At 37.8% G+C, this 144,179-nt stretch overlaps 4 protein-coding genes and 1 non-coding gene across 5 annotated transcripts in view; 1 reads left to right on the top strand and 4 right to left on the bottom strand.

Annotated features, from left to right (window-relative positions):
• The window catches only part of LOC140235510 (sodium- and chloride-dependent glycine transporter 1-like), a 46,669-nt gene extending 26,400 nt beyond the window's left edge, over positions 1–20,269 (top strand). The window contains exons 3-14 of the mRNA XM_072315532.1: positions 1,541–1,672; positions 2,229–2,460; positions 4,803–4,935; positions 6,359–6,493; positions 7,346–7,449; positions 8,056–8,180; positions 8,678–8,790; positions 9,793–9,933; positions 10,539–10,638; positions 11,893–11,993; positions 12,695–12,865; positions 19,918–20,269. Coding sequence (XP_072171633.1) covers positions 1,541–1,672; positions 2,229–2,460; positions 4,803–4,935; positions 6,359–6,493; positions 7,346–7,449; positions 8,056–8,180; positions 8,678–8,790; positions 9,793–9,933; positions 10,539–10,638; positions 11,893–11,993; positions 12,695–12,865; positions 19,918–20,052 — 1,622 coding nt within the window. The 3' untranslated portion in view covers positions 20,053–20,269. The remainder of the gene's footprint in view (positions 1–1,540; positions 1,673–2,228; positions 2,461–4,802; positions 4,936–6,358; positions 6,494–7,345; positions 7,450–8,055; positions 8,181–8,677; positions 8,791–9,792; positions 9,934–10,538; positions 10,639–11,892; positions 11,994–12,694; positions 12,866–19,917) is intronic.
• On the bottom strand, positions 16,523–16,933 carry LOC140234892 (histone H3, embryonic). Its single transcript, XM_072314933.1, has one exon. The coding sequence runs from the start codon at positions 16,931–16,933 to the stop codon at positions 16,523–16,525; it is 411 nt and encodes a 136-aa protein (XP_072171034.1).
• An 8,637-nt stretch (positions 20,270–28,906) lies between the features above and the next one.
• On the bottom strand, positions 28,907–45,770 carry LOC140235485 (medium-chain acyl-CoA ligase ACSF2, mitochondrial-like). Its single transcript, XM_072315513.1, has 12 exons — positions 45,552–45,770; positions 44,858–45,040; positions 44,100–44,218; positions 43,017–43,182; positions 41,972–42,070; positions 40,571–40,710; positions 39,295–39,466; positions 38,687–38,794; positions 32,647–32,798; positions 31,686–31,827; positions 30,256–30,366; positions 28,907–29,102 (listed from the first exon to the last, which is right to left on the bottom strand). The coding sequence occupies exons 1-12, from the start codon at positions 45,768–45,770 to the stop codon at positions 28,968–28,970; spliced, it is 1,746 nt and encodes a 581-aa protein (XP_072171614.1). The 3' UTR covers positions 28,907–28,967.
• A 4,160-nt stretch (positions 45,771–49,930) lies between these two features.
• Trnal-aag (transfer RNA leucine (anticodon AAG)) lies at positions 49,931–50,012 on the bottom strand. Its single transcript has one exon. It is a non-coding gene; the product is annotated as a tRNA-Leu (tRNA).
• Positions 50,013–67,793: 17,781 nt separating this feature from the next.
• On the bottom strand, positions 67,794–138,320 carry LOC140235085 (uncharacterized). Its single transcript, XM_072315122.1, has 7 exons — positions 138,255–138,320; positions 92,217–92,505; positions 76,823–78,268; positions 76,131–76,394; positions 75,145–75,265; positions 71,754–71,952; positions 67,794–68,641 (listed from the first exon to the last, which is right to left on the bottom strand). Exons 1-7 carry the CDS (start codon positions 138,318–138,320, stop codon positions 68,360–68,362), a joined length of 2,667 nt encoding a protein of 888 aa, XP_072171223.1. The 3' UTR covers positions 67,794–68,359.
• Between the last annotated feature and the right edge of the window lie 5,859 nt (positions 138,321–144,179).

The following is a 144,179-nucleotide window of genomic DNA, read 5'->3' as shown; positions in this document are numbered from 1 at the left end:
GCTGAAGTAATGAAAAAAATTACCTGTGTTAGAGTGCTGATTGCATAATTTCAGGAAATTGATACTTTAAATTCAGTATCCCTTAGAGCTGTCTCAGTGTTTCTCTTTCGTCTTTCAATGTAGACCAGGGGGGTGTTTCATCAACACTTGTCAGCCAATTTCAGCAAAATCCTTGGTTTTGATTGGCTGAGATGCTCTGGTCACTGACTGTTACTATGGTGATTCAAGTTGTCAGCGCCGACAAACGTTGATGAAACACCCCCCTGTTTTTTTTTTTTTTTTTTTTTTTTTGCTTTTTGTGTTGTTTTTTTGATAAGTTGACAGGGCCAAAACAACTTTAGTTGTTCCGCTCACAGTAATGAATGCAAAATTCAGGAAATGTGCACTTGCCTAAACACCCTTTGAAAGCTAGATTACTCCTCCCCTCCTCTCCCCCTCTCTCTCACTTTCTTTCTCTCTTTCTCTCACTTTCTTATGAAACAAACATACAATATATGTAAACTATGCCATTAGAATGTGTTGTCATGCTCAAAACTTCTGTCAGTCAAGTATCTTTTGTCACTTTCTTCATATTCTGAAAGTTTCTTAGTGTGTATGACATGTTGCATAGATGAGCTTGTAAACTTGGTATGTAAAGGGACAGAAATCAGTTGAATGAATACAGCATCGTCAATGCACTTGGCTCATGACCAGGTTTTTTTGGGGGGAAGGGGTAACAGGCATGGAAACGTGTGTTGGAAAACGTGGCTGTGGACGTAGGAAGAACACATCCTTTCCTTGGCTAGGGCACTGGAAACAAGGGGGGGGGGGGCATCGTCATGCTTTAGTCTGTCTTTTGGGGGTTGTAACGTCCTACAAGGAAACGTCTCCCCGTCCAAACTGATGACAAATTGATTCCTGTCTGACTACTAAAGCTTGATAAGGCCCGACAACGTTTGGTTTGCATTAGAGTGAATAAGTCAAAAGGTTGATGACACTCTGCCGCCAAAAGGTAGAACAAATTGCAGCGTTGTGGGGTACAGCAACAAAGAAATTATGTTGATAATTCAGGAAACAACAACAGCAACTGAGAAGATGGTTTTGAATGGTTAAACATTGTCACTTATAGTCCAAATGTTGTAATAAGCTGTTGTGTTTATGACAAGTCAGGATCTAACCATGTTGTAGTGATATTAGGGTGATATTCTATCAAGATACCTATCATGCAAGTACCCATTCTGTATTTGCCCATCAGCGAGCTTTAGTTGCCCTGGGTAAAGGGCCTATCTCACTGGAGGGATGTTGCCATGACTAATCATTTGCCGCAACACTTGCAACTTGAAAGACAAAAAAGTGGCTTGTGTTCTCACCAAGAAAGTCACTCCGTGGCGACGTCTGAGATGTCCCCAAACATGATGACAACTTGTTTGCCCTTAAGTTGTGGGGATGTTGTGGGGACGTTACCAAGATGTTCTCAGCAGTCACACAAATGATACTAGTATACTCTTCTAGTGGCGGAAGAATTCTCTGTAATGAGTTTGTTGTGTGTTTGTTCCCCCAGGAGCTTTCCTCATCCCCTACCTCATCATGTTGGTCGTAGCGGGTCTTCCCCTCTTTCTCCTTGAAATGAGCTTCGGACAGTTTACGGGTGTTGGTTGCTTGGGCATCTGGAAGATTTGCCCCATGTTCAAAGGTGAGGGGATTTTTTTTTTCTGAGTTTTCAGATTCATTTAAAGAAATGATTTCGAGAATAAGCATGTTAAATTTACTAAATTTTTTATTCAGAGATTGATGAAGGTATGTATGATTAGCCATACGTGTAGGATTTCCTTTGAGCGAGATCCACAACAATCAAGCTCTGTGTATATTTCTACAGTTAAGGGCACAAAATAGATGTATTGAACCATCATCACGCTTGATGTACATGACTTATTCATGTTTATATTAATTGGCTATCAACATTTGATCAAAAAGTCAAGTCATACCAAATTTGTGATATTACACATTGTTGAGAGAAATGGTTTAATGGTCAAAGCGGGAAGTTTATTTAAGCAAAATATTTAAGATCTCATTGATACAGAAAGAAGAAAAAAAGGTAAGTGCATGAATGTCATATATTGGCTGTTTATTCAAGTTGAATGCTTTGCCATCTGTTTTTTTCCACCTTTCATGACCAAGTAAATTTCTTGACCTATGCCTTGGTCTCTGACCTTATTCACCTGTCATTGAATCCCACCGTTCTCCCACAGGGATTGGCTATGGTATGCTGGTCATCTGTTTCCTGGTGTCCATCTACTATCAGGTCATCCTGGCCTACACCATTTTCTATTTGTTCTCATCTCTCACCTCCGTCCTGCCCTGGGCCAGCTGCGGACACGGCTGGAACACAGACAATTGCACAGAACGCGTTGCCGACGGCAACGCCACCTTCAACATCAGCTTCCTCCTTAACCCCAAGCCGCCCAGCGAAGAATATTTCTAGTAAGAGTTCTACCTTCTTATTTGCTGTGCCATTTGTATGAGAGTATTATAGGGGGAAATGGGGGGGGGGGGGGATTGCTAAATTGTGTCCTTTGAATAGTTGAGTTTTGAATGATGGATCACTAAATTGATGGAAAATATAATAAATAAATATAATTTCACACCCTGATAGAATGATATACAAATCTCCTGGATTCTCAGATTATTTCTAAGCATTAAGATGCATGTAGCATACAAGTATCTTTCTTATTAGGTGATCCGAGTATCCTCTCGGATCACCTTCTGTATCTGTACTGATTCTTTGTTCTTCTTCTTTTTCTTCTTCTTTCTCCGCAAAAGTTGTGTAACGCTAATCTCGGAAAGTCCTCTTCCTATCAATGTCAAAATTATACCATACATGTATCATGTCCCAAAGACGATCCTTATAATAAAATCATAGTGATTAGTCGACCGTGACGTCACTATGACGTCATTATATGAAAACACATTCTCAATCATATCTCTTTAATGGAATGAAAATTTTCAATGAAATTCACGTCACATATATTTCAGGTCAAGCGCATTGTACTCATATAATCAAAATTCATATTTTCTCTTAAAACGTGCGCGTACGCGCGCGTTGAAATATTTGTATGCTCAAATCGAGCTCAAATTTTTTTTGCACACGTTTCAGAACATTTGGAGCATTTTTTGAAAAATTGAAAAAATTGGACGGACGCGTACGCGCGCGCACATATACGCACGCACAGCTCATACGCAATAGAAATTTCCCGTTTTTTCACACTTATCGGATGCTTTAAATGTCAAGGAATATTTCTACCAAGTTTCAAGTCAATCCGACTCAATATGACGTCATACGGACCCGTCAAAGTTGAAATTCCGCGCGCGCGTCAATGGCGATATACAGTCCAACAATGCCAAAAAACTGCCAATTTTTAATCCGATTTTACTCGTCAGGATGGACGGTGACCCCCCATTTTCTTTACATATTCTGAAAGCTGATGAGTTGTACATGTCAATTCATGGGTTGGCGATGCTGGAAAAATGATTAAAAGATATCAAATTTCTTAATAAAATTAAAAAAGTAAATTTTCAAAATGACGTCATCAAATTTCAGGTTCACTCGAGCGTATCTCACTTATCCTTTGCCAATTTCCACCAGATTTCAGTATGTTGTAGCTTATTAAATGCTCTTTCATAAATGTAATAACAACATTTTGATTGGATGACGGCATCACCTCGTAAAAATGGATTGAAAGTAATCTTGTCAAATTTGACCAGTTTACGTGTTATCTCTATGGGAGTGCAGTTTTTCTGGAAATGAAAATTGACATGACTGTCTTTTTCGAGCACTAGCTCACTTATGCTTCGGTGAATTTCTCCCAGATTTTAATATGTTGTAGCTGAGACTTTGGGCTATCGAAAACGTGCCCTTCATTTTTCATACGATGTCGGGATCACGTCAAAAAACGTGGTTGAAATTAAAACTTATCTTCGATGTATTGAGATATTTCTTTCTTTCTGCAACTTTCTTTACAATAACTCAAGAAAAACAGGCCTTATCACCCCCATATTTTGCACATGTTTAGTTCATGTCACGTACATTATTTCATAAAATAACAACTACTTGATCAGACGTCATCTTGGGTATGTAAATTAGGGTCAAAGGTCATAAATGTATCATCCTGTATCTTAATGAATACATGTCCTATCTTTCCCATATTTTGCACACGTAAAGACCATGTTACAAGGATCATTTCACAAAATAACCACTTTTTGCTCAGATGCCATCTTGTCTGTGCAAAGTGGGTCAAAGGTCAAATATACTTCATTCTGTATCTTCGTTATAGTGTATACGGAATTGTGTACCATAGATGGCAGGTCTGACTCCCTTTTCTAAATGAGAATCCAAACATCACACGGCCAATGTCCACTAAACACAGATGAAACCGGTATGGTCATGCCTATTGGGATCAGGAGACTCAAATCGTTGATTTACGAACAGATCGGATCACCTAATTTGTCAGTGTTGACAAATTCCAAGTCTAGTTGCTTTGTGGAATCTCCTGGATTTTGATAGGAGAATGTTGACATGTTGATAAGATGCTATTTGCAGTCAATCATTTTAGCAGACATCCTTTTCTATCTTGTGTAATTTGCAAAGATTGTTGACTGCAAAGTGTAAATAACACTTTCTTCACAATTAATACTTACAGCAGACGTAAGTATTTGTAAGTATTTTGTAAATACAGAGTAATGTGGATCATTCAAACTAGATTATTTCCCTTTATATAAGCGGTCTTCTGATCTTTGATTTTTATCCCCATGTTTGCTTTGTGTAGCAACCATGTGCTGGGAATGAGTGATGGAATTGATGAGATGGGAAGCGTCAAGTGGAAGCTTGTTCTGTGTCTTGCTGGTGCTTGGGTTATCACCTTTCTGTGCCTCGTTAAAGGAATCAAGACATCCGGAAAGGTATGCCATTTTTCTCTTGATCATTCATTCATTTTTCATATTTCCAATTTAGGAACATTGTTTTAGGTGGTCATGGTAGTCAATTTAACATATTAAGTATGTATTCTGTTACTCTTTCACATTAAAAGATACAGTGTAGGTATTCAAAAGAAGAACAAACAAGATAATTTGATGTTCAACATGGAGGCTCTAAATGAGCCCCAATGTTAATTTATCACACAGGAACACAACAGACAGTATGTTGAAAATATCACTTAACCTGTTGAGGACGGGCTGATTTTGCTACAACGTGCATTTCCCATAGACATCTGCCCGAGTATACTCGGGACTCGTCCTCAAAATTGGCTCATTCTCATAGTCAACCATGAGCACTTTGATTATTGCAATGCCATTTCTAAGCACCCTTAGTTACAGTAATTTCAGATATCATTAACCCTAAAAAGACTGGGGGGGGGGGGCCTAAAAGGCCCCCCCCCCTCGACATTTCGCGCGATTACTCAGCAACACGCAATGCTCTCGCCGCGATGCTCTATGACTTTTTTCTTTCGAGTTTCCCGCACATTTTGACACCAAATTTGTGACGCCCGGGGGTACGGTTCTGAAGTTACATAACTTTTTGTACATGCACGTGAGACCGAAAATGGCTCAAAAATGTGATTTTGTGTACAAAGTCAATACAAATTGAGTTTTATCACATGGTTCATATAAATATGCTTATTTTTACTCTCAATGGCTAAAATCAATTTGTTTTAGTAGTGTTATGCTTCAAAAAGGGTCTGCCACAAATTTTGCTGAAAAAAACAACAAAAACAAAAGGTCGAAAAAACAAAGAAATACATAAGAAATTCATAAAACAATAAAATAAATAAGAAATTAATTTTGATACCGAATTTTTTTTCAAGTACATTTGCTAAGAATGCTACAAAGAATATCTAGACCAAAAATGAGCACTTTTGGAGCTTTATTTACTGATTTAGATAAAAAAGTCTGATTTCTCGCATAAATTAGCATAATTAATCAAAATAAAATAAAAGAAGACTATTTTGGAAAATTCAAATATACGATCTTGTAGATCACATCGCACACTACCATTGTGCAAATTTCCGCGGCGATCGCGCGATCCACGGCCGAGATCTTAAGGGGGGGCCCTTTAGGCCCCCCCCCCCAGTCTTTCGAGCTACCAAAATAGCCCAGTCTTTTTAGGGTTAAGAATTCCTAATGAACACTTACTCCCCACTCCAAGGAAGAAAGAAAGACCCAAAGAAAAGGAAAGAAGATGGATGGTTGACTGGCCTATGTCAAACTTTGTCCCATGCAGCCATCAACATAATTTCCTTCAGCTTCTTTCATCCTCAAGATGAAATAATCTTTGGTCAATTCTTGCTTCACCCCAGACTTAGCCTCTCTCTCTTGTTCCTTCCAGGTTGTGTACTTGACCAGCACCTTCCCCTACCTGGTTCTCTTTATCTTGCTTGTCCGAGGCTTGACCCTTGATGGAGCTGTGGACGGCATTATCTTCTACATGAAGCCAGACATTTCAAAGCTTGGGCGACCACAGGTATATTTTCTGAATCTCTTTTATTCTCTGCCGTGAACGGTTGTTTGAAGCACATCCTTTCTTGTCTGTATTTTAGTTGTTATTTGTATGAGGTCGGGATTTGTTGATTTCAACTTTTTTCGTATGCATAGTTCAATAAATGCTATTCAATAGTTTGGCATCACTGATGAATTGCAATATGCGTGATAACTACAGTAGTCTTTCATAATTGGACACCCCTATTAAATTGTTCAGATTTGAATGGAACCCTTCCAATTCATGTCATAGATCTCTGCTTAAACTTGAAAGTATTTGCCCATAGTAGTTATGTAATGAGGCCGAAAGTATTGTACAATAGCAAAACATTGATATTACTCCTGCTGTTAATCAGCAATTTTTAAAGTCAGAATTAATAATATTAGATGTGTGCATATGGGCAAAGCATCAGCTGAGAAAGAGGAGATTTGAAGCCTTATGGACTTTTGATTTAACATAACATTATTTGTGGTCCTTGATTGTCTATGCTAAATAGTACCAGCATTAGTTCTGGTGAGGAGATTTGAAGCCTTATGGACTCTTGATTTAACATCGGCTGAGAAAGAGGAGATTTGAAGCCTTATGGACTCTTGATTTAACATAACATTATTTGTGGTCCTTGATTGTCTATACTAAATAGTACCAGCATAAGTTCAATTTTTGATGAAAGAGCGGGTGCTTGGTGTTATACGAATAAAATTGTCTGTGTATGCACTGATTGATTGTTGTGCTATGATCACCTAGCAGTGAAGTGGGGAAGAGCTGATCCTTGTTTGACTCACGGGGTAGGAGTTTCCCTGTCTGAATTTAATTTATTTTTCTCTCTATCTGTCTCAGGTGTGGCAGGATGCAGCAACACAAATCTTTTTCTCCCTTGGCGTTGCCTTTGGTTCCCTGCACACTCTCTCTAGTTACAACAAATGGAAGAATAATTGCTACAGGTGAGACGGCCAAGTCTGCCACCATTCAAAGAACAGGCAACCAAAATACAAGCAAACAAAGAGTTTCCAATGGATTAACAAGTTTCAGCTGCTTTATTTAACTCTCTGACTGCCCACGTAGGCACCCTGCTGTGCCTCAGGGATTTCATAACAAGTTTTGCCCACTGATATTTTGTGGTTCAGAGCTTTCCAAGTGTGTGACCCTTTTTTTCCCCCTTTTATTGGAAGCTCATCACCTTCACAGTGTAGTGAATTTGTTGACATGTTATGACAGGATCACGGTTTTCATGAAATAGATTTCCCCCTTCATGTCATCCCATATGCTGCTTCCATAATGATAAATTCTCATTGAAAGCAATTGCTAATTAAGGATTGTTTGTGTTTGAATTACATCTGCTGTTTGCTTGCTGTGTGGTTGAAAAGAGTGAGATGTTACATGACTCACTGTAAAGAAGTTGTAGTAATAATGCTCAGAAAGTAACAGTTATAGAAACTCTGTCAGTGGATTGTTAGTAGTAAATATTAAACATTGTGTTTGTTCTTATTCTATTTGTCTTTGAAAGACCGAAGTCCTGATCGTGTTTTATTTTTGATCTCCTGCTCCAGGGATGCCCTCATCGTCTCAGTCATTAACTGCCTGACCAGTATCTTTGCTGGCTTTGTTATCTTTTCCGTCCTGGGGTTCATGGCCCACGAGGCTGGCGTTTCGGTGAAGGACATCGCACAATCTGGTAGGTATCTACCGAGATCTGTATTGGCCAGTTTAATAACGTGTTCAAATTAATGGATAATTCTTTTCCCAGGGAAAACTTTAGTATGGCGCTATTCCATCTGCCTATACTTGCTTAATGCATTCCAATGCCTAGCATACGATTTGCATGCACTAGTTTTTGCTATGTCAGTCAAGTCCTTGGCAAAGCATTCTGGGTGTCAAGGATCAAATTCTGTCTTAAGAGTCTTAATGAAATTCTTGTTTCAACAAAGTAAAGATTCAGATCCCAAACTTATCATCCAGGTATCTTTGTATACTGTTTGGCTAAAGTAAAATTTCAATATAACAAAGCAAATCTGTTCCAAGGACTTCGTTATAATGGGAGTCCCCTGTAGTTACCATGAAAGAGGCAAGACATGAAATTCATGACAAAAGAAGTGACATCCTTCTTCATCTCCCCATCCCATTAATTTTTTTGTTTGTTTGTTTGTTTGTTTTTCTATTTATCCACTTCAGGACCAGGATTGGCATTTGTAGCCTACCCTGAAGCCATTGCGAGGATGCCGCTGTCTCCGCTGTGGTCCATTCTCTTCTTTATTATGCTCTTCATGCTTGGATTGGGGTCACAGGTGAGGTCCAGGCACCTTAATTTCACCCCCTGAGAAACACCACAGATATTTTAATGACATGATAGATATATAGCCCTTAGTGCTCCCAGCCCCTGTTAGTAGTAACACTTCAACATTTCTGCCTGTTTCATTGCCTTGTGTGATCGTGTTTATCTTTGTGTGTTATTTGTGTAATACTTTCTGATATTGTATCTGAAAGGATTGTATGATACAAATATACCAGGAAAAATAATATAGCTCTAATGCAGGCATGATATCCTGTAGATTTAAATCCGATTTCAGATTTTTTTTTTTCTCAAATCTATACACATTTTGCTTTTTCCATGTATCAAAATCACCTAAAAATTTTGATCACCGATTTTTTCAACAAACCTCAATATCATCCCTGCTTATGATGATTGTAGTTATTTGATTTAGTAGATTCAATGCAGTGATAATGACTTAGTGAATGGCGTGCTTGAGGAATTCATTAATAGATTGATAAATTGATGATGTTGATATAGTGAGTTGTAGATAAAGGTATATACACCTGTACAAAGAATAACATGAATTAATGGCATAGTAATCAATAGATATCACAGATGCCTAGGCAAATGGATATGAAACACCATTCCACAGAATTAGAATGGATGCTAACTAATGTGTGCATGTTCTTTTATCAAAATATAGTATAAAGACAATGTGTTGCTGAGCACTTTCCTTTATGTGCTATACATGCTGCAAGTTTATAAGATTGATGAAGGTACAAGAGCAATACAAGTTTGAAACTGATAAGATAAGTTTGCTCAGTATTCCTCACCTGCAGTTTTGTGTTATTTTTCAATTTTCATTGTGTGTGTGTGTGTGTGTGAATTTTGTGTATGAAAAGAAAGGAAAAAAAAAAAAAAAACTAAGGGATTTTGTTTCAAAAGTGAGAGAGCACAGTGTGCTAGGCTATGACATTCTGTCTGACCTGCCAGTCTCTCATCTATAAGGTTTGGTTTGGTTTGGTTTGGATTACAGTTCTGCCAGTTTGAGACAGTCAATACTGGACTTGCCGATGAACTGGAGAAGTACAGCAAGAAATTCCGGACATACAAGTGGATGATCACTGCTACCATGTCTGTTATCTGCTTCCTCCTTGGCCTTCCGCTGGTCAGCGAGGTGAGGACAAGAATTTACATCTGACTCTCTTCCTCTTTGAACTTTGAAGCCACAGTAGAGTCTGATTTGACTGTATGCATTTGTGTATGATCTGTACATGGACAATTGCCACTCTTTGCCTGTAACTTTAAATGAACCTGGGTTGCAAAATCTTGTCGTTGCACAACAACATAATGCATTACTGTCTCATTGTTTCACTTCACAGTATGCCTAGTTAACACCTTTGGGTCTTTTATATATATATATATTTTTTTTTTTTTTTCTTCTTCTTTTTTTTTTGGGGGGGGGGGGGGAGGGGGAGGTAGGAACATGTATTGAATACCAGTAAAGTGCCCTAATTAATTACTGTTTAATGTAGAAAAAATGGGAAAAGGGGAAGGTAATAATAAGTATGTAGGCAAATCTTGCTATGAATTTGTTCAATGTTATTTGTTTTAGCCCTTACATGTGATAAATATTCCAATCTGACTACCCAGTGTGTTTGTAATAACATGCTGGTAGGTGTTAGGAAGGAATGAACACACAGTATGACACATGCTTTGTTTATTGTGTAAAATTAGAAAAGATGCTGACAGTAGATTTATACTTTGACGTTCATGTTTCAGGGTGGCATGTACCTTGTCTCGCTTATGAACGACTTCTGTGGAGGTCTCTCGCTGGTCTTTGTCGGTGTATTTGAAAGTTTTATCATTTCATGGATTTACGGTGAGTGGGTTGTAGTGGTCTCCAAGGCCCCATTTCATTAAAATGTTCCCCCCAAAAAAATGTTAGGATAGCAATTCTTACTGGAACGACAACTTTCCATAGCAACAGCCAATCAGGAACTGGAAGCTGAATTCTTGTTGTTACCATGATAATTGTCATTTCAGCAAGAGTTCCTATCATTTTTTATCAATTTTCTATTGAAATGGTTTTCAGTAAATTAGTTTCATTTTTAACTTTTTGAATGTCTGTTATCGGGCAGATCCAGGAATTCCGTAAAGGGGAGGCGCCTTTGCAAAATTAAAGGGGGGGGGGGGGCGCAACACCCCCTCCCCCATTTTTTTTTCTTGTTATTTCTTTTGTTTTAAGCAAAAATAAAGGGGGCGGGTCTGTGTGCCCCCTCTGGAAACGCCACTGATAATGTGTATTTGAAATTTTTGTCACTATCATGTGGCATGCTCCAGTCTGTGTTCATGTCATCGGTGGAAAGACAAAACCACAAATGGTCCCTGATTGCAGAAGACTTAGTTCAGATGATCCAGAGTGGATTTTAGTTTGTAGACTGCTGGATGATTCTATTTATGATGAAAGAGACCAGGATGGTAGATAGTTTGTATACCCGTGGTCGCAGTCAATGAAAAAAGCAATGTGAACACAATGAGAGGGCATCTCTTCTTGTTTATGCACCCTTACCATTGTTGCACAAAACAGGGCCATACAGGTGACTTGTATACGCCATATATTCAGCGAGGCTAAATTTTCGCGAATCGGGACTTCCTGACGATTTTCATGAGTGGTTAAATTCACAATTTTTGAGTACTGTACTTAACGGAGAAGTGTATACATGTGCATCACATTCATATCGGGATTAGAGTCACTATTTTTTCATGTGTCTTTAATTTCGCGAATAGCACCTTACTCGCAAAATTCGCGAAATTAAAAACCTCACGAAATATTCGGCGTATACAGTACCTGTGGTCGCAGTTGATGAAAAAAGCAATATGAAAACAGTGAGAGGGTATCTCTTCTTGTTTATGCACCCTTACCATTGTTGCACAAAACCGGGTCATACAGGTGACTTGTATATTCTCCAGTTGACAACTCACTGAAGTTCATCAGAGATTCAATGACAAACCTTGTTTGAGGGAGACGAGAGTTGAGATTGCAAGAATGTTAAAGCTGTGTAGCAATGTGAGCTCATCAGCTGTTTAGTTGCTATTTACACTGAGGAAGATTTTTGTTTCATTTTGATTTCAGGTATTGACCGATACCTGGACAATGTAGCTGCAATGATAGGATTCCGACCCAACATATACTGGAAGGCTTGCTGGAAATATATCTCGCCTGTCTTTCTTGTCGTAAGTTTACTATTCCTTTGTTGTATGGGTTCATTGAGGGTTTATTATTTTCGTTACAAATGTTGCTTGTGTTGTTGATATTGTTGATGCTGCTGCTGTTGTTGTTACTACTACTTCTACTGCTACTATTACTATTGCTACTACTACTACTACTACTTCTACTACTACTACTGCTACTACTACTACTACTGCTACTATTACTACTACCACTACTACTACTACTGCTACTACTACTACTACTACTACTACTACTACTACTACTACTACTACTACTACTACTACTACTACTTTTACCACCACCACCACCACCACCACTACTCCAGTAGTTGTTTGCTGATGTTCAGCCTCAGATATACTATTCATGGTTTCCTTGGTGAGAAGGATATTCGGGATACCTCTTAACCTTGCCATCATTTGCTCATATGTTCATTTTATTATTCTTATTGTATTACATATCTGTTTATAAACCTATTGCTCCCATAAGTTGTCTATATTACTGTTCTAAACTATGAAACACCTGTCCTCGACGTATTCCTATCATACTTTTTACTATTTCTAACCTTCCCCGTTATTGGCCAGTTGCATCTCACCTGAAGAAAATGAAAATCCTTCTACTTAAGATTTTTTTTTTTTTTCAGAAGTTCTAAAAATCCTATCCACTGATTTTGATGTTTGTTGATTTTCCAATTTCTGTTCTCAAGGTGGTAATCATCTTTTCCCTGGTGATGTATGAGCCAAGGAAGTATGGCGATCATTACGTCTACCCGGCTTGGGCTGAGGCGATGGGATGGCTTATGACATTGGCTTCACTGGTGCCCATCGCTGTCTACGCTGTCTGGTTTGTTTCCAACCAGAGCGGCACGCTCAAGGAGGTGAGTGACAAATTCTTTTTTTATCCATCATTGGTCAGATTGGACGATTGTAGTGACGATGATGAAGAATGTGCTGATGGCGAGAGTAGGGGCATAGTTGTGATGATAGTGATGATGGTTAGGGCTGATGGTAATGATGAGCAGGAGGAAGAGGAGGATGTTGATGATATCAATATTGATGATGACGATAATGTTGACAGTGATGATGTTGCTGATGATGGTGATGATGTTGATGATAATGATGGTGTTGATAGCTATGATGACAATGATGATAGTGCTGCCAGTAAAATGATGGAGGTAACAATGATGAAGGGATAATAGATTCATCACTGTGTGGGTGGCATATGGCCTGCTAAGTTGCACATAATTCGTTCCCGAAAGCTTTCATGACCAGCAACAAATAACTTCTTTTCCCCCTTGCCTTGAAATGCATTCAGGGTGTTAGACATGTGCTCAATCTCTCGTGAAATTGTTCATGCATTATTATATCCAATGTTTGCTTTGCCTGAATTGTTACCACGACAAGTTGAACCATAATATTGTGCAGTAGTAATTGCATGTATAGTGCATCCATGGCATAGACCTGTATTTATCAAGTCTCTTAGAGTTATTGGGTACTCTTTGATTTTTATGTATGCAAGTGTACTAGTATTAATTAATGTGCATTTTAAGCAAATTGCCAAATGACGGAACTTTTATTTTTAATTTTTTAGTTGACCACTAATTTTGCAGATAAGGAAGATTCACATTTAAATGAAACTCTAAAAAGCTCTACAGTTGAGCAAGAAGTCTGTTTAAAAAACAAACACAAAGTGTGGCTTTTGAAGACATGGATAGTACTACTCCAGTGGCTTTTCAGTCACCTGATTCAAGTGACTACATTAATGTTCCATATGAGATGATTTATTTCATGTATTTTATTTATTTATCTATTTCATTTCATTACATTAATTTCCACTTTCATAACTGGTTTGCAAAATTTGCTGAAGAAACAAACAGACAAACAGACAAGAATGCATGGTATCAAATATGATAGTGGTGGAATAATGATTTACTTCTGGAATTTTAGGCTGATTGCTGTGGTTATTACTGATTTGATGCATATCAAACTGCAGTAGGCCTACACAAGTCATGCAAGGCATTGTACAAGAAATACATGTACATGCTGAGTGAATTAGAGTTATGTTTGTTAACTGCATGGTTGTAGCTCTCGATAGTGAGAACTTGTTTTGGGTGGTCGCATAATTTTGATAGACCTTCTGGAGCGTGAAACGTTGGTTTAGAAAGTTATCAGTCAAGCTTCAAGAGGTAACCAAAGGTTTTATTAAGGGCGTGTGAGAATATTGAAAAGTGTGAATTCAGAACGGAAAATGACACCGGTACATTTTACTATAAAGTGAAAAGGCTTGTGGACACCGGGAGAAAAGTGAGGATACCTTTGTGATGCCAGAAACCGCCTACAGAGCAAAGTTTGTGCAAGCCAATCATGCTGAAGAGGAAAGAAATCGTTAATTCACTTTGTCAGTAAATATCACCAAAAACTAGTGAGTACTTCACTGTAAAAATTTGTTCATGCTTTAAAAAAAAAGAAAATCAAAATGGTTTAAATTTCAGTATCAATCACAATCCACTTTCTATCCTTACAAATTTCTGACAAAGTTCATTTGCAAAAAGTGTAACTACAATTACATGGCATGAAAAATGTTCAGACTATAATTGTCATCCCCATCAGCTTTTCAAAGTACTAGGTTACTCAAATACCCATGGTACTGATCGTGTGGTGTGACTTGTCGTGGCAATACACTGTATTAGTATCACATCTCAAAAGTGCAGCTCTCACTAAACCTCACAATTTCTCTGCAGGTCAGCTGTTAATAATTATGTTAGAAGGAGAGAGAGAGAGAGAGAGAAAAGAAGAAAGATATGCTCTTTTAAGCAGTCCTATAAAGCCTTTCATGAGCAGTTCTCTTCTGCCTGATCTAGTTATTGATTTTGCACTGAGGTAGTAAAGGTGAAACTATGAAAGGTCCTTTTTCATTGGTGTTGAAGCTTTTCAATTTACAACCCCTAAACAAATATCCACGTGACCATTTCCCCCTCACTTGGTAAATACGTAGTAGGCCAACCCTGCATTCCACAGTCCTGTCTGGATGTTCATGAATGCCTTTTGTGTGCGCAAGAATTACCCTTCTTTGTGTTGGTGTTTGGCAATGATTTACATTAAAAGAGCACTTGATGTAGCCTCGCTCAAGTCTTTTTGCCATTTTCCTCCCACATTTTGCTGGTGTGATGCATGTAGTATCCAGTGAAAGGCACTGTATGAAGTGAAACCATTATTGTTCTTGTTTAAAGGGATGGTATGATATTGGTAGAGATTGGGTTTTTAACTCTTTGCGAGATGACCAAGACACCACTTATGAAAAATAGTACAGAGCATACCGTTTTAACAAGAATTCAAAGTTTATTTGATGAAAATTGGTTTTGGAATAGCTGAGACATCTAAAACCAATGTAAAACAAAGTGATCATAATGAAAGATGGTCCCACCTATTACATTGTGGTAGGATAGCTCTGTTTTGGATACCTCAGCCATTTCAAAACCAGTTTTCATCAAATAAACGGTGAATTCCTCTTGGAATAACATGCCCTTTCATATTTCATAAAAGGTTTGTTGTTATCTCACGAAAAAATGTGAGAAACACGAAGTTAGATCTTAACCAAAACTATGCGATCCCTTTACTATCACAGTTAAAAGCTTTATATCAGTTCGAAATACAGGGCATTTTGTTTAATCTTGATTCTTTTGTATGTTGCTATTGAAATTTCAAGTTGTCTGATACCATGTCCACACAAAAATATTTAATTTGCTTGGATAACACTGTGTGGAGCAATAAGTACACTGTATTGAATGCCCAGGGTAGGTCTATGTGCATCATAAAATTAAAATGCTTGGGACCTTTTTCCGTTTAAGTTGGCTTTTGAAGCAAAATAGATCAAAATGGATCGATATTGTTTTGGCTATATAGGGCCTAATGTTTTAAGCATGATGGAATCATTTCATGTTCAAACTTTTTTGTGGAAGTGTAATTAATGTGACAGAAAGCAACGCCCCTTTCAAATACATTGTACCATGTGTGAAATTTGAGTAGAACCTGCACACATTGATTCACAGTATCACACATTTAAACACATTCACTGGAGTAACAAACTCTGTCTAATCAAGTGTTGCCGCTGCATTGCATTGGGGCTTCTTCATGTAGACCCATCTATTTCTATGTTCTGGAAAGTTGCTGAAATGAAATATAAAGTTTGCTTGCCCAATATGGGCAAGCATTATTATGTTCTTATGGTAGAGGTCTAGGTCAAAAACACTTGCCCAAACCTTATTTTCACTTTTTAATGTCACTCTAATTTGTCGATTGTACATCATGATTGTGTAGGTATCTATTAGTATTTGGGTGCTTGTGTACATTCACACTAGAACCTCTCTTTGTAAGAATATAGGCCTATTGGTTTGTTGTTGACTCATGTCATATAATATCACTGCTTAAAATTATACCTTATATTATAAAGAGAGCATCTCTGAATTCTTTTTGGAATGAGTGGTGGCTCTAAAAAGAGCCGGTATTGCGTTTGAACGCTAGGCGAAAGCGACTTCCTAAGCACGCTCGCCACGGATGCGGCGGGCAAGCTGGATGTCCTTGGGCATGATGGTCACACGCTTGGCGTGGATGGCGCACAGGTTGGTGTCTTCGAAAAGACCAACCAGGTAGGCTTCGCTGGCCTCCTGAAGAGCCATGACGGCGGAGCTCTGGAAGCGGAGCTCGGTCTTGAAGTCCTGAGCGATCTCACGGACCAGACGCTGGAAGGGAAGCTTGCGGATGAGCAGCTCGGTGCTCTTCTGGTAGCGACGGATCTCACGGAGAGCCACGGTTCCAGGCCTGTAGCGATGAGGCTTCTTGACACCGCCGGTGGCTGGGGCGGACTTGCGAGCTGCCTTGGTGGCAAGCTGCTTGCGGGGAGCCTTACCCCCGGTAGATTTGCGAGCGGTCTGCTTGGTACGGGCCATTGTAGAAACTGATGAAGAGATTCACCTTTGAAAATTTCGAAATAAGCGCTCTGGTATATATACCGTCTGAAAATGAACGCTGATTGGTCGTCAGTCGTAGCCAACAGTGATTGGCCCTGTTTTCACGGTCCACCGTTTACTGCATTATTCATAACATGAGCCAAGCCTTCGTCGTCTCAAGATTTTGCGTTTAATTCGGTTTTATCACTAACAACGAAAATATTTCTGAATATCAATACCCAATTGCAATTGTGATTATGCTTTGCAAGTCAAGTAAGGCGAAATTTTTGTCAAAATTTCTACCGTATTGACGAAAAACGCGAAATTATGCAGAGCTTGCAGTGTCTCGGTCGCTGCCTCATGAATCATTCATATTGGACAAATTCGTACCCCTGTAGTTCTAACACGAAATAGTTTCACTAGTTGCGGTCATGTACATGTTAATTTCTTATAATCTTCAATCTCTGTATGGAAGATGAAATAAATATTGTTCACCTGGATCATTTATTAGAGACATATCTTTCCCTTTCCGTACAAAAAGAGCAAAATAATGCATGTGTTAGTTGTAAGCCGATACCCACTGCGTAATGCATTATTCATAGCGCGATTGGCGCCAAATTGAAACCGCGCCCCTTGCGGTCACTTACGTCCGCATAGCGGCTATATATATAATACGGCGCGCCGGGTTTCGGTATCAATTTGAACTCGCATCACATTGAAGCAAACATGTCTGGACGTGGTAAAGGAGGCAAGGGACTCGGAAAGGGAGGCGCCAAGCGTCATCGCAAGGTCTTGCGTGATAACATCCAGGGAATCACCAAGCCCGCTATCCGCCGTCTGGCTCGCCGTGGTGGTGTCAAGCGTATCAGCGGTCTCATCTACGAGGAGACCCGCGGTGTCCTCAAGGTTTTCCTCGAGAACGTCATCCGTGATGCCGTCACCTACTGCGAGCACGCCAAGCGCAAGACCGTCACCGCCATGGACGTCGTCTACGCCCTGAAGCGCCAGGGACGTACTCTGTACGGATTCGGCGGTTAGACAATGACTCTGAACATTGCCTGAACTATCATCGAAAACACGGCTCTTTTTAGAGCCACCAAACAATCAAAAAAGAATTTGAAGTTGCTCTCAATCTCATTCAGCCACTCCCAGATGAAATCGTGGGCTGTGCCTGGTTAGTTAAACGGGTTCTAACGGTTCGTTAATCGAATGTTAGGGGGTCTAAGATTCTGGAAGATTACGGTTGCATGCATTAGAAAAACGAAACTAAAAGCAAATTACACGTGTAGCAGAATCTACGTAGATCATGGGGTCTAACCAGTTAGGCCTAGGCCTAAAATGTTAAGTCTAACCTTAAGATTTAGAACAGATCTTGTCGGATCTAACATACAAGTAGTTCTAGGCCCTACACGACAGAATGAAGGTCAACATTTAGGCACACCTAGAATCTATTTAATAATGGTAGACCCTCCAGTAATGGCAACAGGTAGGCCTCCCTGTTGGGGTCGTCGTTGCAGTTGGTAGCAACCTGTGGAGCGACCCCACCCCATCGTCTCGGTTCCTTTCAAGGGGCTGAGATGGGGGGGGGGGGGGGGGGAGGGGGGGGGGGAGGGGGGGGGGAGGGGGGGGAGGGGGGGGGGCTCCATAATAATGTCCCTTGTAACCTGGGAGTGCTTCCATATAATATGCCAATACCCGCATCGTTCCACATTCAATTTTGGTTTGCATAGGCCCTAAATGTTTGCAAAATCTACTTCGAATAGATTACTGGTAGTTTTCAAATATAATCAGTTGTCCCTTATGTAGGGCCTAGGACCTACTAATTTCTATTTTTTTTTTTTAACATTATTTCCCTTATGTAGGGCCTACTATTTTTTTTTTATTTTTTTTTTAACATGACAGTCGCACAAGCTATTCTCTTCACATCAGAGTTCCTGCAGTAAATGTCCCATTAAAAACCTGGAAAAATCATAGAATTTGGACAATGTTTCCAGGCCTGAGAAAAGTCATGAAAAATCCAGTTATAGAAATATGGAAAAGTCACGGAAATTTATGAATTGTATAGATAGACACGAGACCTTTCTTTTTCTTTTTCCCCTTTTCCCCCCTTTTTTCCCTCCAATTAGAAAATTCTTAAGTAACGTTTAGATCCCTATTTAAAGATAATTTTGTTTTAAAGGAAAACATTTCATTGAATAAATCACATCACAGTGTAAAACAATTCCATTTTACCATCTTTTTTTTTTAAATTTCAACCAGGGTTTTCATAGACACAGTACAATGTCACATGATTTCGTGTATCTTCCTAACGTTAGACAGAAAAAATCCTTGTTTTCAGCACACCATTCGTTACACCAACCCTAAACTTTGGAATACATGTATATTGTCATATAATAAACTCACACAATTATTGAATGGCCAGTACAATGTATTTATTAGAGTTTTTTATACATACACTTGTATGTACTTTTTATATGTAGGGCATAGGCCTGCATATTATGTTTTATCGGCCCGATACAAGCTGTGCTTTTAATTGATGCCACTCCCCTTCAATATTGATTGTCATTAAATGCGTTTAAATTGTCGTTGTAGTGATTTTGTATTGTAGAAAATGAACGTTATTGAATGAACTCGAGGAGCTCATAGTCATTGATGTGTATGCATCGTCATAACGGCGGCATAAATCTACTGATTTTTTTCTTTGAACTTTCTTTCTTCATTTTGAAAAAAAAAAATGGTTTGTGTGCTGGTGTGTTGCCTACTTATGTGTGCGTGTGTTTGTTTGTCCCCGAGTCATTTCAACATTATTTAACAGCTCAGCAAAATTTGTATTCTTTTTCCAAATTAATCCACCCAATTGGGAATTGGTTTCTTCACTGCATAGAGAGAATTGAATTTCATTTTCATTTTCATTTTTCTTTTTTCCTACTCTTTGTTCTATTTCCTTCCTTTCTACCCTGCATCTCTTTCCCTCGTATGTGCAGAGACTACGAAAGTCTACTCGACCGGCCCCCGACTTCGGGCCCGTACTCAATCAACACCGCAAGGAAGCCGGCTTCGCTCCCCTGCCCGACCCCAAGGCGGTTGACCTGGACGCGACCACCAATACCTTCGTTTGATGACGGATCCTTGTACCCGATCCCATTCGATGATCTGCTTTAGGGTACGAGTCTTCGGATGTTACGGGCCGCTCTAGCGATATCTCATGATTTGTGCCAGAAAAAGAAACAGAAAATATGAAAAAGACAAAAAACAAAAAACGAGAAAAACCTAGGAAAAATGAAATCTTGAAAAAAAAAAGAAACAAAAAGGAAACAAAGCAGGAACCCCTCCCCCCCCCCCAAAAAAAAGAAATAAACAAACAAACAAACAACTGGTCAATAATCACTTTCTCCTATACTGCAAAGGGATGAAAACAGTGAGCGTATACGCGGGTTTTAATGCCTTGCCTTGATCAAGCAAGGAGAAATGTTGAGAGTTAGAACAATTCAATACATGAAGAAAAAAAAAAAGCAAAACTTGCTACAGCTGTATTACTGTCATAGAATTATGTGTGTGGGAGATAAGGCATTACTTTTCCAGTGCTTTATTTTCTCTAGGATTATTTCATTTGCTAGTGATTATTGTCTTTTTTTACATTTTATTTACAAAATTTTGCCTAACCTATTATGAAAGCAGTTTTATTACTGAAAATGGTTGGATGTAACTTTCCTTTATTTTGAAAAAGGCATATATAGTGGGATGAGTGATGTACTGTTATTATTAATTTTTTTATTATTATTATTTTTGTCATCATCTTCATCATCATCATCATCATTAATAATACTTACTACACTTACTGCCTCTTTATTTTATTTTGTTTTTTCTCCAGGCAGTATCTTGATAAGATTAAGAAGACCCAAATTCATGCGATGAACTATGAAAAATGGAATGAAAAAATAAGTATACTACTTATGTGTAGTTCTTCGGCATTGTGATCATCATAACTACCACGCGAAGGAAAGAGCCGGCTCCTGGGCACCGTTTCATGAAAGCTGTCAGTTTCTGACAATTGTAGCTTTTTGTTGTTGTTTGGCTCAGAAGCTCAGGTTACTGACTATTACTATGCTGATTTCCAGAGACTGACACCTTGTCAGGGCTGATAACGTTCATGGAACCAGGGAGGTGAAAGAGAGATACCTCCCTGATGAGACGGTGCCCCGAAGTCTGTACTTCGTGTCGAACATAATACGGGTAATCCCTGCAGCTCCCTCTACGTTCATGTAACATGCATACATGTTCATTCGGAAATCTGAAAGCAGTCGGGGGAAAACGCTCTATACCAACTCAATGGTGTTTTGTGCATTACGTTAGCGAAATTAGAGGGCGTGTTTTTGTTTGTTGATGTTGTTGTTGTTTGTTGGAAAGCCATGTTGCTTTCTATTCTATTTGCTTTGCTGAATTGTATTGCGACTTGTAAAGAATCTACAATGTATGTTAGACTCAAAGTCCGGTGTAGGGGCCTATACATCTTGCTAAGCTCAGTAGATGCACACACTTATATTTGGCTGAATCTAAATGATCGCAGGAAAAAAAAACCAAAAAAAAAAAAACCCAAAACATAATTATACCAGTAAGAAAAACAACAGGGTTTGCCATGAAATGCTGAAGAGTAATATAATTTGGTTGCTGTATTATAACTGTTTCTTGACAATGTGGCTGGCAAAAGCTAATGCGTTTGGAGCCTTCACGTTTTGAAACAAAAGAACATTCTTTATGGCTGTATTTGAGCTGTGAGTATTGTATTTTTGTGCCGAACATTTGCTGAAAATGTAGAGGAGTCAATCTATCTTGAGTGACCCAGTTTATTTCTTTACACTATAACTTCTATAAGTAACTCATGTGGTGAATGATACAAGCAATACAGCACTGTTTGCTGAGAAAACAGTAATGACTGTGTTACGGTAAGGTCGTGTGTCAAAACACAAACAAGTGATATTTATTATTTCAAAGTAATTTTATTCAGTTCCTGTTAATTCAATAATATCATTATGATATCATGTGTGTACCAGCATGGAATGTTATCTTTGCCAACGATGAAGTAGTAACACAACTCGTGGCTATCTCTTTCTTTTTCTTTTTTTCCGTTCCATTTCTTCCTACCGTCGATTGTCTGAACATTGAAAAAAATATAAACAAGGAGAGGTGGACGAGTAAGGAAAACCAAACAAACAAACTTGAGAACACAAATTTTCTTTCCTCTTTCTCTACTTCTGTGATGAATATATGTCAGGAAAGCTGAATGTTCGGCCGCTCTTACTGTATGCTTCTTATTTTTATCTGGGGATGACGAAAAAAAAAATACTCCCCCCCCCCCCCATCGATTCACGCCAGATTGCTGATCGAAGGTGCCAGATGTATTGTAATCGTGCTCCAGTTGTGTATATGTATTGTATATGAATGAAATATGATAATATATTATGTTTTATTCATACGGGGAGAAGGTCTGTCACCACGGACCCTTTATGTAATGCTTTTTGAATGTTTCATTTGGTGATATTTTATTTCTTTTTTCCTTTTTTATTAACAAAATGCTGCATTGAAGTGTAATTTGGATATACACACGTAAGCCACTTAAACCTGATCATTCAGGTTTTGGCTTATTTGTGCATTAAGCAGGAAAATCACCAATAGCTTCTAGTGCTGACTACAAAAGAGAATAATGAATTATAAGAGAATGGCTGTATTTGGCAGGGATGAAATGTTCACGCAATTACATTGATTATTTGATTATGTTCTGCCACACTAGTCGACAAATATTACTGTGCGCAGTTGACAGTATTATCAATATCTTTGACCACCCTCCTGTAAGGAATGATACATATTGTGTATGACATTGTGTCATAAGACTTATGTTAATGGAAACGTTGTATCACAAAATTATGTATCTCTTTGTTGTTATTTTTTCATATGTCGACAGCGTTTTATTTTTTTTTTCTGTAAGCTATGTACATAGACAGGATGTATTTCGAGATGTACATATTCGTTGTACTTTGAATAGGACAATACTGAAATCGCTCTGTAATTTTTTAGTGATTAACACCAAGAGATATTGAGGTGTGATGTGATGCGTGAAAAAAGAAAGAAAATACAGGGTATTGCAAAATGTTAGCAATGAAGTCAATTTGAATTGAGTTTCTGGTTTTTATAAGACTAGTATGCTGTTAGCAAGCAATTCGTGTGATTGATCAAGAGTAAACTCTAATTGCCAGTGATACCATACATGTTGAAGATGTTAAAAAAGCAAACAATTTATTTCAACGAATGTCATGTGGTATGACGGGACGGAGTACGTCAAAATTTTACGAACCTACATTCGTAGTAAATGCGTCAGTTTTTGGTTTGTTTGTTTTGTTTTGTTTGGTTTTTCTTTGACAAAGCTCATAACCAAACAAAGTAGACAAAATTATATATGCATATATGCGTCCATATACATTGCTATGTTTTTAAAATCGTAAGTAAACAATGCTTTGTGAGCTTAGGCGTGAAAATATTGATAACGTGATGTTTTGCGGACGGAAAGTGAAATGGACGATGTGTACTCAGGCATGAAAGTCTTGTCAGAAGACTGTCAACTTTTGTTTCGCCCAAAATCTGCTAGCGATGACTTCCGGATAAATTTTATGGATAAATTACCACTGTAACATGCCTGACATGTGGTCTTTAGGTCTCGTTAATGTATATTAATACCCGCTGAGAAATATTCACAATATTTCTTTTAATTTTGTTAACCTATGATGAAACATTTTGATAAGGGAATGTTTGAAAAAGTGAAGATCATTTCTTGATGCCGGATGGATTTTGTGCTCGAGATCGGATGTTCGGTAGAATTTATCCCCAATTCGGTTTTCTAGTTGCTTTCTTTCGAATTGTAGTAATGATTTTACAATGTTTATTTCGAACTGGCTTACCAAGCCTTGTGTTCATTCGGGTGTATATCTTTTTTAATTGAATGATTATTTTGTTTTAACATTTCTCTCCGCTATATTATGTGCACACGTATTATTGATAAAACGTAATGAATAGTGACGTTGAAATTGAAAAGAAAAAAAATATCTTTCGGCGATCCCACATGACAAGATAACACTATATAATTCTTATTGTCGGGCTTTGGAGCATCCGATGCCACTCAACTAGCGTCCATTCAACACTTCGTTTTCCAGGTTTTAGACTTAAAAATTGATTAAACAATACATCAATCGATGTATACGTGATAGCTTCCAGTTTTTGTCATCACTATCAGAGTGGCTTTAGGGTTACTACATTATTTTCGCGCCATTTCTGATCTTCACATTCCAGTAGTAGGGCATTATATGTAGTATTAAGGCATACCATTTTGGTAGAGAATTGCTTACAAGGTGGTTAGATTGGCTGAACTCTCGTGCTCTGTCGAATGAGTCTCTGTATAGAAAACTTCTCAAAATCAACTCATAGCTTGTGTGCTATGTATATTTTCAGGTCGTATGATATGGGCCCACCTGAGGTATTAACATGGGACTTATTTTCTTACTCTAGTATTGTGGCTGAAAAAAGTTGTACATTGTGTAAATAATATTAGATGAATTAGGCTGGGATATAAGGTTAGTTCAGCTTTTTCATGTATATAATGTTTAGTGAACTATATGCTTGTAAATTCCACCCCTCCCCCATGCACACACACAAGCGTACTTATTGTCCTCAAAATTTGCCACCTCTTCCCACGCTATAATAGCATTAGAGAGATTGATGATAGATCCTGTATGTAATCGACTCTGTGAGACGTTTATAGTTATGTCAGGGTAACGAACCTTACTATTTCGGCAGACAGACAGATCGTGGTGTTTTGAAAATGTAGAATGATATTTTGTCCAACACAAATTTTCCTTGTTTTTAGATTCAATGTAAATGGCAAACAAAAACACTTTTTTCTTGTGCTCAGAAATTTGTCTTCCATCTTGCTGTTCAAACCAAATATTAACACTGCGTTTTCAAGTCCGTGACTCCAAGCCAAATACCCTGTACGCTACGGCTGCAGGCCCAATTACGCATGTATTACGTGCAAAGCCAGTTCAATTCTGTGGAAGTTATTACGACTCTCTTTTGTCGTGTTTGTACATAGTGTAAATAAGGTGTAAAGGTGTCTCCCTTTTGAAATTGTGTCACAGTATGTTTTTGTTTAAGGATGGTATAATAAAAAATCGGTGACAAAATATGGAATTGTGTCTGTTTCTTATTATTCTTATTTATTTGTTTGCTTGTTTATTACTTTTTTGTTTTAGTAGTCAATTTAATATTGCACATTGTGTGCTTAACCATGATAGAATATACATGAAACGCTCTTCGTATCAGGCAGATAGATTAGGGTATTCCGATATACATCATGTAATGTACCTAGAAACGACATTTCGTCAAGCAGCTATGCAATCTATTTCATGTTTCCGATGAAATGAAATCCAACAAACTAAATGAGAATTGATATACAAAAGAGTTAGGGGTTCGGATTAGCAATATCAATCGTAACCGCCTAGTTGTGCACACTCACTCAATGAGACGATTCGAAATCACACAAAACAGAACAACCAACTTTCGTCCTTACATCATTTTTATTGTTGTGTTGGTGTATAGGCCTACATATACAGTACCATGTGGAAAAATCTTATTTCATTTATTTCCACTTCAGAACGTTACCGAGTTTACAAAGTTTGGATAAAAAAAAAACCACATGATATCAAGTATAATAATGGTAGAATCATAAGAAAGACAAGAATAGGCTTATAGTGATCGCTAAACAGAATGTCCCTTCGCATAATTATATACATGAACAATTTACATGACATTTCATACAGGTTTTTTTTTTAAATGCTACGACTGACAGTGATGTTACTCTTAATTTAAATGTTTTACCACTTTTTTTGATGACTCCATCCACCTTTATACCTCGTAATAGCTTCGATTGTTTACCCATTCTGTTTTATGCCAGAGCCAGGGTTTTTTTTTCCCTCCGACTATGTCCGTTTTTCTTCGTTTACCATCGGTTTACCCTTTTTATACACTGCAGTCATCCAGCGGTATGTGTATCCCAATCTCAGTATCGGTGTTTCGTGAAAACATGGTTTTGTTATTACATGCGATTTTGATGAAATTTCTATCCTTTGATTTTGTGTGTGTGTGTGTGCGTGCGTGTGTGTGTTTTTAACTTTTAAACATGACGTGTAATTATGAGCTGTACTATTGTCAGTCAATCAATTTTATCAATATCACAAACAATATGATTGCATAACATGCAGGCACACATACAATATAAAACATAGAAAAGAAGAGAGTACGTAGCATTGGTATCATACGCGGTCAGATTATAACCGACAGTAAAGCATCCTCTCGATCACCATACACTATTATAGGGCTCACACCTATAGATATAATGGAATATCCCTAACCGCAAAATCGTACTAATGATACTAAAATGATGATGATGATGATGATGATGATGATGATGATGATGATAATAATAATAATAATGATAATAATAGTAATGATAATAATAATAATAATAATAATAATAATAATAATAATAATAATAATAATAATAATAATAATAATAATGATAATAATAATAATAATAATAATAATTGTAATAATAGTGGCTACTTGTATAGCACACAGGTCCACCTGTCAGTGCTCATGGCGCTTCAAAAAGATTGTACTACATGTTCAAACATAACAACTGAGAAGAAAATGGCAAACAACAAACAAACACATACCAAATAAAGAATACATTATTGTTCCGAACGTTATAGACGGTAATAGTCCTCAGTGTGAGAGGAACAGATACGTTTTGAATTTGGATGTGAATGTTTCATCTGTAGGTGGGCAACGGGGGGAAAAGAATGAACTGAATGATGTACTAATAACATAGTCTTGAAAATAATAAATAAAATAAATGAAGAAAAAAATAAAAATCAGAAAAGGCAGTTTGGCAGAAAGTGAATAGCTGCAGATATTGAGTATGAATTCCTCTACAAACTGCATTTCGGTTGAAAGATGAAAGCTTTTCTCATGGAATTTGAAGGGACTATAATCCATTATTTTGATTGGGTGCATGTACAGAAAATGATTTGATTTTTTGAGTAAAAAGAACTCGTATTTGCTTTGCGAACCTTCAGTGGACAGAGTTTGAGCTGTAGAAACCCCTTGAAAATTTGATGAATGAAAGGGCATACCTCACTTTTTCAGGTTACTTAAGATGAAACACCTCATTTCTCCCAGCTATTTTACAGAATTTTTTGAATTTTGAATTTTAACACACGTCTCTATGGGAATTATTTACCCGTGTGAGCCCTGGGTACAGTTCGTGATTCCGAAGGTTCTTTAGTCCGAAGGTCCGTTTTTCCGAAGGTTCGTTATTCCAAAGGTTCGTTATTCCGAAGATTCGTTATTCCGAAAGTTCGTTAATATGAAAATGTGATAAGGCTCGTTAATATGAAAATGTGATATATTATGATGGGGCGTTATTCCGAAGGTTCATTAATCCGAAAATAAATAATGTTCGTTATTCCGAAGGTTCGTTAATCCGAAAATGAACCAAAGCTCGTTATTCCGAAGGTTTGTTACGGACCCTATTTCATTGTCGGATCAACGAACCTTCGGAATAACGAACCCTACCGTTTCATTTTCGGATTAACGAACTTTCGGAATAACGAACCCTAGTTCATTTTCGGATAAACGAGCCTTCGGAATAGCGAACCATATCTCATTTTCGGATTAACGAACCTTCGGAATAACGAACCCTAGTTCATTTTCGGATAAACCAGCCTTCGGAATAGCGAACCATATCTCATTTTCGGATTAACGAACCTTCAGAATAACGAACCTTCGGAATAACGTCACAAATGTTCGGATTAACGAACCCTTTTTCATTTTCGGATTAACGAACCTCTAGGTATAGGGAATTTGTGTGTTTCGGATTAACGAACCTTCGGAATAACGAACCTTCGGAATAACGAACAGCACCTTGAGCCCTAGTATGCATGTAATACACACATAAGTCAATGGGAAGTATTCATCCCATACGAGCTCTGCTGGTTTATGTTTGTCTATTCTGCACCCCCCCCCCCCCCATTTCTTCCCCCTCTCTCCCTCTCTCCCTCTTCTTGTGGTAATAGTTGAATCCATGAATAATAAAGTAGTCATTATCACACAAGTTTGAATGATTGTGGCATTTCAATGTTATTGTTTGTTTTGGCTACCACCGAAACATAGTTCAAAATCAAAGTCTTTTACAGTACTTTGTAGACATAAATGCGATGATCATTCCCCCTTATGCAAGGATAACTGCATGTATTTATATATATCTATTTATCATATAGAACTATATCAACATTGCAAGATTTAGTTTTGAAAAGCCCAATGTGCATTTTTTCAAAAGTGTCCCTTTAAGCAGCTTTACAACCCTTCAGTGTGCAATTATGTAGGTCGAAATATCATGAAAAACCACATTTTTTATCTAAAAAAAATCATTGCTCACCGTCAACGTCATCATACCTATCTATCCGGTTTGGACAACTCTTCACCCGCACCCAATGTTGTTGTGTGGTGTTTTTTTTTTTGTTTGTTTTTTTTTAATACTTTTTAACTAACTTATATTTGGACTGGATTTCCCCTTTAAAGTTATTTCAAAACACACTATCATCTGAAGGTCTTGAGGAGCCCCAATATTTAGAGAAGAGAAGCATGGCATGCATGTAGCCTGCAGACATCATCAAACGACGGTTTTTTTGTTGTATCATATCTTCAAATCAACACACACTATAAGTATACTAACCTTAAAGTTCAAACGAATTATTGTTTATGGATACAGACTAACAACAACCATGAATCCTATACGAATACATTATCCTATTATACTTCCTTGTGTTTTTCCTAGCATCATTCGTGTTATACAATAATCTCCCACATCTTAAAAGCGATGTTCATGTCCACCAATCCGTTGTGAACCGCGTCTTCTTCGAAGGCTGATCTAGTCGACTGATTCTTCTAGTCCGAGCTTTTGAATCATCTGTTCAGAGAGTTTAAATTTCTGTACTTTGTTCGACATTGTCAGCGGGAAGCTAGATACAAACTCGACGTAGCGTGGAATCTCGTAGTGGGCGATCTAGAAAATGATGATAATTATAATAAATAAGACTTTTTTTAAAAGGACAAGATAGCAAGATATCCATTAAACATGTGGCATACACATAATTCTTCTTTGCGGTTGAAAATCAAAACAAAATATACAATATTATTGAAACTTGTAAATAATGGTTTCTTAAATTAGCCAAACGCACAACGCACAGACGAATATTTCACTCTGCAGATGGCATATGGTGATCCTTAACTTCGAGGATAAGCTCGTATCGGAGTATGGGGCGCCAAGTGTCGCATGGTATCTTTCGTCACGAAATCGGTCATGTCGTCAACAAAATCGTCATTTCTTTATTTGACGAAATTGACATTCTGTTTACGACATTGTTATTCCATTGACGAAATTGTCATTTCGTGACAAAAATGCCTATTCCATGACGAAAGAGATCATGTGACACTTGGCACCTCACACTTAACTACGAGCTTATCCTCGAAGTTAAAGATTATACCGCCTAAACGTAGCTTCTATTAGCTACAAGCTACAAAATGCAGTAACGTATTATTTCATCCGTGGTGAGAGAATGAGCTCTATTTTTCAAAAACATGAGAAAGTATTAAATATGGAATGATATACGGCATTTAATGTACCTCACGAGCACTTCGTAGGACCTTCTGTATAGAGATCAATTATGATTGCATTGAATACTATAATTTTTTCAAATTCAAACGCACCCTACAAGACAGCTATGGATTGTCGGCGTCTTCTTGATTTTCTTACAATCATTCTTTAAAACTATATGTCTTAATATCACGTAATATGCAAAACAATGTGTAAGTGTCTCTGCGCGACTGTGTGTATGTGTGTGCATGTTGCGTGTGTTTTGAAGTATTTTTGATGTGGTACTAATATTGGCGTGCTATCTAATACCGTATGAGGGCAATTACCCCTGGACGACGATATTACCCCCGGATAAATATTGGTTAGTGATAAGGTTAGAGTAAAGATTAGGGTTATAGGGTTAGGTTTAGGGTTAGAGTTTTGATTAGCGTAAGGATTAGGTTCAGGATTAGGATTAGGATTAGGGTTAGGGTTAGGATCAGGCGAAGGGTCTGGGGTAAGGTGTCCACGGGGTAATTGCCCTTAACCCATCTACTACAACACTAGATATTACATCTCTCACCTTGCCCTTGCAGTACTGGCGGATCTCGTCGGCCGAGCACGATAGGCCCTCCTTTAACTTCACGCATGCGCACAGTTCCTCTATCATCCGTTTGTCTGGAACGCCTACAATCTTTGGAATAAGATTTTTTTTTTTTCAAGATACATTTTGTGGCCTTATCTAATACAAATTATACAGAAAAGAACTATAAGCATTTAGACGATAATTTAAAGTGTTACTTTTGTAAAACAAAAGTAACAATGGGAGACAGAGCATTTGCCTGTGCAGCTCTCTAACTCTGGAATGATCTACCAATAGAAGTCCGGAAATCCCCAACCGTAGCAGTCTTTAAAGGTAGGGGATACCTTTGACAGACCTCCAAAAATGCAGCAAACATTAAATATGAACCTCAGGGGACTTGTTTAGGCCACTGCTGAGAAATTTGGAAGTCAACAGTTATCTACAATTTGAATAATGCACAAAACTCAACTACTCAGTAGTTCTGTGTGTCAGCCACACTTAAGCCTTTTTGTTGCAGTCTTCTGTATTTTTTTTTTTATCTATAAACACAAATCTAAAAGTATAAGAGCTGATGTAATAACATATAGAGTGTGTGGCAAGAATGTATATAGAAATGTTTGTAAGTTTTGATGAACTTTCTTCACAAAATATACATGATGGACACACATGCAGTGCATGGGTCTGCAAAGGTAGCCTAGTAATGTACTGGAATTTACGGTGAGCCCCGAAAAAAATTCAATTCAAAATCTAACGGTCAAAAAAAATGTACTAAATGTTACCTTCCACTTTCAATACTTTATGGGAGTTTCTAAAATGATACTCTCTTCAACATACCACATTATTTATACAACTCTTCATTTAAGGCATGCAAATGGGATTCCCTGCCTTTAAATCGCGGCTCAAAACACATCTTTTCGTTTGACTGTTCATTATTATCAAGTACTACTGAGGTTTTGCAGCGCAGAAGAATATATGTCTATAGGTTTTGCGCTTTATAAATTGATATAATATTATTATTATAATTTTATGTGGTACACACTGTAGTTGTAGTTGTTGAGTTTTTAACTGGCTTCGTATGTTCTGCATGTCATGTAGATAATGACTAGTGACGACTGATGGTTTCCGTAGTTAATCACTAGTACACTAATGGTATGGAGGAGGACGGGGATATCGCATAGATCCAGCAATGGGTTCACGTAGAGATCTGATATGCGGTATGAAGGCAACACACACTACTCCATATAGGTTAATTGGCTTGTTGATTTTGTTTATCTCTTGTGGTCTGTATATCACTGCACTTGCCGTATGATAGAATCGTCTTGCGTAGGCCTATACAACATCAATATATACAACATTCTAAGACTGCTGCACATAAGAGGAATGAACATAACATTATAAATTTCAAATTAAATTATAAATCTCTAACTTACATAGACATCTTCCACTTTGGGATGATTAAACAACAGCTGCTCAATGTGGGCGGGGAAGATGTTTTCTCCGCCCCTTATGATGACGTCTTTGCTCCGCCCCACGATGCGTACATAACCATCCTCATCCATAGTTCCAAGGTCCCTGGGTGGACGTCGACGGAAAAGGCCCAATCACAGATGCATGTTTTCAAATATGATACGGATAGTATCATTAAGTATTAGAAAAAAGCAGTCTTTTGCTGAATAGTTTTTTTTTTATTTTTTTTATTTTTTTATTCAGGTAAATGCCATGCACAGCTGCAAAAGAGTGATACAAATTGCCGAAACCACTGCACCAGCCATATTGAGTATTACTAGTGTGGCAATAAAACCTTCGAGGACCTACTCTATTGTCAATTTATCACATTAGAGTTGTATAGTATATTGATAGAAGTAGTATATTGTATTGCAACTGATTGACAAATTGCCCTGCATCGACGTAAATAAGCACTGACTTGATCAGTGTTTTAGTTGTAGCCATGGTAAAAAATCATGGGCGTACCAAACCTGGGGCCTACATACTCGAGCGGGTATGTACGCCCATGATTTTTCATCATGGCTACTACTAAAACACTAATCAAGTCAGTGCTTATTTACGTCGATGCAGGGCAATTTCAATCAGTTGCAATGAAAGCATCTCGACGGAAGAATTTCATGAATTTGAATAGTATATAGTGGTATATTGACCTTCTTCCCATAAAGGTCAATCTGTTCTGCTGTCGTTTGATTAAGATAGCAGTACAGAAATTTAATCAGAGCAGAAGAGGATTAATGATAATATTTCATATAAATTACCAGTCGAATGGAATCGTAATATTTGACTTGTTTTATCCACCTAATAAATCTATGAAGGTTACAGATATTTTTCTGGAAGATATCTCCTAAGTATAAAGATGGCTATTAAAGATTCGTCTTCGCTCACCCTGTGTGAAGCCACTGTGCTTGGTCTATCGTCTCCCTGGTTTTTTCTTCATCTCCCCAGTAACCCGCCATGTTGCACGGCGAGCGTGCGCACAGTTCCCCGGGGGAACCCAGGGGTACAATCTCACCCGTCGAAGGGTCAATGATTTTGACCTGCACTCCATGAGCAAAAGGTGACGTCATAAAAACAAACAAAAGTCATTACCATAGGGAATATCATAATACATAACTTCTGTCTCGGTCAGCAGTGCTTTGAATGTGATCTCCCAATACCCAGTCAATTATACCTTCATTACTTCACGACGTGCCGCATACGTGCCGCATAAACTTAATCAGAATTGTGAAATTTGTGCACGAAATTCTCAAAATCATCATTAAAATGTGAGCAGTTCCAGATCGGCTATGTAATGTGGACCTCCCAGGACGGAATTGTGAGTTTCTCGTATAATTTTAAATGACTTTTGATTAAGAAAAATCTAACCCAATTTGGCACCTATACAACCTTGAAAGCACTACACGGTGATCATCCAAATTCCAATCGGACAGCAACGGGCTGGCATGTATAGCTCTCAATCCGATCGTGAAATCTTGAAACTTCGTGCCTCTCAGCCCATGACAGATTAACAAGGTTGGTTAACTCTTTTCTTGCGGAACAAAAGCCCTTACCCCCGTCTATTGTTTGCTGCACCCCTCTGGCCAAATTTACTAAATGGAAGGGCAAGATCGTGGCACCTCTGAAAAGAAAGTGGCGCGAAATGTGGGCACAAGACAAACGCGGCAATCACAAGCGGCATGTGAAATATCCTGTCCATGCCTGAGCATAACGGATCTCATCGGCAACAAGGAGTTTTTAGAAGCAATTAAAAAAAAAAACAGTGAAAAAGGCAATCAGAGAGGAACTTCAAGAACTTAAACAAGAAGTCAACAGGGTGTCTAGACAAGCAGAGGTAAACGAATCAAAGATTGTTGCACTCGAGGTCGAGAATGGAAACAAAGATAAACAAATCACAAATCTTTTGAAACGTCTCGAAAGTCAAGAGGAAGCAATGAATAGACTTCAAAATAAAACCAAGGAGGCTGAGCAATACTCAAGGAGAAACTGTGTGAGAGTTTTTGGGATACCAGAAATCAAAGGTGAAATTACAGATGCGGTCGTGATCCAAGTCGCCAAAGACAAGCTCGGCATCGACCTTCGTATCGACGATATCGACCGCAGCCACCGCGTCGGAGCGATCCAGAGGACAGAACCAACGAGTGGAGGGTCTCAGTCTACTTCAGTCTCGGTGGAGGGAAGACCAAGACAAGCATCCTCACAGTCGACTTCGTCAACACCGACATCGTGGGCCGCTGTCGCTACAGAAGCTAAGCGGAAAAACGCGCGTCACCGTCCTATCATTGTGAAATTTTCGACGTACCGAGCTCGACAATCCGTCATGGCAGTGAGGCGCCGACTAAAAAACTCCGGTATATCCATTGTGGAAGACCTAACATCATCAAACTACGAGATACTCAAGGAAGCGAGATTGTCATCAAAAGTATCTGCAGCGTGGTCGCAAGATGGACGCATCTTCGTAGCACTAAAACCAGCAACAAACGGGAAGTCCATCAGAAAACTCATCAGTACTGTGGACGAAGCACGTAAACTGAGGTGATAACGTAACAGTATTATAAATGAAATCATATCTAATTATAACCCCTGGGAGGTCTGCCATCTCTATAAACTTTTGATATTCAAATTTGACTTTATACTTTTCGTAGAAAATTTCCAAACTGTGTGTTTGTATAGCATTTTTTTTTTCGTCTGACTTACTTTTCTTTTTTTTTTCTTTTTTTCATTGATTGTTGATTCTCAGAACTGTCTCAATCCCTATATGTTAACTTACCCATGTAATTGTTGTGAAAAATCTGTCAAATCAAATCAAAAGGCTCTTCTCTGTACTGTTTGTAAAAACTGGATTCATATGCATGTGCCGGTGTCTCTGACACGCTGTATAACGATCCTTTGCAACATTTTGTAGAATGGCGTTGTCCAAAATGTATTTTTACCTTGCTTCCTTTTAACAGTGTTGAGAATAATGAAATTGAATACAACTGCTCAGATGACAAACATGTGCAAGTTTTAAGAAAAAGTAATGCCATCAATAACACCCACATGCGTAAATTTGATCAATTGTCTAAAAAAAGGTTTTAAATTCACCCATTTGAACATTACAAGTTTATTGAAAAACATTGATGAAGTCCGGTTATTCTTAAGTGAGAATGATGTAGATGTATTTGCTTTAAATGAAACCCGATTGGATGATACTGTTGCCGAAAATGAAGTATCTGTTCCCATGTATAATATTGTGCGCAAAGACAGAGACCGAAAGGGACGAGGTGTAGCTATCTATGTTAAAGATTGTATTGATTTTGACATCATTGAACATGATACATTATCTCGCTTAGAAGCTGTATGTATTAAGATGTGTCCCAAGAAAGTAAAACCAATATATTTTATCAATTGGTATAGACCACCAAATTCTAAATTAGAAGTAATGAGTTTATATGAAAACTTGCTTCAGTTTGTTGATAGTTTTCATGCTGATATTATAATCGTTGGTGACGTCAACTGTGATCTTATGAGTAGAAAACATAACTCTGTACGTGTTAGATATGAAAATATAAATGATATGTATACAATGGAGCAAATTAATACCTGTGAGCCCACAAGAACTACCCATAAGTAAGCAACTTTGATTGATCATATGGTGACCAATAACCCCTTGCATGTAAATTCATTTGGTGTAATATATGAAGAGTTTGTTTGCAAAAACCGATAAGTCCATTTTTGAAGATTTTGAAGTACGGTCTCTGTGATACAGTACAAAATAATACCTTTTAAATGATATATTGGTCACTACATAGAAAGGTATATTTTTGAAGTTATGGTCAAAAGAATCAAAATTTTTCTTATTATTCTGTTTATTTTTCTTGACCTTTAATTGCAAATATCTCCATTTAGCAAATATGGACTTATCGGTTTTTGCAAACAAACCCTTCATATATAGGTATGAGTGATCACTCAATGAGTTATGTGGTGTGGAAAGGGAAATCCTCTAAATCTGAACCTCGTTTTATTCAATATGGAAATATGAATAATATTGATATGGATGATTTTAAACAAGACTTAAGGGATCAACCATGGCAAAGTGTTAAGGACTGTTCAAACTTAGATGATGCTGTTTGTAAGTGGGAAGAATTGTTAATGCAAGTAGTAAATAAACATATATCTAAAAAGAAAAAACGAGTTAGGAATTAAGTATGCCCCTGGATGAACTCAAACATACATAAACTCATGAAAGAGCGGAATAAATTAAAGAAAAGGGCTTGGAAAAAGAAAGACCTTAATTTGATGGATCAGTACAAGCAACTGAGGAATAAGGTTACAGCAGAAGTAAGAAACTTAAAGAAAAATTATTTTGTTAATAAATTAACCAGCAATGATAATAAACCAGACCAGGTGTGGAAAACATTAAACAATTTATTACCAAAAAAAAATAATAATAATAATAATAATAATAATTCAAATTTAAATAAGGACAATGAACAGTTAGCAAATTCGTTTAATTCATTCTTCTCCAATGTAGGTCAGAATTTGTCTGAATCAATACCTAGGCGTGACATTGATAACCCAAATCTAGTCCCAGCAGGGGATTCGTCAAATGAAAATAAGTTTGAGTTGGCCCCCGTTTCTGAAAATGAAGTATTAACAGAACTTAGGAAACTCAAAAATAAGATATCCACTGGTATTGACGGAATCTCATCTGCCATTTTAAAAATGTCAGCTAGAGCAATCGCACCTACTTTAACCTATCTAATAAATAGGTCAATTGTTGAAAAAAAAAAATGTTCCATCCCGATGGAAATTAGCCAAAATTATTCCTTTGTTTAAGAAAGGGGATAAAAGTAGCCCAGATAATTACAGGCCAATATTTTTATTGCCAGTAGTATCTAAAGTGTTAGAACGTGTTGTGCACAAGCAATTGCTTAATTATATTCGAGTTAATAGTTTACTAGCAATGGAACAGTCTGGACATGTGCTGGATCCAGACTATTACACTCCACACTTCGTAAACGTTACAGATGAATGGCTTCATGCCATGGATAAACAATGTTACACGGGAGTAGTATTTGTCGACCTGAGAAAAGCGTTCGACACTGTTGACCATGAAGTGTTACTAGAAAAATCAAAGCACATAGGAATGAGTGACTCCAGTATAATATGGTTTAGAGAATATTTACAAAATAGACGAATTGTAACTCAAGTAGGAAGCACATTATCACGCGAACAATGTATTTCATATGGCGTACCCCAAGGATCAATATTGGGACCTTTACTGTTTGCCCTTTATATAAATGACATGGTTAAAACTGTTGAAAATTGTAAAATCCACCTATACGCTGATGACACTGTTTTGTATTTTTCAAGTAAAAATCCTCATACTGTTCAACAGAAATTGCAACAGGAATTAAATACGATCTCTGACTGGATGTGTAAAAACAGACTGAGTTTAAACTGTGATAAAACAGTATGTATGTTTATTGGAAATAGAAAGTTACTGAACAAATGTAATGAATTAAATTTGAATGTAAATGGGGAAAAATTGGAACAGGTAAATCATGTGAAATACTTAGGTGTATCAGTAGATGCGGAATTAAATTGGATTACACAAGTTGAAAGTGTCTGTAAAAAAGTGAGTAAAATGCTGAGCTTTATGGGCAGACTTAGGCATATAATCAATGAACAAAGTATGAATTTAATATATAAGTCTTTCATTTTACCACAGTTTGATTATGCCGACATTGTTTGGGATTCTGGAAAGCGTAATCATGTAAATATGATTCAAAAACTTCAGAATAGAGCTGGAAGAATAATTTTGAACATAAATCCATATTCTCACACGTCTACCCGTCAAGTGCACCAAACTCTCCAATGGGATTATCTTGTCTCTCGACGTAAACAGCATCTACTGCAATTAGTTTACAAGGCATTACATGACATGACACCGTCTTATTTGACCGATAGATTTGAACCCAAGGAGAATTCGTATTCATTGCGGTCTAATTTCAATTTACACTTTAATATTCCAAGAACAAATTATTGTAAGAGAATGGTTTCATACAGAGGTAGTAGGGAGTTCAATTCACTCCCTTTGTCAATAAAAAAGGCAACCAGTATAGATATTTTCAAGCGATCACTGCAAGAGCACATCTCTTCTTATGTTTGATATAACTCAGTACATGACAGATCACTAATACATAAATTAATGGGAAATGTATATTTTTCAATTTCTTTCTTTTTCCTTTTCTTTTCTTTTCTTTTCTTGTTTTTTTTTTCTTTCTTCTCATTGTATGTATTTTGATTTGTTGCTTAATTGAAGAAACTGTATTACTTTAATTTATACTGGACCCTCCTGTAAAACAGCGGGACCATAATGGTCCTCTTCGCTGAGTGAGGCTATCCAGCCGTATTATTTATGAATTTTTGTATCACATGATTTGTAATGTTGATTTTTATATTTACGGAAATAAATTACCATACCATTACCAAGTGGTTTAACTTTGAGTGTAGAATAGGAAACATTATCTTTCTTGATTGTATTGTTTTCAACAAACATTCACTCCCAACATGAATTCATTTCTTATTAATGTATTTGCAAAAGCAGCATAAAAATAATTGTACAACGTGTATCTGATTTCTTGAAATGTTTAGCAGTACCTGTATAAAAGAACCATTAGCTTTGCGAAAAAGGAACAACTTTTTATGGTGCTCTGTTTGACGGAGGTGTATACATGGCTTAATTATGTTTAATTTTCAAGAGCTCAGAAACTCAAATTCCCCATCTTTAGGATTTCAAGCAAGTGACGGTTTGCAGGTGGTGGTCATGAGACGGGTGATTAAAGGCTTGACAGGTTTTGCAAGAATTTATGATTTTGTTGAAAGTTCCAAGTTCAAAAAGAATGATTTCAATTGTCATTCATTTCTATTTATCATACATTACCTCGTACCAAGGCGCGGCACGCCCCACTGTGGAGAAGCGGACATCTGGGGCGTCGTCCTTTCTGGAGATCGTGATTGCACCACTCGATTCAGTCATGCCATACACGATCTAGGACGAAGGAAACATACAAATTCACCGTTATTTTTTTTTAATTGTTTGTCCTTGTTTCTTGTGTGTGTGTGTGTGTGTGTGTGTGAGAGAGAGAGTGTCTGTGTGTGTGTATTTTGGTGGGTGTGAGTGTTTCTTGTTATTATACTCTGTGTTCTACGTGTCCCATGTTAGTGCCTCGCCCTGCATCGGACGGTGAGGGGTGAATGGGCCAAGTTATACCATGCTCATCTTTCTACATCAGGTGGCATTCCCATAAACCCCCATAAACTGATGAGGCAATTTTTTTATAACACATATTTTAACGGCACAGGACCTGGGTGGAGGAGACTTGTTTAACTGCATAACGGCCTCTGAGCGATTATGATGCTGTAATTCTCTTCTATCTTCATTTCTATATTAGTTTATCACTAGTAAAGAAAAATGAAAATGAATCGAGAGTGGAGACATAAACAAAACGAGCTTGTGAAATGTGAGTGACACAATATTTCAGGTCCTACCACAAAGTGTTCCATGGACGGAATTACTGAGCGGAGCTTATCGGCCAGCGTTTTAGGCACCATACTTCCACCGGTGAGGGCGCAAGTGAAACTTCTGAGGTCGAAAGTTTGCAGCTCTGGGTGATGTAGCATGTCGATGAGCATTGTAGGTGTACCAAAGAAATGTGAACACCTGTGAGAAAATCAGATAGGTAGAATCATCAGTTACGTGGACATGCTTCAGTTATATCGATCAGTTAGGAAGTTCTTTTCAGATACCGAAAATATACTCACAATATTATCTCAAATGATTCCTAGACCTAACCAAACCATCACGACCAACAAAAACAGAGTAAAGCAGTGTTTGGTTTCGTTTAGCTAAAACGTTTTTTTTTTTTTTTTTTTTTTTTTTTCATGAGGTGCTTTATTTATTTGTTAGTCTTTGTATATAATTATTATTCACGTAAACATACAGTTTTATTTTCGTAGGTCTATCAGTGAGCGCAATCATAAACCTGCAGATTTACAGTGTAATAAATGATATCTTTCTATCATTAATAGTGAAGCAACCTATATGGCTTTCTTTGAGTAGTGCAAATGAAGAAGATTAACAATCATAAAGGTGATGAAACAAAAACAATGAAAGATCATTCGAAATTGAGTCACTTTAGACAAAATATAATGACAGTGACTTGTAAGCACTTGTATCATAATATCAAAATAATTACAAGGAGTTCTACTAGTTTAGTAAATATCCTAAAAAGCACATCATCAGTGTAGTACAGTGCTGAAGTATACGTAATTCTATTATTACGTTTAAAGGTAATTAGAAGTCCGTATCTTGGCTGCTACCAATCAATTAATCAATTCGAGAAACTATGATATCTTATCTTATAACTTTCTAATTTGTTGTTGTTGCCAAAGTCCGCGAATTTTCTATAGCGGCTAGTTATTTGTTTGTAATCGCTGCATTGAATCCGACACTTTGAAGATCTAGTAGATTTTGTCTTCAACGTGATTGTTTGTTTGTGTGTGTGTGAACAAGTCATCCTGCAGTTATGGTTATCTTGATGAGGGCTAAAACAAATTCAAGTATAAAAATTTGTGTATATTTGGTTACCATTTACATCCACGGCTATTGAAAAATTAGGGGCTTTGAAAAAAAAAAAACCAAACAAACAAACCCAAGAACATCATAGTGCCTCTTTGCGTAACAGCCCTCCTCCGCGATGTAGATGTACTCTTCTGAGATGTGTATGTAGACAATAAAATCCATTAATAGCTATGTTATACCTACCTTTCTTCCTCCATGGCCCGTATACAGGCGTCTGCATCGAAGCCATCTGAAGGTAACACCACTTTCCCTCCGTTAATCAAGGAGATGATAATAGCTCCCATGCCGAATAAGTGGAACAATGGGGTCGGCACGCAAGACGACTGAGGAGAAAGAATTTTTGGAAATTATTATTATCATTATTATGACTGTTATTATTATCATTGTTGTAAGCAGTAGTAACAGTAGTAGTATTGTTATCATCATCATTTCTATTATCACCGTTCTTATAGCGCAAAATACCTTTGGTAAGGTCTCTATGCTGTAGAGAGAGAAAAAACAAGGAAAAGATAACTACAGACACAAAAAAGTACTGCATATAGGTCATTATCTAACAATCGTTATGCTACCTTTTAAACAAAATAACTTTTTAACGATGTTTTGAACTTTTCACTTGTACTTGCAGTTTGCGATGTTGTTCCATAGTTCTGGGGCAGCATGCCTGAAACTTCGTTTACCATCACCATTGTAGTTTGTTGAAATGGAGGGTATACTATTATTAATCATTATGTTTGTTCACTTCTTTATTTCAGTCGTTGTCATTCTTTCTTGCCCTTCTGATCGTGTTACAATGTCCTCAACTTGCTACTGGAAACGCTTAATGAATAGATATTTAATCAGATTATTGTCATTCGTAATCGCACTGAATCATTCCTGATCCTACCAAAGATAATGTATTGAAGCGATGTGGAAATCAAACCTTGTATGCTTGTTTGATGACAACTTGTAGTCAGGGGACAGTAAAATGATAATTACACATGGGCGGATTTCAGAAATTAATGTTATCGAACGCGCTACTTATACAGTATACGTCTTTTCAAGACCTCTGATGTGGGCGATGCAAATGATTATAAAAGCATAAAATATAATTGTATACGCAAACTACTGTATTAAAGGGGATGGCTATTAGTAACTGATCAGTGGGAATCAGTGGGAATGCTGGGGATGATTGTTCCAATTCTTGTGGGATTCATTTAAGAGTACATTATATATCTATTGTTGTGTAAAATGTATTTGCTTCAGAATGGTCTCATATGCAAGTAATGTGCAGTTTAATGCCTCGTCACTGTACAGGCATGCTAGCCTGGAAACATTAAACTGCACATTACTTGAATATGAGGCCATTCTCAAGCAAACAATTTTCACACAACAATAGATATATAATGTACTCTTAAGTGAATCCAACAAGGATTGGAACAATCATCCCCCAGCATTTCCACTGATTCCCACTGATCAGATACTATAGCCATCCCCTTTAAATCTTGCAAAGTAAGTTGTATATTCATCATAAACAACGATAGTATTCTATCAAGCAAAGAACAATAGACTTTGAAAGAAAAAGAAAAACAACATGACCAAGCTCACAATGTGCGAGGTTTTCGGTAGCATGAACTCAATGATTCTCATGTTGTTAAGAAGACCAAAGTGAGTTAGAGACGTAGCCTTGGGGCTCCCAGTCGTTCCCTGAAAAAAAAAAACACCCACAAAAATAACAATAAAAAAAGAGAAACGCATGTGACACTGTCGTCATTATGGATAATATGATTATAATCATATTATTCATGATGACGACATGACACATACTATCATCATTACGAGAGATACTTCATTCATCATTTTCATTTCACATATTTTATTATAGTAATATTAAATTCTTCATTTTCTCTAGAACATATAAATATGAAACAATGACAGTGAATGAGAGCATGTGCTTCCATTCATAAATCAAGTTAATGTTTGATATGTACTTGTCTTGCCACTGTTTGAAGCCAAGAAAAAAAAAAGAAGAAATAATCCAAACAATTTGTCATTGTGTTTTGTTTCAATGAAAATGGTGTCCGAGGGGAACAGTGTATCAATGATGTTGGCGGAGATGGAATAAGCCGAATAAGGATTTGTATAACTTCCCTATTAAATACCAAAATTTGTCACCGAACCTATCTGATGCTAATACTCTGGCAGGTTTATATGATCAAATTTTCTCGAGATATTCGATAGAAATTGCACGGATTGACAAAAATCGGGTGCTGTTCTTTATTCCTAAGGTTCGCTATTCCGAAGGTTCGTTATTCCGAAGGGACGTTAATCCGAAACACGCAAATTCCCTATACCTAGAGGTTCGTTAATCCGAAAATGAAAAAGGGTTCGTTAATCCGAAAATTTGTGGCGTTATTCCGAAGATTTGTTACTCCGAAGATTGGTTAATCCGAAAATGAAATTCGGAACAATGAACCTTCGGAATAACGAATCTTAGGAATAAAGTGCCTTCGGAATAACGAACCTTCGGAATAACGAGCTGTAACCGACAAACCAGCACCAAAGAGCCGTCTTTTATTTTTGATAACGATTTGTATGGCTGTAAAAGCCGTGTGTTGTTTAATCGAGCAACGTTACAGCAACGTTGTCTCACCGAAGTAAACTGGATGTTGATGACGTCATCAAACTGCAAAGTTTTTCGGCCTTGGTCGACAAGAGCGCGCTCCTCAGCTCCGCCCATCTGCATGACGTCATTCATAGAGAAAGCTCCCGGGTGGGCTTCGTCACCCATGACGATAACTGACTCCAACTGAGGAAAGCTGGGGAGAGTGCGAGGTGGGCATTATTTGTTTAATAAAACAAAATAAGGTAAAGAATTTTGTAATGCAAACAAAATGTTACGTGAAAAACATTGGGTTCATCATCATTTCTATATCTAAGGTAGGAAAAATTCTACACTAAATCATACATGTGCTGGAAAATAGTCCTGAAGTTGACATTGACGAGGATTGCACCCTTAGAAAAGGATAAGAAGGAAATATTAACAATGTGCAATCCCTAAACCCATTTCTGAAAGACAAAGGTACAGTTATTATACGCGTGTCGCACATATTTATAGAGAGTTTAGGTCATGACATTGTGTCAGTTGGGGCAGGGTCCAGTACATCAGTATTCATAGTGTAATAATAGCTTTATTAATCAAGAGTAAACATAATGCTGTTGCTATTTTTGCAGTTAGGTAGAGAGACAAGGCCACGTATTAGTGTCTTATCATTATTCAATTTAGATCCCCCATACTTAATGAACGGTGTCTCAAAATAACCAGTAATCATATATATATATATATATATATATATATATATATATATATATATATATATATACGCATTGCGATAACGCAGGTCATAAGGTTCAAGGGGCCCATTTAAACAATGAATTGTATTGTCAAATATTGTCATTCACATGGGTAATAATAAATCTTTGTCCTGCAGTATACGATGTCCTCATTATTTCCGATACATTATTGCCTTGGACGTTTCCGCCTTGGACAATGTAATCATTGTCGTGCGTCAGTCTGAATTATGTATGTCAATGTCGATCAAAGACAAGATCATCTCATTAGTATTTTGGTTATCATCTCACATTACACTTAGCGCTAAAAATTGTAAATTCATTTGCCATGTTTATGTTAGAATGATTAAAAAACGGAATAAATTGGTTGCGATGGTATAGATACGTCTTGCTCTTGATGTGACCTGGTGTTGAATTCTGAAGTTCGGGACACGACTCGGCCAGCATGTTGTAGTAGTGCTGCGTCTTATAGGGACCAGATGCCACGATAGCTTTGATGCCAACCTGAAACAAAAGAAATAAAAGAACAGCAGCACATGAATAGAGTATAGTATTATAATTAGTCTTTTGCCAAACACTGTTCTGCCTCTGTCGGAGAACAGGTCTATCCATTCCTAAGTTGACTGAATCAGTCCACAATGAATTCGAGTTGGATAATAATAATACATTACACTGTACTCAAAAGCTATACGTTTTTAAAGTAAGATATAGGAAGAAAAGAATACGTATTGCTCCTTAAGACCCGAGAAGGTAGACGGATATTTGTTGTTGTTGTTGTTGTTGTTGTTACAGAACATTAAATATTCAATTAATTACTAAATGGCAATGAAAGGGTAACGAGAGAAAATTTAATCTCTTCTCATGAAGGCTTTCTGAAACTTGTCTTCAGTCTGTCAAAAACATTTCGTATATACCTTTGATATTCGTGACACGATTACGGCGTACAGGCGAAGCTCCGTAGGATATCATTTACAAATCTGTTATGAAATAGCTATCATAACTATACGATAAGACCATAATGACTTGGATCCCTTGATGAAGAGTTGTCTTAAGTAAGTTTTTTGTTCTTTGTTTGGGTTACTTGTTTATTTGTTGTTGTTTGTTTGTTTCGCTGTTGTTTTTAGGGGGAGATGAAAATCTTGCCTTTTTCAGCGAGTACTGGATGTCGTCCTTCTGGTAGGCTGGGTTCAGGTTGACCAGAATGGCGCCGATTCTGGCGGCAGCAAACTGGGTCAGGACCCAAGAGTAGGAGTTAGGAGCCCAGACTCCCAGTCGATCACTGCGTCGGATTCCGATGGACAGGAGACCCGCAGCAAAGCGATCTGCCTGCAGAAATAATAACGAATTATACATACCCACACTTCTTTTCTCTATATCTATCCATGATTGTAAATAAGTACAGCGTATAACTGTGGATCCGGCTTTACGGAGACAATGTCTCCTTGTACATTTTCAACTACATCACATTCACATTCTGTGCTGCTGACATTGCTTATCTACATATCTCAACAAAGCTGGATAGAGAGTTATGTGAATGTATATAATATATATGTATATATATATATATATATATATATATATATATATATATATATATATATATATATATATATATGTATATATATATATATATATATATATATATATACGTGATATATATATCTTTCTCTCACTCTGAATATTTTACTGTAAACATTATTAAGCATTGTTTTCATGTGTCTGGAATGTCTTTTTTTTCGCTGCTATTTTATCATTTTATTTAAATCATTGACAGTTCCATTATAATGATCATCATTTTCCTGATTGTTGATTCATAATCAGTAAAAAGTGCACTGACCTCCTCCCTAAACTGGAGATAGGTCTTCCGTATGCCCTCTGCGGAGGACACCACAAACTCCGTGTCGGGCGATGCCTCCGTGACGTCATCGAGAACCTGGCCAATGGTCTTGCCCTGTAAGGGCAGTGACGTAGGGAAGTCCTGCCCGTGTGAGTAGCTGATAGTATACTTATTCCTGACTGGACTTTGGCAGCTGCTGATGACCGGAAACAGATGCATAGTTATATACATGTATATAATATTGTTGTCATCATATCTAATGTCTTTAGCTCAAGTGCCATGGCCTTCTCCTTTGTTTCTATCATACATGTATAACTTACTGTGCTTCCTAATGGGCCAAAGATGGATCATTTTTCTCTGGATAACGTCTGTTTCTTCTGAATCGGTAAAAGCTGCGAAGAACGGTACAATTAATACACTAGACGTAATGATAATGGTGCTCAGGGTGCTAAATACTGGTAATAATGATACTATAGCAACAACATTGGTCCACGTTTACAAAGTTACTTTAGTCTCCTCAGTGATGTCAAATTTCTGTCAGTGGGCCCTGTCATTGTATACCCCACCCCGCAATGTTCATACAATCCTACGCGTGGGTCGAAAGGGGTAATACTGCAGACTGATGTTAGTCTAGTCCCCGTTGTCCCGAGTCATATCATTGTCATCATCCACTAATAGAAACCATGTGATCTCAACAAGGACCACTATCCTCAACTGTTTTTTTTTAAGTTGTTTCTATCACTATAAACATTGTCGCAATTATATTTAGGGCCATGGCCACGACCAGCTCACTCCTGATCTGTCCAGTCCCGTAATTTTTTGGCCTCTCGTGTACAGTAGAAATTAATAGGTCAAACCCATATAACCGCCATGATGGCTTATCTACACTCATACGATGAACGTCAGCCAAATAACAAACAAACAAACAAACAACACGCACACAACAAAAATTCACACACACACATACCTCTGAGAGGATGTGCTATATCATGTGAAAGATAAAATACCACTGTACCAATACGTGAGTGATAATCGTCCCGACCTGCGACGATGATTTTCAGCATTCCAAAACCTTCTCTCGACGATCAGCGGTAAACATCGGGCGATTGGCGTCCTGTAACACGGGAAGGTTCGGACAACGGTTAGTAGGTTCGCCGGGAAGGTTCGGACAACGGTTAGTAGGTTCGCCATTCCTACGCAAACCAGGGACTAATCACGGTTTCGGTTAAAAAACGAAAACGTATAACAACCTCACAAAAATAATGGTAATAGTGTCTAAGTTCATGACACCGACATGTTCGTCTGTAGTCCACTTCCTGGACTGTATTCGTAGTGTGCCCGCGTGTGTACGGACGTACGTTGATGGTGTCTGTATGTAAACTGTATTACACAATTCACCCCTCCTTCGGGAGTACCAATTGGTGGAGTGTCGCAATCAGCGGTTCGGCGCATTGGGTGGGTGCCGAGTGTGTGGGGACTGCGGATGATAAAAGGACTAGTTCGTCTGATGTTCTCCACAGATGTAATTCGAGACGAACAGCTTGAAACCAAGTGAAAAGTTACACCTGCCACTCAGGGTGTATCCAGAATTTTTTCTGGGTGTGTGTGTGTGTGTGTGTGGGGGGGGGGGGGGTCGTAATCACAATTTTTGGACCTTTACCTTTGCGAGGGCTGCGGAGCGACCGAGCGGGGGGAGGGTGCGGTATGGGCACGGTAGGGAGTTTTTGAATTTTATATCTTAAAATGGGGCCATTTGGTGCATACAAAAGTGACTTTTTCAGCATACTTAAAAAAAAAAATTATGTTAAAATTGGTGATAAAACCTGTGTTGGTCACTTACAAGTTCGTTAATCGGTAAGTTGAAAACTGCATAAGTCCGTAAGTGCATTTAAAAAAAGTTGCTGACTAGCTAACCTTACACCTTCCTAAAGTACATAGACCCCAGGGTAAAAAGCCCTCGAAAAACAAAAATTGTCTTTTACAAAAAGTGGACCTTTTGATTTTTTTTTTTTTTTTTTTGGGGGGGGGGGGGTTGTACGACCCTCCCGACCCCCCCCCCCTTGCATACACCCATGCCACTACCCTCGGTGGTGTATTCAATCCCCTACTCCCCTACTCCCCGACGGTTTTCCGTCGTTGTAAAACTTTGAGGCCCTGCAGAAGATCTCAACGACAGGTCAAAGTTCAAAGTTAAATAAAGGTAATGTAGTCGGGATACGAGGCATGACTATAAGTAAATACCGACGCACAACACGAAAACAACGAAGCGAAGCATGGTCGTTTCGCTGATTTCGTTGACATAATACTTTGTACTGTTATGAGAGGAATGTTCTGTTGCTGAAATAAATTATGTAGCTGGGAAAGAAGCTCTACTTCCTCGTCTATAGTCTGTACTTCTGAGTATTATTGTCAAATACGTTTAGACCAACTACCACTGTAACTTATCACTATTTCAGAACTGTAGCAGCAGATCCTATCGTCAGATCTGAATTATTAGTCTACTATGACAGTATATTACACAATGTACCCGCTTTTGTGTAACATAATGTATCAGATCAATGCTTTAACTACTGTATTGATATCGTTGAGCGAATTGAGCAGGAGACTTTAAAATGATTATGATAAAACAAAGAAGATACAGATCACTATGTATAAGACAGCATTACCTAGTTTTTTTTTTAGTGCTCCTCGATGAAGTGTAATGACCTTCAAAGTTATGGAAATTGATTCAATTTTATGACCTTCAAAGATATAGAACATAGATTCACTATATAGTGGGCATCAAAGTTTTAGCTGGAACATTGATTTACTTCCAAATCTATGGCATATCTCTTTATCTTATTTTATTTTTTTTTTTTGAGGGGCAGGGCATCAAGAGTATAACTACCTGTTTTACTAATTGTAAAGGTGTTCGTCTCATACTTTACAAACTCTCTGACAAAGTGGCAAGTCTCGGACACTCGAACATTTTGGGACTTTTTTGTGAAAAACTTTGTGTTTCTAGAATTTAAAAAGAAGAAGAAACGATTGAAAATTTTTAGTGCTTTCAAAAAAAGGACCCTCGTTTATATCTCTTCTTTTGTTTCCTTAATTCTTCTGATTGAGATGTTCCCGAAAACAACCGTGAAAACAAAGGGTTAGCTTCACCACTTCAAAGCTTCAGCGGAATATTTATTCAGACACTGAACTGCTCCCCATACATTGTAGGTATAGATGAATGGTGTTCTCTGATACCACGAAGTGTCTCAGTCGCCAGTGTTAAACACAATCATGAAGCCTTTTCAACCTTGCCCGTGAAACGCTCTATGATTTCAACGAGTCGTGCATGATACACAATTTCTCATTTTACCTCATTCTTTGCCACAGACCAGCAAGGCGTTACATTGTGGACGTCAAGTGGAATCTCTTCGGAATTTTAGCAGATAGGGGTAATGTGGTTTACTCGTGGACAGAGCGTGGATAAGACTTTTTACTTTACAAAACGGAGGTCCAAGGTTCGGGTTCTGCTGATATTTTACCTCCTTTGACGGGACGTTTGTACCCACCATGTCCCTATCAATCTGTATAGGTGTGACTGCTTGGGTACCTGGCAGCGCTAGGGTAATGACAGGGCCCTCTGGAAAACCAGTGCGAATTACTCTGCAGGCTCACATGAGTAAAATGAAACTGTGATTATTCATGCGTAAGGCTTAAAATTCCACTGCCTTTGATTTTCCATGCTCCAAGTTTTTCCATAGAGATTGGATAAAGCAACCGAAGTATATAGTTCTTAATTCTGGCAATTTTGTACGGTATTTCAAAAGAAACAAATTCTTCAAGTTTTCTTCAAATTAATGCCCATGGACGGGAAACGGGAATCTCAGTATTTCACATAGAGTTAACTTTTAATACCCTTCAGCACAATTTCATTACGCAAATATTTCGGAGTATAAATAAGTCATTTCCAACACATCATGCGTCTTTCTGCATATTTGGAAGCAGTTTTTTTTTTTTTTTTTTTTAATACAGTCAAAGAAGTACTCTTTTTCTGCTTTTTTTTAACTGGCTTTTCTTCGCATGTCCTGTTACTTGCACGCTAATTGTTACTAAAATTGGTAGGGAAAGCGAAACACTTTGTCTTCGCTACTCAGTGTCTGAATACAAACTTCTCCACGGCACACATACATGGGGACATACACCTAAAGGGAATGGCGTGGAGAGTTGCATGATTTCTTCTCGATCCTATACTTGAATAAGTCCTTCTTGCTCAGACCAGGGGCAGACGGGTCATCCCCCCCCCCCGTTACATTTAAAAAGAGGTTTTCATACAAACAAACAAACAAACAAACAAACAAAAACAAAACCGTAAAATGATATTGTCAACACTTTGACAAAATGTATGGCAGCGGTGGGATTCGAACCCACGCCATCGAAATGACTGGTGCCTTAAACCAGCGCCTTAGACCGCTCGGCCACGCTACCTCGATGGCCGCAGTGGAGTTCGCAACGGAGAGATCGATTCTGCCCCAGTTGACATGCGCGTTCAACACACCACAGTGATCTCTAAGGGACACGTGCAAATGGCAGGTTGCCCTTTGAACATGCGTGCAGAATAAATGTTGACTTTGGTATACAAGACTTCGGTTTATTTAAAATGGCAGTAAAGGAAATATTCCCGACAGAGACGATATAAGTTCTCTCTATGTTGCCTTATTCAAATTAACACTCTTCTTCCCATCATTTAGCGACCTTGTTGTCGTCAAACCTTTCATCAAGTAATACAGGCATACGAGATGACAGAATTTGTGTCCGAAAGAGTTTCTTTTTGACAAAATAGTGTAGCAGTGGTTATGCAATGCTTTCTGTCTTTATCTATATTTATTATATAGCGTTATCACTCAGATCTTCTATCTTTATACGCTGCACAGCCAGTGTCTTGTCCTGGTAAATATTTACACAATTTACTGTTAGTTAAACCAGGGAGGAGGAAGAGAGACTCTTCCACCTCCCTGGTTAAACCAACAAGCCTACATAGTATTCACCTTACGATTTCATCGATTGAACTAGTTTATTTCGCGAGCAATCATTGCAATGTGTTCAGAAGATAACGGATAGTCTTGTAAGTTTGTGCTATATACATGCTGATATTAAGTTTTTTACTTCTGGAATTATTCTTTCTCCCTCTCTCCCTCTCTCTTAATTTGTAGTTTTCATGTCCTCTAAAACATTGCGCCTTTTTATTTTCACATTTTAATGGTTCCATGCCCGACATTTCATACAATGCCATACAAATTTCCATTTGATATCAAGAGAGAAAATAATGCCATACAAAATAGTTGAATTGTGATGGAAAGAGAGACTGTGATAAACTGATCTTATGTAAGTCTGGGGTTGAGACTACTGTACTATCATTTCCGCTCTTGCTCTCACCCTCTCTACTTCCAGCCCTGTTTTCTCTCCTCTCTGATAACAGTAACTCTTTGTTCTTCCGATGCCACACTATCTATCATCTTTCTCTTATCTGCTGTAAGACGCCAGTGGTTAGACTGGATGCATTCCTTACTGACCACTGCTGACCACAACCCCTTCCGTTCCCATGGAACTCACTGTATAAAAGATGTACATAGACTGAAATAAAGTCAGTCCGGTAATTGCAGCCACTGAGTCAATGTCTACTTTCTTTTGCGTGCATATAACCTAGCTATATACTTCACACATATATTAAGGTTATAATACTGGCGACGAGGATTAAACTTCTGTCAAATGGCTGGTCTGGTAGGAAATATCGAAGAATTCCGAGAGGGAATCGACTGGTGCCAATACATAGAGAGATTGGACCTGTATTTCAAAGCAAATGGGATTGAAGCAGAGGAGAAGAGGAAAGCTACATTGCTGACTGTCATCGGGCCGGCAGCTTACAGCCTTCTCCGCAGTCTCGTTTCTCCAGCCAAGCCAGCGGACAAGAAGTATGCTGAACTTGTCCAGGTAATGACGGAGCATTACACCCCAGCACCAAGTGAGATTGTTGAACGGTGCAAGTTCAACAGCCGTTTCCGAAAGGACTCAGAAACAATCAGTGAATTCATAGCTGCACTAAAGTCAATGGCAGAGCACTGCAATTATGGTTCTACTCTAGGGGAGATGATTCGCGATCGATTAGTCTGCGGCATCAGACATGATTGGATCCAACGTATTCTTCTAGCTGAGAAGAAACTTGATCTTGCCAAGGCCGTTGACATTGCGACAAGTGTGGAGATGGCAGAAAGAAATGTGTGTGATCTGCAATCAACACAGGCTCCACATGGAAATGGTGCAACAAACAAAGTGTTCAAGCAGCAGGCAGGACACAGAAAAACCGGAGCTCAACATCGCAACTCGTGCTACCGCTGTGGACAGGGGCACGAAAAGGGCAAGTGCAAGGCAGTCGACGCCACTTGTCATAATTGTGGAAAGCGTGGACACTTCGCAAAAGTCTGCCGGAGTAAGACAAATTCCGGGCAGAGGAAGGAGGTCCACACAAAGTTTATGGCAGAGACTAGCGCGGAAGAGTCGACCCCTCCCAAGGACAACAATGAGGAGTACTTCATGCACAAGGCATCACCAAAAAAGGAGGCTCCGATGTTGCTCGAGTTGGGGATTTCCCAAAATAACACTGTGATGGAGATCGATACAGGAGCTACACTATCGATAGTGAGCGAGGCAACTTATCGTGCATGGAAACATCAACCCCAGCTGTCACAGTCTGATGTGGTGTTAAGAACTTACACAGGGGATAAGATACCAGTAGTGGGCGCATGCAATGTGAATGTGAGGCATAATGCCCAGGACCTGGAACTCCCCTTGCTAGTTGTTGCAGGTGATGGGCCAAATTTGCTGGGGAGGAACTGGTTAGCGCGGCTGAAGCTCGATTGGAACACCATCGCAGTGGTAAAGCAGACCAACTCCCTCGACAGTGTGCTCGCAAATTACAACGACCTTTTTCATGATGGACTGGGCAAACTGAAGGGGCAAACAATTCAGATTGCCATTCAGGAGGATGCCCAGCCCAAGTTTTGTAAGGCGCGGCCTGTTCCGTTTTCGTTGAAAAAGCGTGTTGAAGATGAGCTAGACCGTCTACAAGAGGAGGGAGTGATTCAACCGGTGAGATTCTCGAGATGGGCAGCCCCCATTGTGCCGGTTTTGAAAGAGTCGGGCGCATTGCGAATATGCGGGGACTATAAAACAACAGTCAATCGCGTCTCAAAGACTGACATTTACCCCTTGCCAAGAGTGGAGGAGTTATTCACATCGCTATCTGGTGGTACGTCGTTCAGTAAGCTAGATTTGAGCCATGCTTATCTGCAGCTGGAGCTGGATGGGCGATCACGTGAGCTGGTGACCATCAATACGCACAAGGGCTTGTTCCAGTACACACGCCTGCCCTTTGGTGTATCAGCTGCTCCAGCCATATTCCAGCGCACAATCGAGGGATTGCTGGCCGACATCCCTCACACTGTGGCCTTCTTGGATGACGTGCTTGTGACCGGAGCTACCGAGAAGGAGCACCTGGAGAACCTCGACAAGGTTCTCAATCGCCTCAACGATGCTGGCCTGAGATTGAAACGCGAGAAATGTGTGTTCTTCGCACCGGAATAACGTACTTGGGCCATCGCATCTCGCAGACCGGCATCCATCCGACGGAGGAGAAGGTGACAGCGATCAAAGAGGCGCCTACACCAACGAATGTGTCAGAGTTGAAGTCATATCTTGGCATTCTCAACTATTACGGGAAATTCATGCCAAATTTGTCGACCGTCCTGGCACCCCTGCATGTATTGCTGCAAAAGAATTCCAAATGGGTCTGGGGAGCCGAGCAGCAGCGTGCATTCGAGTCGTCTAAAACGCTGCTAACGTCAGACAAGGTGTTAATCCACTATGATGCAAAGAAACCACTTGTCCTAAATTGTGATGCGAGCCCATATGGAGTGGGCGTGGTCCTTGCTCACAAACTGGCAGATGGCAGTGAGAGACCGATCGCTTATGCATCACGCTCGCTGACACAAGCAGAAAAGAACTATGCACAAATCGACCGAGAGGGTCTCGCAATCGTTTTTGGGGTGCGTAAATTTCACCAGTACCTGTATGGACGGAAATTTGTGATTGCGACGGATCATAAGCCTTTACTGGGGCTATTTGGTGCCACCAGAGCGATACCGACAATGGCGTCATCGCGTATTCAACGGTGGGCACTCACGCTGAGCGCATACGACTACGAGCTTGTCTATAAACCAGGACATAGCAATGGCAACGCAGATGCACTCAGCCGACTACCTGTGACGACACCGAACATGCGCATCCCCAAACCAGCAGACTACGTGCTAGTTATGCAACACCTGGAGTCGACACCCGTCACACCGACATCGATCAGGCAGTGGACCGCGAAGGATCCAATATTGTCGCGAGTGCGCGAATATGTTCTTCGTGGATGGCCGTCAAAGTGTGATGAGGAGATTTCGCCTTATTCCAGGAGGCGAGATGAGTTGTGTGTGTATGATGGCTGCATAATGTGGGGAGCACGTGTAGTCATACCTCCACAAGGGAGAAATCAGCTCACTGAGGAGCTGCATGAAGCTCACCCCGGGATCTCGCGAATGAAATCGCTCGCTCGCAGTTATTTCTGGTGGCCTGGGATGGATGGTGACCTGGAGAGCAAAGTGAAAAATTGCAAGGAGTGCCAGCAATCTCGAAAATTGCCGCCAGCAGCACCACTTCATCCATGGGAGTGGCCACGAAAGCCATGGTCGCGAATCCATTTGGATTATGCAGGGCCATTCATGGGCCGTATGTTTCTTGTGTTGGTAGATTCGCATTCGAAATGGATGGATATCTTTCCAGTCTACAAGGCAACCAGCTCAACCACAATTGAGAAGCTACGTGAAACCTTCGCGATACATGGCCTGCCAGAGCTTATTGTCACCGACAATGGAAGCGTGTTCACAAGCGACGAATTTCAGCAATTCCTACAGCTGAATGGAATCCGTCATGTTCGCACTGCACCTTTTCATCCATCATCAAATGGGCTGGCAGAAAGGGCAGTGCAGTCCTTCAAAGCTGCCATGAAGCGCATGACCAACGGCACAATCGAAACAAAGTTGTCGCGATTTCTGATGGCATACCGCATCACACCTCATCCAACAACTGGGACCCCTCCAGCGCAACTTCTCTTCAATCGCATTCCCCGTTCGCGATTTGATTGTGTGAAACCCAACATGGAGGAGCGCGTTCAGCGAAAGCAGCATGATCAGAAACAGAAGCACGATCAGCGTGCTAAAGCTCGCGATTTTTGCATCGGAGATCGCGTGTACGTGAAAAACTTCGCCAGCGGTCCGCAGTGGATGCCAGGCGAAGTCATCTCCATCGACGGCGTCCAATATACGCTGAGGCTGGCAGATGATCGCATCTGCAGGCGACACATCGAGCACGTCCGACGTCGCTATGACAACGACGATGTGGCTGCGGATGTGTTCCTTCCTCATCCACGTGGGGAGGGGAACAACAACGCACAACAAGACCATGATGACGAAGCACCAGCACTTCGCAGGTCTAACCGCCAGCGAAAATACCCCGAACGCTTTGGGGAGCCAATACCACATTGAGGAGGCAGTTGTAAATAACACTTGTAAAAATGCCGGACACTTTGGACAATTCAAGGTCGAAATTAAGTTCAAAGTTGGTTCACAGCTGAACTCAATGGACAGTTCATTTGGATATCATAATTTTGGTTTTAGTGTGTTGATACATTTGACATGGTACACACATACATTTATACCTCCCAGAATGTAAGAAGGTGACTTAAGAAATATAACAAAGTGCAAAATAAGTTGAGCACACCAATTTAATAAGATAATGTATTAGATGGAAAGTTTGGACATTTGACAGTTTTGAGGTAATGTTCAAAGAAGATAGTGTTATTCAAAAGAAGTTAAGATTTCACTTTTTGGTTTAATAATATTGTGTTAATTGATAAGAACCATTTTTGGAAAAACCAAAAACAATTCTAAGGGGGAGGAGTGTGATAAACTGATCTTATGTAAGTCTGGGGTTGAGACTACTGTACTATCATTTCCGCTCTTGCTCTCACCCTCTCTACTTCCAGCCCTGTTTTCTCTCCTCTCTGATAACAGTAACTCTTTGTTCTTCCGATGCCACACTATCTATCATCTTTCTCTTATCTGCTGTAAGACGCCAGTGGTTAGACTGGATGCATTCCTTACTGACCACTGCTGACCACAACCCCTTCCGTTCCCATGGAACTCACTGTATAAAAGATGTACATAGACTGAAATAAAGTCAGTCCGGTAATTGCAGCCACTGAGTCAATGTCTACTTTCTTTTGCGTGCATATAACCTAGCTATATACTTCACACATATATTAAGGTTATAATAGAGACATAAACCAAATACAAATAACGTGCGTAATATGAGGAACCTACTAAAAGCAGAGACTTGTAAAATGTATTTACAGGCTCTAAAAGTAATGGTTTTAATAGTTTATTACAATAAATGTCTTAATGACGAAAAATGACGAAACATGTAAGTTAAATATCTTTGTAAGGTTACCGATCGTGCAAGGGGAGAGTATACAATGGGAGGGCGTACCTCCGTCAAACAAGAGAGAGCTTGGCGCATACTCTCTTTTGGTGGAGTATGTGGAAATTTGTCGATCACTAGTGAAGTATGTATAGAGGGAGACCGAGTGTAAAGATATGGGGGGGGGGGGAGGATGTTAGTTGGGGTATCCCCTCTGCGAGAGCTTTTGCATTTTTAGAAATGAAGCGAAATCATGCTGCTGCATATTATTTTGTGAAGTATTTGGACAATTCTTAATCTCCAAAAGGTTTTAAACCTATGGAGGCCAGTATTCCAGAGGGAGGTGGTTAATTAAAGGGGGTATCCCCCTCAAACACAAGAGGTCCTTTTTTCGGGGGAAGGGGGGGGGGGGTATTGATTCCGCCCAAGCCTTTTTAGGATCTAACCTCAATCTATCAATATTAGTGAACTGTCTTCATTCCCTGTCCTTTCTTGTCTCCATGTTCGATGCTTTGAACATGAAAAAGTACAAATCTGGATATACTTTAAAAAAAAAAATACAAAAATATCAAATATACCGGTTCTGTGATATATTCAGGTTTATGCATTGATAATGGTTTGTTAACGAAAGTTGTACTTGCATGACAATCACGAAGCTTGCCAGAGGCTTGCCCGACCTAGCAACAACTCAGAGTGAATTTGTGCAAATGGAACTTAATGGGGAGGGCGCAAGTGAGTGAAATACTTCCTTACTAGGCTGTTGGAAAAAACAACCAGTCAAGATACTGCTAAAGGATTTACCTTGAAAAGTGCGCGTCATTGCCCTGCAAAAAAAAAAAAAAAAAAATATTCTTACAGTATGAGTGTAAACACATAAAATTCCTTGTTGCAGTGAGTTCTTCATCGATATATGCATGTATGTTGAGTAGGATAGAGCGTTACATTAGACAAGCATTTGCAAACACTGTCAGTGTATTCCTTGTAGATAATAAAAAGGAGCAATTTTGAACAAAATACACCTCCTCTTTCGTTAGTAATCACCACGGCTTTATAACAGAGGTATCGTTTAATCACATTCATGAGGTAATGAACTTCGATTATTTTGAGAGCCTTCATACAAGAAGAAATGAAGATAAAACAAAACAGAACAGTTTCATCAAAAGACATGTTTCTCAACACTTCCAAGAACAATTTCTCCACAAATTCTCCTCCAGTAGGACCTATGTGCACGAAAGGTATCTAGTGAGTGTTTGGCAGATGGAGAGGGCAATGTGTATATTTATTGTGAATTTTGCTTCAAGTTGTCAGCATGTTGCCCATGTTTACCCCTCAATATGATTCATCTCTAATAAAAAAAAAAAAAAAATCAATAGATCAATCTTGATTCGGCAGTGTGTGTGTGTGTGTGTGTGTGTGTGTGTGGGTTTGTGTGTGTGTGTGTTTGCACTATATATTCTGGTGTGTTTAGACATTCAGATCATGTCTAAATATTGATATAGTGTCCAACCTCTTTCACCTTTCATGAGACGGGCACACCATTGTAATGTACAACCTCTGGCATAACGCCCTCACAAGTTCATTTTCAGGACAGGTCAGGCTGAGTACAGCGTAAGTAACGTCCTTTTATTTCCCACGAATTCTTTGATGATGGAGAAATCATGATACCAAATATAACATTTATATTTTTCTACATTGAAATTCATAACAGAAATTGTAATTACATGCAATAGCTTAAAAAAAAAGTTATTTAAAAATACCTAAAAATGCCTAGCTTGGAATTTGCATAAGAAAAGGAAACCAACTGCTACATGGCCCCCATTACAGTTACCAAATGCCACATATAACAAACAGACACACATGCACGTCATCACAAACACTCCTACAGCCTCGCATGCAGTACACCACAGATACACAGAAACACACCCAGGTGACATACAAACACTCCAACACCCTCACCTTACCCTTACATATACCATTGATTGATTGAATGATTGATTGATTGATTGATTGATTGATTGATTGATTGATTGATTGATTGATTGATTGATTGATTGATTGATCAATTTGAATTTATTTCCACTTTGTGTTCACAAAAGTGTGAAACAAACATAATTGAGTTACAATGACTATTACATTACAATAATATTCTGTCCATTTCTATGTACGAAACTAATCAAAACAATAATACATATACTAATATGAAATGTTTATTTCGTCAACGAAATGGCCGATTTCGTAACGAAATAGGCCATGCGACACTTGGTGCCCCATAAAAAACCACGGTCCTTGCCCATGGTTGAAACCATGGTTTCAATAAGTACCACCTTCGTGAATTTGGGCCAGTTTGTTCAACTATTCTCCGTAAAAAACCCAACAAATATCATCATAATGAGACACATATAACAATAAACTTACCGTATACAGTGAATTTCACCATTTGCAATAAACCATTTACTTAACACACACCATACAAAATGATTATTAGAGATACTTTGTGCTCCTAAACTCAGTAGGAAAATTAGATAATTTCAATATAAGGTATTACGTGGGGCAATTTACATGATCTCTTTTTTTTTTTGGGGGGGGGGGGGGGCACCAATCTCGATGTCATATATCCGGTGCTCTATTAGGCTTGCCAATTCATCCTCCTGCACAGCTAGGTCATACGTTGTCAGCAAATCTAAGGTTGTTATTATTCTGCCTCATATTGTATGCATGAAAGAGCATCTCCCAAGTTTGATTTTGTTGTGAGGCAATTCTTTTTTCGCAGTCAAATTACAGAGACGTATTTACACATATTTTTGGAATCCTTCAAAGGCTCAAGCTTTGTGTCAGGAAACTATTGAAAGTTTGGATTTATGGGAGATGAGAAAAGCAGACCACCAAGCCATTTATCAAGGCATCAAACAATCTCTCAATGCATGCAACTTCTTTGGACATATGGAGAAACTGGAAGAATGTGTAAACTGATAAGGATTCATCCAGAAAAAAACTTGCCACTAAACCAACATTTATGTGGTGTACATCACCATGCTAATTCTTTTTTTCGAAAACATGCTAAATCCACAAAATCTCAACGAGATATACATTCTTAAAAAACCCCAGTGTAGATACACATATTTTCCCAAAGCGCATTTTCTTTTAATACATTGCGGGGTACTAGTATCAGACATAAAGTCATTGTATGTGAACACTTACGTCTTAAAAGCATGTGAAATAAATATCACGGTTTTTCTCCTTACGATCAAAAGTGGATTTAGCACCTTTTGGAAAGGAACTTCTCATACATAGGGCATAAGAAAAAAATGCTGAAACAAAAAGTAGAATATTAGGAGTTTACCTACTAAAATGGGAAGGTTATATAATCTGTGTTTTCCACTCAAATTCTGAAGGAAATAAAAGTATAACTCTGAATTTACTTACGGTGTTAAGAAGCTGTCATAATTCTAATGTTAGCAGAAAGGTGCTGATGAACATTGGATTTTTAATGCAAGGTGTAAGAGGTCTATGTATGTGTGAGATAGGCATGTGTTTTTTGTTCTCATTCTAGACGATATTGCACACAATTACCATTTCATGAATTTCAATTACCATTTGTTTGCAATCTACATTGCAACAAATATAACTGTAATATTTGGTTTTACTATTGTTTTGTGATTAAATTTTTTTGAACATCAAATAAAGATTTTAGAACCCCCCCCCCCCCTTAAAAATAAATGAATAAATAAATAAAGTGTGTGTGTATGTTCTCGTTGTAACCACCTCACTATTAGGCATACAGGGATTGGGGACTTCACACACTGTGGTCAAACACACTACATGTACATTCACACATCACGTACCCCCCCCCCCCCCCCCCCACCATACCCCACCCCAGTCATGGACATCCTCCGTTGGTTCTTGTACCTTCAGTAGCTATGCACTATTCCTATGAACCACGAAAATAGACACACACACACACACACTCACACACACATTGCATCACTTATGCAATTTAGCTTTACAGTTTAACACAAATTAAGATGAAGCACGACACCTGCAGCCTGTTGTATGTTATATATTTATTTACATTATTATGTTTTGGTACATGAAACATATATATCAAAGTTCCTGACAATGCCTTTTGATAAAAAAAAAATCAGCTACATTTATATTCTTACAATCAAATTTCTGCCTGACTCAATTTCATCATCATGATTAGAGGGGCAACCCTCCACAAGAAAACATGGTATTGCTTATCAGAAAACAAATCCCCAAATATTATTCATGACGTATAAGATTTACACCTATAATCACACATACATAATTTTAAAGAGGCCATTCATTGGAAGTTAAACCCTTCATTAGGCAAATTGCTTATACAATTATTTACACTCATATAAAATTTCTAGTACGTACATTTAATGTCAGTTCCAATGCCATTCAATATGCCTTCACTCTCTTCAAATATTCACCAGATTATGTTCAGCTGTCAATCAGCCTTAGTTTACCAAAATAATCAGACAGAAGTATGCTTGTCCAAACGTCAACTAATCTGACAGACTTTACAAAGGGTGCCCTCTTGAGGTGCATTTAAAGAATCTCTAATGACACTGACTGCTGGTGACCACCATTGCCAGATAATCACTTCTTCTTCTTCCTTCTTCTTCCAGTCTGGTACAGTCCACCTCTGGCGTATCATCGTACCTTGTGCTTGTCAAGTGCTGGGTGTACAGTGTGCAGGTAAAAAAAAAAATCCTCTACAATCCTCTACACTTATGATGGGGGGGGGGGAGGGTTCAGTGTGTGTATGGGGGGGGGGGGTGTTTGTTAAAGTGAGGTTATGAGAGACAGAATACAAATCATTTTCATGATCATTTTTTTCCCCCCTTTGCAGGGATTCACTAACACAAATCTCTCCATCAAATCAACTACATGATTGTAATAATCTATGTCACTTAAATGTAAGAGCTTATAGCACAGACATTTGATATACACAGCATAGTAAACAGCAGCTGATGAGCTAGCCCTAATATCAACAACTCTGCTTCCTAACTGTAAATTATTTCTGCTCCAACAAGTGACGATCAGTGAGAAGAAAAGAAGAAGAGAGAGAAAAAAAAAACATACTTCAGATGACTGAGAATTCCTTACTTTGTACACGGCTAAATCCTGATGTAGCTATTGTGATTTGTGATGTCAAAAACTATAGGAAAAACAGTTGCAGGAAAACATGGTAAAGAAGGCAAGTGAATAATTCATAATGCATATAAAATGGTTACTATGGAAACACCCTACATTTACAAATCAACCCTTGGTAGTACCTATAGTACTGCACAGTCATAGAACTATTGATGTGTGTTCATAAAATGTTTTGGCAACAAATACATACAAATGTAGGTACTGGCATTTGACTCCGGGAGTTAACTACAGAAAAAAAAAAAAAAATTGTAGAGATGCAGAGTACTTTAAAATGTATGGGAGGGCAATAACAACAAGCTCATAAACTTTTTACACTAATGCTTTCAGTTTCAATGACAAAAAACCAACATGAACAAAAACCAACAAAAGCACTATCCCATCAAACCATATTAACTGATTCACATATGGAGGGGGGGGGGGGATGGGGTAAAGTGAAGTTGATGAACTAAGGAGAAAACAAAATTGCTACACTATACAGAATGACATCCTACACAAGACTGACCAGCTAATGACTTAGAGTCAAAAGGGTTTAAGTCAATTTTAGGTATTCCAGCCATTAGAATCATAAGAGCATTACTCCTTCTCATCTATGACATGACACTAATCTCAATTTCAATTCATCGATTTCTCACAAATCATTACGAAAAGAGGGCACATGACAGGTTCTGCGGGAATTTTGCCCCAGAAATCATCATCTCGTCATTATTTGTATTAGAGAAAAAAAAATCATGGAACTGGTGAAATTCATTAGATCTGCACAAAATCAGGAAGAAATATCCCAATATGACAGGGGCACAGGAACTTCAATCTTCTAAAAAGGTTGCCAATTTAAAAATCAGTGCCAGATTTCCGAATAAACAGGCTTTTGAAAAAGCTATAATGCCAGACTATAAGGATTAGAACCAGCACTGGCTGTCGGGTGGAAACTGGTCAAGTGGATAAAATGCCTGCCTGGTGATCAGGCGGTCGTAGGTTAAAATCTCGCCTGAGTATGTACGCCTATTTTTGTTTGTTTGTTTGTTTGTTTTTCATGGCCACTACTATAAAAACACTAATTAATTCAGTTCTTATTTACATTGATGTAGGGCAATTCGTCAATCAGTTGCATAGAGTCTTTTAGATTATTATGCACTATATAATGCAAATTATCATATCATTATAAAAAGGAGAAACATTTAGAAAACAGTTTCTGCTAAGAACATGTCTATAATATGAACTTTAAACATAATGCAAAGACTCTAGGAATACACTAATGTATAATGTAATGGGGACAAAAAGCCGAGATACATGAACCATAATGGCTAGTCAGCAGTGGCTAACTGCAAAGAAAAACAAATTACGTCTCTCCCTAGATTAATGACGGGTGAAAAGATACGACAGGAATCCCTTCATTACGTGTATACAGAAGAAACTGTACTCCTAAAATGGATCTGATATTCTATGAATTCTAAGAGAAACATGATGACTCAGCAAAAGCTTGAGGCGAGAATGGACAAGCATTAAGTAAGTAATGATCATATAATGGATGGTATGTCATCTAAAACTTATATCTGTACATGCCATAGCTGCCATGATTATGCGGGTGTGTTTTGACACTAATTCAATTTAAGGCATTACACCTTGCATTACATAATCTGAATTTCTCAAAGACAATGATCCTCCGTGCCTCTCTACAAGATATATAGAAATAACACGTCATGACATACTGACATTCAGGATATGAAGGTAATCTCCTTGGAAGGGAAGCAACGTCGCTGTCAAATATTTTCACATTTTCATGTATACCCCACATAAAAAAGCAGAAATTTCTGTGACCCCCAAGTCTTTGTCAGATGAAGGAAGTTATCTAGAGATGACCACGGGACACGAAAATAGATGGCTATTAAACTGCTGTAATACCTGTATAAGGACAGGGCAATTACCCACTGAGGGCAATTATCCCCCCCCCCCCCCCCTACTTGTTAGTGGTTAGTGATAAGGTTAGAGTACAGATTATGGTTAGGGTTAGGTTTAGGATATAGAGTTTGTGTTAGGATATTGAGTTAGGCTTAGGATATAGAGTCTGGGTTAGGATTAGGTTCAAGATTAAGATTAGGGTTAGGGTCAGGGGAAGGGTCCAGGGTAATTGCCCTAGACCCATAATAACATATCAACATTCTAGGTTCCTCTCAGGTATCACAAACACTTTCACTGACCACAAATCTTCTATGGAGATAACTGTTCTTCCATGGTTTCTATGGTTACAGAAATTAAACTAAATCTTACTGGGCAAAACATTCTCGTGCTGATGGGTCCAATCAACACAATCAGCAGAATAAGATGCCACTTGCTGGAAGGTCTCACTCCACTTCATAAAGGTCATTCTGATCCACGGCAAAGAAATTACAACTTTGGATACAAACATTGAAACTTTTAGCACAAGGTTCTTTCATAATAGCATGCTGTCTGTGACACGAGCATGTCTTCTTTCTTTTCAAAGTATTTGAGATTTATATTGTAAAATTTATGTGTAACATGTTGGAAAAATATGTCTTGAAATTTCATTCACCTCAGGTTACATTTTATAAAACCCCCAACTGTAAGAATTATTGTATATTCTAAGAGTAAAAAACAAAACAAAACAATGAAACATGGAGTGTTAATTTCTGTGGCAGAATTCCAAGTGCAAATTTGACAATTTGTTACAGATACTCGCACATACAGATAGGATTGTAATCGTATCAGGACATATATAAGCTGCATTATCAATAATATATTACAAACGTATTGCAACTTTATGGCAGAAGTACTGTTGTTACATTGATGCTTACTCTAAAATTAGTGCATAGGTCAGTTTTTGGCATTTTCCATCTCATCCTGACCTAAATGACGGCTGTCAGCTCAGCGCACTTCTACGGAAGGGGAGAATCCTCAAGAGGACTGTAACCATGGCAACAGATGCAGACCGCAGCGAGAAGAACTCTCACTTACACAGGTGACTCTATCCCTCTCATTATTCTGCTTGTCAATTTTCATTTCACATGTGGATTTGAGATCTGACAGAAGAGTTTTGTAAAGTTACCTCCCTTCTCAGGTTTCTTGGTCACATGACTCTTTCATTTAGAGGACAAGTTGACACAAACTCTGGCATTAATGAGACTGTTTTCATACTTAAAGTCTATACACCCTTTTACTTCTCACTCTCCACTCCAACATGCACCCTATATACAGCATTTGTAAGCACTTATGTTCCACAGACATGAGCAACTATCAACTAGCCATGTATGATTTCAGCAGGACAATTCTATCTTGTCCATTCTGATGTATACACCTTCACTGCATTCAAAAGTCCATTGTAACAGCTTGGTTGAGACCAACAAAAATGGGGATAAATATGTTGAAGCAAAGTTTGACTCCAAGAAACAAAAATACTACATATTGTACATATTCTTAATCAGAGACATTAGAAAATATTCCTTATCATCAAATCTTTATGGGAGAGATTCACTTTTTTGTTGCTATATTTTTTTTTATAACATAAGCAATGAAATGGCTTAACATATGAGAGAAATATCTGAGTGAAATCACAAGTAATATGTGAGGATTGTTATGACCAATGAAATATCAGTGAATGAACTAGAAGTGCACTCTGGGCGAGTACATGAAGCTAAGACACTGTGCCATTTTGACGTCTTTCATACACATGAAAGAAAGGGTCCCTCAGGACATCAGAGGGTATGTGTAGACCAGATGATACACAGATTGCCAGCCATATGTACACCCAGAGTAGAGACCATGCTGTGGGCCATACATACTGTCAAACAATCACAAGGTTCATAGCTCTCAGCTCATGATGCTTACATACATTAACCTGTTGAAGGCTAATCTTGAGTACATCGGTACCCACGCAGGTGCCTACCAGTCTACAGGTGCCCTCAATGGATTAAGTCATGGATTGCACACACATCTACTGAGCCATACAATAAATACAAATTCTCAACTTACAGAGTTCCTTCAAACTCTGATGACATAAATCCAAAATATACAAATAATCTCAATCTTCGGCCCCAACTACTCCTGATCTAAATAAAAGACCACCACCTAAAAACATTTTCTGGACTGCTTGACAGGTGGAGTGACCTGGTTTGACCCCTGTGATGTCACGTCAAATGCTTGGGTTGAATTCCTCTTAACATTTCGCATCATTCACTAATATTCTTGAGTGAAGATATCTTTGCCTTGTCTTTAGACTGCTTCATATATGAGAATGTTTCTCCACAATTAATTTTTTTTCAACATGAATAGACAAGACCGGTAAAAAGTAGACTACACAGATTGTTAATACATGGGATCATCTTCATCAATTAGACACACATATAAAATAATTTTAATAATCCAGTTATTAACTCTATCATCCCCATCAACATTATGTCTTGACATTAAGCTGCTGCTTCTTGGAGTGGCATGATTAGTTTGGATGACATTCAAGAAAGAATTGGGGGAATCCAATTCTTCACAATAATTCCACCTATAATCATTATCTGATATAAAACATATAATTCCCGTTCATCAGAAGGGGGGGGGGGGGGGATATATTACTATATTCAATTGGCTCCCAGCCAATTGAATAACATCAAACAATTACAATGGGTTACAATCTAATACTGATTTTACTTCATCTTCTGCCAACATACCTGTTAAGTCCTCAGACTCTCCTCACAACACGACTTAAAACAGACTCATACTTTTGAATGTTAAGCTCAAACCACTTTCACTTTCCGAAACTAGCCCTCTAAACTTGGTCTCTTCAGCTGCAGTCTTTCTCTCTATACAATGCTGATCTATGTAGCATGCATAAGCTAGATTATGGCCTTTTATATAAAGCTTAAGTTGCACAAACATTAATCCTAAATGTTGTTGTCATGATTCACAATTCTTTCAACCCCCCCCCCCCCAAATAAAAAAGAAGAATACACAAATTGATAACTTTTTTTTTTCACTCACTGCAGTGCAGAATCATTATATAGACTGAGAATACTTCACGGCTCGCATAAAAAAATATTGCTGCTAAGATCCAACGTTCTAACGAGAGGTGTGTCAAATCATAGCCCAGCACAATCAGTTTTGGTTCCAAATTTACCGAAGCTAGAGAACCTACACCGTGCTCTGGGAGGAAGAAGGGGAAAATCTGTATCCAGACATACAATGCAAGCCCCTACTGGTAGGACGTTAATAATAATAAAAAAAAAAGGGGCTGAAACTCAGCTAAATATGGGATCTATGGTTAGAAAGTGATGTCCTATCAACTCGATGATAGCCTGAAAGAGAAACTGATATAGAGGGAGATGCCATGATTTTGTTCTAAGTTACTCACAACTTTCATTTAGGGTCTTCCATTTGAATTCAAGACTGTTACTGAGTCGTTGAAAGAATAGAACAGTTTTGGTATGTCAAAGGCCTGGAAATTAAAAGCACTCTCGAGACAAAGAGTATCATGAATCATTATACATGGCTGATAGTAATATTTCCTGCTCCAAGAGCAATTGAAAATCTCTGCATAATCCTCCTCCCATTCTGCTTCTTCAAACAAACTGGTTCTGTTTCAACCACAACTTCCGAAAAAAAAAAAAATGAGATATCCTTATGAAAGTGATGATGCCAGAAATTTGGCCAAGAATATATTTGCTTAGTCATGCAAGCATGGAAAATGAAGCCACAAATAAGGGATAGTTTGTGTCATGATGACTGCATGAACAGAGAAGGATGAGCATTTAAATGACCAGCATGGTATCAAGTGGTTACCTAACTATGATGTTTTCTTGATAAAACCTTGGTTGTTCCATGTCTACACACAGACCGAGGAAAAGTGAAGTGATCTATTTTCCCTTCAGTCAAAGAAACTAACATTACTTTTGTTTTTTTGTCTCGGAGAAACTTGCTCAAAACATAGTTCCATGCTAGAAAATCTCACTATGTATTGTGTATTACAGGAAATTTACCTACTTCTAGTCCCAAATGGGCATACAAGCAAAGGTAAATTTAAGAGGTAAATAAGTACTTGTTATCACTTGCCCAATGGTGAGTTTTACTTGCCCTGGACAGGCTGGCAACTGAGTTTGTAGCATCCCGTGATATTTTACAATGGATGCAGTCATATAGAATGGCATAGTATGTACTGGTAATATAAAGTAAAAAAAAAAAATACTGTCAAATGTAAAACCATTGGAACGTGGAGAAATTTGCTATTTGTGAGTTGTACACAGGATCTGATATTCAAAGGGTCAAAAAGAACTGTTTACATTTGTTTGCCTGAATTTTTTCACAATCATATTCTGCATTTTTTAGCTTGATTATTCTTTTTATAACCACTTTCTCTCATAGAGGAAATCCCTATTACACAAACAGTTGCCCACTGACCGAGCCAGAACTTCAACATAAACTATAACAATCTCAAACCCTTACACAGATTTACCACAGAAATCTATTACCTTCACAGTACATAGGACAACACGAAAACCAATGATAGATGGAGAATGAAAACTGGCATGCAGATGATATGCTATACTTTGCTTCTAAACAACATAATATTGATGTGAGAAGCCGTTTCTAACTATATCTTTCACTGTAAATCCTTGGTTAAAGTGTGTACTGCTGATATGAACAAACCATACACAAAACATATTTTAATCATGCTTCTGAAATAGTAGAATATCAAAAACTATGCATAAAAAAACAGTATGACGATATCAGTAACAGAAGAAATGATTCCTTCATCAGAACGTTCAACAGATATATGAACACTTGTTTATCTGCCTGTTCAGATATATGTGCCATGCCACATACGCATGATTGCCTAAGGGTCATACACATGTAAAATGCCCAATCCCCATTACCACAGACCTTATGAAATACAAAACTCACATGAACAGTTTTATGGCAGAGCTGACATAAGTGCACACTGTAGGGAGGTGTGTTGAAGCCTACTTGCGGAGATATGGGTTATCTTTAATATTGGGGTTTTTTTTTTTTACATTTTTCATTTTTTTTTTTTTTTTTGCAAAATAGCGTCTCATTTTCTTCCACCACCAGAAGAGATGGTATCATTTCTTGAGAGTGCCGGAGTCACTGTTCTTAGGCCGGTAGCACTCCTCCCGGTTTTGAGTCACCTCCTGCAGTGCTTTAGTCTTTTCCAGATCAAGATGGATGTACTCCACCTGGTCCTTGGGTGAGGTGGCCTTGGGAGGAGGCGCGCTGCTCCCCTGGGCGTCGCTGTCGTGGTCCAGCTCTAGGTACTCTACGGTATGGCTGCGGGGTGGGAGCGTCGGCGAGTGGGGGTGGATGGCTGAATCAATGCTGGCGTGGCGCGTCTGAAAATGATGAAACTGTCGTTGGTCATATTTGCAGAGGGGGAAAGTGGCAGGTTATTGGTGATTTGGGAAGGTGGAGGAGGGGGGTGGGATGAAGATGTTGAAGATGGCGGTTGAGGAGACGAATCCCGAGAGGAAATAGTGCACGGCAAGGGAGGAAAAGAGAGAGAAAGAGAAGAACATTTTTGTTTGAATGTACCACACAGGACAACACCAGCGATTGCTTTCATCAAACTTCTTTTCTTCTATATCAGTTCCTTTTCCTAACTTGAAAATGAAAAAAAAAGACAAAAACCACACAACTAAGTGGCTATAGTTTGCATGCAGGCTTGCATATGATTTGCAAATAAAATTTACTAACAGGGGCAAGCAGTATAGGCTAGGTGGATATTCTACCATTCAAACTAAATGTGCTAACTTGTACAATGGCAATAAAATTGCAAACTTGTATGTATTTCTTTCATTGAGGACTTTAATGCCCTTTATAATGTATTCCCATTTTCCAATGCATCAAATGTTACTTGTGATGTGTCGAAAATCTCACAAATCATGCATGTGATTAAAATGAATGCTGAATCCAACAGCTTCCCTTTACACCATCTTTGGGTTAGTTGCATCTGTTTCTGATATAATTCTTCAAAGCATTTTGTCATGAGGCAAATGCACTTTGCACAGAAGTTACAGCTGTTTCCTTTCCGAACAGGATTTAAAGAAAGAAAATATGCCTCTAATGACAGGGAAATATCCATACCTCTTTATATGTGTAGGAGATGCAAGTTCAGAGAGAAAAGCAGAAATTTGAGTACAATTGACCCCACAAAAGAAAAGAAACATTGAATAGTTCCATACTTGAGAATGGCTTGAAAAGCTGAGTGACTGTGCAACATAATCTTGGTGCATGTCGTGCTGTGGTGGTACATAGCAAACAAAAACAGAAAGGAAGTCTAATGTGCGAGGGTACATAAAGAAACAGCAGGTGAACGAAAGCAATATAATATGGTGAGATGAAAACAAAGTGTATCCAAAAAAAAACCAACCAAACTGATGATGTCATAACTTGCAATGGATGAAAAAGACAACATCTATCCCTGGATCTTATTGGAAATCCAATTCTGCAATCATATGTGACCCGCTACAACAAAAGGATCCAAAAGTCGAGGGAAATCGATTTTCTGAAAATGACATGATTTTATTCCTTTACTCTTCCGCTTTAATCTCATACATAACATGACTCATAAAAGTAGCCAGTTGCGGAGATAATGATTATTTTATGAGATCATGTTGAATGGTCTAGGAAATCAGCGTTTCAAGAAAATTGCCGTCAAGAAAACTGCCTTCAATGTTTTCTTTCCAAACCTAATTAAATCCTTTTGTTGTGGCGGGTCACATATGGGAAATATTATAGCATGTAATGAATAGATGAAGGATGGTAATAACATTGCATGCATAGTAAACTAAAAACCAAAGCAAAATATCTTCTATCTTTCATCTATTAATTAATCAAATATGATGGAGTTTGCCAAACTTCATCTCATTTTCATTGGGTGCTTGTGGAATTTTGGATAAACTCAAGATGAAAATGATGTTTCTGCTGTAAATATTGCATTAGAAGGTGCAATGAAAAGATATGACAAGGTCTACAAGACCAGCCAAACTATCACAAGCTGCAAGTACCTATTGTCTGTTCACTACCCCTATAAATATTGCAGACTGTATGACATCATTAGTTTAATTGACTCCAAACAAAAATCATGAAAAAACATCACAAACACATACAATATTACAAAAATGTTGTACTTTTGTATGTTTGTATAACATTAAGACATCAATCGCCAGCCATAAATAATGCATCATAGATACATATATTACTTTGCATAAATTTTCATAATAACAAATGAATAACCAAAACCAGATAGACAAGGCCAGTACAATGTATACAAAGGTTTTGATATTCATTCTGACATACCAGGAAGAAAAGAAAAAAAAAATCTTATCATGTCAGCTTACACAGTATCATAGAATACATGTCTGAAATGGACACTAAAAACTGGTGATCAGTTTGAAAATTCCTCTGAACAGTTTACAGGGAGTAATTCTACACTCTTTGTGAAATATTATGGAATGGATGGGGAAGGTATATAGGGAACCCCAAAATAACAGGCACATAATTTGGGATTCTTAGCATCAGTGTAATGTGTTGCCCACAGGCATTCTTTTCTCTGTATGAGACTGAAATAGGGAATTCTACATTCAAACAAATGAAAGGAGAATTAAAAGGACACATTGATTTCTCTATGATGTGTGCATTATTGAAGTTGAGAATGATCACAACTTGTTTAGCAAACTAACTGCCATATCTGCAAAGGGTTTTTTTTTGTTTTGTTTTGTTTTAATCAGAAAAGGAGGGGAAGGCTTGGTGCTTGCAACAGTGGGGTACTACAATATACCTTTAACCTATCGATAGGGGAACAGAAACAGAAGAAAGCCATACAAGGAAATCTGCACTCTTTTGAGGCTTGGATGCTGATCTTAGCATGGATAATAAACACCGACTGCTCTCTGGGATTCAGGATGCTAAAGACTGTCAAACACACATAACACACTTTACTGCCTGAAGGAGGAAGTTTAGCTTGGCTAAGCCAGCGGCTTACGTCACAGCTTGGCTGGCGTCTTGTTTTGAGCAGTTAAACTGTCTGTATCCTGGGCAAAGTGACTTCCAGACTTTGTAAATGTCTATTTTTTCATATCTTTTGAACGACCTTTCTGCTAGCTTCAGATCTTAATAATGCCTTTAGCACCCTGGGATTAGGGCATGGAAGCAAACAAAGTCAATTGTGTCTTAGCCTTGGTTGCCACGTTCAAAATCTAAAATAGTGCAGTCTGTATATGCTTCATTGTTGCTTTGTTTTTGCGCTGCCAGGCATAACAAATCTGCCTACTACAGAACACGGTCCATTCTCCCAGGGTAGCGAGTAAGGTGGTATGAATTAATCTTTAGCATACCCAGCAAAGCACTTGAAAGGAATTTCAGAGCATTGGGTTATAGTAGCGGACGCAAGTTCATTCCAAGTTCCAGTCACCATTGTCAACCATTGCTACATAGGGGGTGCTGTTCTCAACTGCTTACCTCTATCCTGGGCTTTGTGGAAGGTGGCGCGTCCGTGAAGACGTAGGCATCATCAACCAGAGATGTTGCTGAAGATGGGGGCACGGAGTACGGGTCTGCGATCAGCTGGGAGTGGTCCGGGTGGGAGCTGCTGGAAGAGTGGATGCTCCGGTGGGGGCGTGGTGGGGTGCTGGGAATGGGCGGAGAATCCCGGTGTCTGCTTCATACAAAGAAAAGAAAGAGAGAGATGATGATAATGAAGAGTGGGGCACATGAGGTTGTGAAATCTAACATATGGATACCTTTTACAAGGATGAGAACTGGAGTGATTAACTACTGTAAATGTCTACATTTTCATGCAAGCAATCGTTTGTGCTGAGCAGTAAACATATTCATGGGTTTTTTAATTCATGCTGTGCAATTACTTTATACTCATGTACGCTTTCATCCATTTACAGAAAAGGTGTGCTGCCCAATCCATTTGAATGTACGGCCTGCACAGAAACTATGAGCACTGCACACACACATGCACTCAAATGAATGGAAACACATTCACACACACACACACACACTAGTGGATCGTACCAAGGAGGAATCACTGATGAAGCCCATAGTTAAACCTGTTCAAAATGTGCAGATAAAACAATGAATATATTTTACCAGTTCTTTGAATTTGTGCCAGCCAGAAGTAGCATGAAATATGTGAAAATAACATACCATGAAAATTTACAGTTTTGCATAGTCAACTCGGATGCCTCCGTTTCTTATAATCGCTTTATGTGCTGGACATGCACATGGCTCATTTTGACAGAGCTCATTAACCTTGACCACAAAGCAAAGCTTTATCTTAACTCCTTGTAATGAAAGGAAAACATTTCCAATTAATTTCTTTCCATCAAAAAAAAAAAAATCATCATTGGATTTTCTTTTATGGAATTCAAACATCATCTTGGTGACCTTTAATCTTGACTTTTGACCCTACTACCACCATAAATTATGCAAATAATCATTGAATAATTTCTATCCCATCTGTCAACTGACATCACTAATGAGCATGGTCAGCTGAAGTGCTGTCATGGCATGTCTTTCTATTTTTTTGCAGAACTACCATACAATTCCACCTTTTCAATTCATGTTTAGCCAAAAGTTTTAAGACTTTTGAGCTCTGCCCTAAAGGATTTTCCCCCAAATCTACTCAGCACATCTATACCTCATGAAGCATACCTGGGCCAAGCAGTACGAAAAATCCCAAGACCTTGGTTTTTTTTCCCATTTTTTTAAAAAGTGACAAAATCTGCAAAATTGCAAAATCTGGGTGAGATGGACAGAGGGTCTGACAGACAACCAGAAAAACATACTGCCTCCTACACTCTTCAGTAACGAGTCATCACTATCATATAATACACCAAACAACACTTGCACATTCCATGTTGTTTCAAGCTATGAGGTTTTTACACAAATTCTAAAAGAAACTGCTTAATGAGACCATTTCTTCATTTCAGAACACTAAACATATTGACTTCTTTACTAGCAATAATGACAAAAAACCCCCAAACTTCCAAATTTGATTCCCATTACAGTTTCACACAAGAGAAAGGGAGAAAAATAAGTTGAACAATGCATTATAACATGCAACCTTGAATACATGTAACATGGTTTCAATCACTCTGTTTCTATTTTGTCAGCAGATTTCCTCTTCTGCACTGACTATTACATCAAGCTGTCAGGGGGTTCCCCTAAACAAGCTTTGTCCATTGTCAGACACTCAGCTGAGGAATGATTGGTATCTACTAAATTTCTTACAAGACCTGAAAAAAGCTGAACTTTAAGAACACCATAAAATGTTGTTTGTAATTTGAAGGACAGTACCAAGAAAAAAAGAGGACAGTATCCCCCCCCCCAAAAAAAAAAAAAAAAAAAAGACAGTACCAAGAAGACAAAAAAGAACTCATAAAGCATGGGGCAACAAAAAAACCCCAACAAATCACACTCAAAAGTTTTAAAGAGGAAGGTTTGAGAAAGAAAACCAAAACCAACATGGCCATGAAAAAAAGTAGAATAGAACGTAATTTTCACTTCCTGCAATTACTATCAAAAATAAAATAAAGATTGCTGCAAGACTGACTGTGAGTGTAGAGCTAGGGAAGGGTAATGCATCTTACCCTGATACACTTCCCATGCCAGTCATTTTGTGGGGTTTTTATTTCTGTGAATTTCACAAGTCAGGCGCTCTTTGCAATTTAAACAACACATGAAAATATCAACTCTGATCCCAACATGAATGCAACATCTTTGCATACATGTACTGGTCTGTAGCGCACAGTACATAAACAAGGTGCATGATAATAACATACAGCAGTTTAGTAAGCACAAGTCTCAGCACACCTACTGTGTGAATGGATGCACGTACTTCATTATTTCTCTCCCCATTTTCATACTTCACGATTGCAAGTCTAACCACATGCAAAATTGTTGGGAAGTCCCGATTTGCAAAAAAAAAATAGACTCGCTAAATATATGGCGTATACGGAATTAATCTGAAAAAAAGTTTGCATCAGACCCATTTTATCTATATTGAGTGTGAGAGTTCAGTCACCTATGATGCCATGACCAAACTGACTGACTTTCTTTCTTCTTTTTTTCTTGATTAAAATAAGAAATGGCAGAGGAAGAAATGTAATGGTATCACAAGACTTATATGGTGTGATGACTAAGCTACGGGATTTTCTCAGCCAGTCAGCATTCACAGCACACAAAGAGTTGAACGAAAGGGAAATCTTACATGAAAAGTACTAGACCATTCTACAAAAGGACTGAACAAGATAACATCGACTTTTTTGGTCTTTGCAAACACCCAGTGTGCTCTACAGTACTGCCAAACACTGAAGGAGGAAATGAAAAAATAAATGAAAACAAATCTACACTGTATGCATAAATGTGCTATGGACAATACGTACAGTGAGACAGGGCTGAGTGTGGGAGAGGTACCTATTACTTGATTCTGATTGTCAAAGACTGTTGCAAGCACAATAGTGTCTGAGCACAAAAAAGAAAAGTTGTAAATGGTTCACTGCTAAGCCAGTCAATCATGCATATGTGACAAAAAAATTTTCACACACTAAGGACTTCCCTTTTTCTCAAAGAGTTACTCAGACATGCACATGGCAAAACAAATACACATTTAAGTCATTCATCCTGATGGTAGACTAGCAAAAATTTATGACTGAATAAAGTGCATGGGAAGGGCTTTGTGATACTTGTGAATGATAGGAAAGCATTTTTAAAACTTGAGATGTGCAAAATGGGCAAAGGAAGGATTCTGACAAGTAAAAATCAATGGCATGGACTTGGTGCAAAAGGCATAGACATTGCCATGGATGTTGCCATGGCAACCGCATCCTACCCATCTCACCTTGATGATTTTCTGCTGAAGCTCTTGGTACGATGGTTCTGGACAGGAAAGTCCTGCGGAAGTTCTGGTCCTGTGGCATAGAAGCTACCCTCCATACCAATCATGTCTGGGTTGATAATGCCTAGGTGGGGGTGGGGGGGGGGGGTATAATACCATGAACAATGTTGAATACAATAAAAGAGGTTTGCACATCAAGAAGACCACTGCATATATGCCAATATTTTGTGGAGTTTTTAATTTTGCAAATTTTGTGAGTCTGGTACTCTTTGCAAATTTAACAAAGTGTGAATACATCATCAACTCTGATCCCAACATGAATGCTTTGTGCATGTGTACCGAGACGTGTACTGGTATGCAGTACACAGTACAATAACAAGATACCTGATAATACTTAACTCCAAAATCATGATTTTGACCACATGCAAAAGATAGTCCTGATTTACACCAAAAAAAAAAAAACAGACTTGCTAAAAAAAAAAAAAAAAATCAGACTCATTATAATATACGGTATATACAGTAAGCTAGCTGTTGTTCTCATTCATAATGCACTATGTAATGGTTTGGACATAAATGTAATAACACTCTCACTTTCAGGTAGAATACATTATTGCTGCACATAACTGTCACATCTAGAGATTCAATTTCCCAATCAACTGACTATGAAATAATAGCTTACTGAAAAGACACTTTGATTGATATCACTATTGATTACACAGCAGTCCTACATATTCAAGCTCTCATGATCTTCAGTATGATAATTATTGTATATTAAAAGTTAATACTGCAATCAATCTTTAGTTAAATACATACAGCAATCAATCTTTTGTGTCATATGGGCATGGACGGTGAGACTTTATCTCTCTCAAATAAAATGGACTTACGAGCAAATGTAAAGCTTGATACACAGCTGGGCTACTAATCACCAGACATGAAATTGTGTAATTTGAGTTTGCACGTAGAGGTATACACTGCAAACAGTGACATACTAGAGTCTGTACTCCTGGGCTTGTTCCTCCTGTCAATAGGGGGCGGCACACTGTCCCCACTCGTCGTGGATGAGATGCTAATGGTTGAACTGGTGCTGGGGCGGGGTGGCCGTCGGGGCACGGCTGGAGCAGCGGAAGGAACCTGGGAGTTCATGTTGGTGTACATGTCTGGGCTGGCCTCATTCTGACTCTGCATGGGCATGTAGCAGTCCTCGGTGATGGCGCCCCCTAGAGGTAGACCCATCTTGGGACTCTCGCTGCTTCCTGTACAATGACCCATACACATGTCCATTGAATCAACAAACTTTAACAGCTACAGTACAAAATCATTGCCCTAGCGAGATCTGAAATCAATGTGGTGTGAACATATTCTAAGTCGGCTAAAGTTTGGTATATGAACATATCTTTTGATTTGGAAAGTATTCCCAATACTTCAAAACATTACATGTGGTTGCGGCAAAATTAGGAATGCAATGGACTTCAGTAGTAATGATCATAGAACAAGTATAGATGCCATGAGATGAACAGAAAAGAGTCTTTAACAAAATTATAATGCTTCTGACTCAAGGTGTGCATTTAGGGACACTCATTTCCACTAAATTTCATCTATTTGTCATAACAATTCTCTTCTTCTTAATATCTTGCTGACAGGTTGACCTAAGGTAGTAAAGAATGAGAGTGCACTACTCTACCTTGCATGGCCATGTAACTACCAGGTTGCTGCTGCTGGCCTACTGGGGAGGCACTCTGGCCGTTCTGAAAGCCCAGTGGCACACCACTGGCTACTCTCCCACCAGCCAACGTGTTGGACCTCATGGCCAGGTAGCCTCTACCAGGCGGCATGTGGGAGTTGGGCCTTGCAGCAATGGAAGAACTGGAGCGCTTGGTGTTGATGTAACCCACAGGAATATGCTGTTCTAGCCACTTGTGCTGGCCTCCCATCGTTGGTGGGAGTGGACTGTTCTTCTGGGGAGGGGTGGACCCACTGTTTAGCTCCATGCTGCCCAACCTCCTGCGCACCTCTTGGGGAGAGATATGGTGGTTGGACTGGGTTGGGATGCTGTATGTTTCGTCCACACTTGGTGGTGGTGTGGGTGTGCACATGTACGAGGGCTTGGCGGGGCGGGGAGGGGCCTCCATGGCATCCGAAGCCGGGCCCATGTCCCTGAACATGCTGAATGAACTGTTTGACCCAATGGATGCATTCAGGTCCATTGCCGGCACAGGGTCATAGGTAGAATGTTCAAGGTCTCCGTTTGCAAAGGACTGATGTGCATTGTTTTGAGAGATCTCTTCAAAGGACCGCGCCAAGTCATCGGTGGATTTGCTAAGTGGTTCCGACGGCCTCAGGTGCGAGGGAATGGGCTGCTTTGGGGTTTTTTGAAGCGGACTTGGCAAGACATCGTATGTGCTCTCAATTGGTGGGGACATGGGTGGAATATCATAGGTATTCTCTTGTTGGGGGTCAACACTGCCCCTCACAGGAGGCACCTGGTAGATCTCATCTGTAGTTGGAGGGGGCGGGGGTCTTGGTGGAGGTGCATCATAATTTGACTCCATGACATCGCTCTCGGTACTCTCAAACATCATGCCTGAGTTCCTTTCGCTTGACCCGCGCACAAAATCGTAAGAAGAGTTCCCGCCAGTGTCGTCCGAGTTTGAAAAGGACCCTCTACTGCCTGCAGAAGAGATCTGCCTATCAAACTTGTAGCTCATTGGATCCTTTGTTCCTGGGACCACTTTATAGATGGACTCCTCCGTTCTAGGTCTCTGCGGCACAGGAGGGGCATCACTTGTCTGGGTCAGAGGTACATCATAAATATCCATACCGCCCTCAACCTGCGACACTGGTCTGGATTCCGGTGGAGAGGGTGCTGTATCACTGGGTGCGCTACTTGATGTGCTGCTCAGAGTGTCCCACTTCTTCTGATGTTGCTGTGCCTGCAAGGCGGCCGACACCTGGCCGTTGACCTTAGGAGGCAGCTGGTGGTTGGACGAGGGGTTGTCACCCGTGTTGCACTCGTCCAGCTGGATGTACGACTCATCTCCATTTGTACGTGCGACCGGCTGGGCTGCCACCAGGGTGGTCTCTACAGGTTCTGGTGGTAGGCCATCAGGTACATCACCAATGTCCGATACTGTCAATGCAAAAAGGAGATAAAAAGATGATGATGATAAGAGGATCAGCTAATGACAGGAAATATGTAGTAAATCCTCTACAGCTGCCATGTATGAAAGTTTTGTACTCACATGGGACTGTTATAAACTGTACTAAATGCCACAGACAGAAATATGGACAAATGGGAAATTTAGCTCAGCAAATCATCAATCAATCCACACAGCTTTATACTCTCTGCAACCACTGAAGGGAAGACACAATCCATTTGGAGCAGGATACCAATTATCCTACGAAAAATTAGAAAGAGGAAAGTATGAAATCTAATGATTCTGAAACACACAAATCATTGGACATGGCTTTCAAGATTGAAAGGAGAACATCTTGGAGTGAAGAAAGTTTTATTCTACTATGATCGAGCAAACACTGGGTTTTTTTTTCACTGCCTGGAATGTTTCTCACCACCCTGATGATTTACTAAAGCACCAAATGCAGCAGACAAAACTGACATTCTTCAGGGTTATCTATTGTGTTAGTGAGTATCACACCGACTTGATTAACCCGTTGAGGACGGGCTGATTTTGCTACAGCGCGCATTTCCCATACACCCCTGCCCGAGTATACTCCGGACTCATCCTCAACGGGTTAAGAAGACCACATACCAGATGTCAATATTGCAATTAACTGTCTGGTCTGAACCACAAAGTGTCACAAAAAATCACTAAATTGATCAAGCATTTTGAAGCTGACAATATGAATGCACAATACATACTTCATATCAACACATAGTGGACTACCTCTATGACGAGCATGGGATTGATTTCCGAACAAAGCACCATGGATTGGGAGTTAATTGTCGAGATGTTCTAATTGTGGTGGGGGGGGGGGGGGGGAGGGAGGATTACTTTTTCATTTCTGGGCCCATTCAAAACAACACTTTAGCTTTAAAGGATGGTATAGTTTTGGTTGAGATGGGTTTCATGTTTCCCACTTTTTGTGAGATGAGAAACTTCTTCTGAAGTATAACAGAGCGTACAATTCTGAGAGGAAGTTTATTTGAAGAAAATAGGTTTTGAAATGGCTGAGATATCCAAAAACAAAGAGGTCCTAATGAAAGGGGGGACCCACCTTCTATTAGGACAACTCTGTTTTAATTAATGATATCTCAGCCATTTCAAAACCAATTTTCATCAAATCGACTTTAAATTCCTTGTAAAAATAAACTTTGAATTCATCTTAGAATAATTGTATGCTCTTTAATATTTAATAAGTGGTTTCAAATTATCTTGCGAAAAGGTGAAATCTGAATCCCCAACTCAACCAAAACTATACCATCCCTTTAAAGCAATAAGGAGCATTTCACTTAGAGCTGGCCTGGGAAGAAGTTTCCTTAGATACCAGGAGATACCCTGGATGGCATCAAACATTAGGTCTCTAGGATATTAAGTTTTTATGTTGTAGTGTTTCTGTTTCTACTCTCGCTTGCATTATCTTGACTTTGTAATCACATAATATCAATCATATGCCCTGCCCATTATACTGATACTGGTCCCTTTGAGGAATCTTGGGTCGTTGAAAACTTCTTAATCAATAACCAGCCCGGGACAGCAAGTCATTTACTTTGACATCTATTCTTTAAACTGCATCATATAAAGTGATCATCACTGTTCCCTGGTTCCATGACATTTTCTCCTACGACAATTGCTCCCATGAAACCCTACCCACAAACATAACCCTAATCCTAATCCTCATCTGCCCATCAAACTAAATCTAAAACCCTATCACACTCTTACCCTAACCCTAAGTTCTTGGAAAAAATTACACCGGAGCAAATGTCGCAGGAGCAAACCTCGTGTCACCATGTTCCCCAGCTCTTTAAAGAAAACATCAGTTTGCAAATTAAGTATTAATCACACAGTTATGCAAAATTAATTTTTTGGCTAATTCAACAAAAGTCTGAATATTGGATTGTTAGTATCACCATCATTACTATCAGTCATCACTATAAGTAGCAGTTGTAGTAGTGGTAGCAGTAGGACTAGTAGTGGATTAGCATAATTGTCATTGATCCTTTTTCTTATCTCTATTTGACACTTCATAAATGATAGATTACAAATTTTTATGTTTACAATTCAAAATGACATAGAATGCCCATAGTGATGACATGTTTGAACAATTTCTTTTGCATCAGTCTGGGATGAGAGAATACTGAAACAGTTGAAATGATAAATACAATGTAGTCCTTGGACCTTCCTCAGTGTGGTAAGACTAATGTCTACTCAGTAATATGAAATGTCATATATATATCACTTTGGTACCAGTCAAAACTGGTTCCATGACATTTGCTCCTGCGACAATTGCTCCCATGATATATCTGCACGCTAAGACAAAGTTACATAAATTCTACATAAATACATAACCCTAACCCTAATCTTAATCCTCACATCAAACTAAACTTAAAACCCATCACAACCCTAATCCTAACCCTAAGTCCTCAGAGAAAATAAGACCAGAAAAGTTGTCGCAGGAGCAAATGTCGTGTCACCATCAAAAGTATCGACGACTGCTCTAGGGAATTACATGCTAACTGTCTACCTTGAGATTTTTGCCAGTGTGGGCATAAGAAATCTCAATAAGGAGCATGTTCAGCATAGCAATCAAAGTTTCAGGAAATCTTGTGATTACTAGAAAAGCACTCTGAGAACACAGACCTCCAAAAAGCCAGCAACTCATATTCCATCCTTACACGCATGCAATATCCCCAAACAGAAGCATTTTGTTTACGTCATTGCACGGCACCTTGCCCGAGCAGCGCACGCGCTTCAGTGCGTGTATGTTAACCTCCAGTACGCACAGCTTGAGCCCCAAGTTCGTTGACCTTATAATATGCCAAAAGATGAAAATCCTTCCAAAATCAATAAAAATTCATGGATCACTACCAAAATTGAATGAGGTGTTCCTGGTGTCAATATCAACTTTTTATGCACGTTTCATTTCAATCCATACACAACCTTTCGAGTTATTTTGCAAACAGACAAACCAACGCCAATGATCACTTAACTTCCTCCTCTTGGCTGAGGTGATTATGGAATTCATCAGGATTATTTGAGAAATAGTGTGATAATTTGCACCACAGCTAGTGTCTGAACGCTGGAGCAAATAATCTCAAGATTTTCTATCGCCGAATTTAACCATCAAACATCACAACAGCTCTCAAACACAAGGGAAAGGGTCTTTATTTTAGCAGATTACAGACATGCGCAGTCTGGTCGACATATTATCATGATTGCAATTAGGGGGATATTTCTGTCCATAAAAACGGGCACAAAAATCTTGGTATTTGGATCGTGATTGACATCTCATTAGTTTGTCTGTGAAAATGTGTATTGGCAGTTCACTTATCACACAAGATAACATTCATTTATCTTTTATTAAAGGGATCGTAAAATTTTGGTTGAGACAAAACTTCAGGTTTCTAAGATTTTTGGGTGGGATAATGAGAAATCCTTTGTAAAATATGAAGAGCATGTAATTCCAAGAGGTATTCAACCTTTATTCGATGAAAACTGCTTTTGAAATGGCTGACATATCCAAAACAGAGCAATCCCAATAAAAGATGGGACCCACCCTTTATTAGGATCACTTTGTTTTACTTTGTTTTTGGATGTCTCAGCCACTCCAAAACCAATTTGCATCTAATGAATTTTGAATTCCTCTTATAATGATATGCTCTGTATCATTTCGTAAGTGGCTTCTTGCTATCTCGCAGAAAGTTAAAAGCCCAATACTATATCATCCCTTTAACCCCCCCCCCTCCTTCCTGTTGGTATAAATGTAGCTACTTGTATGCAACATATTTGCCTATTGCACTTTGAACAAAAGACAAACACTCATGTATATTGATTCAAAATGCACTTCTGCACTGTGTTTACTGATTTTATGGGCATGCTAACATGTGGGATATTGATTGCGCACAAAAATATGACATCTTTCTTCCTCCTTTTCCTATGGGGAGTGTGTACCCAATGTCATGCTTTATTTTGATGTTGGAATACTGCCCAGTGCTATGCAAAGAAGTATAGGAAACTAATGTTCAAGTTGCTTGCCGGTACACAAGCTATGAGAGGAGAAACTGGATGCCATTCTAGTGCTCATATCCCATCTAAACTTTCAGTATCGCTTGCTGCTAGAGGCTTTAAACCTTTACATCAAAGCACACTTTATAAAGTGACAAATTGTTGTATGCAGGCTGGAAGGGGAAAGAAAGAGTGCTATAGCATTTCTGAAAATCTGAAATCCTCTCAGCCACTGAAATGGCATTTTATACGTAAAAGTGCCACGCGGTATGGTTCTTTATGAAATATGCATTAAACAAAACACTCAGCCTGGCAAGAAAGATGAAGTGAATCTTGATCTTGTATGACCATGAAATGCAGCAACAGGCTACATCAAAGTACCTTTAGAGTTGGTAGTGAAAAGCATGAAGGAGTTAATATTGCTGCTCATAATGCCACTGCATCAATGATTTCGTACCACCATGTTTCTTTTTCCATCCGGTTCTTCCTCTTGCTATGGGAATATGAAGTGTCCCATCATGTAATCAATTATGCACAGTGATCCCCACTACCATAAAATCAATCTCAGTCTAAAATTAAATGGTAATATCAACACCATGAGTTGTATTTCCCCTTTGAATAATAATCATGGTGATGATGATGAGGATGATGAAGATAATAATAATAATAATAATGGTGATAATAATAATAATGGTGATAAAAATAATAATAATAATAATAATGATAATAATAATAATAATAATAACAATAATAATAATACTGGCTATTTACACAGCAATACATCCACATGCTCAAAATGCTTAGAAGTGAAAATGGAAAATGGTATAAACAGGAAACAATATACAACAAACAAACAATATATATGAAACAAACTCCTTACATGCAAATTTGAAGAGATATGATTTTACTTTCACTTTAAATACATCAATATACTGTGTGGTCATATGCTTTTAAGAATTGCTTTAACCTTTGATAACCAACATGCTCGTGACATGAAAACTTCATAAGGGCACAGTGCCACATTCATGCTTAGTTACAAATGATTACACATACGGGTATACACTGATTCAAGGCCAGTGAGTTACATATCACAACAGTTGATAGTATGACTGTTTAATGTCTGCACCTGCTCTGAATGAACTCATTACGAGCTGTATGCAGTAGCTCTCTTTCAAGGTTTCAACAGTACCAGGAATTCAGATGCATTTAGTCAGGCAATTGCTTCTTTTATGCTTCAAAATAAACCTGGTGTGTAGGTGTGTAGGGGTGGGATGCTTTACTTTCAATGATATGGGCAAGTTCAGGGTGAATATGAAAAAATGCAGTATATGAGTGAAGGCTTCCATGGAAATCAGCTGGATATCATGGTACTAGGAGTTTAAGGCCATCAATGAAAAGTTTCCTTGCCACATCAGCTATAAAGCATACATGGAAAACAAGGAAATTTTTCATAGTAAACAGATAAACCGCTTAATAGGCACAAATTGATGACAATTAAAGGACTTTCAAGCTGGTTTACAGAGTCATAATGTAGAAAAGACTGCTGAGTACATAATGGTCATGTAAAACTCATTTCCATGTGGTTCCTGACAGTATTGAGCCAACAAGCTTTCTAATTAACCCCATAGTAGCCAATGGAAAAACTGTCATGTATAATAGCAATTGTATACTAAACACAATGGTTACAAAAGGGTTAATCCCTGATTACTAAAAGGTTTCTCTCATTGCCAATCTCTACTCCAGGAAGGAAGCAGTAAGTCTAAACTCGTCACAACTATCTCAAGAGATTTTATAGAATTGGTCTAGAAAATTCTGCAATTTAATTGGTCTAGAAAATTCTGCAATTTCATTGGTCGAGAGCAGTGCATCAATTTTTACTGGCTGCATGTTCGATATCAAATAATCATTGTGATCACACACTTGCTATCATCTGCTATCACACACTTGTAGTGCTCAAAGAAGTTCATGCACTTAGCAAGAGATAACTAGCTGTACATCCAGTAATAACAAGTAGCAAGAGTTTGCACACTTAACAGCATGCGTTCAAGCACCTGGTAGAGTAAAAATTGGCTAGCTATGCAACCAGTAAATCTACCGTGCATCCAGTAATTACTGATGCACGGTTGCGTCTATGGCAAGCCAAAAGCAAATGCATCCGAGTAAACTGGCCAAGCATTGTTGATTACCGCAAATATGACTAAAACAATGGATTTCTGGCAAAGATTTGTCCACCATTCTATAAAACAGATGATGCACGTCTTTTCATGAGTTAACAGGAATAGTGTGCAAGCAGTAATTACGGAATCTAGTCTAAGCCTACTATGCTTCACCTCATGGGTTAAACAATTCCATAGTTTCCCTTCAGCATACAATTCTGATTGAAACACTCAGACCCGTGCACCACTTGAATACAGCCTCTTGAGACCACCAGCCTAAAACCGATTGACTTGTATTATAGACCCGTTCCTGACGGGCCTCAGAGAGTTAACTTGAAAGAGAAGGAAGACACAGGACTAACATGAGCCTGGCAAAGGAACACACATATCATCACAATCCTACATCCTCCACATACAAACAGACGTAGGGCTTACACAAGTGTGGAAATCTCAGCAGTGCTGCAGGTGGTTCTGTGATTTTCAAGAGGGGCAATCAGGGGTAGGCAAAGTGATACAATCTGTATCTCCAGCATTTGCCAGCTGAAGTTTACACGGGCTGTTATTTGCATCTGAAGGAACGCCCCCTCGGCAACAGGAAAAGGGTAAAATGCCTGCGACTCTCGTAGTAATAGGTTACCATGGCAACTGCAAAACACTCGCTGATGTTGTGCTGTTACTGCACTAAAACTTAGTCTGTGAAAGCCAATTTTGGATCAGCGGAGCTGAATGAGAAATGCATATGCATACATATATATATATATATATATATATATATATATATATATATATATATCCTTCAGATCTGCCAAATGTTCACATCCTTCTTCCTCTTGCTTGCTTCCGTTTCTCTCTCTTTGATATATCACATCAACCTACCATCACTCTATTTCTAAAACTGTTCACATTTAGCTGTCATGTCAATCAGTCCACGTAAACATATATAAAAAGAGACTAAATCATTCACTAATTCCTGCACAAGTATTATTAGCTCAGAAATTGATATGTGAATGTACAAGTTTTTCCCATGTAGATTACAAAGCTGTTCCTATTTGTATGATATGGGGCAGCTGCTATTACTATTTTCTTATATGCTAGCGAGAGGAACCCAAGGCCACATAGAGTTTCTTGTTTGTTTGTTTTTTGTGATCATTTTCAAAAGAAGTTGACGTGTAAGCAGTAAATGCACTACGCCATGTCGTACAGTGTATGTCAAGTGGTTTATGATTAGCAAAATGTGACATGTGCACAAAAGTCAAATACATCACCTTCAGCTACACCGCCTAATTACTACATTGATGAAGGTCTTATACTGGAAACGGCAGACGGACATGTTACCTGCAAATTCTTATAACGTACACTTTGTTGTATGTATGTATCTGTATATGGCCAACATTCAAATCAAGAGGCTGCCACTGATTTGCTGCATCTACAACTTTCTCTCATTTCATTTTTTTTTTTTTAATGAAATAGAATTTATCCACAAAGATATCCAAACTCCACAAACATTATTTCAAAACCATTTCATCATTCATGAATGCGTCCCATAGGTGGAACACTGTTCTTTCATTGTATGAGATGTTGTAGACTGTCCCTTTCCATTCATTTTTTTTTTTTTTTTTTTTTTTGTACAGTCCACATTTGAAAATCTGCTTGGGGACTTTTATACAGGGGGAAAAAGAGAAGAATAAGTTCATATTTCAATATATCATGAGTATTCTGCCTCATTTCATGAATATCATCAGCACCACAGGTAGAATGTTATAAAGCCCTTCTTTCTGGTTCACAAAACATGACTCCCAGAGTGAAATGCAATTTTTAAGCCTTCTTCTCATACTTGATGTAGAACATTGCATGAGTAGGTATGATCAGTAGGCTGCTGCTCTTGTTGCTATCAGTTATGAGGCCAACAGTAGCCATTACAGGCAGTAAAATGAAATGAGAGAAAGATATGAAGGTTTTATTGCTACATGACTAGGAGGTACAGTACACATGTAATACAGGGTAAAACTTCGTACAACTGCCATCATTTGCACAGAATGCCTACTTGAAGTAAAATGAGGTTGTTAGCTGGTGGCCTGCAAAAGACATTTGGATGCCATCTACTGTAAAGTCTGCTCAACATTCAAGGAACTTTTTAAAATAGACATGAGCAAACGCAAGCAAACAGAATGGTATGAAGTTCATCAGACGTCACAACAAGTTTAGAGTTTCATGTTTTTCTCAGAACAGTGATATCAATGAAACTAGATATAAAAATTAAATGAGGTTATAATATCATACTTCAAAATCATTTAACTGTGATATGAGCTGTACCGGATGTATGTGCATTAGACAAGGAAATTTGCACAAAAAAAAAAAAAACATTTTTCAGATCATGTTTATTTGCTTGTTTGTGTGTGTTTGACGATTACAGCCATAACCCACATTGTCCATTAGTAGTCCTAACCAGCTATGATTCACAGGGTTCCAAACCTCGACAAACCGAACCCCCTGATTACAAGTTAATACTACAAGCATGCAAGATAGAAACAAAAACACATCCATGAAAAACACATCCAACACTTCACTCATAGTAAAACATATTCTGAAGGGGAAAAAAGAAAAAAAAATACCTTTGTCTAAAATGGAAAAACTTATCTTTTTATGCTAGATAAAATCTTAGAAACTTAACATTTGCCTTTTTCATTTTACAGCAATATTTTCTTACTTTTGATAAAAAAAAGAAGAAGCACAACTGTACTAAATATGGTACAAACAGACTAATTGGCGACACTGTGGATTATGCTTTTTCAGGTACAACGTAACTCTATAACTATTGATACAGAAGAATGAGAGTCCTTATTGGCCCCAGCAATTCACTACAATGACCTCAAAGAGAGCACTGGGAGGCAATACCACATAGAGATTTACCCCTAGTAAGATTCTCACCCTTTCAGTCTGAGGGAAAAAAAAAAACAGTCAGAAAGGGAAATCCCCTTCTGGCTTGTCGAATGTGGCAAGGCATTGTTGACGAGATGGGAGATCCCCTTGTGGTGCCCAAAATCTCAGGCATGTATATGGAGCTACACCTCCTGCGTCAGTAATGGAATGAGGTGTAGGTATTTGTGTCAGTGACTTCCCTCTTTACCAGGGGAGAGAGATATATACTCTGTGTTCCAAGTCAACTTTGAGAAGAAGAGCAAACTCAACCAAAACATCAAAAGTTTCTACAAAAAATGTTTCACTGAAATGGTACAAACAATAACATGGAAGCTACGGAAATCATGTCTCCACAAGATAGTGGTAATGGTCGATACCCTGAGCATTCCCTACATTGCTCAATGAATGCATCTATGCCTTACACTTTATGATAATTTTTGATTATTTTATTTCAGATTACTTAGATACATCTACCAAAAAAAATAAAAAATAGAACAAAACAACTTCAAAACCAAATTTTGGAAATGACATAATCTTTCAATCATTGCTTACGTACTAATATGATTAAAGGACAAGTTCACCTTCATTAACATAAGGATTGAGAGAATGTAGCAATATTAGTAGAACACATCATTGAAAGTTTGAGGAAAATCGGACAATCTGTTCAAAAGTTAGGAATTTTTGAAGTTTTTGTGGAGTCACCGCTGGATGAGAAGACTACTGCAGTGTATGATGTCACATGCGTACAACAGCATAAGGAAAATATAAAGAGAATTTCACAAAATGTCATATTTTGAAAAAAGTACACATTCCCTTGACTCGTTACTGACATATGTTATGGGTAATATTATTCCCACTGCCTTAAGAGAGAGGCAAGTCAAGTGCTCTTTTATTATGCGAAAAAAAGTGAAAATATGTTGAATTTTCTTTACATTTTCTTTATACTGTTGTACTCATATGACATCACGAGCCTTAGTAGTCTCCTCATCCAGCGGTTCCAACACAAAAATTTTCAAAATTCATAACTTTTGCATCGATTGTCCAATTTTCCTCAAACTTTCACTGATGTGTTCAACTAATATTGCTGCATTCTCTCAATCCTTATGTTTATGAAGGTGAACTTGTCCTTTAACAAGCCACTGGCATGCACCTTTTCTTAGACCAAGAATAACCTGCATGACTTCCTGAAGCTTCCTTTGTTAATCATAATTAAGTAACAAGGGAAAATCATATGGTATGGCTCTTCGAAGAATTTCTCTATAAATGCCAAGGGCATTGAACGCCATTCCATTGACACTGACATAAAATTGGGCTCATACATGTATCTCAATGGAAGGTAAAGGTACCCTGACAATGAACCTGGTGTATTTATTCTCATTATGATACTTCCTCTTCTTCTTCTCCCATGCAGGAGAGTTAGCAAGACGCAACCTTCAAGAATAGTTCAAGTACCATCTCTGATAAAGGTACATCGTTATGGTGATGCTACATGCATCTCATCAAATTCCAGGTAAAGCCTTCATTTCTTCATTTCATCACCCTTACCCATGCTTTGCGTATTTGAGGCTACCATGAACTTTAATGGTGCCAGCACAATCAATGCCGGCAACAAGTAACAACAACAAAATCAATTTGAATCCGTCAAACAAAATAATTGATCATCGATAACAGGAAGCGTTCCTGGTGCACAAATCAGCTGTATTACACCAACGGAAATGCTCTTTTAACTGCTCTGGGAAACACCTTTCATTTTGGACACTCATGTTCACTTGCACGGATAAGTAATGCTCCAAAGCCAACATTATGATGTGTTCATGTATCATATCCACTACATCCGTGAAAATCCTACAATTCATCCGTCAAAACAGGACACAGGGCTAATCCCATTGCCTTCTTTTCATATTCTCTCTTTAAACGAGGAAGGAAATGCCACACTATGAAAAATCATTTAGAGTAAAATATCCCGTTTGCGGCAGTTTAAGCATTGTTAAGAGTTTTTCCAACTTGTAAACAAATCAGGCAAATTATTTTCAACCATTTCATATATCATAGACAAGATTATTCATTAATGCAATTGTTTTCATGAAAGAAATTTACCATTGACCAACGCAGTTTTCATGATTTACCAGGGCAAAACCCGGCACAATTTTCGCCGATAAGGGCGACATGCGACGTAGTATTTCTGCTTGCGGCACGATGTACAATCCCTATGCAATACGCGCGTGCTCCGCGATCTTTAGCTGATCGCCTTCACATGTCTCGCGAACATTGCGTAAGCGCCAATTCCCATTGCGAAAGCACGTGAAAATAGCGTGCGCACATGCATTGGCCGCAAACAAGATCGCACTTCTGGCGGTGTTGTTGATGTCTTTCTCGTGTTTTTCTCATTTTTTGCGATGGTAACATCCACTTTCTGAAAAAAATGGCGGCCCACATCGGCTCGCGATAATTCTATTTTATGTGAGGATATGTTTTCAAAATCCATGAACATCACGAAAACGAAAAAAAATCCAGTTTCTTGGACCATTGTTTCTTAACTGTTATGTTAAGAAGTACCGAAAATTTCATTTTGGATGCGATATGTTGTCATTTAGGTGAGAAAATTTCACTTTCGTCAGAGATTGTGCCCATTTTATCGGTTGGTTTTTGTTGATTGCTAGTGTGTTAGTATATGTGTAGTGTGCATGTAACAGTGCAATGCTGTGTTTAGCTGTATATTACCGTGTATGTTGTACCTGCCGCGAACGGCTGCACGGCCGCTTACTGACGCAGTTACTCTATATCAGAAAATCACTTGTCAACAGACGGCACCACTCAGAGTACAAGAGATCAAAATCAATCTCCCACAAAAAAAAAGGGGAAAAAAAGAAGTGAAAGAAACAAGTGATCATCTTGCCAAAATATGAGACATAAATCCCCTGAAATGCAGATTTAGCTAAACATATCATAATACTGTCTTTTTTTATATAAACCACAACCTATATTCAGACAGGTCTGTGTCATCAGTACCTGTGTAAATGTAACATGTTTTAAATAGCTTGATTAGTGCTTGGACAAGTGGTTAAGGTGTATAGTATGAGAGTTGTGTAAGGTTTTGGAAAATGTACTCTACAGCCAAGATTTCCCTAGATGACATATAGATTATATATCACTCTAAACCTCTGTAGATGACCTCCAAATGTTCACTTTCTGACTACAAAAATGTTTGTTATCAGGTATATGAATATTCATTCCTATTAAACTAGAGGTGTGAGGTGTTCAGAAACAGCAACTGAGTCTCCTTGGCAACCAGAGACTACAAACAACATTTAAAGGGGAATTCTAGACCAGTTAAAGGGGAAGGCTAGTAACTGATCAGTGGGAATCAGTGGAAATGCTGGGAGATGATTGTTCCAATCCTTATGGGATTCATTCAAGAGTTCATTGTATATCTATTGTTGTGTGAAAATGATTTGCTTCAGAATGGTCTCATATTCAAGTAATGTGCAGTTTAATGCTTCCAGGTTAGCGTCCCTGGTCAGTGACGGAGCATTAATCTGCACATTACTTGAATATGAGACCGTTCTGAAGCAAATCATTTTCACACAACAATAGATATACAATGAACTCTTGAATGAATCCCATAAGGATTGGAACAATCATCTCCCAGCATTTCCACTGATTCCCACTGATCAGTTACTAGCCTTCCCCTTTAAGAGTTAGTCTTAGAAGAGAATAAGATTTTATAAGCACAATAGTGAAAGCTTGATCAAAATCAGATAAAATCAAGAAGTTATAAAATTGTGAAGTTTTGTTAACTTTCACAAGACAGTTCTTGAACAGTGAATATGAATATCTATGCACCTCACAAAACATGCCATATAGTCCATACACAAAATCTTGAAATTTCTAGTGTTTTTGTTTAATGCAACCACACCATAGTCTCAAATCCTGATATCTGACTGATCATTATTTTGAAGTTATTCAGCCAGGAATAACATCATATTTTACACTTTTATAGCAAAGAATTGAATTTTTTGGGCAGTTTTTGTACACAGTCACTAGAAGTTGGTAAAGTAACAACATATCACAAGCTGACACTTTTGCATATTCATATCAACTGTTTGAAGACTGTTTAGCTAAAATTAGCAAATTTTCCCAATTCTACAACTTTCCCAATTCTATTTGACTTTGATCAAATTTTCACAGTTGTGCTGATAAAATATTACCCTTTCTTTTCAAACTAACTTTTAAACCAATCACATATTTACTCTGCAAAGTGCAAAGCCTTTCAGTCAAACATGCACCTCTCAACACTCACTACATGTGCACATACGGTATGCATACACAACACACACATTTCTGAAGAGTGTAGAGTTAGCCAAACAACTTGGGAATACATGTTCCCCATGTGTTTTCACATAACATGGCTTTGTATCTATCTGGAACAACTCATAACACCTACTCTTTTGTTTTAATTTCTAAACAAATTGATTCATTCGTCCATGACTGTTCTAAATGCAAACTTTGTCCACATTCTATTGAAAATGTCTCACAATGCCTCCTGGAAAAAATCATAAGAAGGTTTAATAGGTATTCCATCAATATGCTGAGAATGTTCTCCTAAATTATGACCTTGAATGAGTTTTCAGGAAACAAAGGGCATGTAGTAGGAAGACAAAAATCATTCAAAAGTTGTTTCCACGCTTTTTCTTTTTTTAATAGCCAAAATGATCATGAGTCACAGTTATCTTGAGCCACACATGAGCTTGGATGCAAACAAAACACAAAACATGCGAGGATAAAACATCTAGATCGCATACTACGTCTTTTTGCTTACATGAATCTTCAGACTGGAACCCGCAGGCCGTGCAGATACTCTGTACCCAGCGAAGCATGTCGGCCTCAGTCTCCGTGACCAGGAAGTACTTGCGGCGCTGGGTCACGATGTCAAAGATGTGGGCATCCTTCAGCTTGCTGCGTGTCTCAAAGGAGAGCCCCTGGTCCACCTGTTCACACTCCCTCAGGTTGATACTCCCCTTGAGTTTGGAGCAGGTGTTGTCTTTGAAGTACTGCAAGTATAACTCGCCGTTTGAACTGCTCAGCTTGAAGTAACGCCGACACCACCGCTGTTTTCAAAAGAGAGCAGCAATGAACAAAAATTATAGTATTTTTATGCACATTCAAAGATACACTGTATTTCAAAATTTTGCACAGTTACAAAAAAAAAATAATAATAATTGTTATACTACATCCTCAAATAAGGGGGGAAAAATTGGGTGAAAATATATTGATACCATATCAATCATATGCACTAGCTCAACAGGCATGTTCATTTGTTTGTTTGTTAATGATGGACACAGGTTCCTAGTGAAAGATGATGTCAGTGTGAATGAAACAGAGTGAAGTAATTGCATTAATGTGAAATCCTAGGCACACATACACACACACACAATTCTACCAGTTTTCATAGACCACTCCTCTGTCTACAGATAATAATACAGATGTCCAACAAAAAAAAAAAAAGTTTTCTTTCAAGAAAGCTTGAAATCATTGATATGGCACAGTGGGAAGGAAAAAAAAAGTTTCTTCATGAAATCTCACAGCCATTAGATGCCACCCCATCAATCAAACTTTACCAAATAGTCTGTAATTATACTTGGAATACATTCAAATCTCACACACCTATTTTGTGAGAAATTTAAACTACCATCCTAAATACCACGGTATTTTGCAATGTTTTTCATGGCATAATGCATTCACATTATGAATTCCCATGCAGAATATCATGTATTTCAACGTAAATATGAATGCACAGTCTATATAATATAATCTATAATCTTATTTCTGATCTTCTCTTCTCAAAGTACCTCTCTTTAAATGTCTAAGGGCCGGTTTAACCCATTGCTCCTGAAAATCTGGTGTGCTCTGTATCAAATCTATATGTGACATTACCCACATCTCAGAAGTACTGGCTCATACTAAATGCATCGCTGGCAATATACATATAAGTTTCCTTGGGTCTCTGAGAATATGTGTGGGAGATCAACACACAGTGTAGGGCAGAAAACAAATATGCACAGAGCAGACGACATCAGGGCCAACATAAATGGCTCAAGTTTGCCAAAGGAAACATGGACTGAAATACTTTCACTGAATGTCTAATGACCCATTCAAAGGGATGGCATAGTTTTGGTTGAGAAGGGGATTCAGGTTTTAAAGGACAAGTCCACCTTCATATACATGTGGATTGAGTGAATGCAGCAATATTAGTAGAACACATCAGTGAAAGTTCGGGGAAAATCGGACAATCCGTTCAAAAGTTATGAATTTTTAAAGTTTCTGCGTAGTCACTGCTGGATGAGAAGACTACTATAGCGTATGATGTCATATGCGTACAACCATATAAAGAAAATAAAAAGAGAATATCACAAAACTTTACTTTTTGAATTAAGTGCACATTTCTTCGACTTGTTACTGACATAAAAATGTGAAGGGTAATATTATTCCCCCTGCCTTCTGAAAGAGAGAAGTCAAGTGTTCTTTTGTTATGAGAGAAAAGCGAGAATATGTTGAATTTTCTTTATTCTTTCTTTGTATCGTTGTACTCATGTGACATCACAAGCTATAGTAGTCTTCTCATCCAGCCTTGAGTGAGCAGAAACTTCAAAAATTCATAACTTTTGAACGGATTGTCCGATTTTCCTCAAACTCTCAATGATGTGCTCTACTAATATTGCTGCATTTACTCAACCCACATGTCTATGAAGGTGAACTTGTCCTTTAACTTTTTATGAGATAATTAGAAGCCACTTTTATGACATATTAAAGAACAAACCATTTGAAGAGGAATTCAAAGTTTATTCGATGAAAATCAGTTTTGAAATGATTGGGACCCACCTTTTATTAGGATCACTTTGTTTTACTTTGTTCTTGGATATCTCTGCCATTTTGAAACCAAATTTTATGAAATAAACTTTGAATGCTACTTAGAATTGTATGCTCTTTCATATTTTGTAAAGTCATTTAGAACTAAGTATCTTGCAAAAATTTAAAAGCTAAATCCTCATCTCAACCAATACTATAACATCCCTTTAATTGCTTTTATGCTTTAAAATGCCAATATAAAGAAACAACAAACCAAAACACAAGAACAAGGAATTATGGCAGGCTTTGTCATGTAACCAGGATGATTGAAACTTCTATTTTGTCTGAAATTCCAGAGCACAAGGAACAATACTAAACATTTAAACATTCAGACAAATACCACAAGCCCAAAGGGGCAGACACATCTGCTGTTAACATGTTCATCTTGGATTCGTGTATAGAGGAAGTACAACCGCATTCTCCAACCTGTACAGAGAGATAGCTTCTGCATAAAGGCTGCGAAGGGCAACATAAGCTTTACCATGAATAGTTTGTGACCATTCGAGATGCAGGCTTTATGATTATAAAATGGGATAAAGTACTGTATGTAGCCTATCAGAAGCAATGAAAAGGGGTCATGTGTGCACTCTTTATTTCTTTGCTTACGCACGTCAGTGTCCACAGATAGGTACTTACATGTAAGTCACATCACAGGCAAAACCTGGTCATCAGCCATTTATTTCCTGGCAGTCATGCCATTACAGTACCAATGTCAACAGCTCAAATGACTTTATATGGATCAACTAAAGGCTGGCACACACCCCCAATTTCTGAAACACAATCTGCAATAGCCTTCTACTAGTACCACACAAAATTACTTTTGTTTACAGCAAAATGTCATCATAAAACCATGAGAGCGTCATGGGAGACCTCGTGCAAACTTTCTATGTAGAGCATCATCGCCTGTTGTGCCACTAAACAATGACCTGCAAGCCTAATCGTATGGCATAACATAAGTGGCCTTGGTTCCAGGTTTAACTAAACAAGATTTTCTCTTCCAACATAGAGCAAGTAGTAACAATGTGGAGCTCATGTCATTTTCAGTGTTATGACTACAACGTTCTCGCAATGATTTCGTCATTTCAGGAGTATCTAAAATGGAACTGCACTCCTACACCACTAATATGATATCTGCTGAATACTTACCGATGCATTTAAAATCCTTCCCAAATGTTCGAATTGTGTACAGAACCTGAAATGTGCATAATATCTCTGATGATACACTCACTACTCATCGGCTGCAACTATTGCCAAGTTCCAACATTGGTTCCATACAGAGAATGAAGTATTCCCACAACAGCAACTTGCTAATGACTGTTCATAATATGCCTGTTTACTTCCAAACCCAGAGTGCAGGCTCACAAAGCAGGAAAATGCTCTCCAAAAAACATATACCAGACCTCAGGCTTGGCCACAGCTTCCACTGTGGTTCACTTCACTTATATCTATAGGTTAATCAAGTAGAATCTAGTGCCATGTACCATTCAGCGGCTTGCACTTATCACAAAAACATTGGACAAGCATATCCTGTGAAAACAAGTGGGTTTTAGTATGACACCACTCAGCAATGATAACAAACAATCTGTTCTTCTTTTCCTTCAGTTCCTCCCCCTCTCTTCTCCTTCTTCATCTTTTCCTTTTCTAACAGTAAGCGTAGTCAGAGGAGGATAATAACCTCCCTAACTCACATCCACCCCTCCTCGTCTCAAGTGAACGTTGAGTAATTTCCTACTGTATGACATCATCTTTCCCCCAATATACAGTCTTAATAGGATCATGACCATGATACTTCGGTTTTCCCTACTTTCATTTATTCAGCCGCCAGAAATAAATAGCCTATTATTCTTTCAGGAAGTTTCTGCTGTGGCCATTGTCATCCATGTCAATCAGACAAAGGAAGGAAGGCCATTATAAAAAGGCATTTTCTGGATAAATTACAGCTGAGACAGGAAAAAAAAAAGGACCCAAATGACAACAAACTTTCATATTTCAATTCTTGTATGCATGATTTCCCCCATTATAGGGAGTAAGCTTGTTCTAGACTTGGGGAAATCCATAGTGATATCCAGAACTCCAAAGTGAAAGTGGTCAGTCTATTCACACAGACAGTGAAACATCACAAACATTGCACATTGAGTTGTTACACAATTATATCAACAGCATGCATTTTCTTGACATGTTGCTGAAATGTTTGAACAAAAATATCATCACCCATGCCTTCTGAATGAGTGAGGTCATGTGCTCTTTGAAGTGTCCTTGAAAAATTCATTTTTATAGAATTCTGTTCACATTACCTTCTACTCTATCATCCTGACATCATAAATTATATAAAGTTTTCAACCAGAAAGGAAAAAGAACATACCTCCTGACCTACTATATATCAAATGTGATGAGTTCATAAAAAAACCCAAAATTAATCTCCTAATATTTCCACTATCCCCCAATCCACCAAGCCAGGCCTGAATGATACTACACTTCTGCTTATATACAACCCAGTGTCTTGTGGCAATATGCTCACATATTCATATGGAAAGATGTGCACCATAATAGACAAAGCACATTACTGCTTATATTCAAACTTCGGTGCTGAAGATTTCACAATGGAAGAAGACAGGGAAGGGAATGTGTGATAAGAGTCATCTTTCCTCCAAGTTCCTGAAAGGCTAGAAGAAAGGGAAAGGCAAAGGTCAAACGAGGACGGAAACCATGATGAGCTCACTTCCTGACATTGTGACAATTAATGGCAAATTGATGTGATTTTACTTTTTTTTTTTTCTCTCCACTGAGATCATGGCTTGAATGCTTTCACTCACTTCTTATTAGGGAAAATCAGCACTCTCAGGCTATACACTTACACAGCCATTCTCTTTTGCAGATTTATAATATTTACATGTATTTATTTACTCATTTACTTATCTTGTGTTCATTTTACAGTGTAGTCTCTTCAATAGATAAACACTGCTTTGCAGGAGAGCCTAAATACATAAAACATTTAAAATACAGTTTAAAATCTAAAACAATTTTTTTAACATTGAAATATTATACCTGTCTGTAACAATAAAATACATATATTAAAATAGGTTGAAATAGTAGAAAAATATAGAGTTGAATATGGTATAGATGTCTCCAAATTTGGAGCTCTGAAGACTCCAAAAATAACTACCTCCTTGTGGCACCAAAATCATCTCCTTCTACTGATATAATTGTCTGAAACAATCAATAAAAAGGAGAAAAGAAAAGGAGGGGGAAAATGGCTTTAAAAATATATATAATGAGACAAGCTTGCAAACAAATTCAATGTGAGAAGCAGCAGACAAGGTAGCAAGTCCAGAACATGATATCTATTTATTTGGGCAACCTGCCATCTTCATTAGCCATGGTGATCATATCATTACATGGTCACTGTCCCATTGGTTTGCAGACAAAATATTGTAAGTCGTGCTTTTGGTTGATATGTAACCAACACACCCCTTCCTCTCATACCGACTAATGTCTAGGTATCATAACACAACAATAATGAAATGTGCAGGACACAAGGTTTTCCTTTGCTATAAAAAGAAGTAAGTAACTCAGACAAGTTTTCAAGCAGGTGAATGGGAGACTTATGAAGTTATGATAACCTCATCTAAGTTGCACTTATATGGTTGTGACTATTATCACTGTTTAATGAAAATAACTGAAACTGTAGAGGTCCCTCCTTATCTTATAAATCCAAGCTCCCCAAAACTTCTGCCATTCATTTCTTTGAGTTTACTCTTACTAATTTCACATCGGTTCATATTTTTGTGTTTTCTTTTTTAAAATGGAGTAGAATTATATCTAAATGGGCAAAATTCTTCCTATGCATTTTTTTAAGTGTCTGTGCTCTGGGTCAACTGCAAACTTTAATGGTCCTGTTTACCTTTGGGAGCAGGGATTTTAAAAATGTTCAAGATATCACTTTTGATGCATATGTGTAGGTCTTTTATATCACAAAACATCCCATCATATAAAACTTTTGCAACAAAGCCTAAAATATATGGAGATATCATTATTTTTTTTCAATCAACCCTTACTAAAGATGGTTAAGTCTGGAAACATTTCTATCACAAATATTGTCCACATTTATTTGACAATACTTAAAGGACAATTCCACCTTCATAGACATGTGGATTGAGTAAATGCAGCAATATTAGTAGAAAACATCAGTGAAAGTTTGAAGAAAATTGGATAATCCGCTCAAAAGTTATTAATTTTTGAAGTTTCTGCTCAGTCACTACTGGATAAGCAGACTAATACACTGGTGATGTCACATGCGTACAACGATATAAAGAAAATATAAAGGAAATTCAACATATTTTCACTTTTCTCGCATAATGAAAAAATGCGTGACATGCCTCTTTCAGAATGCTGGGGGAATAATATTACCCTTAACATACATCAGAGACAAGTAGAGAAAATGTGTACTTCAAAAAAAAAAATGAGAAATTCTCTTTTTATTTTCCTTATATCGTTCTACGCATGTGACATCAAACTCTGTAGTAGTCTTTTCATCCAGTAGTAACTGCGCAGATACTTTAAAAATTCATAAGTTCTGAACAGATTGTCAAATTTTTCCCAAACTTTCAGTCATGTGTTCTACTAATATTGCTGCATTCACTGAATTCACATGTCTAGGAAGGCGGACTTGTCCTTTCAAATTTTTACAGTGGTCGTTCCTATCCCTAACTCACATTTTAGAACTATCTTAAAACACTCATGTGGGGTTTTTGTTTCATCTGCAACTGGTAAATTACGCCTTTAAGACTTGCTTGGACAGCATTAAATAAAAAAAAAAAAAATCGAAACACAGCAGAAAACTATGCGAATAGTTTAGATTCCGATAGTTTGAGAGCTCCACAAACATGACTATTTCCCTGATTTCTAAGCAGCCGTTTTTCGTGCAAGTTCTCACACACAAGGTTAGCGATAATGCTGCTGCTGTGGTGGGGGTACGTTGAGAAATACAGTGAAAACATCGCTGTACTGACATTTTGGCTAATATAGGGGGATGCTATTTGCAGAGACAAACAGGATATTTTAACGTGCTCCTCGCTAGCTCCACAGGAAGTGCCGACCTCAATGCAAACACTTTCACGTGCGATTCATACCAACAGTGGATCTTTGATAAAAAAAAAAAAAATTCTGAAAAACATGTGAATTAGCAAGTGCATATATCCATTCCCCCATCAGGTCTGACTTGAATAATCCCTTTTTGTTCTGCAATTTGAACAGTTGGTTTTGATTTCCTTGTCCTTTTCTGTTTGCTGTTGTTTTGGAAGTGAAGGTCCTTTAGTAAGTCAGGACAGGAATCCATGTAATTGCCACAAGTCTATCTAATATTGAAGGTAAATGTCAAATTTCCATAAAGCGGTGAAAATTTGATGGGTTTTAAAGGATCCTCACTGTCATGGATTCTACCTAAATGGGAATATAAAAACTTACTGCTGCACGATATCCTGCCAAATGGCAGAAAAAGCTTATTATGTTTTTACGTTAATCATGACTTTCCATCTACTGATATAATACTTCAAATGGTATTAGAAAATGAGTTGTTCAAAACACAATTTTGTAATTCCATGAATTTGTCTTCAGTTTTTACTGCTGAAAGTACAATATATACATGGCACGTCACATGTCCCAATCAAAAAAGGAAAGCACTAGTCTCACTTCCAGGCTTAGGATATGATAAAAGAAAGACTTTTCCTGAACTTGGAATAGAAATTAGAGCCACCCTAGTGAATTTGGTGGTCCCTTATGGCCAAGGAACTCTTGTATCTATCCAGAAAAGAGAGGAATCGGTATATATTTCTACGGATCTGAAGCCATACGTCTTGAATCTTCGCTCCCTCCACCAATTGTGTATTACTTTACCGCCCTCTTGATGGTGATAAATAAACAAACATTATGACAAGGACTCTGTGGTGTCATGAATAATAAATGACAATATGAAATGCTTAAAATTTGGTTATCAGCGGAGATCATGCTGCCCAAAATTGAGGGACATTGGTGGTTTAATTACGTTGGCAGGGCCAACAGGTTTCAGGATCGCTCACCTGCGTTGTCACCCAATGAATTTCCTCCGTCGGGATATTACTGGGGAGGTATCTACGACATGTGTCAGTTAGGCTTTGACCCTTTCATGACCCCCTGAGACCGATGTGACACATTCACTGTCAATTAAACATGTCATTATTCACGCACACACACACATACACACACACACACACACACACACACACATGTGTCATCAATACAAGTGATGTTACACAATGGACTTCTACAAGAGACAATTACCACTCTCACTACACACTTAATGGGACAATATCATGGAGAGGTGATGTATTGCAAAGGCTGGCCCTATTCGGAATATATTCATGAGTTCCTGTAACACTTCAGAAAAAGCTCACACAACCAGCTCTTGCCAGTGGCCCAATTCAGATACGAATATAAAGCAATAAGACGTCTGTAGGCCGAACTCACAGTCTATGTGTAGGATTCATACTATAGTTCACTTCAGTGCCCGTATGCGCTAATGAGTAATTCTATTCTTGCAGGCCCGAGTAAGTCATGGTTTTCGCATGTACTGCAGTGGACAGTGAATGAAGACTTCAATGGGGGAAGGGCCATTATATCTGAGGATCGGTTTCCTTTAAAGGGGAACTACACCACAAGATAACATTGATATAAAAAGAAATGAAAATAAGCAAACCCCTTCACATGCAAAGGAAAACCAACTCTATCACAAATGTGCATTGCTGTATGAATGATGCCTAGGAATTTGACTTATTTGCATATCGAACATGTGAGTCTTTGGCCTGTACATTTTTTTTTTTCCCATGATCCTGGCATGTCGTATATTACTCTATTCCTTTTTATGTAATTCTTTCAAGCATTTGATTTACTTTTATGCAGTCCAAGTTTGTGCCTTTTCTGTCTCATAACAATCTGTGTTAATGCCTTTCTATTTCCATATGAAAGAAATCACAAAATTTGTCTCCCTTTTTGTCTTGTTTCCAATTAACCCGTTGAGGACGGACTGATTTTGCTACAACACACATTTCCCATAGACACCTGCCCACGTATACTCGGAACTCGTCCTCAACGGTTCAAGAAGATGCATTTAAAAAAAAAAAATAATTGTCAATAGTGGTCAGAATGTCAAACCAGTATTACAATATGGAAGATTTGTTTTGAATGGCAGCATAACTTTCTCTAATAATCTATTATCTTATCTTACACAAAAAAAGAAAAAAAATTAAATGTAAAAAATTCCTTACCAAACTCAATACCATACAAACTGAATAATTAACATGAGTAATATCATTTACAGATGCCGACATTTAGGTTGTACAAAATTGTATCCTGCACATACTGAATTTATGGACAATGCCACATCATATTTCTGTCTGATGCCAACCGTATAAGACTGAGCCTTCTGTACAAAGTGTAAAACTGAAATCTGAAAGTAACCATCATCTTTGTTACAATAGCATAATAATCACCTGACATGCTACCTGCCAATTACAATATACTCTTTCTTCTTGTTATTCAAGAACAGTAATTAAGACAGGTTGGGGTGCATACACTTACTACAGGCTCTTGTACGTGTAAAGAGACTAGAAATACACCCCCACTGCCCAACTCACGGTCACTTTAATCATATTACATAAGACCATCAATTGATCCTGATGCCCGGGTAGGAATGAGATATTTACTGGATGCGCCCTTAGAACCAATGTTTTATTCACGCTCTGACCTTCTGCCTAGCTAAGACTCAGCTGTGTCATGAAATTTACCCTCACCCACTTACTTCACCCACAACTGTACATACGTAATGATGATAATGCCGGACTCAAGGCTTCCCCCACGCTCATTAATGAAAGAGAACGTAGAAGCAGAGAGAAGAGCAAGCAGAATGTGAACAAAAGAAGGAACAAGAAAAAAGAAGATGAAAAAGAAGAAGAAAAAAGAACAAGGCATATATCACCGGCTGAGAACCAGAAGGCCATTATAACAAGTTTGGGGTGTATTGAATTCTTGGTATCATGTTGCAGAGCTTGATCTCCTCTTCATTACGGTGTCACTTCAATACTTTTTTCATTTTCAGGAAAAAACAAAATGTTCAAATTCAAAAGCAAAAGGGTGCTATATTACCCAACATTTGGAACAATGCTTATAAAGCTACCCACTTTTGATTAAATAAGATTTTATTTTTTGAAAATTGATTGTTTCATTTTTATTTACACTCAAATCTTAGAGTGTAATAGCGCCCTCCTGGTTCTCAGCTGATCATATAGGCCTTAGAAGACGATGAAGAAGAGAGTGTAATTTACAAACATGATGACAAAATTTGCATGAAGAGCCCTGTATAGGATCAGGAAGAATGCAGTTTGAGCTTAATCACAGGCTGCGTTGATCATCCTTCCCCTGTTTAAACGGCTTTCAAAAGCCGTTTCCAAAGCCCTTTGGAAATGGCTTCCAAAATAGCTGCGTTTATCAACTCTTCGCGAACACGATAACTGGCCTGTCACTGCACAGCTGCATTGCGCAATTCGACCTGAGGAGAAGAGGTCATATAAGGCGTGCATGGTTCGTAACTGCAGTACAATACTACAAAGCCGTTTCAAAACAGCTTTGCGTTTATCTTGCTTCAAAAGGCTTCTGGAAACCTGTTTAGGAAACCTGTTTCGGAAAGCACAAATTTGCGGCTTTCCGAAAAGGCTTTCAAAACAGCTTTGCGTTTATCATCTCGTAAAAAATCCCTGAAAGCCATTTGGAAAACCTGTTTCTGCCGAGAAAAAGAGTTGATAAACACACCCACAGTCCGTAGTATGGTAAAACATATTTTCGCAGCATGAAATGTTCATGAACGGGAGCCGACGGCCTTATTCGCAGCATGAAATTTTTGCGAGTTGCCTCTAACATCTAATGCATATAGTGTAGACAAGATCTTTAGCGTGCATTTCAAGTTCGCGAAACTCTGCTCTCGCAAAATTCGCGGAATTAAAATGCATGTGAACATTCCTTGTTTTACAGTATATACACATTTCAGCTGCAGACAGTTTTGGCATCAAAACAAGATGATTCCAGGATTCATGAGGGATAAATTTAGGCCATGGCCTGGCGGAAGAGAATGACAGTCCGGAAGATTTTATGATTGGCCACTGATTACATGTTGTAGCTGACTGGGACGGGAGGAAATTTGAGGTACACTTTTAGATCATCCCAGCCCAAATTGCAAGTTGTGACAAAATCGAACAGATTGTTACTAAGAGTATGTTTCCTAGAATTCATTACCATAGAGAGAGATCTACAGGGTAATCTATTTGATGCAGACATCGCCTCTGGTTTCATATCCTGTGATTGCCAAGCTTTTCATTATCTCCCTCCCCACCCCCTCCACCACTCCCACCCCATCCCCCCATCCCTAAGAGAGGTTGAAGTGAAACTTCATCCACTATTTCAGCTGAAACGAATAATAAAAATACAATCAAACAAACAAACTGTGACACTTCATTCAAAGTGCACAAAGTATGAGTTATTGACAAGTAAAATATGTCATATATATGCCAACAAGTTATTTTGGCCAAAATCACATTTCAAGTGTGATGTCGCTATACTTCACATGTCTCTTTATACTGACCTGAATGCAATTCCTTGATCAATTAGTTCAATATCTAAATTTTGTTTTGTTTTTATTTATGCAACTGTACTAATACTTTCAATATTTTGCTTGCTCTACAATATTCTTATACAAAGTTAACAGCAGCCAGGGGTAAAACTTCTTTGGGGTATATTCCAAACCAGTTAAAAAAAATTACTCTAATAAGTTCTATAATCACAGCACTGAAATATAGTCAGAATCAGATAAAAATTAGGAAAGTTGAAGTCATTTACATACTCCTTTCATGAAAATTAGCAAAACTTCACAATTTTATAACTTTTTGAACTTTTATGTGACTTTGATCAACTTTGTACTGTTGTGCATGTAAACTTTTGCTTTTAATATCAGACTAACTACTAACTGGTCCAGAATTTCCCTTGAAATAGTACAAACTAGAACATAACTAAAACTTGTCATTACTCGCTGTGTCTTTAACTGGCACAGCCAGAGCATCCATGCAATTTCTGTTGCTTCTGCCATCAACTATCAAGGCTTGCTCAATCAGAATAAACCACCAAATGTGTTACACAATCCTTCTTCTTCTCTCAACCCCCTGGCATGAATTTCATGTCAACAAAAGAAACAAATTCTTCCACAAAGTGATGTCTCCTTTGACTCTCCCAACATGCCATCTTTTCATCAGAAAATAGAAGAAGAAAAAATCTCAAGCAAAAGGCTAATTTCCTTTAAAAAAAAAAATCAAACATTCTCTTCCTACTCAGATATTAAGGATGTGCTAAGATTAGCACTCTTCACTAATCACTAGACTTAGTACGCCTATGTATGCATAGTTGGTAATTGCCTGGAGGGGGTAAATTTTTGCATATTTTTGTCGCCATGGTTGCTTCACTGCCGAATGGATCACACAAGGGAGGAATTCCACCCCCAGAAATATTGATTATTCTCACAAAAATAACTGTGTGATCTGAAGTACGGTTGGTTGACTATCACTGGAAAGGTCAGAGTTATAAAAGAGAGACGGCAGGTTCTATGGCTTTGAATGTCAAGAAAGGGTGTGCAAAACAGCCCATGAGAGCATCATTATTCAAGCACAGTCCCAGCCCGGATGTCCACCAATATGATGGAGAAAATGGAATAATGGACTCACAGTTCTCAGTGTGAAACAGCTTTCGCAGTCAAAAGGCTTCAGTCACATTATTATTCCATTTATTTTAAAACCAGAAATCTTTACGAATTTCGCAAGCCAGGATTCATGAAATTAAATGTATGCGAAAGTTCTTGTATAAACTATCATGAATTGAATGCCAGTGGCAATTTGTGTAAAATTTCATGCCGCAAAAAAAAAAGTCCATCGGCTCCAATTCGCAAAAAATTCATGCTGTGAATATATCTGGTTTTACGGTACTACATGTAAAGAATAATACACACGACAAATTCTTACACTGAACCATACTGTCTGAAGAGATGCATTCAACTTTGTGTAAGATAACAGCATTTTAAAAAACAGCAAACAACCTTGGACTGTTCTTGTTTCCTCTAACAGTACAAGAAGCTTTTACACCACAACGACATCGCAATAAATTCTAGGCCTTTTTTGAGTTTATGGGTTTTTAGGCAGCACACATGGTGTACAGAAAAACTTTATCATTTTTTTTTTAATTCCAGATTTTGCCCAGCCCATTTGATCAATTGAGAGGGATATTACACATAAAATTATATATATATAGTTTTTCAATGTCCTGCATTGCTCAGAGAACCACTAAAACTATAAACCAAAGTCACATGATGTGTGTGGGTGATGAAACTTTTACCTACTACCCCAACATCTGTTGAATTCATGTACACATCCTGTATACTCTGGAAACTTCTTGGCTGATTGTTCTGGTAAAGTGAATTGTTTTCACAGAGGATAAAACAGCATTGGTTTCTTGGATGAAAAATGCTGTTTTTCCAGAGAAACAATGACACCTACATGACCTCAACAGCTCTTGGATGTTTCTAATAGGATACCACACCACATGACTCACACTCAATTGACTTGATACATTCACAATGACGTAACCTTCTAAGCATGTCAAATTTAGTTCATATTTCAGTAAACCTGTTGTTTTAGTGTATCTGCTTATCTACACCAAATTTCTTGCTGTGGTTTCCATGCTTGATTGACATAAAGTTGTGAGTTTTTGTCACTGTCATGCACACTTACTCAGTGATTTGCCTCATATGAGGGATATTTTTTAAGTTTGATGAGATTATGGAGTATCAATAGTGAATGATGATACTTTCACCCATGCCTATGGCTTGTTGATCTGTTAATAAATAATAATAATAATAATAATAATAATAATAATAATAATAATAATAATAATAATAATAATAATAATAATGATAATAATAATAATAATAATAATAATAATAATAATAATAATAATAATAATAATAATAATGATAATAATAATAATGATAATAATAATAATAATAATAATCATACAAATGTCTGGTTATACTTCATCCCAGTACCAAGTCCCAAAAAAAAAAATCTTACCCAGGAATTAAATCAATTTTGCAGTAATTTGGAGCCATTTGAGACAAATTCTCATTATGAAAATGACTCATTGAATCCATAAGAAAATCAAAGTCATAAGAAAAATGAAAATCTGACAACCCCCGACCCCCCGACCCCATGGGGGGGGGGGGGGGGGAGAAAAGAACAAGCAAGCAGTATCACATAATTGGCACAAGTGAAGTATGAATTGCTAATATTTTGAATGTCATTATAATGACAGTCAAACCCTCAAGACCTTCAAATGTTTGAGTTTTATTGTGACTGTATCGGTTAAGGTAGAACATCACACTATAAATACAACATACTGATGTCCTCTACCAAAACCACAAGCAGACAAACAAACAAACAAGCAAGCAAACAAACAAACAAATGTTTGTAATATGACAATTATTTGCTCATCCTCCGTCACGGTTGTGAATTATGAAATTGAATGACAATCAAATAAAAATGTACCACGGATCAATGGCTCATAACGCTAGCCTACGCATTGCTACTACACAATGTATAATCACTCGGTCATTAGAAATATTTGCATTTAAATTAAATTCAAGCTTTCAACAGCACCTCCTTTTCTCTCTCTCTCTTTCTCTCATTCTTAGAAACATTTTAATTGTATAGCAATGAAGCTGTGCTGAAATCATTAGTATCTTCACTTTCACGATCTTGCCTTCTCAAACTGTGCTGACCAAAATACCTAATCTGTATCACTGTATGTGCTTTATGTTTTTCTGCACAAGTTCTTAGTGCTGTTTTTTAATCCATTAGAATATAAATGTACATAGTGATAAGTTTGTTGGGGGCTAGATAGTCTAAGGGGGGGGGGGAGAAATGAAAATCAAAATAGCCCCAAAACATGAGATTTCCTTATTGCAGCTGTGAGCATCTTTAAAGTTAAGTCTGCAATCAGGGCAACAAACTGCCTACAAGAGTTTACTATAATGTGATAAGTACATGTATGATGCATACCTGGTTTGTTTGTTTTTTCTATCATTTTGAAAATTAAAAGTATACTCCTTTTCAGTAACAAAACCAAAATATGTAAAAAAAAAAAAAAATCTGTTGCTCAATGCTCATTTTGGGGGTGCCTTAGACCTACAGGAAACCATCAATTAAAGTCTGATTAATGTATCATGAACAGGATCTAGGGTGTAGTGATACAACGCCAAAGACAACATCAGCAAATTACCTACCGGTAATTTTTTACTCGGAGCTCACTGCCAAATCGGGTGTGACAAAATTTTCATCCTGTACGTTGTTTAACACGCAAGAGTGCAAATTGACTGAATCAACAAATACTCACACGCAAACGCTGGATATTGAGTAGGATCAAGATCCGATTCCAACTAAAGTTTCCATGTTATGAAAGCACATCAAAATACCAACGAAAATTTATACACTCCTGTGGATGTCTCTGAGACACAACTAACAACTGACAAGAAAAATTTGAAAGTGACCAACTCTTTGTCACTTATGGAGGAAAAAGTTGCAGATTGCTCTTTTGCTCCCAGTCTCAACACAGATGTTCAAAGTAGGACTGTAATCACAGAGATGCTGCACCAAAATCCAGTATTCAACAGCAAAAGGTTCTCCGCACCGAAGAAATATCAACAGTATCGGCAACAAAACTCCACACTATTGATCTCTCCCAAAGCACTCCGCATCGCGCCCCGGAATGGTGAGGACACGACTGAGAAGCCACTGACGTCTACGATTCTGGGACGGATGAATCTGGCAGGAGGGGGACTCAAGATGGGTGAGAGGAATGGCAGGAAGGAAATATCCTGCCAATCTAATGAAGGCATCAAGGTATGCGCCATTAAATCCTCTGCTGAATCACGGAACACGGACAGGCGTGCACACACATATTAACACACACAGCGCAGGCAGGCAAATTGAGGGGTAAAAAAAGTGAGAGAGAGAAATATTGAGGTGCGTTCACACAAGCTATCTATGGTTGCTCATTGTGTCCAGTGTGAACAAGGCACTCCCTGTTTGCAATACACTTTATCCCTATCATGATATGATGAAAATATCAATCACTCCATTTCAATTTTAGCATTAACGGGGTAGTACTTACGGAAGTATTTTATGAATCAGAATCCCAAAATCATTGTGCTTTTTTTAATTGAATGATCTATGTTGTCAAAATATAACACAGTGAGAAGTTTGCTCTGCATCTAATAAAATTTGGTGACTGGTTCTACAGTGTGAAAGCCTTTAAGGGTGAATCTTGTCGAACAACACACTTGCTGCGAACAGAACACATTATTGTTATGTCCTAAACCTGTTAGTTTTTATAGACTGTTCAATGACTTCAACTCTAGATAAAAAAGTGAAATGTATATGCTATATTTAATCTAAATTCAGAAGCATATATGCATTGACTTCAAAGCACTACAACTTCAACTCATGTTTTGCACACACTCAAAATATCACAAAAGTGGACCAAAATGATGAACCATCAAAGCAAAATGATATTAATCAAAACTCAAACAAAGGCAATAGACCATATTTTGTAAATTAAAATAAGCAATAAAAATGCAGGCTGCTACACAGCATCAGTCTCATGGGAGTCCCCCACCCTCTTCTCTCTCTCTCTCTCTTTCTCTTTGTCTGATAGAAGATGTACACATCCTAGATTGTACAGAAAAGGCAAAATACCATATTGTTCATAAACTGCATCTTCAGTACGTGCTCAGAATGTCGCTGAGGTGTAAAATTCACTACAATAATCATTATTCATCACAGGCATTTTCCTGCGCTGCATGAACAAAAGATTACATACTGAATACCTACTCCTTGATCCCTCTTCCAGTCCTGGGAGATTGATGATGATGATGATGATGATGATGATGATGATGATGATGATGATGATGATGTGGATGTGGATATGGATGTGGATGATGATGGTGGAAGTTGTGATGGTGCTGTCACATTGTTGTGAGGCAATGTCACCAAATATGTCAATACGACATCATTCCTTCTTGTGAAATTTTAGCTCCATGGACAGTGAAGGTGACGACGTATTACATTATTTTAATCATTTTGTCTAATTTCATTTCTTCATTCATGGTAATAATTTGCATTAGAAATAAACCTCTTTGAAAAAAAAAAATGAAAAGAGAAAGAAATGTTTCCCCGCCTACCACCTGTACAATGCCCTACCCATTCCGAAGACATCGTATGAATAAAAAAAAAGAGAGAGTGTGTGTGGATGCACCTAGTGGACAAAGATTAAGTGACGCCCAAGCCTGGGCCCCTGATGATGATTTAATTTCCACTCCAAAAGATCAGACATCTCTAATCAGGCGGGGATGGATAAGAGTGTACATTTGTTAGTCTCCTGTCAAGTCTTGAGACCTTTCTATTTCAGTTTCCTCGTTTCCTATGAAAGTGTTTTCTTGTGTCCTGTGCACATTGATTTCAAGTTTTATATCAATATACAGAAGAAAAAAAAACACACCCACACACACATATTGCAATACAAAAGGGACATCCCTTCTTCTAGATCTTGGTTGGTCATGCCAGTTTATTTTCATTTTCTCTATTTCAGTCTAAAATTGTCATTACTTGGCATATTGATTTTTACTCTGTAAACTGTAGTACTGTTGCTATAACACACACACACACACACATACGAAAAAAAAGAAAAAAAAAGAATACTAAATCTATGGTAAATATAATACTGTAAAAGTGAATATTTTCGCGCGACTTATTTTTCGTGTACAGCCAGGTTACGTAAGAAAACTTTCACATGTTTTTAATTCCACAGAATCAAGACATCAACTACTGAAACATATGGCAAGCAAAAATATTTGCATGTTTTTATTTTCGCACTAGTTTCTGGTTGCGCAAAAATTTCCACTTTTTACAGTAGCTGAACCAAATTTGTTGAATGCCAGAGTAAATACATACCTGTAACAAAATATTGAGGGTAAAGAACATCGAGTTAAATGATGTGAGGAAGGGAGGCAAAATGCACATGCGCATCTTTCCTATTTTATTAAGGTTTTGAAAATATGAAACTTTGAACCTCAAGCAGTCACATGGTCGATGTAGATTCCTGATCTGAAAAACTTCTAAAATCTGTCTTTTAGCTACAATGCCTGTAAAAATTACATCAGTAAAAGTCCTGAAGAGTCTATCATGGAATTCATTACATCAGGTTATACACATAGTTCTACACATCTTCAGTCTTCATATTCTTCTTTTTTTTTTAATGCTTTGCATGAGGATGTGATGATGTGGATTTATACTTCTGCTTTTCTTTTCTAAAGCCAATGACTAATGCTTTGTCAGTCTGTATGGAAGTCATAACTTTGCTGATATGATAAAAGTGATTTTCACTCTGCACTGCAGATGTGCTTGGCTGTTGAGTGTTCTTGAATTCAAACCAAAAACCCTACCAACATCAGATATATACCATATTCTACTCCTTGCCAGTCGCACTGACAAAGAAATTTGTTTCTCCTGTTTCTATGATATTCAGTCACCTGATAAGAATACACACAGATATACACAATCAGGGTACATGTAGGTGTGATTACGAAAAGAGCGCCGTGGAAGTACAGCCTGGAATAGAGGCTAAGGCCAATCTGGAAGTTGACAAATCCTGTGCAGCCGAGGACTTCTCTCAGCCTTATCTCTCAGTGAGGAGCGTGTCCTCAATTTGGTACTCATCCTGCCTTCAGGTCTACAATGTCTCATTAACCCATCAAAGTCCTCATTCTTCATTTATTTTGAGACATCCTTACTAGATTTACAGCCAGGATTTTGCCCTCACTCTACATACCCTTTCCCCCTTTTCCGCCATTCTATCATCTGAAAACTTTACCTATCACAGCAGTTATCAATTTCCTTACAAATTATTAGTGTGCTAACGAGTTGTCAATTTGCTAACCTGATTTGACATGGATATTGTTGTTGTGAGAAAAAGAAAATCACAAGCTGTAGAGCAAAAATTCACAGTTGATGCCATTTGGCTAAGGGCAGGAGTTCATAACGTATGCAAATTTAACCGAACAAGGGCACCAATGAAAACCCTGTTGTGTGTGTGATTGGCTCAAGTGCTAAATTGCTTTGTTTCTTTCGTTGTGACACCTACAGCTGTATTTCTGCCATCAGAAGTGCCAAAATTGCTGCCTTGATTAAAATATTGACCCTACAGAAACAAGCTAGTAATTTTTCAAATTATCTTTGTTTTTTTGTTGTTGTTGTTCTGACAGTATTTACTTGCTCCTTTTGTTAAATAAAAGGAGCAAGTACAGGTTGTAAATACTGTCAGAGAACAACAACAACAAAAAACAAAAATTAGATTTAGATTTTCCATACACTTGTGTACAAATTCTCACAAACAAACCAATTTTTCTCCAAAGTACTAAACGTGGATCTAGCCCCTTTTGCAAATAAACTCTTCAATTTGTTCATCATTTCTGTTCACTTCCCGCAGCAACAATATCATTATAATGCCCCAGCAATAACTGTACACCTAAATGCAATCCTCTGAATTGCTGATTATCATTGTCGAACACTTTTTTTCTTCTTGTCATTCAACTCCTGAACTCACAAATAGAACCCTCCCCTCCCCCTAAAAAAGAGACAAAAATAAACAGATGTCTGTGAGTGCGACATGAGAGTAGATGTTGTTTGTGTGTCTGTCTACTTTTAGATTTGTATTTTTACAAGCCTGAAAATGTTTGTACATCCTCCAGCTACCCAGCTCCCAATCGTTGACACCGTCAGCAGGCCATAACTTGTAAATCACCACCAGTACCATGTTCAAGTTATCTACCACTACAGTCAAAGTAAAGTCCATCCAAAAGTTTTGAGTGTTTTTATTTCCACATGGACAAAGCCGTTAAGCTCCTCAAGCTAAATTGTCACTAGTCCAATGAACCACAGTATACAGACTCATTTATTTTTATCTGAAAAAAAAAGTTCAAGAATATTGTCAGCTGAGAACCAGAAGGGCTCTATTACATCCTAAGATTTGAGTGTAGATAAAAATGGAACAATCAATATTTTCATGATATTAAAAAGGTTATTCAATCAAAAAGGGTATTTTCTATATATTTACAAGCATTGTTCCAAATATAGGGTAAAATAGCCCCTTGTGGTTTTAATTTTCAACATTTTACTGAAAATAAAAAAAAAAAAATTAAAAATTACACCATCATGTAGAGGAGATAGAGCTCTATAACATGTTACCAATAACCCAGTACAGCTGCATGTCCTCAAAATTGTGATAAAGCCCTCCTGGTTCTCAACCGATGATATCCAGTTTAGCATTTCTAATTACTGCTGCAGCAATACTCTGTACAGACAAAGCACCACCGAGTGTTTTTCAGTGCAAGTGTCTGAAACAACACGGCGTGTTTATCTGCTTGGATTGCCCACAGATCCATTCCCCCTGTGTGACGTGATAAGAGAGGGAAGTGTCTACACTGCTACTCCCATCATCGACTGGAAGGGAGAAAAATAAGAAGTGAAGGAGGCCCTCTTTTGGATCTCAGGTTACACCCCTTATTTATGACGAGGGTAGCTTACTTTCCATGATGTACACATCAACCAAGTTTATTGTATGATATTTCCTGTAAAATTTGTGTTCGTCAAGTGGACAAAAAAAAGGCAAAATGATTTGCTCCTGTAGAAATAATATATTATACGATCCATCATTACTCATTTTGAGAGAGAGAAAAAAAAATGAAAGAAATATGAACCCGGTTTTGGTCAGAGAGCTGAAGGATAAGGACCCTGCTAGAAGCACATGTTCTGTGCAAGCCTTTTCTTACCACTCTTGGAGTAAGGTACAAGACAAAATAAACCAGTAACATATTTAACAAAACATAGAAGTTTGCCATGTGTGCATGTTTCCTTTGGTTTTCCTTAGATGTTCCAGGGAAAATACAGCTGGGGGAGACAATTATTCACTGAGAAAAATAATAGAGAAATAAGGGCAAGACATTAATAAACTTTGGGAATAATCAAACAAACTAAGATGACGTTTTGGTTTCCAACCGTAGACCGTTTCAGATACGTCTAAATAAATATGTGTGGTAAATCATACTTGAATATTAACCAGATATTTAATTGATCAATTACATGAATATCACACATATGATAAATACTCAGACCATTTCAGATACGTCTAAATAAATATGTGTGGCAAACCATACTTGAATATTCACCAGATATAATTGATCAATTACATGAATATCATACATATGATAAATACTTAGACCGTTTCAGATACGTCTATATAAATATGTGTGGTAAATCATACTTGAATATTCACCAGATATTTAATTGATCAATTACATGAATATCATACATAAGACACAATCAGCCCGGGCAACAAAAACACACAAGTAAAAAAAAAAGTAATCTTATACTGGTTATCCAAATAGCTCTGGCAAATTATTTGTTCTTTCTGTAATTTGTTTGGATTTTCTGCACCCACATTACTTTACTTGGTTAGTTCTACATATGTATTCTTTGAGAGAACTGTTCATGATGGCTGATTCAGCAGTGCATACAACTCCATGAATGTTTACATTGTGTGAAATGAAAACATATGCAATAGAAACATAATAAAAGCTTGCTTTACAGAGACATTGCAAGCTAGAAACCATTAAGAGGATACAAGGGTTGAGGATCAGATCTTTTTCATATGATTGTGTGGTGATTTCACATTTTACTTTTGTTATTTGTTATGGTGTTTAGGCACTTTTTTCCTTCAGCTTTGTGTTAAGAGATATATGCACTTCTTTCAAATGTTCTGGTTTGTTTATTTGGGTTTTATTAATTTTTCTAGGGGGTTTTCATTGTTGGTTTTATTTATTTTTCTAGGGGGATTTCATTGATTGATAGATACTTTATTTTCTGCAAATCAATATATATACATAAGTTACATGATCATGAAGATGCAGGAAGTATACAAAGTAAATTCAACGCAGAGTCGTTTGACTTGCATAAACCGCGATACATATAAGTACATAATCATGAACATGTAGGAAATATATAAAATGAATTTAACACAGTCTTTTGACTAGCATTATAAACAACGATATGAAAGAAATATAATATACAATATGCATGTCTATGCAGCAGTGATAAGAATAGCATTTATAGTTAAGAAACGATTATGCAGAGGGCCGCCATTATAAGCATTGCTTGAAAAGATGGCCGGCCCGAGGAAAACATCAATTGTTGGAAAACATCAATTTCCCAGCAGTATGCCCAAATAATCAATTGGTCCAGAAAATAGCCAATTCAATACTAAATTTGTCAAAGAGCAATCTAACTCAACACCTTAAAAGAGGCCAATGACCTTCCTCAATTCTCATATTTCTGTTTCTTGGCTGAGAAAGTGTGCAAATATGAGGTGTGTCTGATAAAGCGGGGGCGCATTTCTTGAGACTGTTTATTTAGCTTGCTTTATCAGTAGTGCAGTATATTGGCAGCGGGTTCCCTCTTATTATCCATTTACACCATTAGTTAAAAATCCTATTTAAAAAAAAGACTGCAAACAATGATGAAAGTTGCTGGGCAACAGTACAAAGCACCATCCAATGTAATACCAGAAAAATTACAGACTGGAAAGCAATTCGCTAATTTTGCTATGACATTTTGATACGAGAACACTCACATAAGAAAAATTTTGATATTTTCCACCCAATGTCTAATCAACATTTGGATCCCTTCCTACTGACCGATTCGGGTTCGTTGAGGGCAGCAGACATTTTATGGCACTGGGCGCAGCCATGAGCTCAAATTGCAGTGTCTCAGCCGACCCCCCCTGCTCTCCCCAACCCCCAGGGCAACATGTTTATCGCGCACTTGTAACAAAGGTTCGCGCACTAAGCAAGCATTCACGCACTCAGTACGAGACGCCCATTGGCTAAAGCGACAATGCATCAGTTTTTCATTCTGCGCGCATGCTAATGTAGGGAGAGGGGTGGGGAGTGGGAAGGGGGGGTCGGCTGAGACACCGCGTAAATGGCACTGCCCATACCAAAAATACACATAGCGTGTCACAGAATCGGTCAATAGCTACACACAAAATATGGCAGCCCTGGCTGTTGCTTAAGTTCTCGCAATATTCACAACTTTGCATTTTATTTATTTATTTTTTTTTTTTTTTGCAGTGTGAAAGGAAAGCCAAATCATCAAGATTTTAAATATCACAATATTTAGCAGTCAAAATGGGCCTTGTTACATGTCTGGCTCTTCAATCACAAAGTCCATTAGCTGCACTTTCTTCAGGAAATGACTAGCATAGAAGAAAACAATTCCCTCTCCTCCGCAGATTTTCCTTTACATTTTATCTTCATTCTAAAAGACATTTATGGTGAAAGACAAATGGATCTATAATGGATTGTAGTATTGTCACACAATGTTAAATAAAATGAACTGCATAAAAAAAGTGAATAAAGCGTTTATCTTGTTCATCTAAAGAGCATCATGCCTCATTCTATCAAGAATGGAAACAATATGGGAGAACGTGGGCATGTTATGGCTGTCAGCCATTCAATTTCAGTGACATTAAATCAATCAAAGTTGCCCATTGTTCCTCCTGATTACCCAGAATCTGCAGAAAGTTTTTCCTCTATATAGTTAAGTGAAAACTTGACAAATGGCTAACTAAATATAGGGAACATGAGAGAGAGAGAGAGAGAGATAACTACTGTGCTGTGTTAATATAAAAGTGAATAAAGCGTTTATCTTGTTCATAAACATATAAACTAAAATAAACATATAAACTAAAAGTTTATATGTTTACACTAACTTCTAGTGGTTACATTCCACTTAAAACAAATACTCTTTGAATGAGAACCATAACCTGAACCTTGGTGTCATATACATCTTTCCCCTGCTAAGAATGCTAGGGTAAAAGTATGCTAAAGGTTAGACTTGCTCTGCATATCGAAACGTACACATATAATGTGAAAGCACGAGAAGCAATTAACCTGTTGAAGACAGGTCCCAAGTATACGCGACAGGTATCTATGGGAAATGCGTGTTGCAGCAAAATCAGCCCGTCCTTAGCAGGTTAAGTTTAGGGAGAAAATCCCCCTCCCCCAAAAAAAAGATTAAATAAAAAGAAGATAATTTTGACAATAGCACTACTTCCCGTACTTTCCATTAAAAAAAAAAAAAAAAGCAATGGTTGTAATGCAAGTTCAGATGAAATCCATTTTCCCCTTGCTACTTTTGTCCATCACAAAGCAAGTAATACTCTAGTCTTGTGACTTTGGACGGTATTCTTCACAGCCTATGGGTCTATATATCACATGACACATTGATATCTGAGGGGGTGCAGTAAAAGCGAAACATTTTTGCCTGATCGAGTTCCTACACGCATTCAAGAAGGATAAATGCTACTGCAACATGTTTTATATCTCACTGACTGACATTTCCAATAGTGTAAATTCATGTAGACAATCCCCTAGTTTAGAAAATATTCACATGCATGCTCTATTTTTTTGCATTAGTCTCAAACAACATCAAATATTATGTGTAAAAAAAAAAAATCCACAATCCAAACTAGATATTCTCTGCTTATGATAAAGTACTGTCAGCACTTTAATATTTTCCCCCATTTAATTCACTCATCTGGTGCTTTGAAAAACTTCAAAAAACTCTTACATGAGGATAAGCCTTCATGTAATACTTTATGAATGGTGAATGTTCATTTACTCTGAACCAAAACAAGAGTGAAACATGATCTTAAATTCATCCAGAAATTAATTTAGACAAAATGAAACCCCCTAAAAACAAATGAGTGCAAAAAAGTATGACAAGGAATAAGAGTTCAAGGCTGAAAAATGTTTAAAGGGACTGTACAGTACTGGTTGAGGTGGGGATTCATGTTTTGAACATTCCTAAGTGAGATAATGAAAAGCCTCTTATGAAATATGAAAGAGCATGTAATTTTAAGAAAGATTCAACGTTTATTGGAAAATTGGTTTTCAAATGGCTGAGATATTCAAAAAAAGCTAATAATAAAGGCGACATGCCACAACTTTATTAGGATCTCTTTGTTTCACCCTGTTTTTGGATATCTCAGCCATTTCAAGACCGATTTTCATCCTCCTTAGAACTTTTGATACCCCTTAGAACTGCATGCTCTTTGACATCTCATAGAGTGGTTTCTGAATATCTCGCAAGACGTTAAAAGCTAAATCCTCACCTCGACCAGAACTGTACACACCCTTTAATTAACACCTGTTTGAGGATCCAAAGCAAATGGAGTGCCAAAAATTGTACTCTTGGCACTCTAGACTTAAAGGACAAGTTCACCTTCATTAACATAAGGATTGAGAGAATGCAGCAATATTAGTAGAACACATCAGTGAAAGTTTGAGGAAAATTGGACAATCGATGCAAAAGTTATGAATTTTTAAAACTTTGGTGTTGGAACCGCTGGATGAGGAGACTACTAAGGCTCGTGATGTCATATGAGTACAACAGTATAAAGAAAATGTAAAGAAAATTCAACATATTTTTACTTTTTTCGCATAATAAAAGAGCACTTGACTTGCCTCTTTCTAAAGGCAATGGGAATAATATTACCCATAACATATGTCATTAACGAGTCAAGGGAATGTGTACTTTTTTCAAAAGATGAAATTTTGTGAAATTCTCTGTATATTTTCCTTATATTGTTGTACGCATGTGACATCATACACTGCAGTAGTCTTCTCATCCAGCGGTGACTGCACAAAAACTTCAAAAATTCATAACTTTTGAACAGAGTTTTCGATTTTCCTCAAACTTTCAATGATGTGTTCAAAATATTGCTACATTCTCTCAATCCTTATGTTAATGAAGGTGAACTTGTCCTTTAAGTTAACACAGAAGGGGCCTTTAAAGTGGAAGTGGAAAATAAAAACCAAACAAACAAAGATATGGGGAAGGTAAAACAAAAAACATAACAACATACTCTCAGGTTAGTTTACAGGGTCAGAGAGATGGTAGAGAGAGAGAGGTCACTTCAGGACAAGGATAGCGGGACAAAGGTCAGTTGATTGAAGAGATCATATGTGACCATCAGTTGATAATAGGCTAGGATACACAATGACTGTTTGTATACCCCAGGCTTCATGTGCCATGGCATCACAAACAAATGAGAGCTAACTTGCTCAATATGACAAATAAACATGCACCTCTCTTTGATACACAATACATACCAATTGAGTACCAGGAAAAGGGACCTTGTATTCACAGCATCTCTCAGTTTCCCTCGATTAAATGTTGATGCGACATCTTTTATCAAAGGGACAATTTATGAAGACCTCTCTCTAGACCTGCAAACACTTCAACACAGAGACTTGCTATTTCCAGGGTATTCAAACCACTTGCCTGGTGTACTCCATAGGTGCATATAGTATTCCTTCACCACAGAAGAGAGTTTCGTATCACAGATGCTGAACCGGTTAGCTTCGTGCCCTCCCCTCCACGACGACGACGACCAAGAATCACAGCATATATCATCAAAACAGATAAAGGTCAAAAATCACATGCACCGCTACCAAATTCCACACATTTTTTCCTCCCAACCTGATGCTTGACAATGGATCTCTGCAGGGGACCCCTTGCTACTACTCACTGCTACCAACTTTAGCGATCTTCCACGCACATGCACATCTTCACTGAGCTCTGTTCAACTCTGGCCAAATATCTGCGAGATTCCAAAATCTCTTCAGCTCTTGTCGAAGACAAAATGAGAAATTGTGAGGACGATGATCAAAACAACGTCTCCCCCTCTTGGCTATAACATTTCTAATGAAGTATGTATGAGCACCAGCAGTGTAGACCACAACATTGATATAGTCCAGGGGTATTTTTTGTTGTGCTTTTTGTTTAATCCAACTTTAATATATTCCATGGGACTGCAGGAAGAGACCAAAAAAAAAAATACCCTTATCTCTGTGCAGGGTTACTTCTCAGAAATATTACCCTTCTATGCTAAAACAAAGAAAAAAATCACTTCATGTTGTAAACATCCTGTTTCTCAGGGCACTCTTTTCCCTCTGTTTTCAATATGGTATGAAAGGATTGATTTACACTAAACATGATACTAGCTGCCTTGTGTGGAGTTAAGTTCACCTTGGGCTATATTAAACTTGTTTGTGGTGGTTTATCCAGTCAAGTTCAATGCCGCATGAGGGAAATAGATTGCATTCTCTTTGTGTATATGGGGATAAGGTGGGAGAACAGATAGCAGCAAGTGATATTGCTTTGTGATGCACAAGCATCTAATCTATTCACATATTGCAGGGACTCCAACAACACATATTTGCTTTAAAATCAAACAAGTAGAAAGTGAAGGTTTCACTAAAATCCAACAACACATATTTGCTTTAAAATCAAACCAGTAGAAAGTGAAGGTTTCACTAAAATCATACTAGAAATATGATCTTTATATCTAAAATGTATAATGTACACAAGTGAGCATTTCAATATGTTTTCAGGACAGTGTTATATTGGCCATAGTTTCGATGTAAAAGGTTATCAATGATATGATGTAGCCTCACAAGTCTTGCACTTTACACGCACAAAAATCTTTACTTAATTTTCTGACATGGTACATACAGATGAAATATCCTCGATTTGACAGTGTTCTAGAGTTGTAATGATTCAATGATACCAACTTCATATAGGGGGAAGGGCTGTAGTTTCAAAAATATTGACCCCCCCCCAAAAAAAAAAAATTAAAAGAAATAAATAAATAAAAATATTATCTACCTGTTATAATCTTATACGCACAAACCAGTGAGAGAGTTGTAGGCTGATGGTATCCAATGTCTAATCTGCACAGTAAATGTGATTTGAGTCAGTTTCATGCAAATTTGAACTTGAATCACCAGTTGATTTAGATTTTTTTTTTCTCTAAGACGACTTTTATGTGGAGAGGATATGATTTTAAGGCAAAGAAAATGACAATGAAAATTCTGTCAACACTTAAACAAAGACAGATACACATGACAAGCAGTTTGCGACCTCACCATCATCAAACAAATCCATCCACAGCTTTTGTTCTACAATCACTGAAAATAATTACCACAGCTATGTACACTATGATGCTGCCTGCCAACGACACAATTCAGACATGCTTTACATTGGTATCTTGATGATTTTAATTTTTCATGAAAGCATTATTCTTGCCATAATCTTGCTTTTAACATAGCATGAATGTAAACTGCACTATTTCAGACACTCGCTACAAAAAAGTACTGTAAACAAATACTTTAACTGTATGCAAGTTTCATGCATTTATCTTGGCATGGAACCAACAAACCACAATAAAAAGAAGGAAATATGCATGCAAATGTTCTGCTCAATTTTTTCCCCTAATTTGAACAAACATACATTGTACAAGCCAGCATGCACTCAATGGGCACTCAAATAACAGTGCACTGTACTTAACAAATGTGCATTGGATGGCAACATACATGTAGTATTGCCATCCTGCAACATTCATTCCACATACAGGCATGCAATTAATGTCTGAATTTCCCATCAAATTTGATGTAAATTGCTTCTGTTCTGCTAAAAAAAAAAGTGGCGAAACAAGCAGAATTTATTCTGTTTGACTGGTGAAGACAAAAGTATGTCATGTAAAAATTTCCTCTCAGCCTTAGACCCTGTGTGGTATGGTGTATATCTACATTATGGTGCTGCATTTAACACTGTGAGTTTCGTTCACATCATGTTTAACAAATGCAGTAATCTCAAAAGGAATTATTGATCATATCAATTTCTCCTAACATAAGAGACAATCAATTTTCAATTATGGATGAATGTGTTCTCCACTGAATGCAATATTCACTGTGAATCATGGGAATTCTGGTTCACTGCACAATCCTCCACTTGAAACAAATTGGGCTGTGTTTATACCCTCCCCTTTCGAGTCAAAATCAGCATTTTGATGTAACGCGTTAAGTTCAAAACACGGTTGCGTCCTTTCTCACTTTGCTATAAACGTCGTTTCAAAACATCGTTTCAAAACGCACAAATATGTGCATTAACGATCGGCGTTTCTGACTAATCACGTTTAACGGGGAAGCATAAATGCGACTCACATCACATATGTGTTTAAATGACTTCATCTCCATTGCCTTTCCGTTTCATGTGAAAATGCGCGGGCCAGGCCCACCGACCTTTCGATTACTATGTTACGCAACACAATTTGCAGGTGCTCATCCCTTGAGCTCCCTGTTGGTACATTACTTTACTGTACACGGTGACAGACATATTAATGTATGAAAAGCTCACTACATATTATCATACATTCCAATTTTGTCAACAATTTGTCGATGAAATAAATACTTGTATTTCCTATCATTGTCTACAGTCCATATATGTGTGTATTAGTATAGCAATCGAAATTATATTAGACATGCTACAAAACATGTAATGCACATACTCAGGCCAGAACTTCCAAAAAAGTGCACACCCCAATTTGACCTGCCTCTGCTGAGGTCTGCAAAGAAATCACAAATGCTCTCTCCAAGGCTTGAAAAAAGTGAGCATAAACAGTGCTCCCATGAATGGCGTTTTGAATCAGCGTTTCAAAACCCTGATTCTGCCTTCGCAAATTGAGCCTTCGCAAATTGAGCATAAACACACCCTTGGACACGATTTCTTTAAGAAAGCCCTCAGCGATGACGTAACTTATTATTGATCTGACTGTAATATAGAACTATCGAGAGGCCCAATTCATAAAGGGGTGTGCAATCATTTAAAGTCACAATAATTGCAATCACTTTTTTTTTTATTATAAAAAAGAGCTGAAAACATTTTTTTATTTGATTTCTTGGTCATATACTTGATCTGCATGCTTGGCATCATCCAAATAGCTAAGAATATATGCAATCAGATAGTGTACAATGATAGTCATACAACTAAGTTATTTGTGCAATGTCTTGGCACATTTTTAACCCAAAAGCCCACTTGTATTTGTATTGGGCCGCGATGGTGCTTTATGCTTAAGCGAGGCCAACTTCCTCCTCAGACGGTGGGTCCACAAATGCAGATAGGCCCGTGTCTCGTAGTAGAAAGATCCTGTTACTTGGGGCATTCGTCTCTGTACAGCGGGCACATCATAAGGAGAAGCACATCGACCTTGTGAACTCCACAGTATTTCATGAATATCTCCTGCTCAGAGCTTCTCCAAAGTATCACTTACAGTACATTTTTTTTTTGGCAGACAGACTGGCCATGGCCGACAGAAAAGTTTGCCAAAAAACAGTGAGGCTCTACCAATCTATTAAAGTGTGTATTGTATAGTGTATGGTGTGTCCCATCTTAAATTCTTTGAATATAGGGGGTAAATCTCAATCCCAGACTTCTGATCTGCAACAGCAGTACATGACAAGACAAACTTTCAATGGAATATAAAGTGAATATATAAATATAAATGCATACTTACACCCACTGTACACAATACACCGATACACACACATATATACACCCATACAGTGTACATCGATTATGCATACATACACACATACCATTTTTTAAACTTTATCCTCAAAAGATCGCTTCCTATCCAATATCTGCATTCCTAACATGATTTGAAAGTGCAATATTGAAATATTTTTATTTTCTTTTTGTGAAAAAGCAGAACAAACAGCATTCTACAGGGCCTCCCTACAGACATGCCTTCATATATGGCCTACATCTTTCAAAAATAGTGGAATTGATTCTTTTATGTCAGTTGAAGATATCTATGTGCAAATCATTTTGTGCAGGTGGACAATGTATGACATTTTCTTTTTAAGTACATGAATAATATGAATATCAGTAAACCATGATACAGTTAATACTCTGTAATGTTCAATAGTATGACTCACCAATACATTTAATTCATTACTTGTTTGTTAATGTTATTTTCTTTTTAATGTGTCTTTGTACGTTATTTTATTTTAGTTCTTAGCTACCCCCCCCCCCATTGCCCTACAAAAACAGACAAACAGACAAACAAACAAACAAACAAACAAACAAACAAACAAACAGTGAATACAATGCAAGTTAGATGAGCCTACATTGTATGGGTATATCGAGACAAACTTACAACAAAATGATTACCAGGGTATTTAATCTCAATTCATTCAAAGTGTATTTGGGGGACACCTACCGGTCCATTATTTGCCAGCTTGTAGAACCAAAGCAGGCAGAGCACAGGCTGCATCAAAACAGCACTCATAAAAGAGATGGTTTGTTCCTGCCCAAAACCTTTAGTACTGATTCATTGTCTTAACTTGACTGAATTCATGCACATTAAACAACCGTCTTGGGAGGTGGATTCCCATCTAAGACCCCGTTTACAGTGCGGGGCTGGGCCGCGGCTTGGCTGCGGCTGAGCCCGGCCTTTTCCCAGTGTAAACGCAAACTGGGCCAAATGCGTAGCCAATTTTAGTCTGGCTTCCAGACCCTCTGCCTGCACTATTTCGCTATTCAGGATATTAACCCCCTCAACGTCGAAAACTAGTATAGTTTAAGGTGGTTTTGTCCTGCAAAGGATTTTTCCTTCGCCAAAGGCCTTTGCCCGAACGGCAACTTCGTCGCCACGGAATCCAGTTGGCAAAGGGTCTGAAAACCAGACTATACCAAATTGCGTTTGTTTACAAGCAGAGCGCCACTACGACAAAATATTGAAAGGTTTGAATTAAAAGTGCGGCCAAGCCCGGCAGTGTAAACTTTCAAAATTGCGGGGCTCGGCCGCGGCTCGGCCCAGCCCCGCACTGTAAACGGGGTCTAATAATGCTTTCTAACAGCAAGCAATGCGATACTGTCATACTACGCTTTTAACTCTTAAGACCATGACATTAAATACCACTGACATCTAAATGCAGTATAGTTCTCTGAGTAAAGTACTGAAAATATGATCACTTTAGTAACTTAGCCACAGGCATTGAGTCAAGTCCCCTCCCCCCCCCCCCCCCCCTTGTTGGTTGATCAGGCAAAGTGAAGAAACATAAAAAACGTAGTTACTTCAGAACAATAGGCAATACCCACAACACTAAATTGTTCTTTGGGTTTTGTGCAATAGCGAATTCATGTTGTATTCTATAAAGTTCATTGGGTATCTATGTACATTGATTCCTCATGAAGGTTCACAGTGCATAAGAAGGTCAAAAGTTATTTTCATTTTTTAATCATGTTCAAATTCATTTCATTTTCCCCCTTCCAAGAGGGGAAGAGACGAAGGCGAGAGAAGTTTCTCGGAAGCGTGGTTATTTCCTTCTCAGCTTCCCCTTCAGTGCACCACCATGTTCCCTTAACCCGTTGAGGACGAGCCCCGAGTATACTTGGGCAGGTGTCTATGGGAAATACATGTTGTAGCAAAGTCAGTCCATTGTCAACGGGTGAAGAAAGATATACCTGGCAAGAATCAACATAGTACTGACCTGGAAATGAAATCTACAGAGGTTCTTGCTTTTTTCTTTCACAATACAGGCGAGTGCCACGTGCCAAGTGGTACCATAGGAATAGGATGTTAGACTGAGTGTGATTGGGTATTCAGCTGTGAGACGCCTTTGTGCTTCTCGTAACTTGTAATAGCAAACTACTTTGTGAAGTATCTACTATAAGTGGATGGTACTGAATTGCAAGTTTCAATATAACGTCACTTTGCTTTTCTGAAGTTTTGTTAAGACAAAACTGCACGTTTTCATTTGCGAACATGCGTAACCATGTAGCATTATATTAGACTTCATTTCTATATTCATACCACTCAAAATTAATTTCATGGGTGTTTTTCAATGTGTGTATGTGTGTGAGATTCTGTGTGAAAGTACATAGTTTGTACTCTGTGTTGGAGGATGTCTATTCTGTGTTGGAGGGTTAAAGGGATGGTTCTGTAGTGGTTGAGTTGAGAATTTTAGCGAGATACATGTACTTAGAAACCACTTCCTGAAATATTGAAAAGCATACAGTTCTAAGAGGAATTCAAACTTTATTTGATGAAAACCTGTTTTGAAGTGGCTGAGATATCCAAAAACAAAGTAAAACAAAGCAATCCTCATAAAAGGTGGGTCCCACCTTTTGCTTTGCTTTTGTTGCTTTGCATTGGATATCTCAGCCATTTCAAAACCAATTTTCATCAAATAAACTTTGAATTCCTTGTAGAATTATATGCTTTTTCATATTTCATAAGAGATTCCTCATTATCTCAAAAAGTCATCAACAAAAAAAGGCTGGAAACTTTAAGCCCTATCTCAACCGAAAGAGTACCATCCCTTTAAACTGCTTATTACTGAGAAGAGAATGATTAAGTATCTTTTTTCAGAAGTTCTAAATTAGTGACATGTCCGAATTGGCTCTTCTGGGTTTTTTTTTTTTCTTTTACTATAATGAACTAGCACTATGTTTCCTCATAATGCCATTTGACCTGGTCCCTGTGAATCCTGATAGACCCACTAACACTTATTTCAATACTCATGTTACTATTGTCCCATCTGAGCTACACTCTCACTTATTCATGTCATTTCACTTTCGTTGCATTCTTTGCACGGGGATTTCCCCCAATATCTTTATTCTTCGAAGCATACTTCTGAGCTGGCAGTTCAAGTTTTCTTTCATAATGCAAATCACCTGAATCCATATTGCCTTAAATGGACAGAGGTTTATAAGTGAAACATACAGCATGGTAGAAACTCTCTATAAAATGGCTTTAAGATGCAGAATTTATGGTACTTAAATGCTCTACATGTTGTTGACAAAGGAGAATATTGGTTGCAACCACATCCTCATTTACACAAGGTGATGTTCCCTCATGAGATGTTCACTGACCTGCACACAAAACTGAGCTGAATTCCATTTTTTTTTATATTGAAAGAAACAAGAAAAAAGTGTTATTCTTGGCATTAAAATTACTTTGTGTTGTCTTAAGCTTGTCATAAAGATGACCTATAGAGGACCTGATGTTGCTGAATTACTGACTAAAAATAGAAATGTTATCATCTTTGTGCCTGCAAAGCAATGGAAGAGTGTGGCAGTGATGACGTCACCACCTCATTTGAGATGCTCATGTTAAAAACATTGTCACTGCTGGAGTGAAAACATACGTTGCATTTATCTCTTCCCCCCCCCCCCCCCCCCCCGCAGAAACAGGTTTCCAAACAGCTTTCAGGGATTTTTTTTAGAGATGATAAATGCAAAGCTGCTTTGATTATGGGGTTCAGAAAGCCTTTTTGAAAACCACAAATTTGTGCTTCCCGAAAAAGGTTTCAGTCAAAAAGGTGTTTGCAGAAGCGAGATAGATGCAAAGCTGTTTTGAATCAGCTTTGAACTGCACAGGCTGTATATAAGGCCCATTCTCCTTGGGTCAAATGGCGTAATGCAGCTGTGAAGTGACAAGGCCAGTTTTCATGTTGGAAATGAGTTTGATAAATGCAACATTAATATTTTGGAAGGCGTTTGTAAAGGGCTTTGGAAACAACTTTTGATAGTGTGTATGGAAAGCCGTTTCAAACTGGGGACTAAACGCAGCCATAGACAACTCTTCAACATTCAAAAATGTGTGTCAGAAACAATGATTACAGGTATATGTACAAATCATATTTTATACGGTCTCTAAGCTATTCAGTAAAGAAATGACTTATGCCGCAGATAGACATCTTATTAAGGTAAGACATCCTGAGCAAAATTTTCATTTATGCATGTACACCAAAAACAGTTTTTGCCCAAAGACAACAGAATACAAATTCTATATGTCCCATTGTGTATATGACCATACAACTACTTGTAGGCAAGTTATGTATACATATTACTGTATCAAACAACAATAAAATCGAATACCAACTTTATCAGGGTTTCTTTCTACACCCTAAATCCAGCACTCCTTACAAATTAGTGAGATTTATTCACTTCAGCATTCCCTTCACATGATTTGTCTTTACACTCGCACGCTTTAAAAATAGTTGATTTTTATACAGTTGTATGGAAAATATGCAGGCAATATTCATATTTACACACACACACACACACACACACACACACATAAGCACACACTCACTCACAATGGAGAGCTCTACCATTCATAGTCACTGACTGGAACACGGTGTCTTCACAAAAGTATGCAAGCCACATTGTAAACCCACTATACACCACAAGTCCATGCTGCACGTCATTGAGGTTGAACTTTTTACAATACTACATGTATATAGTAAACTCAGGATGGATAAAAGATGCTATCCGGGTACAGAAAACTGAGGGACACACCTGTACATCAAACAATGAGACATGCAGTATCTGAACGCTGCCCCTTTCTGTCAAATGTTAAAGGCATAATTTACCATTTGACGATGAAATAAAACCCCAGCCTTAGCGCTTCAAAATAGTTCTAAAATGTGAGTTAGGGACAGAAAGAACCAATGTAAAAATTTGAATCAGTACAATTAATGTAAGTATTGTTAAATATACAAAATGTGAACAATAGTTATAATAAAAATGTTTCTCGACTAAACAGTCTACAGTTATGGCTTATTGAGAAAAATAGTGATAACTCCTATTTTAGGCTTTATGGCAAAATGTTTACATGGTAGGATGTTTTGTGATACAACTGATTTAACCTACACATATGCATCAAATGTAATATCTCGAATATATGTTTTAAATCTCTGATCCCAAAGGTAAACTGTACATTCAGACCTGAGGTCCTTCGTTAAAAGTTGATAATTGGGCTATGTTAATGCTCTCCAAAAAGCTCACAATTCCCTTTCATTTCTCAGTAAGAATGACAGCTCAACTATAATGTCAATACAACAAAATATCAATACTGAATAATTACTGTATATCAATACACCACTTCATCATTGTATATATCACAGGTGTATGAAATAGATTTCATTAGTACAATGTAAAACTGGCATAGATATAAAAATATTAACAGAGCAAGGTGTGAAAGGCGCCTTATAACCACAATAGGAAATAAATCACAGGTGAATCAGACTTGTGGGCAGATTAACATGAGGAGAACTCATGACTAGACAACCACTGAATAACAAAAAAGCTCAAGAGTAAACAGAATATGCATCAAATACCAGTATGACTTGTCTGTGAAGGAGAGTTACCTTAACCCACTGAACTTTTATGTGTTTTTCCTTTTTCCGAAAAGACTCTGAGGTCATGTACAATGTACATGTATGTTATTTGAATAAAATCTCACACATTTTAGATATATCTCTGGCTTATGATAATGAGTATTCTGCTTCCACAGTACTTCTTCTGTTATTTCTACTCCGCTTCCAATCAAAATGACAAAGAGAAATGTCAGAGTCCTAGGGAGAACTTGCAAGTAATCACATTATTTTTCCTAACATGATGCTGTATAAGATGTTATTTTTGCGTACAGATATTTTCGCCAATGAGGAGATCACGGACATTTTCGCGAGATGTTGTTTTCGCGAATGGACACCAATGCTAAAATGAGTACACTATATGTAGCACATGTTGTTAAATTCACAGTCTAACAGTGGTGCGCGAAATTCGCAAAAATTAAACCCTCAGGAAAATAACAGCTTATACAGTAATCACGGTGACATTGAAATGAGTTTCCTTGCCATCTAAGTCCATGCAAATATTTCCAATGTCGACTGTGCCACATGCCCCATGAACTGTTCACCAAACATGCAACTCTCAACACATTTCATGTATATGGTATTTATGTGATTTGATGTTGTATGTAGTTTGCACACATGATAGCAAAGGGGAAGTAAACACAAGGTCAAACTACTCTCCAGCTCTATAAACATCATCCTTGAGGTCACACTGTTCACATCACAAATGTGTACCCAGAGTTGAGCATACAACAACTCAAGTGAAACCACAACCGTCATGGCCAAACATCTAATAGGTTTATTGAGACACATGTTTGGAAAGGACACATTCAAGTTTGTTTTAAGACAGAGAACAATTAATTCTTGTTTCAACAGCAAAAAAACAAAACAAAACAAAAATGTGTTTCTACACATGTTTGCTTCCACAGATCTCTATAACTTACATGTACGTAATGAATACTCCTCATATACAGTGTACACAAAGTAATATAATTGTTTTTGCAGCATAACCACTGGGGGAATAAGGGGAACACCATGATATGTCATACTTAAAAATACCTACTTTTTAAATGCAATAATTGCTTGCCATTTTTGTTTGTGTTTGTGTTTTTCTTTGTTTTGGCAAGCAGCTTACAAGCATGGGCAAACGCTTATCTAGGCACTGCTTTTTTGATTTGATTACTTTTGTCCACCCTGATGCAAGAAAAGAAAAATGCCACAAGACCTTGAAACACAGTGGAAACTATATGTATATCTATAACATGTCATGTTCATATTTGTTTCTAGGTGTTAGGATATGATTTTTTTCAGCTTATCCAAATACTACAGAGGAACCAGTCGAAATTATTTTGATTTCTATGTGTGCATTCATGTTTCCAGATATAATATTTCCAGTAACAGAGGATGAGCTGTATAATACTCAACTTCACCACCAGTAACTGATCAATGAGTTAGAGGTCCTAAAAGTGTGAAGAGTAAGCAAAATTTGCTTTGATTCCTGGAAATAGAAGGCAATGACCTGACAACACACAGGTAAGCTCCATTTCTGGGATTTTGTTTTCCTACACTGTAGGGTACTATCAATCGTGATTGTGTAGGCCTATAGCATCTAGATAACTTTTAGCTACCAGAGTGACTCAAAGAATCCTTTCATTTGTGTAAGTCTTCGTTAGAGATACAATGTCGGTTCACAGGAGTTTGAGCTGCTACTAGAGGCCACACATTATTATACTCAGCATTATACAACTTTTACAACCTTTTACAACTTTTACAGCCATGCACAATTGTATACAACTTTTTGCTACATTATACAACTCAATTGAAAACTACAAGCTCAGCTGACTAGGAACCATAATTTAGTTCCTTGTTAGGCAAGATACAATGTACTTTTCATCGTGTTTGCATTAAGCTTAATGGTCATTCAAGGACAGTGGAAATACATGCAGTAAAAGCTTCCATTTAGAATAAAAAAAAAAACAAATCATGCCATCTCACAAATATGATTTTCAAGGAACCATCCATAACAGCACTTGGAAGTACATTGTACAAGTAGCTAAACTGATGGGATACCTGGAATTTGGGCTACTCACTAGCAACCCATTAGCTCACAGGCTAACAGCAATTTGGAACCCCAAGCCATTTCAGTGTTGTTGCTGTTGTAATTTTGGCAGAGCAGATAGGTAAGAATGCACTAGAATACACGTCTGGTAGAAAGTATGTCAAACCTACTGCAGACTGACTTTCCATGTACAGTTGTACCCTGCAAATGGCTAACCACAGATAACCATTATTTTTGCTGGTGGTCAAGGCTCGAGTGGTGGTGGGGGGGGGGGGGGGAGAAAAACAAAATGGCAAACTTGTGCGATGCACCCAAAAACAATCAAAGCCTTGAACTTTCTGTATTCTACACTGATGTTTCAGAGCAATTATACTCCCCCCCCCCCCCCCCATGTACTTGCTCCTTGCCCCCATATCTTCATGTGTATTCTTGACAGATGTGTACATGTGGTTTGCAAAGGTAAACAGAAAATGCACCACTTTTGTTATTGGTTTTGGAGAGGCATGGCTGTAACACTGCCATGAGTTCAGAACTGGACCGAAGGATCCAAAGGCAGTGGCAAAAGAGAGATAATTCACTTTTGCCAAATTTCCTGACTTCCAATCCATGGATGCAGACTGGTAAATTGTCACCATACATGGAGTTCTGCAAATTTAGGGAGTATCATTATATCAAGATAATAAATTCTAAAGTTACCAACAGTCATCAAACGGCCATCTTCCAGTGACACGTAGAAACATTGGGTGTCAAATCAATGTTGACACTCACCATTTTAAAACAACCTCAGGTGGTTTATACATACCTTATCCTAGACATGGGAGTCTCCGTCAAACAGGCAATAAACTTGATATGTGTCTAATCACTTATAAATTTACATAGCTTTACTTCTTACTGCTAATTCTCCTGATCAAAGGTGATTCACACATGTCTACTTTTTTCATGTTTGAAATATTTATCAAAACTACTGCAAATGTACAAATGCAAATTGTAACATGCAAAACAAATGCAAAATCATAATAGCATCTAATCATTGAGCACTATTACACAAAATATACTATTCTAGTAATGATAATTAATGTTAAAAAGAGTAGTAGAAGTTATAACAGTAATAATCATAATTGCTATCTGTATTATTATCATTATTTATTATTATCATAATCATTATTATTATTATTTTAACACTGATAACACTAATTGTAACAAAAATAACATACATGGTGCTACATGCTATCAATCCTCTTGCTGGCTTCGTGATACATGACAAAAATATTTTCAAATGCCCTGTAGTGGTAACAGAAGTAGCAGTAGCAGTACCATAGCAGTAAAAATAGTCATTCTTTTCTTTGAAGTGTGGAACTGTAAACCATGAGTAACATTGGACATACTCTACTGTAAAACTAGAAACATTTCCAGCACAAACTTTTGCAAATGGGAGCCGACAGCCTTTTCACAGCATGAAACTTTCATAAATAGTCACTGGCATGCAATGCATTAAGGTAGACAAACCACTTTGTGTGCATTTTACTTTTGAAAATCTTGGCTCACTGTGTGAAATTTGCAAAAGTTTCATGCATGCAAAAATGTCTGGTTTCACAGTATCAATTCTTATGTGTGTGTGTGCATGATGTGTAAGTACGATGTATGTATAATTGTAAGTTTAAAAACCGTTACTATGTCTCATCTAAAAACAGCTTCCAGTTTGGTTGGTGCAGCCCACTTCCTGCGCTGAAATTATCAGCTGGAATGAGCATCATTGAGGAAACTGTGTATACAGACACTCATTGGTTCTGAATCTTCCCACTGGAAACACACGGTGCAGACAGATGACTACTCATACTGGTAATCAGACCGGCATCAGATCTTCCTGGTTGAGAAGGTCGGTAATTAATAACTAGAATCCAGGCAAAATGATCCACATATGGTAGACTGGTATAGGACTTGAACTTTCACTAATACATACATATTCTAAAAACCACTTTTGGCTCTGATGCATAATGGTGTTTAAAATCAAAACCATTGTTTTAAATTTAGACCATGGTTTAAAATGAGAGCAAAATAGGCATAAATTGATCATACGTGTACTTACGTCAGGATGCATTCATCATAAATTGGATGTTTGTTGGCATATATGTAATCCATGAATTAGATTTAAACTACTTTAATTATAAAGACAGACTTAACCTCGTTGTAAAACATTTGGTATATAAAGTTAATTCTATTCATTCTTTCTTTTTGAGGGAGGTCAACTTTACAGCTCAAATGCTGCTTTGCTAAATGTTTTGCAACACAAAACAAAAGAGAATCTATACAAAGTATGCCTCTTTTATCATATCCATATGATGAGAAAAAAAAAAGGACCTTACTAGCATTGTTCTAAGATATCACTGACACAAAGAATAACCCCTAGACTATTTCAAAGGTTTTAATTCAATATCTGTGTGGGTTTTTTTTTAAATTTCATTATTATTATTTTTTAGCATAATCGACACAAAACACTATCAACAGATATTGGTCCCAATCTATCATTCTGTCAACAGTTTTAGTGCATTATCTTCTGGTGTCTGCCAAACTCTTTTCAACAAGATGCTAATACATTAAAGAAGACTGCATTATGAAATAATGCTTGCCATAATCACATGTATGTACATGTACATGTACATGTACATGTACATACGTAATGAAACTTGAAATCATAGAACAACACAAAGTCATTAAAAAGTGCATAATTTGACACAACACTATAAATGTTAATGACAATTTGAAGGTCAGCAAGTGCTCAAATGATATTCATTTGCTGGCCAAGATAGTTGCTTCATACATGCCACTGTGCAATTGTGTAACTCCCAGATTATAAAGCCCCTCTTTTGTTTTGCACACTGACAGACAAACACAAATTTTCTTTGTTTTGAATAGCAATAATAAATCAATCACATATGTTGTAATGAAACTTGAAATCATAGAACAACACAAAGCCATTAAAAAAGTGCATGATTTGACACAACACTATAAATGTTAATGACAATTTGAAGGTCAGCAAGTGCTCAAATGATATTTGTTTGCTGGCCAAGAAACACTGCAGTTGCTTCATACTAGTACATATGCCACTGTGCAATAAATCAACATCCTCTTTAATATCTTTAATGGTGTTCTTGCCATACATAGTACTACACAGAGTCCTGAAGTCTCCAGAACTAAGTCTGCTGAGAACATTTGCTAAAAGAAATAATCCTACTTGAAAAAGCACAATAAAGGACTCACACTTAATATGGCGGTGACTTGTTTTAGAAGTCAGCTGAACCCCTCATTTCATAAATTATGATCAGTGATCTCCACACAAACAGCAAGTTGAAATCATTGCACACTATTTTTTTTTAATCCAAATTAAATATTCTGACTTTTTCTGACAAAAACAGGAAAGATTCTGTGTGTTCCTGCACATGCGCATTTTCTGAAAAAAAAAGAAGAAGGAATGATTTTATTTTTTTCTGGCAGCGTAAATGGCACATTTATAATTGAAAGATTCCACGACATTTGCTCTTGTGACAATAGCTCTCATGAAATATCTGCATGCTAAGGCAAACATAAATTCTACCCACAAACATAACCCTAACCCTAATCCTAATCCTCACATCAAACTAAACACAAGACCCTATCACAAGCGTAATCCTCATCCTAAAGTCCTTGGAGAAAAAAAAAAAAACCATAGCAATTGTCGCAGTCCATGAGCAAATATACTGTCATCATATTGAAAACCTAGTTCTTCCAATTCCATTTTCTTTAAAATGCCCATCTTGTTACACAATGATTCTGTATCAAAAAGTCATCTGATTCGTTTTGAATAAACATGAAATCTTACTGATAGAGTCATTCATAATGCCAGGGGAAAATAACACTACCTTTAGCATATAGTGTATGGCAGTAACAAGTAAAGGGAACATGTAAATTTCATCCAAAAAACAATAAATAAAATTAAATTTTGTGGAATTCCCTGTACATTTCCTTTATGATACACTGTATTATGGCCCTGAAGTGAGGTCGAGAATTGGTAGCAGGGGCCACCGAATTGGGGGGGGGGGGGGGGTGCCGCCTGATATGAAGCATTGCATACGATCATTCATTGTATGTCTGAAGGTATACACTTCCCAGATGGCACACAGTATACACTCAAAGCCACAGGAATGGCTTAAAGGTAAAACATAGTTCTGGTATACCTGCAAAAGTGTCAAATTTTGCTTCAAATAGTACACATCCTACAGATGCCTAGGAAATGAGATAACAAATCGCGTCAGCCAGGAAAGTTTCTTGGTAGCCTCTTTCGATATATTGCAAGCAAATATGAAATGGTGCAAGAAGGGTTCTCAAAACCTTACCAGAACCGTGTTTTCACTTTAAACTTAAGGGTAAATCTCACTTAAGATCATTCAGTGTAAACAATAATGGTCTTTGGACATTTCATTGCTGATTATCGCCTATCATTATTTAACCCGTTGAGGACGGAATGATTTTGCTACAACACGCATTTCCCATAAACACTTCCCCGAGTATACTCGGGACTCATCCTCAACGGGTTAAAGGACAAGTTCACCTTGATTAACATAAGGATTGAGAGAATGTAGCAATATTTGTAGAACACATCATTGAAAGTTTGAGGAAGATCGGATAATCCGTTCAAAAGTTATGAATTTTTGAAGTTTTTGTGCAGTCACCGCTGGATGAGAAGACTACTGCAGTGTATGATGTCACATGCGTACAACAATAAAACGAAAATATAAAGAGAATTTCACAAAATTTCATCTTTTGAAAAAAGTCCACATTCCCTTGACTCGATACTGACATATGTTATGGGTAATATTACTCCCATTGTCTTTAGAAAGAGGCAAGTCAAGTGCTCTTTTATTATGCGAAAAAAGTGAAAATATGTTGATTTTTTTTTACATTTTCTTTATACTGTTGTACTCATATGACATCACGAGCCTTAGTAGTCTCCTCATCCAGCGGTTCCAACACAAAAATTGTAAAAATTCATAACTTTTGCATCGATTGTCCAATTTTCCTCAAACTTTCACTAATGTGTTCTACTAATATTCTCTCAATCCTTATGTTTATGAAGGTGAACTTGTCCTTTAAGCAAATCAATGCACTCCTGGTTTCTGAAACATCTAAAGTTCGTCTGATGTACAAGAATGTATCTGTCACTTACATTCAAATTTGCACACTGTAATGATGGCACCTTGACTAAGACATATTTTCCCTCCATAAAACCAGTATTTATGTGAAAGATTTGAGACATCTAGCAATACCATGCTACATGTAAGTCTAATCAAACATGATCTTACAAGCTCAGTAATTTGTCTTAATTGCTTCCTCTTGGCAAAATATCTGTTCCAAACAACCTCCGGACAATTACACTGTATATGTAGTGCAGTGAAATAAAAACAAATGATATTTACTGAACCTTTGAACAAACAAACATGGCATGAGGTTGCTTATCAAATCCTCAAAATTAATGACAACGTACTTTGCAGAAAATCATGGGTAAGTTCCCCTTTTATCAAATGTAACTTGAATATTTGACATCAAAATATTCAATGAACAGTTCACCATTATATGCGTACAACTCTAAACAAACAATGGATACCACCACCACATCATCTTGTAGAGTTCTTTTACTAGCAATGGACAAAATGTGAACCAAACAGGATCAACAATGCCTGGACTTTGGTCAACCATAAAAAAACAAATAAAAATGCAATGATATTGCCAACACTGATAGATAAGGTGATTAAACAGTGAACGACCAACTCATAGAAATAAATGAGTCTGTCGTAATGTCATGTGAATGCATCCTGACATGAGAGTCAAATATAAAAATGCATAGATGACTGGATCATTAGAGTCTCCTATAATGCCTTTATTACCTCACAACGCATGGGAGTTTGTATAACTGGCAACACAACGCACGAAACTGCGAGTGTACTTCTTTAGGTTACAACACTGATTTTAAGCTACCACCACAACAAATGATACGCTCACAGCCAACAGATAACTGCCTTGATGCTGCAAAATGGTAAAATCAATCATTAAACATATTAACAATAATGTCAAAAGCCATTCCTAAATAGACCCTCTTGTTGCAAAGGCTCAGAAGTTTGAAGTTGGTTTCCTTGGCAATCTATTAAGCTGAACAAACAAATGATCTTGGATGAGATAAAGTTAGGGCTAGTGAACGAATTTGAATTGATCTGAGGTTTCATAATGCCTCACTGAGAGAGGGAGAAGTGTTCTCTCTCTCTCGTCTCTCTCTCTCTCCTCTCTCTCTCTCTTTCCTTCTTTCTATCTCTCTACACTTATCTTTGTGAATTTCTATCCAAACTTCATTAAAATACCTTGTAAATATTGCTAACTTGCTTTAGAATACTGTCTATAGTGTGGTAGTTATTACCCCATTGTTGTCCTCTTAATTGCCTCTGGTTTCAGCCATGGCAACAACAACAAAAAAGGGAAAGAAAAATGATAAATACACTGTAGGATATCGAAGGTCACTGAAGCTGAGCTGGTAAAACAATCTTACTTTCAAGCCTTTGAGGGAAAGCAAGTTTCAACCACAAAGTTGGTAACTGTTTCATCCACTCCCCTCAATAAAAAAAGAACAGAAACACTCATCCTGCGAGAAGTTACAAATTACAGGCAGATGTTAATTTCATATTCAGTCCAGATAGGATCACCTAAGACAAACAATAGAATAGTATTTGGTTTACATACATTGTAGTCCAGTACAGACAGATGCTCTCACATGTAACACCAATGTAATGTTTTAATAATATATATAACATAATTGTTAGTTTCTCTCTTGAATTATGTCTTCCTGTCACTTTTGCACATTGCCAGATTTGCACTTAACTAACCCGTTGACGATTAGTCGCAGGTATACTCAGGCAGGTGTCTATCCAATAGCAAAATGAGCCCGTCCTCAATAGGTTGAGATATAATTTAAAGGAAGATGTAGTTGCCACATTTATCTGTGTTGTGTGTATTTTGTGTGTGTGTGTGTGTGTGTGTGTGTGTGTGTTTATTTTTAATGGGCTGTTGCATAACAAAACCATCTTTAATATTATTAAAGATGATTATACGAAAAACAAGCCCATTAGTTTAAGCAATGAAGCAAATTTCTTGTCTACATTTTTGGCAATCAGATTCTTATAATAGGTGGGTTTGTGAGTGGCCCTGGACCTGAGTGACATTTGAATAGTCTGTAACATCCTGTTTAAAAGCAAAATTCTATTCTGTGGAAAGTTGTTCACTTTATGAATATCATATCTGATATGACTACCAAAAATAAAAACAAAAATTGCTGATGGAATTACATGTAGTTGAACAATTGAACACATACTAGTACTACAACACATGAAGATACCAATTACATGTTTATGAAATGTAAACAAATGTTCACTGATGATGGGATGGTATGTCAATTGATCTTTCTACTACTGTACTAGTACATGAAAACATAAAAAAAAATGGTAAAAAGTAAAAACATGGTTGCATGAGACAAACTATAGTATAGTATCATATACATACAACAAAACAAGCATATGAAATCAGGCAAAACTTACGGCACGATTGATCTTGTGTTCCGGTGGTGACTTGGTCAAATATCCTTCACAAATCACAGTAGACATCTTGAATGTCTTCCAAAAGTACTTTTGCTTGGCTTAATCAGATCCACAAATGTTTATGTTATCAACAGCATCAAAATGTAGCCACTACACCAGTTAGTACCAGTAAATTTGACCCAGTCTTGTCTGGGAACTTCAGTTCTCTTACTCAACTCAACCACAGCGAACGCAGCTCTCGTTTGAATTGTATGCATACCACCACTTTGCTAGTACCGGGTACTCAACATTGTTATCCAGTTTGAATAATTTGGAGATCATCTTCTAAGGTGAGGCCATAACAGCATAGATCCACATTTAGCAAGTCTGCTGCTATAACAGCACCAAGTAGCAGTAAATACCATTAATTCAATTCACACATTGTTGGAATGAGTGCATTGATGCATCTGTATGTATTACACACCAACTTATAACAATGCACAACACGTCATAATCACCATTGTCGATCACTATTCTCAGTGGTGGCAGTGGTCCTCCTGGGGGTTTGGTCTGCTGGTCGTCTGCACGCTACTGCTGCATAGCTGCATTAAAACCTTTCTTTGGAGAACACAAATAATGTTTATCGGTGGGTTAAGTGTCCGCAGAGAGCACAGCAAATCATGTAAAATGCCACATATGAATCTTGAATATGAGGAGCTAAAATACAGTTGTCATACATAGACAGATCAGGTGCACGTATCATTCGTTGTGTTGTACAGCGGGCGTGTACCGGGCGAACAGGTCGAAGAATACCGTAAACAGACTGGAGACGAGCAGTAGCGAAGCCTCTCTTTCACGCGTATGTAAGCAATCTCCAACAGCTTTTACAGCTCCAAACTGTTCTCCGTATCACCATCATATCCTGTCCTCTGCATATTACTTCTATTGCATTTGTTTTCAATCAAGGAAGGTGATAAACGTTCCAGGAAGTACCTTCAATTACATGACCATTCCTCAGGCTCACAGTGAGGTCATACCGTCTTCATGTGAGACTGGTATGTTATACGCGTAACTTACAGGGTACATAAAGCATGTTAGGTTGTGGTGTCGTTCCGTGAGCTTCCACCAGCGCTTCCCCAATCTTTGCCGAGCTTCCGAGAGGCTATACGCGAAAATGGTACAAACCAAAAGAGAGGCGTCATTTGATTGGACCTTGAGAAACGAGTCCACTCAGTCCTGAGTTCAGAATCCTATACTTGGCACCACGATTTTGTTGATTTTTTACTATTGGTCACTAATTGCCCCGTTAGCTTCAAAAATTTCGCCTTAATTTTACTATCGCACTTCACATCAACTGTAAATTTCAGTGTCCTACACTCCATAACTTGCAAACAGCGCTACAATATCTACGGCTTATCTCGACTGGGAAGAAGCCATCGGACCAGCGAATCAAAATCAGCCATCGAAGAAGATCGGCTGGATCCGGAAGTAAACAAAAAGCGTGTGACAGATCCGAAGGAAGAGAAGAATAGACGAGATATCAAAGAACACGTTTTGCTTGGTTCTGAAAAGCGTGTATTAAATGAGTTTACCTTTACTTATTAATAATTAGGGGAAGTATTTCCTAGGCAATGTGCCTGCTGGAATCGAGAACTGCAGACTTATTGTTTAATTTCCATGGATTAGTCTGATAATTAATTGAAGTAACCACATTATTAGCAAACGGAAGCGGACAATCTATCGCGGTCGTTAAAGTCAGAAAATCATTAAAGGGAAATTTATCTCGATCACATTTGTGGTTTCAGTGACAGTGTACTGGGTAACTTGTTAGTAACACACATCAGGGGTGTTTCATCAATACAGTCAGCGCTGACAAGTAGTGACAATAACCACAGTAACAATCAGTGACCACTGCATCTCAGCCAATCAAAACCAAGGATTTTGCTGAAATCGTCAGAGACTGACAACTAGTCTACGCTGACTAAATTGATGAAACACCCAGAGATTCATTCATTTCATTTCATTTATTTCATTTCCAACAACATTTTCATACACAAAATAACGAAATCATCAATGCAATGTAGTAACAAAGAAAAATACGTGAAGTTGACAATACTACGCATCACAAAAGCAAAGTAAACAATGAAAATTGAATTGAAACTAAAGTTGCAGGAAATGGAGGAGACATGCTAAAAAGCTAAGCTTGTATTTTGCAGTCTCCTCGTGGACAAAAAGACTAAATAACATCAAAAAGCAATGAGCTAGACATAATATATCGGTGTACAACACAACAGACCTATACATATAAACAAACAAACAAACAAACAGACGGACAAGCAAACACAAGCAACCTCTCTTGTAAAGAGAGAGATAGAGAGAAAAAAACAAAGCACAGTAAAGGAAAAAGAGGAAAAGAGGAAATTATTTTGAAAGAAGAAACAGAAAGAGACAAGAGGACAGGGGGAAAGGCGAGAAAGGAGAAGAGATGAAGGGTCTATACCAGCACACGCGAGGCACATGATGCGGTGGATCACCGAGGTATATGTACATAATGTAGGAAAGGAATAGATAAAAGAAAAGAGTGAATATAACGAATATAAAAGAGAGCTCAGAACTAAGGCTAATTAAAATATAACTCATTCAACTATATAAGAATTTATGAACAACTTCTTCAGTTTAAATGTGAATGTGTTTAAACTTAGAACTTGCTTCATACTATTATCGAGAGTGTTCCAAAATTTGGGGCCAGTAAAATAAAACATGGATTTAGCAAACATAGTCCTAGTTAATGGCAAATGAAATGAGTTGGATTGCCGGGTAGGATAAAAATGAACAGATCTATTTGTAGTGAACATGGACTCAAACACAAATGGGAGAGAATTATTGGTAAGTTTGTACATGAATTGTCCTAGGTGTAACAAATACAAGTCCTTAACTTTTACGATTTTGTTTTCATGGAATAACACATCAGTATGACTTCTCCACGATTCGTTGCAAATAATGCGAAGAGCTTTTTTTCTGTAACAAAAGTAGTCTTTCCAAATGAGAAGAATGTGTGTTTCCCCAGGCGAGTATACCATAATTCAAATAAGGTAAAATCAGAGATGATTATAACATTAAAAGAACATTTTTGGGTAAACAAAATTTAACTTTGTTTATAACACCTATATTTCTTGAGATGATTCAGCTTATGGAATCAATATGTAAATTCCAAGTAAGTTTACGGTCAATTATCAAACCTAGGAATTTGATTGAAGAAACTTCTTCAATAACTGTATCATTCAGATATACATTTCTAGGTACATTTTCTAAAGAGTTACTAAAAATCATACATTTAGTTTTTTTTTAATATTTATGGACAATTTATTTGCTCTTATCCATTGAAGTAATTTATCCAATTCAACATTTAAAACATCAATTAACATATTAGGATCAGAATGTGACAAAAAAAACATTAGAATCATCAGCAAATAATATAAAGGAAAGAATACTTGATGAATTCGGCATGTCGTTAATGTAAAGGATGAATAAAAGAGGTCCAAGCAAACTTCCTTGAGGCACTCCACAATTAACATTTTGCATGACAGATGTATGCCCATTAACATAAACAAATTCCTTACGGTTAGAAAGGTAACTTCTAAACCACTCCAAGGCCTTTCCTCGGATACCATAATATGATAATTTATAAAAAAAGTATATTGTGGTCAATGGTATCAAAGGCCTTGGAGTAGTCCAGGAAAACGCCGATTGTATGATGAAATTGATCAATAGCTTTTGAAACTTTATCTATAAAAAGGTAAGTATTGCGTGGGAGGTGTTGTGGTTTTGCCGGAAACCAAACTGATAATCAGAAATTATTTTATGAATATCCAAAAACTTCAATAATCTAAAATGAACAACTTTTTCAAGTAATTTCGAAATATAAGTCAACAAAGATATATGTCGATAATTGCAAACATCTTCCCTATCCCCTTTTTTATAAATAGGAATTACTTTAGAAATTTTCATATCCTCAGGGACAACTCCGTTACACAAAGACAAATTAAAGACGTGTACTAATGGATCAGCAATGAAATTGATAATATTTTTCAAAAGAACATTATCAATACTGTCATGCCCGGCACTTTTCTTGTTTTTCAAATTCTGAACAATATCTAACAATTCATTTCTCTCTAAAGGAACAAAAAACAGTGAGTTAGGATTACGAGTTTGTAAAAAATCAAAAAAGTATTATGAGTATTATGTTTCATATCACTGATCGAAGTACCCTTTGCATATCAGACAGAATGCGCGCTTTAGATAAAAAAAGAACAGCGGAATTTTGCAGGAATCTCTTTGCCACTTTAGGTTTCTTTATCCGTCCACTTCTGTGACATCATATTCTGGGCTGTTGTAATCTCATTATCCAGGAATGATGGCACCGGGTAACCAAAACTTTCAAAATGCATGTTTACATCAGAACGGATTGTCTTAGTTTTACTTCACTAACCTCTTCTTTGTTGTTGTTGTTGTTGCTGTTATTGTTGTTGCTATTGATATTGTTGTTGTTGCATTCACTGACTTTGCAAATGTTCAATATGTTTGGGATAAATTCGTTAGGAACATGTTTTTTTTTTAATAAATTAACTACAACGTTACACATGCAGGCGGAGAAAACGAATTTCCCTATGAAATTGACATTCTCGAAGGTGATTTAGGCCCTATCATTCGCAAGAAAACTATATATGCAAGAAATTGTTATTTTTTTCAAAATCTGATATAATTATTTGACCATTAGTGATCGAGGCTTTATACTTCTTCAGTGGTAACTACCGTGTATATAAGTGGAAAAAGTGGCTGGCTTCTTTCTTTCTCTCTCTCTTTCATGCGCTAGTGTGTGTATGTGTGTGTTTGTGTACTATAGTCTATATAAGTGTGTGTTGGCTAAGCAGAGGGCTATGATCTATGACTGAGTATTATGTTTCATATCACTGATCTACATGTATACACTTGTAGTATAGCTAAGTAGATAGGGACCTTCATATAGTTAAGTCTGTCGTATAGTACTATAGCAGGTATAGTTATACATTTATATAATGTATACTTTGCATTCAGAGTTTATGCCTAAAACTATGATATGGGCGGAGGTGACTACACAATATTTATACTGCAAAGGGAGGCGCAGCCCCGAAGTGAATAGTACTTTTGGAGACACCGAGGCACATGCTTTTAACCAGAAACTCGAAATTAGGCAGGGCATTTAAGCTGGTTTTATATTTGTGATAAAAAAAGAATTAAACAAAAGGAGGGGAAAAAGAGAGGCGAGAATTCGTGCAGTGGATGCGATGTTGTGGAGGGATTTATATACAGTGACCGTATTATAAAGCAGAGCGCCTGTCTATGAGTAAGTGCATTTCTCTTTGCACTAAAAAATATGCATTTTCTTCCGGTTGCTATATCCTGATTAAAATCTTATTAAAAACGGGAGAGACACCGTTAACAACCATGGTTAAGTTCCTTAATAACTTTTAATTCACTCAACAGCTCTTTAATTCTTTTCCTGTCCTTTTCATCAATCTTTCATCATGCATACGACATCTAAAAAGTCTATAAAGCATTTGTTTTGGTTTTAATGTGCATGTGTTCAACATAAGAGATGCTTTGTCAATGTTTTCTCCTTGAATTATGTTTATTCTTCCGTTTATATCTTTCGGTTTCGTTCTGAAGTTCAGCTCTTGGTAAATTGTGTAAAATACGCGTCGTGATAAGATGTCAAAATGAATTGATAAACGTTCTCACTTTTTTTCTTTTTTTTAACCCATACTTTGGATAAGTCAAAAAAGTAAAAACAATTGAGTGTAGAATGGTATTGACAACGGACATAAAAGGAGAAAAAGCTGGGATTTTGTTACAAGTTTTATGTGTTTTTATGAAACAGTGATATTCAAAATCATTCTGCTATGCAAA

Source organism: Diadema setosum, chromosome 11, assembly GCF_964275005.1.
Source record: "Diadema setosum chromosome 11, eeDiaSeto1, whole genome shotgun sequence".
NCBI classification, from domain to species: Eukaryota; Metazoa; Echinodermata; class Echinoidea; order Diadematoida; family Diadematidae; genus Diadema; species Diadema setosum.
The sequence above is the reverse complement of the archived record's forward strand: the minus strand, read 5'-3'. Positions and strand labels throughout refer to the sequence as shown.

Coding starts and splice junctions, on each gene's coding strand:
- LOC140234892 (XM_072314933.1), bottom strand. CDS start 16,933: ATGGCCCGTACCAAGCAGACCGCTCGCAAATCTACCGGGGGTAAGGCT.
- LOC140235485 (XM_072315513.1), bottom strand. CDS start 45,770: ATGCATCTGTTTCCGGTCATCAGCAGCTGCCAAAGTCCAGTCAGGAAT. Junction 39,467..40,570: donor CGGGCCATGGAGGAAGAAAG/GTAGGTATAACA, acceptor ATTTTCTCACAG/GTGTTCACATTTCTTTGGTA. Junction 31,828..32,646: donor GCACAGTGGCTTCACACAGG/GTGAGCGAAGAC, acceptor ACGTCCACCCAG/GGACCTTGGAACTATGGATG.
- LOC140235085 (XM_072315122.1), bottom strand. CDS start 138,320: ATGTCTACTGTGATTTGTGAAGGATATTTGACCAAGTCACCACCGGAA. Junction 75,266..76,130: donor GCCCAGGAGTACAGACTCTA/GTATGTCACTGT, acceptor ACCCCCACCTAG/GCATTATCAACCCAGACATG. Junction 68,642..71,753: donor CCACAAAGCCCAGGATAGAG/GTAAGCAGTTGA, acceptor GACCAACGACAG/TTTCATCATTTTCAGACGCG.